The 138,815-nt window shown below is 51.0% G+C and overlaps 7 protein-coding genes and 2 long non-coding RNA genes across 13 annotated transcripts; 4 read left to right on the top strand and 5 right to left on the bottom strand.

Moving 5' to 3' along the window:
• The first annotated feature begins 13,018 nt into the window (after positions 1-13,018).
• KCNA2 (potassium voltage-gated channel subfamily A member 2) lies at positions 13,019-22,916 on the top strand. 2 transcript variants are annotated; one of them, XM_074925488.1, is made up of 3 exons: positions 13,019-13,197; positions 14,073-14,460; positions 15,285-22,916. In XM_074925488.1, the coding sequence occupies exon 3, from the start codon at positions 15,366-15,368 to the stop codon at positions 16,863-16,865; it is 1,500 nt and encodes a 499-aa protein (XP_074781589.1). In that variant the 5' UTR covers positions 13,019-13,197; positions 14,073-14,460; positions 15,285-15,365; the 3' UTR covers positions 16,866-22,916. The 2 variants fall into 2 exon arrangements, with proteins under 2 accessions (XP_074781589.1, XP_074781588.1); XM_074925487.1 differs by lacking the exon at positions 13,019-13,197 and adding an exon at positions 13,593-13,703.
• A 36,411-nt stretch (positions 22,917-59,327) lies between these two features.
• Positions 59,328-61,035, top strand: KCNA10 (potassium voltage-gated channel subfamily A member 10). The gene has a single exon (XM_074925403.1). It carries the CDS (start codon positions 59,380-59,382, stop codon positions 60,928-60,930), a length of 1,551 nt encoding a protein of 516 aa, XP_074781504.1. The 5' UTR covers positions 59,328-59,379; the 3' UTR covers positions 60,931-61,035.
• Positions 61,036-66,106: 5,071 nt separating this feature from the next.
• Positions 66,107-69,821, bottom strand: LOC141969589 (embryonic pepsinogen-like). The gene is made up of 9 exons (XM_074925523.1): positions 69,766-69,821; positions 69,267-69,429; positions 68,839-68,956; positions 68,246-68,364; positions 67,939-68,138; positions 67,409-67,522; positions 66,787-66,931; positions 66,441-66,539; positions 66,107-66,244 (listed from the first exon to the last, which is right to left on the bottom strand). The coding sequence occupies exons 1-9, from the start codon at positions 69,819-69,821 to the stop codon at positions 66,107-66,109; spliced, it is 1,152 nt and encodes a 383-aa protein (XP_074781624.1).
• A 3,771-nt stretch (positions 69,822-73,592) lies between these two features.
• Positions 73,593-76,808, bottom strand: PROK1 (prokineticin 1). Its single transcript, XM_074925330.1, has 3 exons — positions 76,737-76,808; positions 74,600-74,725; positions 73,593-73,716 (listed from the first exon to the last, which is right to left on the bottom strand). The coding sequence occupies exons 1-3, from the start codon at positions 76,806-76,808 to the stop codon at positions 73,597-73,599; spliced, it is 318 nt and encodes a 105-aa protein (XP_074781431.1). The 3' UTR covers positions 73,593-73,596.
• Positions 76,809-80,290: 3,482 nt separating this feature from the next.
• Positions 80,291-82,065, top strand: LAMTOR5 (late endosomal/lysosomal adaptor, MAPK and MTOR activator 5). Its single transcript, XM_074925560.1, has 4 exons — positions 80,291-80,388; positions 80,535-80,596; positions 81,102-81,219; positions 81,711-82,065. The coding sequence occupies exons 1-4, from the start codon at positions 80,354-80,356 to the stop codon at positions 81,769-81,771; spliced, it is 276 nt and encodes a 91-aa protein (XP_074781661.1). The 5' UTR covers positions 80,291-80,353; the 3' UTR covers positions 81,772-82,065.
• A 1,942-nt stretch (positions 82,066-84,007) lies between these two features.
• Positions 84,008-96,117, top strand: SLC16A4 (solute carrier family 16 member 4). 3 transcript variants are annotated; one of them, XM_074925326.1, is made up of 8 exons: positions 84,008-84,165; positions 84,677-84,783; positions 86,345-86,477; positions 87,667-87,828; positions 88,354-88,902; positions 90,145-90,356; positions 91,135-91,228; positions 95,326-96,117. In XM_074925326.1, the coding sequence occupies exons 1-8, from the start codon at positions 84,150-84,152 to the stop codon at positions 95,478-95,480; spliced, it is 1,428 nt and encodes a 475-aa protein (XP_074781427.1). In that variant the 5' UTR covers positions 84,008-84,149; the 3' UTR covers positions 95,481-96,117. The 3 variants fall into 3 exon arrangements, with proteins under 3 accessions (XP_074781427.1, XP_074781428.1, XP_074781429.1); XM_074925327.1 differs by lacking the exon at positions 95,326-96,117 and adding an exon at positions 87,041-87,184 and having other exon boundaries at positions 90,145-91,227; XM_074925328.1 differs by lacking the exons at positions 84,008-84,165; positions 84,677-84,783; positions 86,345-86,477; positions 87,667-87,828 and having other exon boundaries at positions 88,265-88,902; positions 95,326-96,111.
• LOC141969482 (uncharacterized) lies at positions 90,255-95,328 on the bottom strand. The gene is made up of 3 exons (XR_012635065.1): positions 94,004-95,328; positions 93,081-93,209; positions 90,255-90,353 (listed from the first exon to the last, which is right to left on the bottom strand). It is a non-coding gene; the product is annotated as an uncharacterized LOC141969482 (long non-coding RNA).
• On the bottom strand, positions 96,032-104,716 carry LOC141969483 (uncharacterized). Its single transcript, XR_012635066.1, has 3 exons — positions 104,100-104,716; positions 97,920-98,023; positions 96,032-96,135 (listed from the first exon to the last, which is right to left on the bottom strand). It is a non-coding gene; the product is annotated as an uncharacterized LOC141969483 (long non-coding RNA).
• A 5,256-nt stretch (positions 104,717-109,972) lies between these two features.
• RBM15 (RNA binding motif protein 15) lies at positions 109,973-113,141 on the bottom strand. Of its 2 annotated transcripts, XM_074925435.1 has the most exons (2): positions 112,116-113,141; positions 109,973-112,082 (listed from the first exon to the last, which is right to left on the bottom strand). In XM_074925435.1, exons 1-2 carry the CDS (start codon positions 113,119-113,121, stop codon positions 110,242-110,244), a joined length of 2,847 nt encoding a protein of 948 aa, XP_074781536.1. In that variant the 5' UTR covers positions 113,122-113,141; the 3' UTR covers positions 109,973-110,241. The 2 variants fall into 2 exon arrangements, with proteins under 2 accessions (XP_074781536.1, XP_074781534.1); XM_074925433.1 differs by having other exon boundaries at positions 109,973-113,141.
• Positions 113,142-138,815: the final 25,674 nt, after the last annotated feature.

Here is a 138,815-nt window from a genome sequence, read left to right as displayed (position 1 = left end):
TCACCTCCAAAACCACTAAGGAGATGCAAAACACACAGCGTGATGGGCTAGTAGTGGGCTTTTCTACCATGCTGATGGTTTTGAGCAAAGCACCCACTGAAGATAAGATCCAGCATCCCCGGGGTAACGGCACATTAACAGGAGGATAATTGTTTTTCTGGATGGCAACACAGACCTGGATCTTGGGAAGCCCTGGTCCCAAAGGTGTTAAATTTAGTTTCTTTTGGAACATGATCTAGTAGCCCTTAAAATGGGGGATAGAATGTATCAGTACTAAAGTTATTTTTATTTTTCACAGGTGTTTCGGAGAGCTTTTTTATGGCATGTGTATATGTAACATAATTATACCTTGTCTGTTTTCAGTAGCCACTTTGTTAAAACGTCTCTCTGTTACGGTTCGAAGCGCGTATTTTGAATGAGCAAAGTGATGAGAAAACCCAGATCCCCTCACCCGGTTGGGTTGGTGGGTCCCAGCAGCAGAAACGCCCCATTCCCAGAGCAGAGCTCAGCCCGTGGCCACCGACCGCTCCGCTCCTCCCGGCCAGCACCAAACCCACCCCACGGACATCTCACACCGATGACAATCTTGCCAAATTTCAACCTCTTCTTGATATTGTACATACTGGCCTTGACGACGTTGCTCCTTGCTGTTGGGTTTCTTTTGCTTGGTCACCGAGCCAGCTAATTGTTAATGTGCTTTTTCAAAATAATCGAGAGTTTGATAGTCTTTAACTGTCAGCCTGGTATATTAATCTGTGTTGCCACGACTCTGACTCTTGTGCGTTTTAAAGATAACCATCGTATCAGGACAGCCACGTTGAAATGTCATTTGGAGCAGAGGGCTGCTTTTGGCAAGGGAAGACAAATTAAAAATGTATCCAGTCAATTAAAAAAAAAAAAACAAAAAAAAACAAAAAAGGGAACGATTTAATGATGGCTGACATCAAGAGAAGATCCAAAAAAATCGCGTGCATTGATTCCCATAATCATCCAAAAGCAGGCTGCTCATCTTTATTCATAGCCCTTCAAAGCCGTGTGCCGAGATGCGGAGAGCATCTCTGAGATGCCGCGCGTTAGACGTGCTCTTTAGACGCTGAACACGTAGACGTTTCTCCTCTGCACCCAACACAGCTGCTGCCTCCAGCAAACGCTGCACGCCATCCCTTCCCCCTTCTTAATTTTAGGGTGCAATTGCAGTGATGAGAGCTCTGCCGTTGGGTCCATCCTGGTGGATAGCGCAGGAAAATCAGATCGAGGGAGCTGGCATAGGGTTAAGGAAAACCACTTGTTTTAAGAAGAAGTTTTGACATTTTTGAAGAAGAGAGCAAAATTAGAAAGCAAAATGTCTCAAAAAGTGTCGAAGGGCACTAACAAAGGCTCAGTGGACACAGCACACAGGATGGGGCTCAGCAGCATGGCTGGAGAAGGCTTTCAGAGACAAAAAGTATGAGACGCTGCAAGGCTGCTTTGCTTTGCCCCGCTAAATTTGGGGGAGAAGTCAGGATTCCTGCGGTCCCATCCTGGCCTCCAGCCTCTTTCCACAGGTGCTGCCAAATCCCTGCAATATTAACAACTCAGAAAGCAGCCTCTGAGCACCCTGGAGGCTTTAATTAATGCACACACTTGGATGTTTTCTGAGACAGATGTTTAAATGCTACTGGATCCTTTTAAAATTAATTTGTGGGATAACATTTTTCTCTGCTAAAATCTTTGGGAGCCAGCATGCTCCCTACTCTCTTGCTTTTCTTTCCGTTGCACAGTCAGCCAGAAAGTTGTTCCTCTAAGCTGAGATTAAAACCAAATAGCAGCCCTGGGAGAATTAAATTACACATCTCTATAATCCACATATTTTCATCCACCAGCCTCTGATACAGGTAAATTGCATTTCTTTTTCTCATTTTTTCTGCTTCCTCCAAGATGACATCATCAGTGCATCTTTAAAGGGTCTGAGGTACCGCTGTCCCCCACTGGTGGTTTCCATAACGCACCATCTCTGACCAGTGCAAGGCCAGGCTGATGCTGTGTTTTAAACGCATCACTCCTATTCCTGAGGATGATTTCGGAGCAGGACAAGTTATCTGGCAATGCACAAGTCATTGATAGAGCTGGACTTGCAAGACAAATGGTATTAAGGGGAAATGTAGCCAGGAAAATGTAAAGCAGTGCCTGAAACAGGGCAGTTTTAATGAAAAATGATGTGTTTGCTGCCATGTCCCTTTTGCTGCCATTAGTGTATTGGAAATGCGACTTGGTGATTCAAATTGCTCAGGTCTTGCAGGAAAATCACCTTCACTGCTGAAGGTCAGATATTCCCACAGCTGAATTTAGCATCTTTCAAGGAGAACGGACTCATAATTCATCACCTGAGCTCTCAAAACATTGCGAATGGGGGACGTTGCACCAACCATCGACCTCCAACACAGGAGCAGCTCATGTTTCTTAATTTTCCATTTACTATGCAATTTATTTTCACGGTATCTTCCTGGGGCTGAGATGGCTGGATATAATTTTGACTTTGCTTTCCCTCATTCGCATTCCCAGCTGGCTAATGCTGAAATGTTTCCATGATTGTCTCAACTGGAACACACATTGGGTATATTTGAAAAGTGAAATATTGCCTTGTCAAATTCAGTGCATCAGGCTGAAAAACTAAATCCTGACTAATTAGGTGCCACAGGAATGATGCGATTTTGGACTAGAGATGTAAAGTGCAGTCTTGTTACTCTGAGTTCTTTTTAAACTCCGGTTTTGCCAGTGAGCTGTGTTGCAATTGTTTAAACTTGTTCTTTTGATACCAGTCTGATGCTAAAACAAGCCACTGCATCCCGTCGTCCTGGTGACCTCCACTGCGGTGTGGGCCTTGTGTTCAGTTACCGGTAAAAAAAAGTGATTTTTTTTTTTTTTGGTTGCGTGATTTTTTTACCTGATGTTGAATTTATTTTTTTAATGTTTTTTTTTTCATTAGAACTTGAAACTGTTATTTCATACACAAAGTTCAATAAAATGGCTGAAACACGCAGCGCGTGGTGGTTTGAAAGTGAAACAGGGGCAGCTGGGGGTGCAAGGATGAGGTTTGAGACGCATCCCCTGGATGAACTCATTTTTTAGGATGATATAATCTGAAATTCAATGCCATTCTCAGGAGTAAAATTTACTTTATTAGAGAAATAAAAACTTGGGGTAAAAGTTGCACATTTCCAGCATCCCAACCAGCTGTCTGGAGAGCTGCCCTCTCTTTATGGACTGAAGAAGCTCCAGGCAAACTCTTCAAGTTTTGATGATGTGTCACAAAATAAGATGCTTTGGCAAAGCAAATGCAAGTGCAGGTGCCTGCTCTGGTGCTGACCCGCTTGTCCTGACTGCGGGTGGGGATCTTGAGAAATGAGATCCGAAGCTCATTTGAAAACCTTGCCCTTGGCTTTGTACCACGTCTTTGAGCTTCACTCAAAAGCGAGCGTGGCCAAAGAGTGTCAGAGCTCTTTTTTTTTTTTTTTTTTTTTTTTTAGGCTACTGGTTGTCTTAAAAAATATTGAATAACAAGAATGGAAAAAGAAGTTTACAAGCCATGTTTAATCATCAGCAGCTGTGACTTGTCTCACTCCCACAGCCCTTGAGGAGAGGAATTTCAAGAGCAGCTGAAAACTGGAAACTTTACTGGTTCCTTTCGCTTTTAAATCACCTGGTTCTGGTGTTTGCAGATTTAATTTAAAAAACAAGATGCACATTCCTGGTTTGAGAAAAAGAGCTGGAGAAAGCGAGCGGAGCCATGGCTGAGATTTGGGATGAGCTGCCTGAGCCTGGCGAAGTGCAGGGAAGGCTGGATCCGGTTCAGGACCGGAATCACTCCAAGGGGACCCCTAAGTGATAAATTATTAGAGAAGGTGCTAAAATGGCTTGAATAGCAAATATAAGTGCTGCTGTGCTGTGTCCTGTGGCCGGAGGGCCCAGGCTCCTGCAGTGGGGATTTTATTTTAGCAGTCGCTGAGCCAGGAGCATGGACTGTTATACCAAGTGACTTGGGTATTTTTGCAAATCCATTCCTAGGACTGAAATCCAGGCAGAAATCCTGTAAGAGATTCCAAGTGTTGAGCTGGGGGGCTCAGGGCTGGGAGCAGAGAGGCAGCCAAACGTGCCTGCAGCCACCCCAGACGGGATCAAACTGGGGAATTCAGGGCTGATGCAGAACCTCAAATTCTTGAATTTTACAAAACATCTTCTTTGACCCTGTTGGCCTCAAGAAGACTGGTAGGGTCAAACAAGTTCCTAGAAAAGCAGCGTTGAGTGCGGGGACTGGTCTGTGTGGTTTTATCTCTCTTTGCTCTCTAGGTTTGCTGGGAGCATCATGAGCTGGGTGGTGGGCAGAGCTGTGATGAGCAAAATCCCTTTGCACCAGCTACAGCACAATTATTTCCAACTAGTCTGAGAGTGGTTGTACTGGATGGGACCGAACTAGATGGCAGACAGTGTTGGTGTCAGGGGCAGGTTTAAGGCTGGGAGGAGGGAGCCTGTCTGGTTCAGGGATGCTCAGAGCCAGAGCAGTGAGTTTTAGCAGCTCTTGGTGCTTCTCTCTTTGCCATGACCTTGATTTCTCTCTCGGCTCCCCCCAGGGTTGTGGTGCCTCCAGCTGCAGGTTTTGGTTGACGTGTGGTTAACTAGGGAGGCACTTAATCATCCATGAAAAACAGGATGTTGCAAGGTTTGAGATGCAGAGTGAATGGCATCAGCCCAAACCAGCCCAAGGGGAAGGATGGGCGCAGGGGCGGTGTCTGGCACATCCCACCTGGGTTTGCTTGAAGAGCAGCAGAAGACACCTTCCACAGCACCACCGAGGAGTGGAGGGCAATGTTCCCATACCCAACCCATCGCCAGGAACCAGGAGGAGCCTTGATTTAAGGTGCATACCCAGAGCTCATGGGTTTTGCAGGGTTTCCAGCCCACCCCTGGGGTGATAGATGCATGGAGAAGACGTGGCACCAGAGAGCTGCGGAGGGGCTGGACGTGGTCAGTGCCAACAGCTCATCTCCCCCAAGGTGGATTTCATTTACCAACTTGTTGGCTTTTGGAGGGGGGAGCTGGGAGGGGCGCAGCGGCTGCAGGAGGTAGGTCAGCCTGGGGATGGCACGGTGTGACAACAGGACAGATGTCTCATACTTCATCTCCAGAGGTTGTAAAGGGCAGTGGGGAAATGCCACCGTGGCAGTAACACAGTGCTGGGTGTTTGGAGCTGCACATGGAGCAAGCACTGGTGGCTGCCTGCGTTTGTGACATATAAATTAATCTTAAAATAAGGGCCTGGAGGAGCCCGGCTGCTGAAGGGCTGGTTTTTGCTGTCCTTTTGGCTCACCTCCTTACCTGAGCACGGGCATCCCCACGTGGCTACGGCAGCCTCTAGCAGCACAGCTCTGCACTCCGATGCGTGTGTGCAATCAATCTTTCGCTTGCAGCCTTGAAATTTGCTGCTTGGAAATTTCCCTGGGTGCCATTTTCTTCTTGCCTTATGAAGAAATATTGATTAATCATTTCCTACTCACCATCTCACCACCATGCAGGATTTTAATGACCTGTGTCATATCCCTCTCTCCAAGACAGAGCATCCAGCTCTTCCAACTGTGACTTTTCCAGGATGCTGTAGAGGGGCTCTTCCAGCTCAGAGCCAGGCTCCTGCTGGGTATTTCCTCTCTCCCCAAGCTATGCCTTGCTAAGGAGGCCTCATATTAGATACTTCACTTTCTTTCAAACAGATGTTGATACCTGAAAGGATTTTCCTTTCTATTCCAACCAGTGACGCATGACATCCTTTTGCAAGAGTTGTTGGCCATCCCTCTGCCATCATATTTACCCATAGGATGTCTAAGCTTCTCGTTTCCCCCATGGAAACCTCCTTTACATAACACCACCTGGTCCTGGCCACTGGCTACTACTCATTTTATTGAAATACTCTTGAATTTCTTCCAGCAGAGCTTCAGTTTTAGGACCTCACCATGCTCATCTGCAGCACCAGTACTGAGGATTTTGGCAGCATTTCTGCCCTCTATTTGTGAAGGGTGGAAGCAGACTTCACCTCCTGCTCTTCCAGGTAGATGTTAGTGTGAGTTGCCTCTTGATTTATCCATCGGCATGAATGAGACGTGCGCTGCCGAGCACAGATTGGATGAAGATACCAACAAATGAACGTCATTTTGGGGGGTGGCAGATGCTTGGCTTGGCAAAGAGGGGAATGACAGAGGGGACCATGATCTCCTTGTCTGTCCCAGGTGGTGACCGCCACCACGTGTGACTTTCTTGGCTCTGTTTGTTCATCCCAGTATGGGGCCCAACAGGAGCCGATGGGCACGCAGCTCCTGAGCTTCAGGTCAGGGCTACCTGGGGCTACCTGGGGCTCTGTCCCCTCTGCGACTGCAGGAAAGGAAATGTTCCCCCAACGGGGTCATGGAATCACAGGGGGTGCTGCAAGGACAATCATTCCCAAGGACCCAGCCTGCGGAGCGCTGGGGGTTTTGGATGCTCCGAGGACCTTCCTGCAGAACAGAAGCATTTATATCCCAGCATTTCCATACCCCCAGGGGAATTAAGCTCAAATTAAGGGATCTGATCTGAACAGGGACTGAGGCTGCTCTTGCCCCTCCCGAGTCATCAGCCATGTGGGTAGTGCCGCAGCTCCCATGGGTGCTTGGCGACAGCGGCAGCCCCGGTGGGTGCTGCTTGTCTGGGAAAGCGTGAGTTGAGAGTGAAAGGTGGGGAGGGGGAGAAGGGGAAGCCGAGACTAAAAATAGCTATTTTTGAACGAAACGGATGAAAACCTCTTTGAAGAAGTGAGGGGAGAAGGGGAGGGTTTCCATGGAAACGGGGAAGTCTGTCTCTTCCCAAAAGAGGGGGTGGGAGATGAAGAAATAGTAAATATGGCAAAGAAATGACGGGGAAGAGGATGCTGTGAGTCAGTGGCATTCCCCATGGATCAAGGGGAGGGGGCTGTGGGGTCCACACCTGCTCGGATCCTGCAGGAGTAGATGGGGCTCTGACACTGCCTGCCCACGTAGCCTTGGGCATGTCACCTTGTGTCCTCCTGAGTCACCCGCAGCCCGGTGGCTGTCATCCACCCGAGTCACCAGTGGGAACAGTGAGCCCAGAGCTGCTGTGGAGATGCTTGAGGGGCCAGGTCATTGTCACCACAACGGGGCATCTCCAGCTGCTCCCGGCATCTGGACAGCAGTGATAAAATAACGTATTTCCTCCAAACCATTTGAGAAAGTGGAAAAAAATTTGTTTTTTTTTTCTACTAGAAATTTTCCCCCATGGCATGGCCATTTCAAAGAGAGGCCATGCAGGGTCTGGAGCTGCGCAGCAGAGACAGGGGGGCCCTGGCTGGAGGGTGAGGTTAGTGGCAAAGCCGGGGCGGGCTGGCGTGACATGCAATCTGCCACGGCTTCCAGTCCGGCACAGTCCACGATTTGGCACAGCTCCTGACCTGGTGTGGCCCACGGTTTGGCACAGCTCATGATTTGGCACTGCTCACAGTCTGGCATGGCCATGGGGCTGGCATGCCCCATAACTTGGCCCAGGCCAGGCTTTGGCCCAGCGGGCCGGGCTCAACGGCACTTTGTGCTGTGCCATGCGGTGCTCTCTCCTGGCTGACACTGCCACGGTGCCACCGTGCTCACAGTGTCTCCGTGCCCAGGCTGCCAGCCCGGCCCTGGGAATGTGCTCCCAGCCCGAGCGCACCCACTGGCTGCATCTCCCTGCAGCATCTCAGCGTGGGAGGAAGAGAAGAGGCAAATCATCCTCTCAAACCACTTTTCCTCCCAGCTTGTTTACCAGGGAGCGATGAACATCTGGGGTGATGGGAACATCTCACCCCTTTCCATGGCTCAGATCTGACCTTCAGCAGCTCTTGGCTCCCCCCCAGCACCAGCAGACACTTGGGCTGAGACCCATGGAGTCTAAAAATTGCCTCTGCGGGGCTGCTTGTCCCATTTGTGCTGTGCTGGGAGGTGCTGTCACCCTGCTCATCACCTGCACAGGGAACTAGTCCCAGGACTAGTGACTAAAAGGATTTGTGCCCCATCATGGCAGTGCAGAGGGGACCCTGAGATCACTTAACTGCTCCCCCAAGGCAAAGGCAATCTGCCTACAGGTGCTGGCCATCTCCACTGGAGGTTTCACCCATCTCCCCTTAGTCTTCTCCTCCCTAAGTTCAACAACCAGAAGATTTCCACTTTTGTCCCTATTTCCCTGCTTTTGGTGAGCATCATCCTCCACCAAAGCCAGAGGAGGCGGGATACTTTGCTGGGCAGATGGGCACGGTCTGGCTCAGACCTGAAAAAAATGAATCATTGGAGAGAAAATGAGACATTCATCACCTCTTCTCTGTCTTGGGGCCACACGAGCAGTCCTGGCTCGGCAAAGCAGGCGTTTGGCTGGTGTCTCAGATAAAGGCACTTCTGGAGCCCTGAAGCAAGTCCCTTTGGAGCAGGAGGACTGTAAGCAAGAGGGACATGGCTGGGTCGCCTCGGTGAGGAGGTGATGGCCCACAGCCAGCCTGCATGGACGCAGGAGCTCAGCTGACACCTTGAGTAAAACCCCAGCCCCAGAGAGGGTGGGGGGACTTCACCCACAGATGATGCTTACGAGCTGGCGGCCTTTCTTCCCAGAGCTGAAAGCCCTCGCGCCTGGCTGGAAGGAGGCTATTGATTGCTTTTCCATTCGTTAATTTGGCTTGTCCTGTCCTTTTTGTTTGTGCAAGTGAAATAAAGCGGCTTTGAGAGCCTTTTAACTGGAGCAGCTGGAGCAGCCCAAGCAGGAGGCACCCTCCCAGGGCCGATGCTCGCCCTGCACCAGCCCGGCAGCGGGTCCATTAGCTCTCCTGGAGTGAGCAGCAGCCTGGCATAAAATATTCACAATCATTTCGACGAGCTCCAAAGCCCTCAAGAACTGAAGTTCTTTACTGTGTTTTGTTTGCACTAAATGACTTTTATTTTCAATAAATGGTGCCCAGCTCCTCTCCAGACCAGCCATCCAGGCTGGTGGAGCATCTTTGGAGGCAAAGATGTTGCAACTCAGCAGTCTCAAGCAAACGAGAATTCAGACTGGTACCCAAAGGAGCTATTTTTAAAACAGTCAGATATTTTATTATGAAAACCACCTTGGAGGAATACAGAGGGAGAATTTATTTGATGCAGACAGGCGGTATTTGCAGTTTTCCCTTTGGCCACGAAGTGCCTTCCTGGGGACCAGGAGATTGTCCCATGGACCAGGAGCTCTGCCTGGCTCCTGCAGAGCCCAGCATCACTTTTTCCTCTGCTCTTCCTTTCTCATCCTGGGCAAAAGCCCAAACCTCCCCCCATCTCCCCAGGTGGGGGGAGACGCTCTGACGGTATTTTGGGATTCACCAGCAGCATCTGCTGTGGAAGGGCAAAGTCTGCTCCGCAGGTCAGTGTCATTCTGTTCCCTGGCTGCTGTCATTTTTAGATGCCGTGCCACCGCATCGGGGTCACCGACATCTCTCGGCATTCCCTCCTCTTGCTCACACACTGAGGTGCTGGTGCTGGGGGGCCGGGAGTTCGGTCCTCTGACGTAGGCAGCAGTGGGAGGTCGGATGCTTTCCCTGGAGGGTGACTCACAGCCCCGGGAACTCGCTTTCACAGCTCCTCAAATGACACAGGGCCCAGTTATGTCAACCCCTTTCAGCTGACAAGCCGTGGCACGGGTGGAGATGGAGGCTCAGCACCCTGTCCCGTGCAAGCCCACTCTTCTTGGCACCACGATCAAGCCTTGGTCCAGCTTGGCTCTTCCTCTTGTCATGGCTGCTGGTGTTCGCTCCAACTCTCAAAGTCCCTCTGGCTTTGCAGGAGGTGACATGGAGTCACCAGCAGGGACACCACGGGGGAGATGCCACCATCCAAGGCTGTGCAGGATGAGTGAGGATGGTAACGCTGGTGCCCGTCCCAGGTGATGTGGTGTGGGGCCAGGCAGGTGGTGCTTTGCACTGTGCTCCAGGGCTTGAGTTCTGCTGTTCTGGATGAGGCCACTCCTGGGGACACCCTGCCCTGTGGGCTTCATCCATGCCTCTCCCAGCACCACATCACGGAGTGTCTCCCAAACCCCCTGCCAGCAGGATACAGGGGGGAAAAAATGGGGAAAAAAGTGCACATTTTTGCATTTTGTTCGCATGAATGGCTCCAAGCCCACAAACAGAGGGTCTGAAAAGCCTTTTGGGGACCTCCCTGGGAAGAAAGGTGGCAAAGCAAGGGGAGCTCATCTGCTTCCTGATGGGACCTGGACACCGGGTTGCTGGGTCCCTGGGACATCCTTATGCCAAGTGACTTTCCCAGGGCCACGCACATAGATGGGGTAAGGTTTCTGGTTTGCGTGACTATAAAGTCCATTTGAATAAAATAATCCAGAAGGGACTCATTTTTTAATGATAATATCGATGCAAAGACATCGGCTGGTTAAATCCTTGTAAAACAGACAAGTGGGTGCAGTGCCTCAGCTCGTCTCGTTCTCTGAAAGGCTGGGTTACGTCTGGAGCTGTCAGCGTGGCTGAGGGAGGCAAGTGCAGACACACAGACTATAAGAATAGCTCCACAATTAGGATAGTAAATCAGGAGAGTGTCACTCAATTCACAGAAATTCCCCTGATTTGCTAGAGATGGGATTTTGGCTCTTTGTAAAGAGAAAACCCCCCCTGGTTTTGCAAAACCTTCGCAAGGCGGCAGCAGGAATAACAAGTTAGAAATTCAGCTTCACTTGAATTGTTGTTCTCTGCCCGGCCTCGGTTTCTGCATATTGCATAAGGGTTAGCCTGGGGCATAGCATTTTCTGAATTCAACCTACCCTGCTATGGCAGATCTGCCTTCAGAAAAGGCTAAAATGATGCAGATGACATTAAAAAAAAACCCTATCCAGAGCAGCCTCATGTCCAGCTGGATGCATGCCTTAAGCAAACCTGTGGCACAAAGGCCATTTGTGGCAGGGAGTGAAGGATTCCCAATTTTGCCATAGGGTGAGAAATTCATTTTCAATCTTGGGATCTGGCTGGGGCTTTTTGTTTCAAGATTGAGAGGCGTGTTGGGAGGAGCAGTGGGTGACAGCATCCCCCTGCACTCCCTGGTGCTGCACCCAGTCTCTGGCTCTGTGCCACCCGCTGCTCCTGGCACCTCGGGGAGAGAAAATAATGTGATTTAGCCCTACATGTCCCCACATCCCCCTGCCCGGCTGGGTATTCAGGGTGGTCCATACCCTCCCATCCCACCTCGGGTCGTTGTTCCTGGGGCAATTGCTGGCAGCACCGGCAGCTCCTTGCCAATTTGACTGCTGTGTATGGGACCAGAAACATTTTCCATCGCCTCCTCCAGAGCAGAGTTTGTTGGGTGTCTTGCAGGACTTGCCGCTGCCCGAGTGTTCTCCTTGTGGCCATGGGATAATGGCAGAGCAGTCCCTCACGTCCCAGGGCAGGGGTTGATCCGTAGGTCTTCCATGTCAAGTTTGTAAGAGCTTGGTCTTGTCTCTCCTTTGGGGGTGGGAGATGCCTCCATGCAAAGGAACGTCTGTAAATGCAAAGTGACATAAAATTGTTGCGTTTTCCATCCTCAACTCAGCCAAGAGCAGAGCGGTGTTGTCCCTGTGAGTCCAATCCTGCCCCATCTCCTTCCCCAAAGCTGCTTGGAGCTGGTGGCTCTCCTCCCCCCAGATCTCCCTGACCGGATCCAGGCTATTACCAAGAATATGGGATGGATCCGAGCCGCACGGTAAAGCAGCATCACGTATCCAGGGATATGATTATTTCCCAGTGGTTGAAATCTAGGTCTCTGGCTTGGGAGGAGGGAGGCGGGGTGGGGGGGTGAGGGGGGGGGGAAGGGGGGAGAAGACGTTCATATTAATCTTATGAATATTCATGGAGAAGCTCTGTTGCCTTCAGAGGTTGACTCCCAGGGTAGGAGTTTGGGGGCCGTAGGTGAGAGGTGCCGGCAGCGGCGCAGAGCGGAGCAGCTGCTTGTGCATTCGCCGCATGCCTGACTGCAGAGCCAATTGTAAGTTGGTGCCTTTTTCTCTTCCACCCCCCTTCCCCTTGCATCCTTTCCCCCCCACTCCCCCCTCCCTCTGCTGCCCTGCTTAAATACAGCCTGGCCATAAACTGTGCAAATGGAGGGATTCGTGTTTCAGTCGCAAACACGACCTTGGCCTCGAGGCGTGCAACCCCAAATCTCACCCCTCCGAAATACGGGCACGGCTCCTGCCTGCACGGGTCTGTGCAGGCAGGGAGAAAATTGAGGGTCTCTGGGCAAATCTTCTTCACCAAATCCATGCTCCCCCCTCCTCCCCCCGGAAATTTGCATGAATTAACCCCAAAGATGCTTGGAAAGGGGGGGTGATGTGTGTTTGTCAGGAAGCATGTGATGGGGAGAAAGTAGGAGAAACTGAGCGCTGGGCTGTGTGATGTCAACTTAGATGATGCTGTAACCATGTCCGGTAAGCACCAAGCATCACCCCCTGGGTTTGGACTTGGGGGAAGGAGCTTAGATCTCATGCCAAATAAAAATAAAAATTTAAAAAAAAAAGTAAGACTCTGTACTGTTGAACAAACCTGGGGTGTTTTGGGAAGGGAGAAAGGGAAGGAAGGAGTTTAACAGCCGGGAGAAAAACTGTATTTCAGAAAAATTGAAGACTGGTTGATTTTTGGTGAAATGAGGGTTTGTACCTGCCAGATATTTGTTGCAGCAGCAGAAAGATGGTGGTGGTGGTGTTTTAGGATGATGCTCAGAAGAGCCAGGGAAGGTCAAACCCAGCCAAACTCCTGAGCCAGTTGCTGGGAAGTGAGTGGTGGGAAGAAAATGCAGGAAAAGGAGAAAAACTGGGACAAATGCAACCTCCTCTCCTCTGGGCCTGTCAGAAAAGGGTTAAGCAAAGCGGTTGAGTGCTGCAAGCCTTGTCAGGGTTGTACTATTTTTTCTAGTGCATAAGGAGAAGGGAGAGGAGGGTTGCACAGGAAAGGGAAATTTCCAAGAAAAGAGGGATCTGCGGCAATATCTGCACCTCTGGTGATGAGGAGAGGAACCAACAGGCATAAATGGCCTGGAGACGGCTGAAATCTTTGCTGAGGAGATCGGGACCACGGGGTTATTTTCCACCTGCCTCCCCTACCCGGTTCTGTAATCCTGGCTCAAAGTAGACAAGTCGAGTTGGAGCTGAAGAAGGGAGGTTAGAGGTTTTTTGGTTTTGTTTGTTTGTTTTTGTGTTGTTGTTTTTTTTTTTTTTTTTTTTTTCTTATTTGGGAGGGAAAAAAATAATAATAAAAAAATGAGAGGTTGGTTGGACCTCTCTGGGTTGAGCACCTCCACGGTGTGAGGCAATGCAGGGTGAGCTAAATGAGTGCTCGTTAGGAGCAGGGCTGCTGGTGACCCGGCACTGACCGGGGAGCAGAGCCTCAACATCCCCATGAGAAATTTTGCCCCCCCGGAGTCGAATTCCCACGGGGGTGGGTCGGCCGGGGGGTTGGCTTCTGGGAGGATGGGGAGGGCGGATGCAGGTCGCGTGGGTCCCATGGTCGGGCCCACGATGCTCGGGGCTCCTTGGAGCCATCTGGGGGGGCAAGTGGCCTTTGTGGGGGGCAGACAGGGACTAGTGGGGGGTTCAGTCTCACGGATGAAGCCGGAGCCTCCTGAATCACCCGGGAACGCGGCGCGATGGCGTGGGCGCTGCGCCCCGTGGGTACCACCAGCTCCGGGGTGCTGGGCGGTGGGAACGCACCGCGGCTTTGCAGAGCCTCGGCGGCCGGGGCGGGGGGGCTGCGTCGTGCCCTCCCTCCCCTTCGCCTGGCACCGGCTCCCACGGGCAGCCCGGCCCCGCTGCACGCCGTGGCGCTGAGCGAGAGCGGAGGGAGATGGGGCTCTGGTTTTTTCCGCCTTGCCGCTAGCGCGCTCTCGCCCTCCTCTCGTGTTGCAGTGCAGGTTGGCCAGGCAGCGGGCGAACAGCTCGCAGGGAGGAAAAAAAGGGGGTGCCTGGAGGAGCTGGGGCTTTGCAGATGCTCCTTTTAAGCCCCCAGCTTCTTGCTACCTTCTTGGTGTTTTTTCCAGGCGATGCCACACCTCCCGAGGACACTGGGGACATCGGGTTTTGCTGAGCTTAGCATCTTTTCACCGTCGTACCGAAGGCATCAGACAGACGCTCATCTGCCCTGAAGTGCAGATCCGCAACAGCTACCGAGAAGACTCTGTCTCTCTGTCTCTCTGTCTCTCTTTCTCTCTCTCTCCAGTCCAAACCATTACAAGACCTGACTTCCACCATCTGGGAATCTAACCCCTTTTATGTCCCTTCTCCTTTTTCTACGATGACTCACCATTATTTTTAACTTTGAAGAGAGAGGAAATTATGGGGATCTTGGAAGCCTGTATTTCTCTCTAGGATTTCCCCAGGGTCAGATAATCGGTGTTACTAAGAGACACTAAGATTTGGCTTCTCCAGGTAATGTGATTTGTTTTCTGTGTGCCATGGTGGTTTGCAGAGAATGACAGGAGCCGGGACACCAGCGGTCGAGGAGGGGGACTGCAGCGGTCCGTGGGGCAGCTTGCATCGGCGGCTCCAAATTCAGGCAGCCGCCAAGCTTGCCCGGTTGGCTGCAGGCAGGGAGGGCAGCATGTCGCCTCGCAGCTTTATGGCCAGGGCAAGAGGCTTGGGAAGGTCTCTCACTTAAAACCTGAGCCCCTTAGGAGGGTAGATTGCCTGAGATTGCACGGTTAAATGTTAACCCTTAGCTGCATGCCTGGAAATGAGCTGAGCCTGGTCTGCCTCTCCCCGGCACCCCGCAGGGTCCCCTCGCCACTTTAGGGCTGGATGGGGTTATTTTTCTTCCTTCCTTTCTCTTCCCTTCCCTTTCTTCTTCTTTCTTTCTTTTTTTTTTTTTCTTTTTTTTTTTTTTTTTAAATTAAAATTTTTATTTTTAGCCAAACAAAAGTTTTGGTTTGCCAATGCCAGTTTTTCCACGCTGGTTTGGAATAGGTGCCGCTTCCTCAGGTGTTTTCACGCTTCCACCTAATGGGTTTAGATGGGAGTTTTTGAACTCTGTCCCAAAGAAGGCAAATTAACCCCCTCAAGGAAGGGGATAGACATGCTAGTGAAGGGAGCTGCTCTCCTCCCCCCCAACTTTATTTCATCTCTCTCTTTCTCAGCAGGAACGATTTTCTTTCCTTTTTTTTTTTTTTTTTTTTTTTATTTTCTCTTCTTTTTTTATATCATCCCTTCGCCTTTTCATGAGACACTTCCAAACCTACGTACCTGTCCTTCTGCAGGATAGTAGCCCTGCCCTGAATCCGATCCCACCACCGGGCACTGGGAAGAGTTTAGCATAAGGATTTCTTTTAAAACCCAATATGACAGTTGCTACCGGAGATCCTGCAGATGAAGCTGCAGCTCTTCCCGGTCACCCGCAGGACACGTATAACCCTGAGACCGACCATGAATGCTGCGAGAGGGTGGTCATTAATATTTCGGGTCTGCGCTTTGAGACACAGCTCAAGACACTAGCCCAGTTTCCAGAGACCTTACTAGGGGATCCTAAAAAGAGAATGAGGTATTTTGACCCGCTCCGGAATGAGTATTTCTTTGATCGGAACAGACCCAGCTTCGATGCGATTTTGTACTATTACCAGTCTGGTGGGAGGTTGCGGAGGCCGGTTAATGTGCCCTTAGATATCTTCTCGGAAGAGATTCGTTTCTATGAACTGGGGGAAGAAGCGATGGAGATGTTTCGAGAGGATGAAGGCTACATCAAAGAAGAGGAAAGACCGTTGCCTGAGAATGAGTTTCAGAGACAAGTGTGGTTGCTCTTTGAGTACCCTGAGAGCTCAGGCCCTGCCAGGATTATAGCTATTGTCTCTGTCATGGTGATTTTGATCTCCATTGTCAGCTTTTGCCTGGAAACTTTGCCCATTTTTCGGGATGAGAACGAAGACATGCACGGCAGTGGGCTGAGCCATCCCCCCTACTCCAACAGCAGCATGGGGTACCAGCAGTCCACCTCTTTCACAGACCCCTTCTTCATTGTGGAGACACTTTGCATCATCTGGTTCTCCTTCGAGTTCTTGGTGAGGTTTTTCGCCTGCCCCAGCAAGGCTGGATTTTTTACCAACATCATGAACATTATAGACATCGTAGCCATCATTCCCTATTTCATCACTTTGGGGACAGAGCTGGCTGAGAAGCCGGAGGACGGTCAGCAAGGCCAGCAAGCCATGTCCTTGGCCATCCTTCGAGTCATCCGCTTGGTGCGGGTCTTCAGGATCTTCAAACTCTCCCGACACTCCAAGGGGCTGCAGATCCTGGGGCAGACTCTCAAGGCCAGCATGCGGGAGCTGGGCCTCTTGATATTTTTCCTCTTCATCGGCGTCATCCTCTTCTCCAGCGCCGTCTACTTTGCCGAGGCCGACGAGAGCGAGTCCCAGTTCCCGAGCATCCCCGATGCCTTCTGGTGGGCCGTGGTTTCCATGACGACTGTTGGCTACGGAGACATGGTCCCCACAACCATCGGGGGGAAAATAGTGGGTTCCTTGTGTGCCATCGCTGGCGTATTAACGATTGCCTTACCAGTGCCCGTCATAGTGTCTAACTTCAATTACTTCTACCACCGGGAGACGGAGGGAGAGGAGCAGGCTCAATATTTGCAAGTAACCAGCTGCCCAAAGATCCCCTCTTCCCCTGACCTAAAGAAAAGCAGAAGTGCCTCTACTATTAGTAAGTCTGATTATATGGAGATTCAGGAAGGCGTAAACAATAGCAATGAGGATTTCAGGGAGGAGAACTTGAAGACAGCCAATTGCACCCTAGCTAACACAAACTATGTGAATATCACCAAAATGCTAACCGATGTCTAGTCGCTAAAATCTAGTAACGTATTTAAAGCTGAAGTGGAACAATTGCAGATATTGAGTGCTGCTCTGCATTGTAGTTAATACAGTATTTTCTACGGTGTATATTTGGTTCTGCATGGGAAGCAATAGCTGTGTAAGTGACTTTTAACCTTTGATTTCCACACTGAATAAGCGTTCGTGCAAAAAAAAAAAAACCAAACCAACCAACAAACCATTTTGATTCCCTTCTCCCATCCCAGGCTTGTGGGTTTCCAAAGATACGGAGTGGTTGGGCATTTCGAGCAATGGGATGGGGATGCAGGGGGCAGCTCTGGGCCATCCTGGGGTACCACGAATGCTGGTCCCTGTCTCATGGAGCCGGGTGATCGCCAGCTTCCAGGCATGGGGAATGGATGGGAAAGGTCAGGCAGAGCTTAATGAAGGGAAGATGCAGTCGTGTGTCCGAACTGCTTGAAGGCTCAGGTTTCCGCCCAGGGAATGCCAAGTGCGAACGCATCGCCCAGGCTCATGTTTCATAACTGAAAATGCTGCATGCTGCAATAGTTTCAGCCACTGCAGTATGCCAGTGTGAGGCCCAGGGGAGGGATAATTAGTATGACGGCACATTATTTATTAAGTCTTAAATTTTCTATGCTAGGCATCGGGAGGGACGAGTAAATAAATCAAGCGCTTGGATTTTATTTATTTATTTAGATGACACTTCCATTACCAATATTTCCAGGATCACCAAAGACACCTCCACTGACACATTGAAAATGAGTTGGAAAAAGCATCTTTTTTAATATCTATATATAAAACTGGAGCAACTGCTGTGGCCTATAATATATTTATACTGCAGTGAAATTTAACCAGTAATACAGTACAGCTGCATGGATATTTGTTGCATGAATCTGAATATTTAATACACACACAAATATATATTTTCTTAGTAGACTATACAATATTCATGTTTCTAGTGTTTATAGATTCTCCAGTGGCTCGAAGGAGATTCATGGGAGTTAAAAAATCTCCATTATATTTAAAATCTGGATGGGGAAGGCATGTGCTGACAGCAGTTTGATAGATAACAAGGCAAAGCCTGAGTGTCCGAGCATCCAGACACAAGAGCCCACTAATGCAAGCGAGGGAAGGTGAGCTGAAAGTTAAACACCTGCGCTCATTATGGGGCAAGTAATTAGTCATTAATCTTGGTGTCATGAGCAGAAACCATGGTGGATCAGAGGGGGCACGAGGAGCAGGTGGAATAGCAGGTACTGGCTCTCCTGACTTGTTTGTTCAGCAATTTTCAGCCGTTTCCCATATAATTATCGTGTGTGTGTATATAGATATTTAGAGAGCGACTATAGGGCCGGATCCTCAGCAAACATGAGCACCTGGGGCAGTGGGGGCTTCCTGGCTCGGGGTGCCGGGATGGTGGGACGTGGCCTGGAGCAGGATGACCTGCCCCTCAATGCCCATGGGATCACCAGGGCAGGGTGCATTTTGGGCTGGAAAACTTCTTTTCAACCATGTAGAGCCTCAGGGCTGGTGGTTTATTCCTTTATGATGGAGAGGGCACATGCTGAGGGCGGGCTGGATCCGAGCTGGTGCCTCTGAGCCTTTGCTTTGCCTTCGTCCAGGGTTTTTAGGAGGAGTGAGACGCTGAGGCTGTCTCTTCTTCTTCTTCATCCTCGGTGTTATTTGGGGATAGGTGGGAGCTGTCAGTCCAAGGGGATCTCATCTGCTTTCCCCGCCTCCATCTGGATTCCCTTGTGTTTTCCCCCCATTGATGACAATCCCTGGGGATGGGCGCCCTGTTCCTCTGACACATCAGGGGAGGGGGATGCAAACCTCTTCCAAGGTCGTGGTCAAGCAAAGCCTCCCTGGGGTATGGGATGGGGTTTAGCAGCCTGTTGAGTTGGGGTGAATTTGGGCTGGACTGGGACACAGTCAGTGCTGTACTGCTGTGGTGAAGTGGGGGCACAAGCAGGGAACCCCATTGCAGAGCATGCGAGGGAGGGCAGTCAGACCCTTCCTGAGCTCAGAGAGGAAAACCATACTAATAACAATAAAATAAACGGTGCTAGCGTATTCTACAGCAATGGTTCAAAATGCTGCTTTAGGGACAGATCCACCTCTCGTGCTGATGTGACTCCCCTTGGCCAGGTGGAATCACTCCTCATTTGTATTTTATTGATTGATTAATTCAGGCCTGGCTATAATTAACACCAAGTGTCCATGGTTAATGCACGAGAGTCCTGGCTTCTGCTTGGTGCAGAGGACCAGCAGCATCAATGCGTTGGGTCTCCAAGGTGCTCAGCACCATGGGACCCCAGCCTGTCTTTAATTACACCTTGCTATATTAGGAGCCCTCTCCTCCCTCTCTGCTGCTGCAGCTCTGAAACGGGAGCCCCAGAAGCCCATTAACATCTTAAAACACACGCAAAAAGAAGCAACGCAACTGAAAGCAATAAATCTCTGCTTCTGAAGCTCATCCCATTGAACGGGATGGGGCTGGCGTGAGCCACCAACTCGGGCGTGATTCCCAGGGCGGCCGGCCAGCTTCCATTGATCCGGCTCGTGGTGGGTTCGTGGGGATATGAGCTTGCATGGGGAGGCTGCCTGATGCACTGGGATTCTGCCTGCCCACCCATGGGTGCCCCTAGCACTGGGTGACCCCATCCCTGGCGTGTGTGGGAAATCACCGAGGCTGAGGGGAGGCTGCTGCAGGGGTTTTTGGGAGGATGCTGGCACTCAACAAGACTTTGCAAAGTGCCTGGTTGTTTAATGCCTGTGGGCTTCAGATGATTTGGGGGGAGCATTTTGCCAAAGTACTGGGTACATCTTGGGAGCGTGAACGCCACTGTGGTTCAATGAGGAGGAAGATCATGGGGGTTTTGGGAGAGGTGTTGTTTTTGACACAGTGTCCCTGCGGGCTTTCTGAGGCCAGGCAAGGGGGGAGAACGGGTCCATGAGCAGGATCAGGCACATCCAAACCCACTCACCAAGCTGGGGGGTCCTGGCTGCCTTGGGAAGCCTCAGAGCTGCATCACGGGGATGAACAGGGCCAGAGAGTAAGAGCTCACATTCCTCCTGTTGCCTCCAATGTGAGCTGGCATCTGTCCCCATGGCAGGGGCCAGCACGGCCAGTCCCTTCCTTAGGACAGATCCTGCACCTCTTGCATTGACCCAGGCAGATGTTCCTGGGGAAAATGAGCTGTGGAGGGAGAGCATGGGCTGCCCTTGGCACCATGTTTGGTAAACAGGGAAAACACCCAGATAAGTGCTTGGATGCTTGTTTCAGGGCAAAAAATGTCCGTGGGGGCTGTGGCTGGAAGCACTCCATCAGGCTGCATACCGCAGAAGGGTCCAGGTTTCTCCCCCGCACAGAGAAATGGTTCCCCTATAGCTTTTAATGGGATTTGTGCCTGCAGGTCGGAGCTCTAGTGCTATTTCTAGCTTTGCTTCTGACTCACTGATGTGATCTTGAACCAGTTTTTCAGGAGGAGACTGTGATTCTTTTTTTTTTTTTTTTTTCTTGAGGAATGTAGTTTGAGAGACTCTGGGTCTGTTTCTGCAGAGATGCTGAACATCCATAACTCCCCTTGACACTGAAAGGGTGCAAAAATGAGCTGCAAAGTGGCTCAGACTGAGGATGCTAAATTAGGGACTGAGGAAGGGGAGGATCCCACCGTCTATGTTAGATTCCATCGGGCCACCTAACGTAGGTGGTCTGGTTCCTCTCCTCCTCCTGCGGAGATGTTTGCCTCTCTCCAGGGGTGGGATGGGGGACTGAAGGACTGAAACTCTCCGGTCTGTGGAGGTGCTCCTGGGTTGGCATCCAGAGGAGACAGCAGCTGTATTTTAGTTTTAACCTTTGCGCCATGGTTTTGGAGAGATGGAAAGTGGTGATTACAGTGCAGGTTGTCTTCTAACACCCAACCACATGTCCAAGCCTGCAAGCAACCCATCGGTCCTTCCAAAATCACTGCTAAGGGCAGTGGGGTGAGGCTCATGTACTGGCTGGATACCACCAAGTGATTAGGGCTGCTAGGAAAAAATGATCTGTATGGGGCCATGTGTTTTATTGGGAAAACTAATCTCTGCAGCAATGTTTTGTGTCAAAGTCCTACAGATTTGAATACTGAGCTATATGAACAAAAGGATCTCTAGATTGGCGTTATGAGAGTGTAGCACGTGGGTGTATAAATATGGGCATATTTGTGCATAAATACACAGAAGGAGAGAAAAAGACAGAGGAGGAGGAGGTATTTCAGGAAGGGCCTTGCTTTGTTATCAGATAATTCCTGGGTCAGCCCTTGAAATTGCTGCCAAAGTCTTGTAGCTTTTCCAGAGCTTGCAGTACAGCTAGGGCTGGGCCCAAGCGAAGAAGGAGATCTGGATCTGGCCTTGGCAGTGGGAGCATCCCGAGGGGCTGGTGGCATTTGGCTCCACGCATCCCTCTGCAAACTGGCAGCTTTGCAGCATCTCTGCTCTCGATCCCAAATCCTTGGTTTAGGCCCGTCATGACCGTTTCTGCGACTGTGCAGGGAAAACCAAGCAGAAGTTGAAGGGATTTGTTTGCGATGCAAGCCCTGTGCTCCACTGGGTGGGGGGGAGATTTTCATGGTGGTTATTTTTTTTTGTAATGGCTGGATTTTAAGACCCTTGAACTATGTTGGCTTCTAGGGTGGCAGTGAGAAGCATCTCCCACTTTTGGAGCTGGGGTGGGTTTATCTTGAAGTCTACATCCATGGGGGGCATCCCAGGATGAAACCTTCAGTCAGTGGGAGCTGGTCAGCGTAGTGTTAAAGGGGCTGAAGGGTGAGGAAAGGAGTCAACCCCAAAGCATTTCATTCTGCGCACAAAAAATGACTGTGGCTCCCTCCTCATATCCCTGGCAGCATTTGACCTCCTCTGCATCCAGCGCATCCCCCGGTCCCTCCTGTTGGGGACCGGCTGCTCTCCCCCACCAGGAGCCCCAAGGAAGGACATGGTCCCTCCCTGCACCAGCCACTGTCCTGCCTCTGGCCGAAGCAATGCCCTCCCCCAGCCCCCGTGTGTGAACCTCAGTCTCCCCGTGGCCTTGGTCTTCCCATGATGTTACTGCATTTGGCTGCCCGGATTTCATCCCCCCTTCTCAGAAATGGCTGCTCCCATCCTGCCACATCGCATCGCGAGGGAGAGGGACCAGCCTCCAATGGTGCAAATCAGCCCCGAGAGCACAGCACTGATTTACACCTGGGGAAAAGATCCCCCAGCCCAATTGTATGTGATGAGAGAGAAATTCTTTATCCATGTGTTTCCTCGGGGGTGGGGGGTGGGGGTGGGGGTAATGATTTGGCTTGTAGGAGCTGCTGGACATCATGTAACCACACCAGAACCAGCCCTGCCTGGCTGTCCTGAGCTTGGGGTTGGTCTTCTGGTGGTTGGTTTATTATTTTTTTTTAAATATTTTTATTTTTTAAATTATTCTGCTGCCTATAAGACTGTAATTATCCATTTGCACTTGCTCCCTCATTGCTTGAGACTGCGCTCTTGTCCTCCAATGTCATACGCCGAAGCACAAGGGGAAAAAATGGGTATTGGATCAACCCTGCGTGCGGTGCCTAATTTGAGTGAATCAATAGGAAGAGGAAATCCAAGAAGGACTCATCCTAAGGATGCTGGAGCTGAACCTTTTGTTTCCATGGTTACGGGAGAAATGGGACCAGAAATGGAGAGAGGCCTATAGACTGTTAAAGGAGGACTCGTGGGAATTTCAAGTCATTTAACCATGCGTTTGCTAGACAAAAATTTAGACACCAGCTGTATCTGAATTGCACAGTGTGTATAGACGTTACTGCTCTTATTGACGACGCGGGGGTGTCCTGGGGGTCGGGTGGATCTACGGGCTGAGGGGCACCTGAGTCAATAAGGCTGACCGTTGTATATAGGTATACAGATCTGTGTACATACGTATTCCAAATGAGCATTTGCTGTCTGGTTTATCATGAGTGTATATAATTTATTCTTCAGAGTATCACAATTTTTGTAAATATCGGCACTAATTAAGAGAAAATAAATATGTATATTATTGAGGACTTATTTTGATAGCAGTTCTGTGGAGGGTGGGAAAGGAAAAGACAAGCAACTATATTTTTGGTAGTCTGGGTATTTTTTTTCTGTACTTCTAAACCTTCTGTGAGAAAAGAAAGTAACAGCTTGAACCGTGGAAAAAATCAGTTTGTGCTCCACCATCAGCTGGTCTGCAGGGTCTGCTGGAGGGGGAAGCCCCCTGGGAGGAGCTGATGGGTCTCGGTGTTGGGCATCAGCAAGGATGGACACGCTGCGTGGTGTGTACGGGATCCCCCGTGGGATTTACTCCAGAAAAATTCCAGCAGCAATGCAGGTGGAGGGGAAGGGGCTGGAGACGGGGTCAAACCCACGTTCCCCATCGTTCTCCACTCCACCAACTTGGATATCAGCCGCGCCTGTGAAGGTAACGGGTGGTGCTGGGGGATAAACCTGCTCTCAGGAAACCTCATGTACACCCAGTGGGTATTTTTTTTAAGCTGGTGATCTCTCTTGGAAGTGGGAGAAGCAAAGAGGCAGGAACGGTGCTAGTAGCACATCCTCCGTGGGGTTCCAAACCTCACGTCCCAGAGATGTTTCCTAGTAGGACCTCCGGCAGGGAACAGGGAAGAACTCTCCGGGATGGCTTCGAACCTTCTTGCAGAGGAACGGTTTGTTTGCTCCACCCCCAGGGATCAACTGTAGCACTATTTTCTCCTGCTGTTTTGCCTTCTCCTCTCCTATGAGTGCCTTGGAGCAGCAAAGGGCACTGGGGGCACTTGGTACTTGTGTTTTGAGGTCTGATCTCTTGCTTGGTGATTCTCACAGGCAACACCGCTGCTCTGAGCTTCCCTTCTTGCAGGGTAGAGCCGAGGTAGCACACCTACTCTGTGCTCTCAGCATGGAGAGTAAAACCTAAGAAGAGATCCTTCTCCCATGGCATGGGTTGGTCCTGCTCGGCTCTGGGAAGTAGCACCACCTTCTAAGCCAAGGGTTAGCACAGCCACCCCCCAAATCCCCTCGTATTGGTCATGGAGGAGCCCCTGGTGTGGGCTTAAAGTCAGAGTCCTCAGGTTCAGGTGTCACCTGTGCCAGCAAGGCCACTGCATGACCCAGGGGATGTCATGTCCCATTCTGTGCCTCAGTTTCCCTATCTGTAACACAGCTTGCTGAGCTGTCTCCAAGGACCCAGGAAATTGCAAAGCTTGGCTCAATATTGGGACAGTGAAAATGCAACCCGTGGATGGATGTTGTTAGGAGGAGAGGAAGTATTTAAGAGCAGCCAGTTCTGAATATCTAAGTGTGGAAAACCATGTGAGTGCACAGAAATTACCATAAGTATTTATGAGCAATGCATGCTGAGCTAAATGTCACAGTATTTGCTATAATGCTGAGTGGAAGCCATCCCAAAACTGGGCCAATTTGTGTTCCTCAGCCCCGTTTCCAAGCTCGGAAGAAGCTCCAGCCGGCTTCAGCAGATGCCAATCCCTTCCCTTATCTGTGTCCCGTTAGCTTGTGGGTTCCTAAATATCTAAACACAAAGTGGTACAAGGAGTTTGCAGAATAGTCTGCTCTGCACAGGCTCTTCAAAGAGATGGCAGGAGGAGGCTGCAAGGCAGATACAGTAATTATTTTAAATTGCCAGTCTATCAGCGTGCTGCACCATCCTGGCCGTGCTTGGAGGATGCAGGAGATGCCATCAGGGGTGTTGAATCCTCCTGCCAGCTGGGCTGCTTGTGCTTTTACACTGTTCAAAGAGATGAGGAGACGGATAGAAGAATTACACCCTCCAACACGGAGCCCTCCTCGCGCTTGGGCAGCCCTTTTGGCCCCGCGATCGGCAGCTCCCAGCCTGTGATCCCGACTGCGGTGAGTGGCTGATCCCTGCTGAGCTCAGCCTGGCTGGTTATGCCTGTGCTAAATGACCTACTTTCCTCCACTTTCTTTGCTGAGTGTTGCCTCTCTGCCAGGCGAAACCCCATGAAGCCCCTCGCGGATCCGCTCCGGAGCTCATAAATTAAAGAGACCTCTGGAAGCAGGATGTACCTTCAGCTTCTGGCTTGCGTGTCTTGCTGAGAATATGGAGCATTGGTCCACCGTGACAGGATAGTGCCAGCTGTAAGAAACGGACAGATCACAAGGCTGAGTGGGCTGTTAAAAAGTGAAGTGTCCTCTTTAATATTTGTTCTTTATACTCCTGTCTTGCTCTCACCCACGTGCGTGTGGGTATTCGTTTTTCAGGTAAGCTCCATGCTTCATCCCAGGCTTTCTTCTATCCCCAGGTACAAAGTACGTATCACCCTCATGATATAAACCCTTAACTCTGCTGGAATTATTCCTCAGTCCTCTATATAAAACCCCATTTTCCATACGTGGTTTATCTCTGCAGTCAAATGCTATGGGCTCCTGGCTTAGAATTACCAGTGATGCTTTTTGTCATGGGGATGACCATGCTGAATGCCTTTGCAAAAGCTCCTCGCCCTCCTGAGGGGCTCCGGCCCTCAAAATCCTGCTCATTTACACTGAGGAAGCAAAAGATTCAAGTGCCAAGAAAGCACTACCTCTGTTACTTGTCCTGGAAAGCTCAGGATGCTCAAACCCCATTATAGCCCATCGTGTGTGCCCCAGGGACAAGCAGGAATTTTTAGCCCTCCTGGTTGCCTGTTAGTGAGTCCACTTCCATTTGGCAAAGTGGGCACTTGGATCCTGAAAGCACCTCCCCGACCAGAGCTGCGAAGAGGCCATTAAGTAAAATGCTGAGAGGGAGGAAGGGAAAATGATCCCCCACTCAGGATGCTGCTGCTCTCCGGGTGATGCTCTGTGGATGCCCGGGGTGGTGGGGCTGAACCTGGAGCTGATGCAGGGCCAAACCATCACTGCTGCGGTGCTGTTGATTCAGAGTAGCCTCAACCAAGCATCTAGGTGCAAAGAATTTGCAAGGGTGGGTGTGTGAAGTGGGGCCCCCACAGCCTATCTTTAGGTAACCTCTAGGCAAAGGTTCGGCACTTGCAGAGCTCGCGCTGAGATGCACATTTATCCTGCAGCTCTGGAAATCAGGCCAGGTCCCTCTTTTTCCTTCCCACTTTCTCTTACTCCTTCTTCCTCCCTCCTTTGCATTTGTGCTGGGTGTTGAAAAACCTATTCCTGGGAGCAGTGCTCTCATCCACACCTCGGCACAGTGCACAGGGCAGGAGAAGGGGAGCTTTAGGCAGATGAGAGCAGTATCTGGGTGTGTTAAAGAAACAAATCTATGCTTTTACAGATGCAGAATTGAGTCTGGTGAGGCCCTGGATTTACAGATCATTAGGGCAGACAAAATAACAAGGTGTGATCCAAGGACTAAAGCCAGGTCTACCCAAATATTTAGAGCTACCACAATATTTAGGCCCCTTGCTCCAACGTTACCGTGAATTCATGAAGAAAGTAAGCGCTCAGCTGCCTCTCTCAGCCTGGCATGCTGAGGTCCTGCTTGGACATCACATTGCCCTGTGCCTCTCTATGCTGGGGAGATGCAGAAAGAGCCATGGTGAGACTGCCTCAGCTTTTTATCCTTAAAAATGGTGGGAAGATCTGGGTCCAGGGTGTCTGTGAGATTTCCCAGAGGCTCAGCAGAAGGTTTAACCCCCTCCTGCTCTCTGTGGCTTGCTGTCGTTGGGGCAAAGCTTGCTCACTGCCCTGGGTGGGCACAGATGGGAGCGTTGATCCAAGCCAGAATTGCATGATGCTCCACAGACAAATCTTGGGGAGGTTACTGGTTTGAAGGGTGACTTGCTGAGTTTAGAGGGACCCAAAGGGATCAGGCACCGCAGCCTCAGGGTTAGCAGAGAAATAGCAGGGTTGACAAGAACCTGTGGAGTTTGTTTTGCTGCTGCTTTAATGCAGCCAAAATCAGCTCCTGGCAAGAGCAGCGCTGGGGTTTGGGGAGCCAGAGATGCCAAGGTCATCCTGCTCTTCGCATCTGCACAGAGATCAGCTGGGCACAATCCACCCACTGCCCCTGCACCCACCGCAACCTCCCTCCCACCGTCACCTCTCCGCTCGGCAGGCACCAGGCCCCAAGGACATGTTTTTTTACTCAGAGAGGTAAAGGTGGGGGGCCAGCAAGAGAAGCAGAACAAATCTATTCTGCCAGGCACCTGCTCCCTGCCTCACAAAAATAAATGCCACCGGCGCATTGTTTGAGAGCGTAGCCTTTTCCGCTTAAGCACGGGGTTGTCTTCCACAGTCCTTTTATCCTTGGCTAATCAAAGGCAAATCTCTGCCGAAGGAACACAGTTCTTCGTAGTTGAGCCTTAATAACTAGAAAGTGGCTGCAAATGCTGGGATGCAGCTGCAGAAATCCTGGGCAGAAATAGCATTTTTATCTTGCAGCTTACCAGCTTTGGCTCTGGGGATAATACATTTCTGAGTTGTAGAAGGAGGCAACAGCAGATACAGCCCCATATTGTCCAAGTTTACAGAAGGATCAGTTGGATGGACCAACTAAACTCCCAGGTCATCCCTGGGGAGGACCTTGGAGATGACTTGGCTATGGTGAGGTCCACTAATCCCTGGGGATGCTGTGGGGAACAGCTCGGGTGACTTGTGTCTGAGCAAACGAAGGTGTCTGCTGGTCTCTGGGTAGGTGGTTCTAGGTGCAAGTCCTCTCATCCCCCAAGAGATGTCTACAGGCAGATGGATCCCATCTGGAAAGGACATGACCCTAGTCCAGCTGCTGTAGAAGTTGAGGGAGGCTGGTCCCATGTCCCCGATGTTGGGTGAGATCGTTGAGATGGGTCCTGGGTAGCCTAAAACCAGGTGGAAAGGGCAGAGGGAAGATAGACCACGGCACTTGCCTTCCCATTTTGCTGCGGCTGCTCTCCCTGCCAGTACTGCACAGTGGAAGGGCTTTGCTCCAAACCTCATGTTTTATCCCCGTGGGAGGGCTGGGCAGGCCTAGGGGAAAGGAGCAGGGATGGAAGCTGTTTCTCCAGCTTCAGCTGTCTAAACCCAAGCAGCCTGGTCTGCTGGGGTGTCCTGGGGCTCAACACACCCAACAGAGAGTCTGGCACCTCCAAGGGATGCAGGGATGAGGTTCCTCTTGGCTGTTGGCCTCCCTCCAGCAACTGCACAGGGGGTCCAGATGGTTGCAACTTCTTCCCCTCCCAGACTAGTCCAATCCACACTCTTGAGCATTCATATGCTGGTTCTTTCCACTTTTTAAAAGGCAGAAGGAGAATTTAACCCTGAAGGACCTCCATCAAAAAAGAAGAATGCTCTGCACTTGTATAACATCTCCTAGCCAGGCAGCCCAAAGCACTTTACTCACAAATGTTTTTAAAGGTTTTGGGTTACTGTAATGCCCTGAAACCCTTAAGGATGAAAAAAACAGCAGAGCATTTGGTATAGCAGGGCATAATTTCATGAAGACAGACACGCACACAAAAAAAGGTTGTGGCATCCAGTAAGGCTGGCAAGAAGGCGGCATTGGTACTAACTATTATTATTCTGATGATGACGTTACGTGGCTCTTACACAGTGCTTTTCATTAGTAGCTCTAAAGTGCTTTAGGAAAGAAAAGATTCAGATGTCTCAACTGTCTGCACCGATTTCAGCAGAGGAGCACAGGCAGTGGGCTTATGCACAAGCTCTTACTGCAGTTTTACTGGTTGCAGGGCAAGGGCCTCCACTGCTCAGCTCCCAGCCCCCTTAAAAGCATTTTATTTATTATTCAGCTTCTAGAAGTCTCCCTGTATTGCACAGCCCGGGGATGTGGTCCTGACAAACCAGTGCAGAGCCAGGGGAACACACCTCTCCATGAGTAACCCCATCCCTTACAACCCCCCCAACATTCCCATTCTACCTGCAGCAGATTGACGCTAAAATCCCAGTATTTTTGGCCATTTGAACATTTATGTGAGCAGCAGTGTTCCCGCTGTGGGAAGGGATGTGAGGTCTATGGAGGGGAACACCCCAAGGCTTTCGTGTGCCACGCTGGAGGGGTTTGCTCTGCACAGGCTGTGCAAGGACGGCGAGGAAGGGCATTGCAAGAGCTCCCTGGCACTGCTCTGCGGTACAAATTCTCCTCTGGTCTTCCTCCCCGCTCTGGCTGGAGGCCAGGCAGGTAACATTAGCTGCCCTCCATCACAGCCCTGCGGATATGGGTGCGAGCTCAGGCTCCAGGCAACCTGGGACCGTCCCTGAAGCAGCAGTAGCTCCATCCTTGCAGCGTCGGGCAGAGCAGCCTCCTCGGGGAAGGTCCGTCCTTGCCTTCACGCTGCCTGCAGCATCTGTGGGCAGGGAGCAGCGGCTGAAGGTGAGCTGGCCTCAAGCACCTGCTCAGTGAAAATACTGCTTTGAAAACAGCAAAAGCCCAGCTCAAAGGCTGAGCCTGTGCCTCATTTTGGGGGGGCCTCTGGGTGCACTTCAAACCCACACGAACGCTCCTGGGTGCTGCTGACCTTCAGCCCCCATTGGAAGGAGCCCGGTTTTGATGTCAGGTGGCACGTGGGTGCTGCTGGCTGCCTGTGCGGCTTTGCAGCGAGCTCAGCCTCAACCCGGGGGTTCTCCACTGCACGTAGCCCCCCCCCCCCCCCCCCCGCCACAAGTGGGACTCGGGATTTTGGTTCCCTTTGCTCTTTGGTTCCTTTAGCATTGGAAAATCTGCTCTGCATTGGTTGACATGTGTGTACCCCAGCGTGTGCACACCCAGACCAGTCCATGGCCATGGGACGTGGGTGTGGACACATTCCTTTATGCAAGGACATGCAAATACATCTGTTAAATCCCAGCGAGCTCTGGTTTCAGATCCCTTCCCCTCCGTGCCCTCCTTCAGCCTTAGTGATGATGCTGTAGGGGAAAATAACTCAGGGGTTTAGCTCAAGCAGTTCCCACATGGAATGGTGGCACCTTGACCATGGTGGGAGTCATCACTGGAAGAAAACAGCCCCAGACAGCTCCAGAAAGAGAAGAAAGGCACCTTTGACCCCAACGCAGGCATTGCTTTGGTGCCATGCAGGATCGGTGGGATGGCACTGGGATGCTCTGCTGGAGGGAGAGGGTTTGCTCCAGTGGCTTCTCCCTGGTATGGCTCGGGGGCAGCTCGATTCAGGTCTGCTGCGCTCTGCGGCTCCCGTGAGTTTGTCCTCTCCCTCCCCACCAGCATCAGCAGAACCGCCGGGTCAGCACAAAGCTGCAACATCACAGCTCAAGGACTAGACATTCATTTGCCATAAATAGAAAATTGGGGTAATGGTTTTAGTGTATTAAATATATTCTGAGAGGCTGCTGATGTGCAGGAAGATGACTGTCCTATCGATCCCTGTCCTCGTCCTGCTCCCTACCTCCCTCTCACCCTGACCCCGTGGCCAGGAACTGAAGATTTATCACGGTGGCAGTACTCTTTGGGAGCGAAGAGCCCTAGAGCCAGGCTCCCCATTGGGCTGGTCCCCTGGGGATGTCTCATGCCTATGAAGGTATCCCCAGGAGGACCTCTTCACTTGGTCTTAATGGTGGGAGCCCCACTATGGTCATGCGGAGAGAAGCTCCTCTGCATGATTCATCCAGCTTAATTTAACCATTTGCCTCGGGTCCAGAAGAGGCATGCCTTAAAGGAACCCATTTTTCTGCATTCATGGGGAAAAGAGCCAGGGAAACAATCTCAGATGGAATGTAGTTGCCCACTGTTGGTGCAAGGGATGTAATTCAGATTTCCAGGGCACTGATGCCAGAAAGACCCTTACTAAGACCTAACGGTTCGGAGCTGTGTGGGATGGGATGACTTTGATAAGTGCCCAAGCAGAGCAGTGCTGAGATGTGGGGTTTGCATGACTCTAACTGCTTCCCATCACCAGCTCCATGCCTGGATCCATATTTTCACAGTGAAGCCATAAGGACCTGTCCCCCATACTCTCAGCTGGTACCTTTCATGCCTACAGAGAAGGGAGAAGACCCCTCTGGTTGCTCTTTTCTGGGCCGCGTGCCTTTGGCGTGCTGGGGATGTGCTTTCCCGGCTGTCTGTGCTCCCGCCGTCTGCTGCGGTGGCATGATGCCCACTCATGCCTTGGCCGGATGGTTTCCCAAGGCAAGCTCTTGCCAAGTGAAGATGTGTTGGATGGACAGCCAGCACAACGCCGCGGGTGCCACGAGCCTCGGCAATGGCATGGTGAAAGGGTTTTGTGGGCAGCGGAGGACTATAGTCTCCTCTTGTGGCTTTGCTGAGTGGCATCCCTTGCACCAACAGTGAGCATCTATGGTCCATCTGAGCTCTTCTGGCCTGAAGACAGATATCTAAATCAAGCCAGATGATTGACTTGGAGGGGGTCCTCTTTCACTCTGCTGGCAATAATGGTGCGATGCCTCCCTGTGTGTGAGGTGAGGAGCTGAGTCAATGGGGCTCCAGGTTCCCGTAGGTGCTGTCTTTCCCCACACCAAGTACGAGTCATCCTCTCATGTCCTCAAGTCATCACTGCTCATAGCAGTGGTTTCTGGTGCTGCAAGAGGAAGCCAAAGGAGCCCCAAGGTCCCATGGCAATGCAAGGGTCAACAGGGCTTTGTGGCAGCTCAGTGCTGTATTTTCTATGCTACTGAACTGGCTCAGCCCCAGCTGCACAGCTCAGAGTGCCTTTGATTTCCAGTGCTGCCAGAGGCCCAGCATTCCTCTGCCACCACTCTGGTGTCCTGACCCTGCACATGTCCCTGGATTTACTCCAATTTTGTGCCTGATGAGGCTCAGGCCTTACATTGCCAGTTAATGGACCTTAAAATACCTAGAGATCTTGGTCCTGCTTCCCTGGCTTCATTAAGGGTGAAATTGTGCTGAAGGGAGGGTGATTGTGAAGGTGTAAGTGCACAAGTCCCATGGGAACGGGGAGACTCATCCCTTTGGGTCCCATGGGAGACCCCAGACTCTGCCTGGAGGCGAATATTTTGCATGTGTTTCCATGCAGACTCCTAAGTAGGAGCTACAAAATATTATTTCTAAGGGTATCCTCTATTCCTTGCTCTACTCATACTGGCTACGCCCATGGCAACTGCCTCATGGCTACACATTCCCAAGCCAAGCAGATGTGTCCTCTCCACCAGATCTGTCTACAAGGATTTCCATGCCCAACAGAGGAGCAAAATACACTGCAAGGCACCTGACAAGGCATTTGCAGGGAGATCGAGCTGAAACCAAGTGTCTCGGGAGTGAAGAACGTCCTTCTCAGCATGTCCTGATGATGTTTCCACCCTGGAGCAAAGCCACTCCATTTTAGTGACTTTACTGCTTATTTCATAAAAGCATTGGGGAGGATGGAATGATTTTCAGTGGCCTTGGGAGAGACAAGAAGTCTCGTACGGTTCTTCTCCCTATTGATCGGACACTCCAGATAAGACTTTCCTCTGAAAGCTACTGCCTTGGTTGTCCATTTTTCCTCCAAAATCCTCCTGCAATGATTGTAGCTGGCTGCTGTCTTCAGCGGTTCAGCTCACGCTTGCATCTGCCTTTTTTATAAATAAATGATGAGTGGATTGATTAGTCACTTCCCTCCAACTCCAGGCCTCTCACCCCTGACCATTTGCTGGCTTAGCTGGAAACTTCTCCAAACTTTTCTAGATGGTACCAGAGTGCAGTTCCCCTTGGGATGAGGTGGGAGCATTTAAGCATCAGAAAAATGTCTCCTTCACCTCTTTTCCCACCTTGCTTAGACATAGGGCTGGTTTTATCCTTGCTCACCCACTTACCCATGGGGTCCCTGTGTGATGTATGCAGATCCCTGGGGTGGGATGAAGAAGAGCTGTTAACGGGGTTGTTGCACCCGCTCTGGGATCCTCACAGCTGGGACTTGGCCAAGATCAGGGGTACATCAAGTCAGGATCATGCGCACAAATCAGCCCGTCTCTGTGCATCACAGGGAAGGATGCTATGCCTCTTTTCTCCCTCCTGCAAGGCCTTGGGCAAGTCCCTTTAGCACAAACTATCTCTCAAAAAAAAAAAGGGCTTGGTGTTCTGTGGGTCCCTGTCCCCCTGCAATGAGTCACAGCCCGTGGTTATGCGCAATGTGATTTTATCCTGAGTGAGAAGGAACATTTACTGGGTTATTTCCTCCTGTTAACCCCTTTCCTGCTGCTTAATGTGGTTGCTGGGGGAGAAAGGAGGAAGGGGCCAAGTCAGCAGCCCCCACCTCTGTCCCCTGTCCCCTGATGCCAAGTCTGTGTCCTCCTCGATGTGGCACACTGGCAGCTGCATCCTCTATTTAGAGGAAATCTATAAACCACTTGGTACAGAGCGAACCCAGCAGCCTTCCAGCAGCCTTCTGCGGAAAATTGATCAGCCAAGGTTTTAATCTTGGCATTTTCTTTTCTTGCCCCCTTTCTTTCTCTTTCTCTGTTGTTCTGAAGCTGCCTGGGCCACCCTCAGCCATGGCACCCAGCACTCAACAGGCTCCATCCTGCTCCCATCTCTTGTGCAACAATACAAAGCCCGATGCCTGATGTCCCCATGCCCAGCAGGTTCCCCCCATCAACCCTGGGGTTTTGGGGACAATTTGAGCCTGGTCAGTGGCCAAGGTCCCATGGAGCGGATCTCTGAGCTGCCTGTGGGCTCTACTGCTCTTGGTGAGGTCTCTGGGCTGAAAGGGAGTGACATCCCACTGTGGGGTGCTTCAGTCCGAACAGACTGGTAAAAACTCTGGTGCATGGACATTTCCCTCTCTCTTCATTTCCAGAGGTGGGGAGAGCAACCAAGAGCTGAGAAACCATCTCCAGCTAATCTGCACATTGGAGTTTAGTTCTTCTGTGCACTCTCCTTCCCCTTTTCAGGCTCCAAAATCTCTGGGGGTGGGTGGAATAAATCAGCCGGGCAAAGTCTGCAATGCCAAAGAGGTTGTAGATCTTGCCATCAACCTCAGAGGAAGGAGTAAACCTTGCCCAGATAACCTGAGCCTGCACCTATGCCCAGAAAACCCCCACATCTGGCCATGACCCACCACAACTGCTTTGGCCCCAGGGGCTGGTGCAGAGATTAGAGCCGTTCCTGAGCAGGGAGCTGGGGAAATGTTTGGTTTTTTCACAGAAAAATGATGACTCATTGACTGGATGCTTTTTGTTGTTGTTGTTGTTGTTGTGGGAAGCATATTGTTTTGATTAATATCTTGGCTTGGGAGTGTAGATGAGGAAAAAGATTTGAAATTTTCAAAGCATCCTATTGGGAAAATAAAACCTCCTTTGTTTCAGATGTTAAATTGATTGGGAAAAGGTTTTTAAAAGGTTAAAACTGAGTAAAATGCTTGGCTTAAAAGCAACACTCATTCAAATATTCAAATTGCAAAAATTTTTTGGTGTCCCAAACTCTTCATTTACTCTAATTATAGGGAGGAAACCCAACCAACCCCTGCAAAGAGCCTCCAGAGGTAGGAAAGCTTTTTCCAGCACAGAAATTGCCTGTAAAAGAAGGTCAGGCTCTGGGGTGTACCTTGGACCTGGTTTTTGTCCAAGGATGGCCCCCCAGCTGCTGTGGTGATGGAGCTGTAGACCTAAGCTGTGGCACGGGCAGGAGCTGCCGGTGCTGGCTGGTCCCTCCTTCCCGGCTGACAGCTCGGTGGCTGGGGCATCAACCCGGGACGTGGATCAAGGGCTGGAACCAGCAGTAAAACCCCTCCTGGATTTTTTTTTTTTTTTTTTGCCTTTTCACTGGAGGATGATGAAGGGATTTGCATCCAGAGCCTTGGTGGGAGGAGGACTAACAGCACCCCAGCACAGGCTGGTGCAGGGAGAAACGCAAGAACAAAGGGCACATAGCTCATTTAAAACCACTTTCGCAAAGCTAGAAGACCCCCAGTCCTGCTGAAGACTACTTAAATCTCCAGGAAGAAAATGCCCAGAGTTTCAGCAGCTGAGTGCATCCCCAGAGGGTACTCGAAGCAGAGCTTTCGGTGAGACACAAGCTCACTGTGCATGGCGGGGACAAGGTGGCCAGCAAGGGACACGTCACGGAGGACCCGGGAGCACCACATCTCTGCAGACACGGTGGCAATAATTGCTCTGAACCATTATCTGCGGGAAGGGCTGCAAAACACCGAAGTGATGCTGAAGGAGGAGACGCTCAGGCACACAACAGCTTCCCAGGGACATGCTGTTCTCCCATGCGCCACAAATATAAATAAAATAAATCCAGGTTTGGGATGGGGTTTGTCACTGGAGGGGATCCCTAATCCCTGCTCCCAGATGTTCCAAATCAGTTGGGATTAGGAAAATACCCCCAGTAGCTGCCCCTTGTGTCTGGGCTAGATCCTGCACCGGGAGGTGGGAGTCAGCATGTGGCCACACGTTATTTTAATGTCAGACGTTGTTTTCTTGTTTGCCAGGTGGAGAGAAGAGCACAGGGAGCTGCAGACTGGAGCAGAGGGGATTTGCTGATCGTGTTTTTGGCAATCATAAATTCGGGTGAAATTCAACCGAGGTTTTGAGCCAGGGGAAGGCAGCGGAGGAGGGAGGAGGAGAGTGCTGAAAGTTAAACCATGTCATTTGGATACTTCTTTCAATAAAATGTTCACTTCTTTCCTATGGTGGAAATACATTGCTTTCTGAACTGCCCTTTTTTTTCAGAAGGGCAGAAAGGCTTGGACATTCGCTCCTTAATGAGATACAAATCAGTTTTTTGCCCTGGGGCTCCCTTGTCCCTGCCCCAGCATACACACAGCCAAAGAAATGTCCCATCCTGTCTCCATAGCATCTGCCACCCTCCCCATGCACCGTCCCCACCTTGCCCCCCTCCACGGGGCTGCTGCCCAAGCCAAAGGCTCTGCTCAGGTTCCCCCTCCCCAAGTTCAGCTCTAGACATCTTGGTGCTATTTAAATATTTACAGCAGACGGTGGTAAAAAAGATTGAAACATGAATTATTCACAACTTCACTTTTATCTTGGCAAGGGATGTTGTATTTAGCAGAGAGGATTCCTCCGGAGGAGGGGTGGGCTGCTTCGGGCTGGGCAAAGTGGTCAAGAAGGTGGGGAGGGAGGGAGGGAGGGTCTTGGGGTGCCTGGGGTGAAACTGAGCAGGCATGTGTGGGGCATGAAGAGATGAACCTGGCACTGATGCAAGATGCATTTTTACCTCCTTGCATGTTTTCTTGCTGGTGCACGGGGGGGACACGTTGGTACCTGCTGACGTGTCGGGGCACATCGGAGATCTTGGGGTGCGGGAGATGCTGCGGCACTTGCACGACCCTGTGCATGGGTGTGAGCCCTGGCTCCAGGCTTGTCCCAGGCCTGTGTATCCCTGAGCCTGGGCCAAGGGAGTGATTTCAAAAGGGGTTTGCATCCCACTGTCACTTCGGGCACCCCTGGCACCCGGTGGTCTTTTAGCCCAGCCTGTGCAGCTCAAAAGGGAACGATTTCCCACAGGTAACACTGTTCACACAAGTGGCTTCCAGTGATTGGGGAATTTGTCGCAAATCCCTCCATACTCCTGCTCACCCCCGAGCAATTTACCCCGAGGAGACTCTCAGAAAGTATAACACATCCCCCTGCAAGACACTTTTTCTGGGGAGTCAAGGACTTCAATCACACCCTCGAGGCAAAAATAAGTGTTTAAAACCTCAATTGCAAAAGGGGGATGGAAAATCCTCTTTGCCTTTCTGTCCCTGGCAGCTTCTCCCCATAAGGATTGACTCCCACCAGCCTGCAGATGGATTTTGACACCATTTCGGATCTAAAGGGGAGCAGGTGACGTAAATCGGAGTCAGTTTTTGGAGGGGAGGAGTGGGGGAGAAACACATCGGGGAAAAAAAAACCCACAACCCTCTGTTTCCTCTCCCTGGGATTAGGGCTTGTTCTCAAGCAGGTGGTATCTAGTTTTCATCCAGATAAACCTGAGCCTGTTGCTGGACCAGTCTCACCAGTACAGCCCTACAGGAGAACCCAGGAGCAGGATGGCAAAGTCTGGCCCTGCGAAATGCCCTGTGCAGAGGGAGGGATGGCAGCCCTGGCCTCGCCGTGCCCACTGCGGCGTGGTGGGGGTTTGCAACGAGCAGGACATCCCTGCCCCTTGACTCCCCTGATTCCCACTGCGGCAGGATTCGGCCCTCTCTGCCTTTCCAGGCTGTTGCATATTCTTTGCCTGCAGCGGGAGGCGTGGAGCGAGGCTGTTTGATTTGCAGCTCTGTTGCCTTCGCCATCCCCGGCGAGAGCAAAATTAAAATGGGGATTTATAGCTCCTGCCTCCCCGCGGAGGCTGCAAATCCTTTGCGGAGCAGCAAGAGGGGAGCAGGCAGCCAAAAGGCAGCTCGTGACACAGCTTGGACCAGGATCAGGCCCTGTGGGGCTGCCAGGGTGGCAGAGCAGTCTCTGCTGCCAGCTTGGCCCATGCCAAGCACCAGAGGCTTTTCCTAAAGGCACTTACACATTATTCAGCCCCAAAACTCCCCTTCTAAGTCATCTCTGACACGGGGGCCAGCCTGACTTGCTGGGCATAGCCCATGCTACCCCAGCTGGGGATTTGGCCCCTTAAATCCACAGCTGCAGTCAGTGGGAGATTTGCACCCTTTTGGCCCTGGGCTCAGCTTCCAGACCCTCACTGAACTCTGCACCCACAGAACAATCCCTCTGTGCCTCAGTTTCCCCATGCCCAAAAGAGCCACCATACAAAGCTCTGAGGGATTCAGTTTGTAACTGATGGCAATATGGGATTTGGGGGCTTTTCCTTAGAGGGAGTTTCTTTGCGTACCCCCACAGGGGAAAATTAAAGGCTGGAGAAGGGAGCATTTGGGTACCTGCACTCCAAAACCTGGGTGTTCTTAGGAAGCAGCACCAGTTGCACACACGGGTAGAGACTCGGCATCATCAGCCTGCAAAGGGACAATGATCTGGACTTTTGCAGATGGCAAAAGCTCCGTTTCCTTGTTGGGCCCATCACTGGGGCTTCCCTAAGAGGTTATTCAGCCATGACAAAAAAAAGTATTAAATGATTCTGTGTAATTAATCCCATGGAGATACCCCAGCGAGGGCTGTGTCATGCCAGCACGATGGGCGAGAGGGATCGTTCGGATGGAGAAATGAGGTATGAGGAGCTCATCTGAGGAGGAAAGAAATTCAGAAGGTTACACCAAGGGTTTGGCCAGCCTCATAATTAAGGGCTATCCCTTCCCTGGGAAAGACCCATAATTATTTCCTTGCTCCCAGAGGAGAATTAGTCATTGGTGGCCCCCCCCCCCCCCCCCCAAGATATTTCGCATTTTGTCCTTCTCATCACCAGCGAGGATTTGGGGTGCCCAGGCAGCTGACTGAGCTGTCGCTGTCCCTGTGTCCAAATCAGGGGCAGCTCCAGTTTGATGTGGGATTTTAAGGGGCTTCCTCAACGCACACCCCCCCCTCGAAAGCCAACCTCTGGCTACTCAAATTTCATCCTGTCCTTTGGCTTTCAGTGCTCTGCAGCAAAGCTCTGTCCCAGCCAGGGTTTGCTGCGGGATAATGTTAATATTTTGTATAAAAGTTTTCCAAGAAGCCCCCCAGAGCTGGGAGGGGGGACAATGGGAGGTCACAGGGCTGAGCAGCATCACAGGTTGCCCACGGGACAGGTAATGTTAGGATGAAAAGGAGCATTTCTCCCTAATCCCAGCAAAGAAAGCCAGTGCTGGAGAGGGCACAATCCAGAGAACTATTTCTCACTTGGGAACTGCTTCTGGAGCCTCCCCAAGGTTCAGCTCTCTGAGGGGTGCAGCACATCTTGCAGTTTTATGGGTGCAAACAGAGGTTTGTCTACCCCAGGATCCTCCAGTAGTGATCAACACCCGCTGCCCATGGAGGACAGGGATGGGGACAGTATCTCCAGGACTTTCCCATGTCACATCTCCAGGGACGTGTGCCCTGGGGACTGTGCTGCAGAGCCCGGCCTGGTTCCGTGTGACTTTGTCCCTGCACGTGATCTGTGGCGCTGGGAAGATGGGCCAACTCTCAGGCATGGTCCAGTGTCTCCCAGCGATGGATGAGTTAGCGCCTTCACCCTCCCAGCAAAGCAGTGGGCAATGGGGAGGGAGGATGCTGAGACCAGTGCTGGAGCTGGGCTCAGACTGGGTGCTGATCACCACCAAGATCCTTTTCCTTCCTATTCCCTGCCCAATTCCTAGATTTTCACCCACATTTTGAGCTCAACTGGCACCTCTGGTCCTGATCAGCAGGAAAACCTGCTCATTAGCATCATCAGGGCAGGTTCAGCCTTCCAAAGCTGGGGGCCAGTTGGGCACCCGAGGAATGAGGCTGATAATGTGGTGAGCAGCTCCACCTGCCTGAGGTTAGGAAAGGACCTTTGGCAAAACCAAACCAGTCTGGGATCATCCCCGAGGGTGCTGGTCTTACTGGGACAGCCAGATAGATACTGCTTTTGGGTTAAAGCAGGTGAGCGAGGCTAGGCAGAGCTTAGAGAGGTTGTGTTTAGATCGTTAGACAGAAATCAAACCCAAGATGTGACTGTCTGAGGGTGCGGATCTGCATTTCACATGCAGCAGCGCTGGGGATGTTGTGACAGCTTTCTGGCAGCTCCTGTCTGCATTGTCCTCCCCTGCGGGATCCGGGGAGGGGGAGGAGGGTTTGTTAATGGAGAGGATGAGGAGAGGTGAGTTTCTGTGGGGTTTGTTTTACGCCGGTCAATTTTGTTGACTCGTTTCAGGGTACGTGCTGTCAAAGTGGAGGGGTGGTGCTGAGCTGGCAAGGAGCAAAAGAAGGGTCAGGGGGATGGAAGGGACCTTTTTGGGGCAGCAATGAGAAACCAGCTCCCCCAGGAGCCACCTGGAGTTAGGAGCAAGCACCTCTTTTTTTTCAAATGCTTATTTTTAGCATTTTACCCCAGGAAGGCAAAGGCCATTAGGCTGATGAATATATCAGTGTCTAAGAGCTCCTGATGAATGTATCCATGTTTAGGAGTGTCTACGTGTGACTTGTTTCTGCCCAAGGGACTGTAGGAAGGTGCTGAGTGGTTTTTTTTTTTTCCCTTTTACCCCTAAAAGGCTAAATTTTGCAGAGGGCACTTGTACCCCCTTAACTTCCAGGAGCATCACTGCATCAAGGCAGGTTTTTAAACATCACATTGGGGATGAAGAAGGGAGAGGATGAAGGAAGGAGGGTAAAGGGGCTCCTGTCTGTCAGGTCTTTTCCCATCCCTTCTTCTGGGTTGTGCATGGAAGGAGCGGGATGTGACAGGTCATCGTGTTGATTTGCCAAGCTTTGGGGGTTCTCTGGAAACTGGGTTGTGGATTGCAAGAACTGAGCTTGGGGGAAGAAAACAATATTTAGGGAGAATGCAGGAAAGCCCCATCTCCACCAAGACTGTTCCTGGGCCATATCTTTGCCCTTTGAATCCAGCACCTATGCCTCCGCCACAGGAGTAAAGTTTCATGATCTAACACTTTGTTCCCACCAAGAAAAGTACCTGCCTATTCCCCAACTCTAGCCTGAGCCCATTTGAGCTCTAAACCAGCAGAAAAGTCAGGTTTTTTGCAGCAGGTGAGCAAGCTGAAGGGGCTGGGAGAGGGGAAATGGGACCTTTACAGTGCCTGCAGCATCCTGGCTGATAAAAACATTAGTACCCATCACCAAGAGCCCCTCTTCCCCCTGCCCCAGGGGAGTGGGGCTGAGAAAATCCTTGTTATGGCGCAAACCTGGCTTGTCATCCCAGAGGTGAAAGATTTTTAGAGGACTATATAGAGACTTGAGGTCCAGAATATGAAACAGCTGTGAATCACCCTCTTATTGCAACTCCTAAGGGCTGGTGCCTCAGTCCCGGTGACATTTTGATCCTAGATCCCTAAATCCAGTGGATTTTGTTAGCAGAAGGGTCCCTCCCTGTATTTCCACCCTTGCCTTCCTCCCTGGAGCATGGAACATCAGCAGCAGCCTGGTGTATGAGTGAACCCTGGCAGTTTTCCAGCTTTGCTTTCACCCCAAATACCCAACTTTTAATTACAAACAAGAATTTACCTGGGCAGCCTGTGCCAGCCCCTCTGTGGTCGCCTTCGGGGTCAAATAACAGCATCTTGGGGTTAGGAGGAGATGTTGAGATACAGGGAACAGCTTGAATACTTGTTCCTGTGTTGTTATATCTATGTGCATGTTGATATTTAAGTCTTGGCATTCTCTTCTGTGTCTCCATATGTATGCAGGTAGAGACATATATATATATATATGTACATGCACACACTTTATCTCCTTCCTTAGACACTCTACACCTTTCTAATCAGCCCAGTAAGTTCTGTTTTCATTTGAGCTGGAAGTTTTCTTCAAAAATACCAATTCTTTTTGACCCAGGCTCAGCCTTCATTGCAATGCATCCCTGCTCCCCCCAGCAGAGGCTGGCAGAGCTGAGACCTGCTGCAGCCGATGTCCCATTGAGCATCTTAGTGCAGCGGCTTCATTTGTACCCGCGGTTGGGTGGGTTTTCATCACTGGGAGTAGCCTTGACCCCTGTCATATCCTTCTGGGTGTGTTTTTAACAGTGAAGAGGGGAACTAGAGCCCTTAAAATCCCTCTTGGTGTGTGTGTGCCCATAGGTAGCTCATCCCTAAATAAAGCATATGCACCACTGTCCTCTTCTGGCTGGAGCTGTTATATCGCAGCCTTTTGCACTGCTATATTGCAGCTGCTTGCCAAGACCAGCAGGATCTTTTTATTTTTTTTTTTTGAGTAAATTTGCCATGTGCCATCCCTCTCCCTACAGAGGATGGGGACTTGGGGGCCCAACTTCAGCAGCAGCACAACCCTGGGTCTGGGGAGCAAGGGAGGAGGATCTGGATGCAGCCATCAGGTCCTGGAGACCATTGGGTGCTACAGTGGGTTCCTCCCCCATCCTGATAAGATCTAATTAAATGTGGCATGCTGTAAAAATACAGTGTCTTGCACTAAACTGCTATATTTTCATCCCCCAGACAGGGGCACTGTTGGATTTAATTCCTGCTACAAGATATTTTGATCATTTTTGGTTTACAGTCCATTAAAGCTTATTTGGGAGGGGCATAAATTCTCCTGCGAGGTGAATCTAAGATTACTGACAGTAACTTTAATTTTCTTGGTCATTTTTTCAGAGCCACCCTTGGCCAGCAAGGCCCAGTAACCACAAAGCAGACAGAAACGGCTGCTTTGGAGACACCACCAAGCACTGTCTGATGTTACCAGGCTTTAGCTGCTGCAGGGACTTGGTTTGGAGACTCAGATGGAGTAACCTGGGCAGAGCTTCTGCCCGTGTGTTGAAGGAGTGAAGAGAGCAGACCTGCACCCTCCTCACCTGTTGCAAAAGGTTGTTTTGGTAGCTCAGCCCTCCTGTGTGCTCTGTGCCTCGGTTTCCCCATATATAACCTCCCCTTGGGCAGAGTTTTGAGACAATGATGTAAAGCCATGCTTGGCCTTGTGACTCTGTAAAGCAGAAAACCTGCTTGGGATGGATGTTGCCTTATGCTTGTCTCCTGCATGTCACAGGAGGGAGCCTTCCCCTCTGCCATGGCCCCGGTGAAGCTGGTTACAGAATCACAGAACCATCTGTGTTGGAAAAGACCTTGAAGATCACCTAGTCCAACCATTAACCTAACATTGACAGCTCTCAACCAGGGCACCAGAGCTATCTCCTCACCTTCCTCCTGGCTATCCCCATCATGTGCAGGGAGAAGAAAGGACCTAGCAGAGGTCCTGATTTCAGACTTTCCCTCTTGCTCTTCTATCTTTCCTTCCCTGGTTTGCAGGGGCACCAAAGGAGGGGTATTACCACTCTCTCTTCCCTGCTGTAGCCTTTAATTTTCCATCTGTGTGTCTTTTCTTCCCCGATTGTCTGAAAAGAAATCATGTCCCTCTCCTTTGCCTCACTGCTCACGCCAAAATGTGACACAGGCACATCTACATCCCCGAACCAGTCCAGCGGCAGAGACAAGGTGGATAAACACATCTCCTCCCCCCTTTGCTGCTGATCTGAGGAGGCGATTCTTCCCCTCTGCTCTGTGAGACCCCACCTGGAGTCCCACATCCAGCTCTGGTGTCCCCAGCACAGGAAAGACATGGACCTGCTGGAGCGGGTCTGGAGGACGCCATGGAAACGATCAGAGAGATGGGACACCTCTCCCGTGAGGACAGGCTGAGAGAGTTGGGGTTGTTCAGCCTGGAGAAAAGGCTCCGGGGAGACCTTATAGGGGCCTTTCGATACTTAAAGGGCGCTTATAAGAAAGATGGCAACAGACTTTTTAGTAGGGCATGTTGTGATAGGGCATGGGGTAACAGTTTTCAAGTAAAAGAGGGGAGATTCAGACTAGATATAAGAAATAATATTTTTGTGATGAGGGTGGTGAGACACTGGCACAGATTGCCCAGAGAGGTGGTGGATGCCTCATCCCTGGAGACATTCAGGTCCAGGTTGGACGGGGCTTTGAGCAACCTGATTAGTCCCTGCTCATGGCGGGGGGGTTGGACTAGATGAGCTTTAAAGGTCCCTTCCAACCCAAGGATATGATTCCTTATCCTTTTGCCGATAGACAATGGAAAAAAAATGGCCCCTTCGTGGAGGAGGCTGTTGTGGGGTTTAAATAAGGATGGATGCTTTGACACCATCCTTCATGGATGCTGGGGTGAGATGCTGTTCTCCCCAGGGAGGAAGCGACAGTGTGAGCAGATACGTGTGCTGGTCAGAGGTGGTGAGAGTTTCTTATTACTGATACAGAATAGCCTGATTTCAGTGACCAGGAGCTGCCGTGACGTGGGTTAGGGTTATACAAACCTGCCGAGAAGGTGACAGGCATGGAACAGGAGCCTGCCCGTTGATGGGGCAGCATTGAGTTGGGCAATGAAGACCCACAGGGTGGAACGTCATCAGGGTCAGCATGGGGTCTGGGGTGATTAGTGACAGTGTTTATAGGCAGCCTGACGAGGGGGTGAGGATCAGATTGCCCAACACCGCCCAGGCACGAGGGATAGCATAGCACGGCCCAATGAAATCAGAGTGGGCAGAGAAAGTGATAATGAAAGATTAGAGAAGGGGGGAGTGCTGAGAAAAGGGGGCCTCGGGGCACAGGGACAGCAATGGTGGGGCCATTGTCCTCCAGTTAAAGAGCTGGTCCAGGGTCTGGGATGCTGCTCCTGGCTCTGCCCTAAATGCTCTTCACCTCCTCTGTGTCCTGGGGATGGGGTTGTGCCGCAGACCTGCCTGAGATCCCCAACTCAAAGCAATAGTGGAGGGTGAATCTGTATGAGCATCCCTTATTTTCTGTGCTCCTCCTGCTGAGAGGAGCCACCCCTGAAGCTCAGGGGCGGCGTAGTGGCCTCCAATTTAACAGAACACACTGTCCAGCAGACTTTGGCTTCCTCTGAAAGTGCTGCAAGGGCTCATGAACAGCAGTCAGAGCTCAGGGAGGGAGCATCTGATGGGAAACGCCACACTGGCTGCAGCGCCAGGCAGATACCAGATGGGAAATGGGGCTCGGGAAGGTGAGAGGGGAAATTGCTGCCCCTGTTGAAGTAGGAGCAGGTGGCAGTCCCGGCCTGCCTGCAACGCAGGCAGCTGCTCAAACCCTCTGCTGCATTATCCTGGCTGGGGATGCACTGACAAGGCAGATCCGTGCCCTCCCTGGGCTTCGCAGAGCTGGGGGCAGCGGCTAAGTTATGCAGGGAACAGGGAGATCCCTCTTTTACTAAGTTAGTCTCAGCTTTCCTTTCTCCTGCTCTGGGTTTTTGTGGTTCTGGGGACCCCAGATCCCAAGTTCATGGAGGAACCCCCCTTTCTCTCCCCTTCCATGCCATGGCTCAGCCTTCCCCTGCCCTCTCTGCCTGTCAGGGGACCCACTGGAGAGTGGCCGGTGCGGAGCTGCTGGCGCTTGGCTGCCTGCTCCTGCCGGGCCCGGGCAGATGGCAGGTAGGGCAGGTCACAACCTGCAAAGTGGCCTGGAGAAAGCCACGCCGAGTTTTGTTTTGCTGCCTGGAGCATTTCTGTCAGGTTTGGCATTTCCAGGACATCGAGGGAGTCTCTGGGAGCAGCCCTGGTGTGATGGGGATGTGTCTGACCCTTCTCAGAGAGGGCTCGGGGTGGCCAGTGGTCCCCTGTCCTGCTCTGGATGGATGTGGGCAGCCAAGACCCTGGGGAGAGACTGGATTCAGTGCTACAGCTTTGAAGCCTTCGGTGATAAGCAAACACACGTTAAGTCCTGCAAAGCAGGAAAATAAAGGAGAAGAAAGAACCAAGTGGGACAGAGAAAGGAGGTGATGGAGACGGCTGAGTGCCATAAGGAGGGAGAAACACAATCCACCCAAGTGGGTACATAATTTATTTGCCCATTAGCTATTAATAAGCCGGCCTTTTGTATCAAGTCTCCTGACGTCCTTGTAACAACTTCAGGCCTTTCTGTGGAGCATCACCCTTTCTGGGTGTTCCTGTGCCACTTGCCATGCTAACATGATTCTTGATATGTCCTGTGCATTCGTTACCACGATTCAGCTGAAAGAGTAATTAATGAGATTCCCCGTTACTGCGGTGTAACAGTAACCTCTGGGAAATACCCATGATGCAGTACCAGCTCCTAGGGATACCGGGCACACATGGCTTTGGGTGGTGCTTACAGGATGAGGTAAATCTTGGCGGCTTTCTTGTGAGTTGGGTTAAAGCAGAATGGCCAAGCTGATGACTTGGGCAAGCCATGGACCTTTCCTTCCACCACCTGCTGTCCAGGATTGCTGCAGGATTGGACGTGATACCTGATACCAAGATGCAGATCAGCTCAATGTAGCAAGGAGAGGTGGAGACAATCCATCCATCCTGGTCAACAAGCTCATGGCTACCCTGCAATGTACATTCCTCTAATCCTTCTCACCAAGCAGAAGATAGATGGACTTAACCCATCCCATGTATTCTTGGGAAAAAGATGACCACGACATCATACCATAGGCTTGGAAGGACCTGTCAGAGCAGCCAAAGTCTCCTACAGTGGGTTCTTGGTGGCTCAGCGAATGAGAAGGCTCTTTGCTAACGGGAAGACCCTTCTGTGACCTTGGGGTATGTCACCTTTTCCCTGACATTGCCTGATGCTGCTGCTCAGAGCTGAATGCAAGGCCACTTTCTGAGTTTGTTCACAGTGTGGGATGCTCAGCATCTCTTGAAAAACCCTTGAAAGGCTTCCAGGGTCTCCCTGGGACATGGAGGGGCCACAAGTCAAATGGTCCCCAAAGTATTGGCCCTGTGTCCCTTAGGCATTGGACAGGGAAGAGTGGTGAGTCCAGGACCCAAAGTCGTGCAGGTCCCATTGAGACAGCAACGTGCCTTGGTGAGACCAAGAGACTGGACTACAGCCCACATCTGGGCAGGTAAGATGTTCTCTTTGGTGCCTTTTAGTCTTAAAATGTGAATGTTCCTTCTTAACACAGGTGTTGCTGCCAGGTGGGCAGCTCTTAATGTCAAGGGGAATTCCTGCCCCCACGTGTACGTTGCTCACGGAGCAACGATGGGGACAGATCTGCTCCCAAGTAATGAAGCTGTGACTTGGGGCGGGGGGAGGGTGTCAGCTCAGGAGCTGAGCTCTTGGGGGTACATCCCTTCCCTTGGGGCTCGTTGATGAAGAGTTTGAGTTTGTTCGGGGCAGTTGTTGCCGTGTGTGATGTGCCACAGCCCAGTTTTCAGCACCGTGTTTCCTCCCCATGTTTCCTTTAAAGCCAAGGACAGCAAGACAAGGTAGGGTTTCACGAGGGTATAGGATTTCCGAATCTGAGTCTTTCCTGAGACAAATTCTTTCTAATCCTTACCTGCGTGTCAGAGATGCGCAGGCAACGGCCACGTCCTTAACCACCCAAGGTACACTTATTGCTTGAGGAGGGGCTGTAATTTAGTCTGGCTGAAGGAAGCTGCAGGTGAGTGACTGGTTTTAATTTTATTTACTAGGCTTGTAAAAGTCTGTACAGCATCGATGAAATAATGGAAATGTAACTGAGCCCAACACCCATGGAAAGTTCCCACCTATATTAAGCCACTCCTTTTATTTTAATTTATTATCACTAGGATGTGGAAGAATCACCTGGTTGAAAAGATTTCCATTTATCTCCAGCTAAAATGGTGCTTGGCTTGTGGTTTTATACCAAGTTGTGCTGATACAGGATTTTTGGATGCTCTTGGGTGCGTGCCTGAACCCAGACAGATACGCTCTGTGCTTTGAGCATTTACAGCCTTTGTTTCTCTTCCAAGACTTAAATAAAGTAGTTACTGTTGGCTGTGATCTTTTTAATGGGTTTGAATGCTTTGCAAGTCTTCCATTAGAAAATCATCAGCCGTTGCAATCTGTTTTATTGGAGCATATGCAAGAAACGTTGACAACATTGAAACACACGCGAGGAAAATATTAGTTGCCTTCAGCCTGCTCAAATTAAACCATAAGGACATGGGGTGAAATAATTCATCAGTATTTCTGACAGGCTGAAATCTATGGCTGCCAAGTAGTCACTTAAAACCTGAAACAGTGGCGGGAGCTTCCTTTCCGTCGGGATGAATTAAATGGGGAGGGGATGAGGTGCAGAGGAGGACGACATCAGATTCAGGCTGCAGTAATTATAGTTAATGGGATCTTGCTTTTTTAGGTTGGCTTGGTCTTGGCTGGAAATTAAAGGGATATTTTAGGTGATCCCGGGGGACTGAGCATGGGAATCCCCACTGCACAAAGCTGCGCAGTGCTTATTCTGGTGACGCAGAGCAGGGTGTGGGGAGGGTTAATGGGAATATTGGGTCAAAACTGCTTTTAGTTCCAGTGGATTCAGTACAGTTTGCATTTAGTGATGAAGAATAACATACGATTTTCAGAGAGTCCAGTTTAGGTTGTCTTCCCTGGTCTTGTGGGTCAGTACAGGAGCACAGACCAAGCTGGTCCTGGCACTGCCTCACAATGCTCACTGTGGCTCTCGCACTAACCAATGTTTCCATCCTCCAAGCACTAATGACAAAACCCATAAAAAAACAGGCACTGGGGCTGAAGATTGGGCGAAGGGATCAGAAGGGGCCAAAGTGACTTTCCTTGGTTAATATTGAGTTCAGGATCAAGCAAACATCACCCCAGAGTGACTCCATGAGAGTTGTGTCATGTTTGAAGTGTGATGGGTTTCATGGTCTCAGGGGGAGACCAATCTGTGTAGAGATCACAGAAATTTCAAAATTACAATCAAGAAAACAATCAAAAATACAACAAAAATACAAGTAAAGCCTCAACCAAATAAAGCCTAATTTTTAATGGGGAAAAAATGGCTGTATTGCTGATTCCCAGAGCAATACAATTTGGCTCCCCCAGCTAAGCTGTTCCCTTTGCATCTCCCCTAACCCCGAAGTGGCTTAAAAGTGCAGCTTTTCCAGCTGAGATCTGTGCCCCCGTGAATGATTTTCCATTGCACCCCAAGGTGAAATTCAGCTCATGGCATGTGGGGCTGGGAAAACCACAACTTCACCATGGTCACTGAAGTGCTGCCCTGGGCACAGAGGGGGGACCAGGGCACCCCATCCTTTACCCATAGCCTGGGACAGCTGTACACCCCTCTGGGCGCGGGTCCTGTGGGGCTCAGCCATATCCATTTTCAAAGGTCACAGGAAGGAGATTTGGAACTTGCTCTAAGACAAAACCAGCTCCAACTTTGCACAGAGGAGCCTGTCAGGGGAAGATGACCCCAAGGGTCAGACGTTTTCTCTCCCTGAGTTTTGAGATCTCCTTTTCCCCACAGCTAGGGGAAGATTTTCCAGGATGTGAAAAGATGGGGTTTATTTCTTTTTATTTCCTTGGGTTGTTTGTGAGGCTTTTTTGAGTAGCACTTCTGGGAGACCCCAACTTTGTGCACCCTGCTGCTGGGATGCTGCTGAAAGGACTCAGCACAGGCTGATCACAATATTTTCCTTTCTCAATTCAACAGCACAGCGTGGAAACCTGCCCCAATTACACAAGCTGGAATAAAGCTTGAGGGAAAGGCTCAGCATCCTGAGCTGCTGGCAGGAGGATTCAGGATGCAGGCAAGGGCTGGAGGTGGCTTTTGGAGGTCAGCTGGGAAGTGCCCTGAGTGGTACTCACCCCATTCCCGTCTGCTGCGTCCCTTTCCAGTGTGATGCTCTCATTTTTGCATTTGCTTGTGAAGTTTTGGGGCAGGGAAGGAAGGCAATGCCCTCTGCAGGGACCAGGGAATGAAATGGAAAGGGAAATAGCTGCAGTTTCATCAAATCCTGCCAGCAAAGCAGGCAGGGGCTTGAAGCGGCAGCTCAGATGCTTTCACTGAAGGCAGTAGGTGATGCTCACAGCCTTCATGGCTCTTTGGATTAACTGAGGGGTCATGGTCAAATCCAGCAACCTCTGCTCTGTGCCTGGCTGGGGCTGCTCTTGGCTGTGTCCAGGCTACAACCAGGACCTGTTGTATGGTAAGGTGTGACCCCCCTGCAGAGGTTCACAGAGGAACAGACACCCCTGGCCCTATAAAAACAGGATGGTAAAAGCACCCAGGGAGACAGTTCCTGCTCCTGAAGCTTTGGCAGTTTGGGAACTTTTGTAATGGCAATCACAGGCTCCCAGGAATGACGGATTTTCCCACAACTTTGCTCAGTGAAGCCCAGATGTTGGCAGGAGCCAAGGAACAGCCTGGCCAAAGGAACCCAAGGCCAGAGGAGCCCTGGATGCCTCCACCCAGCTGGTACCTCAATGTGCAGCGGTGCTGGCAGCAGGAGCAATGGAGGGTCCTGTTTTTCCAGCTTCTCTCTCCTTTTAAGTGGGTGCAGATGAACAGGGTCCCTGTGAAACCAGCAGTGTCCTGGCTGCATATGGCAGAGTGTCCCAGTGAGCAGCTCTGCATGGAGGGGACAGAAAGGGCCATGTCTGAGCCTCACCTCCTCTTCTGATCCGGGCTGCTTCTTCCTCACCCTCACTTGGAAAGCAAAGATTGTTCAAGCATTTGCAGCCAGAAAAGTGGTGGGTTGGGGTCCTGGATGCCGCTGCTGCTGCTGGGCAGGACCCAGAAAAGGAACGAAAACCCATTTCAGGCACAAGGAGAATGAGGGCAAGGAGTCCCACCGGGCTCACGTGGCTACTGGCATCACCTTTCCGCCCAGCACAGGAGAGGTACGAGCATCCCCGCGCTGCCGTGGCCATGCGCCCGCGAGAGGCGAAGGGGCAGCACCACCGGGCAGCCCCCAGCCAGCGGAGCTGAAGGAGGAGGAGGAGGATGGAGACAGGGGGACCGGGCGCCCTGTGCGCTGGAGGAGGATGAGGATGATGCAAAAGCCGGGTTTGTCGTTCCCTTCTTCTTTGCCGCAGCCTTTGCAGTGGGCTGAAGGTTGGGGGTGGAGGAGAGAAGGGTTTGGCGGGTGGGTTTGGGGCAATTGGGTGCTGTGCTCCTTTTCTGTTGGGTATTTTTGGGGTTGGTGGTGACCAGGGGAGAAGTTCAGTTTGTTCTTGGAGGAAAAGGGAGGGCGAAGCGCTCCCGATCGCTGGGGGCATGCTGCAAATAACCACAGCTTTGCCGGGAGCCGGAGGGTCCCACTGGCATCATCTCAATCACTTTAAGTCTTACTTACTTTTTGCTGCCGGGTCCAAATGATAATGTCCTCACCTGGACAGGACCATGGGGTCATGGGCTGCCCTGATCTCTGCAGCAGCTCTGGCTCAGCACACGATGCTGCGAGCCCTGAGTGACACCGGGACCCCAAACCCTGCCACTGGCTTTTTTTAGCTGCCGTTATTGCAAAAATCAGGATCAATGCAGGTATCTGTCTGACCCAATTAGTGGCTTCCTATTGCTTTCCATTTATACCATATATCCATTTTCGGCTCTGGGCAACAACTTCCTCGCAGGGTTTGCTGCCAGTGCGGATTCTGGTGGGGGGACAAGGTCATTTATTTATCCGTAGGAGCAGACTGAAGTTACAGTGCTGAGCTCTGGTTGTTGGGTCAGGGGGGGCTCTGCCTCCGTCCCAGCACTTTTGGACAGTCTGGGAAAGTTTCCCATTGATTCAAGATCGAATTGTCTTTATCACGTTACAGCCACAGTAAGCAGGAGGGTGTGAGCAGGGAGGATGGCTGCCTCCCCCCCGTCCCCTTCCAGGCGCCCTGATGGAGCCGGGATGCTCGAGGGGAAAGGGGTCACTCCATGCACCCGCACTTACTTGCCCTTTACAAGTGCTTTGTGTCTGTCTGTCCATCCCCCAGCTGCTTCCTAAAGCGTGTTAAACACTTTGCAGTTGCAAATGCTTCATGAATCCCAGCAGAGATCAGACCACCAGCCTCCAAAAAGCCCATTCAGCATCCCCATAGTCAAAAATCCATTTAAATCTTCCTGAATCAAGATAAAACCCTGACTCAGAGTGCCAGGAAGACAAGGAGGGCTCAGCTGCAGCAAAGCCTGGCCCGGACCCAGGCTACCGCCAGCTCCCTTCGGCAAGCAGCCTGCATCACTGCAGAGCTCATTTCGCCCCATCTGGCTTTTCCTGCTACCTGTGTTGGGCTGTGGCAGCTTTTATGGGACACCAGGTGTGGGACCATGTTGGCTCCCTCCTAGTAGAAACTCACCCTCGCTTGTTATTAAATTACTTTCTGACCTGGTTAATCCGTAGCTGATTAATTTTGGACTCTATGGCTGGGTATCAGAGGTTTCATCTGTCTCATGGTGTGTACTGTGTGTACTGGGCTCTCTGTTAATCTGATTTATATATATATATATATATAAAAATATGGGTGGAAGTGAGGTATGGAAACTGGGGAGGATTAAAGGGGTCTGGCTGGGCGTGATTCTCTGCCTGCCACAGGGGTCGGCAGCGAGGGACCCCTCCCCAGGAATCCAGTTTGGGATCTTCCTCCTGTGCATCTTTTCCTGCAGGGCTCCTGCTTGGCCGTGGAGCACATCAGCAGCTCTGGGGAAACTGAGGCACAGAGATAGAAGTAGCCCGTAGGAGTCGGTAGCCTCTGGTTTAGGATTATAATTTCTTTGCTGGTGTGATTTGTGGATTTAAATGTTGGGGTTTACCCTGCCCCCCTAGCCTAAGACACGTTCCAATCTCTCCTTTTAAAAGCAAAGGTCTTGTGTGGGGGTCTCAGACCAGGCTGCTCCTGACACAGGGCTCCTTTGGTGCTGTGGGGCTGGAGGAACCCTGGGCTCGCCCTGAGCCACTGTGTTATTTCAGAATATTTTGGCCCCTTTTCCATTTCTCTGCTGTTCCCACACTGAGGACTTGAAAACAGAGGCAGCTTTTGCCAGACCCCTACCATCCCCCCGAAGGTTTGAAATAATTCTTTCCTACTTTTTTATCATTCGTAAATGCTTATTCCCTCACAGCTGCACACCTTGAATTTAAAGAGGTCATTCTGGAAATGTCTCTCACAAGGAGGGGGATGAGCCACAAACTTTTGCAGGATCTTTCCTGGCAGCAAACCCAACAGCTCCTGTTTTATTTCCAGGGGGAATAGTTCCTGCCCCACTCCCAGCAGCGGTGGATGCCCTGTCCACCTCACCAAGCCTCCAAGGATTCTCCATGCCTGAATCAGAGCTCAAATACCCCTTTAATTATCACCAGCCCTCGTTTCATTAGCCCCAGTGCCAGGGCAGCCTGTCCAGCCGGAGTTGGTCCATAAACCCAGCCCTAAATTGAGGGCTTGGGGGTGCATATTGCACAGCCGCCCCCCCAGTCCAGCTGTCCCTGATGCTGGGGGGGGTGGGGGGGTGGGGTGTGTTGTTGCTAATTGAGGGGCACTTCATGCAGGGCTGAGAAATAAGAAAAATTCACCCCAATATCTTAAGCGGCCACAGAGGTGCTGTGGAGCCAATCCTGCTCCATCCAAGAGCTGCGCAGCTGAAATAGGAGTGCTGAACCCCAGCTAATTAGTTCTGCTAAGAAAGAGGGAAATTAGCAGGGGCTCATTACTGCAGTAAATTGCTCTGTGGACAGAAGCACATGCCTGGTGCACAGCAGAGCCCAGCAGATGCTCTGCTTTGTGGAGGTCTCTGTGGGCATCGTTTTGCTTGAGAGTTAGGGAAAAAAAAATCAAATTAAGTGCCACTGCTTTGTTACTCAGGAGTGCAGGACCCCTCCTGTCTTCTCCTCCTTGTTCCCACCCTGGTCCAGTTCATCCCATGTCAGATCAGAGGGGAAACAGGTGTGACGAGCTTGTCAGTCCTCTTTCCCACAAGGAAAATGTAGGAACCTGCTGCAAAACCCCCTCCTTTGCCAACTAATCTCTCTTTGCAGCGGGACGGGCTGTGGGATGTGTTTTATCTCCCTTCCAGTGGCAGAGCTGTGCGTGCGGAGCTGCTGGGCAACGATCCCGGACCAGTGCTTACTGGGTGCCTGTCCATCCCGGATGCTGGACACCCTCGGGGGCCAAATTTGTCCGTGAGATAAATCCCAGCAGAGCCAGCGATGCTGGGAGCGTGGAGCAGAGGATTAGAGGGAAAATAGTGCAGGAGAAGTGCCTGGGGCAGCCTGGCTTGGGAGGTGTTTAAATCCTTAGGGACAGAAGGGTGTTTGAAGTCACCTTGGTTGAATGCAAAGGCAGAACTTTCCTGAGGGTGTCCAGGGTGTATCTCTAGAGGTGAGTGAGTTGTGTAACCGTCCTGTTTCTTGGAGGCAATGATGTTATTCCGGGCATCTCCCCCTGTGCCCATCTCCCCTGCACTATAGCCCTGCTTCGACTTCAGGGATATTCCTATTAACCACAGGTTTTTGCTCAAGCTGACTTCTCAGCCCCAGCACAAGCCAAATCATCGGCTCCTCTACATGGTTTTCACACTCCATGTTTCCCTTGGTCACAGATGTTCTTTGTCCAGGTGTAGGATGTGACCCTGGTTATTGCCAGGGAGATTTTTGAGGAAAAAAGGCCCCAAAAGAGGTCAGGTTTTGCCCACAAACACCATCATCTGGTGGTCCAAGCCATCCTAAAGCTGGATTGGGAGGGGAGATGAGCACAGGCTAAGGCTGAATTTAGGTGCCAGGGATATTGATTTAACACCTTTTTGTTAGTAAATCTACAGCTACCTCACCAGGGGTGGGCAAATATAAGCACTGTAGTCCATAGGGGTGCAGAAGGGGGCATATAAAATGATAACCCAACCCTGGAGGGCCTGGTCAAAGCTCTGGATAATGTTGTGTCCTGTTTCCATCGCAGATGGCTGGAGATAAGATGCTCCAAGCTGGCGGGTCCTGGACTCTCCTCTGGGACAGGGTGGTTTAATGTGCTCATTAACGTCATGGGGGGAGAAATAGCTCAGAGGACAGAAAAGGATGCTGGAGGGAGGGAAATCGAGGTGACTGGGTCCCTCAAGAGCAAAGGAGGAAATTCAGGCTGAAGCACGCGGGCAGAAATGTGCCACCCCCTCCTCTGCTTTCCCCAAACGTGGAGGCCTGAGTGGAGATGGAAGAAGAGGAGAAGGAGGGCGGGAAGGTCACCTGGGTGAAGGTAGAGGTGGGACCCAGCCCCATGTGAGGCCACCCAGGAGGGATGAAACCACGCTGGAGCACCCAAGGTGAGGATGCCTGTGAGTGCAGCAAGCTCCAGAAAGGAAAGAAATTAAAGCGGGGAAAGAAAAAAAAAAAATCCCAGTTATTTCAGTGAATCGTGCCAACCTGCCCAGTCCCACCCAGGGCTTTTATTTATTTATTACCGGAGGTTATAAGCCCAGCAGTGCTGGGAGCCGAGCCAGAGGCCAGGCGGCAGCCAGGCGTGAGGAAGGGGCACACCCCCTCTCTCCCTCGCCCCCCACCAATGCCCTCCGCGGGGCTATGCCGGCTGTACCCGCTGGTGCCTCCAGTCCCAGCCCTCCCGGGGGGGGACAGAGATGCCCCATGTGGCGGTGGCACCATGGCCATCCCCTCCTGGAAAGGAGCCCGCTGTACCCCCAGGCACAGGCAAGAGGTAGGTGGGCAATGGGGGATGCTCCAACCCTTGGGCTTCCCCCTCCCCTCCCCTCCTCTCTTTACTATCTTTATTACGTATTAATAATAAAAAGAGCCCTATCGCCTGCTGTAAATCTCTCTCCCGGTGCCAGTGGCGTGCGGGTCCCTGTCCTCCCTCTCCGCCTCCCTCCTGGGGACCAGGTCAGACCTCGCCACGTCACGGACAAGACTTGTCCCCGCTGCACCATCCGGAGCATTATTGGGGATTAAAGGTGGCATCCGCCAGAAGGACACGTCCCCCGTCTCACTCGCCGACCAGCGGGAAGGGGGTGCCAGGTCCCCTTTTCCCACGCGAGCAGGGAATGGGGACAGGGTGTCCTCTGCACCCCACCAGCCCCCTTTCCCAATGGACCCCCGGCTCTTTTTAGGGGCCCCAGGGCAATGGCAGTGCCGAGGCTCCGAACCGCACTGGATCCCGCCGCTGTGCCTGCCAAAGCCCATCCCCGGCGTGCTGGGCTGTCAATTATACACTGAATCAAATAGAGAAGAGCCTTTTAAATGACATTGCCTGCGTTATCCCAAAGGGACCTTTCAAGGGTATGGCTGGACATTTTTATTTTTTTTTAGCTCCCTACACATCCCTATGTGTGTTTAATAACTCTCTTCCCAGATGCAGAGAGCGTTGGCACTTCCACGCCCTGTGCGGGTAAGTCCCCGTAGGTGATGGCATGGGGGGGGCTACGGGAGGAATCGCCTCCTTTCTCATCCCAGTACATGGGTGATGGGGAGGGGATGGGGCGGGGGGGGGGGGTGGGTAAGAGAGAGGCTCAGCATCTCTGATTTTCTGGAAAAAAACCTTGGACATGGCCGTTGTTTGACCCAGGAGTGCGAGGGGTCGCTGGGGATGGAAGAATGACAGGTGGGAAGCAGAAGGGAATTGCAGACAGGGAAGTTTCGATGGTTGCAGGGGGCTGGTGGAAACCACAGCCCTGACTTACTGGGATGTGATGGGCAAAACACAAACTCCCTCAAAATGACCTTTCTCTTTCGCTGTCTCTCTCCCTCGGTTGTTTTTTTTTTTTTATTATTATTATTTTCCCCAGCCAGGGATTTCAGCTGAAGGTTATTGGTTAATCAGATTCTGAGAAGCAGATGTTAGGTGATTTAGGAGGAGAAAACAAAGCAACTTTCTAGTTCAAGCCTCGGCTGGAGCTGGGAGTGTGAGTTGCAAAGCTGTGGGAGGATGTTTTGTGGCTTCAGGCAGCGCCATTCATTTTAGTTTAACTTTAAAATGAGACAGATGGGGTGGTCTGGGGGCATGGGGACAGCTGGGGCACCTACCTCCGGTGACAGGGACATCAGCACATTTTGGGGCTTTGAAAGCAAGAAAAGGAAAGTCAGAGTCCTGCATCCCTTGGGCATCTGCCCCGAGGGCTTGAAGCGGGGCTAAAATGCACCTTTCCATGTCCCAGTGGGGAGGTGGAGCACAACTTTCCACTCTCAACCGTGACCATGACATGGATATTGTCCCTTCACAGCTCTGTGCCTCAGTTTCCCCATGAGGGATGATGCTGGGGGGGGGCTCAGTTCAATGCGCTTGGAGACCGTGGAGCAAAGCCAGATTTCAAGATATCGTGATTTCTTCTGTGACAGAAGGTCTCTGGTCGAAGCCGTCCTACCAAGCAAGGGCTGGGGAATTTTCTTGGCCGTGATGCCAGTGTGCAGCATTAAGAGTTAAGCACACTTAATACTTAAAATACTGAGATCATCTCACGGCGCTGACTTAGGATGTAGTTTCACAGTCAGCTTTAGCTGCTTTAACTCTGCTCCATGGTCCAGAGAAGCTCCCGGGCACGTGGTTCCCTCTGGGCTCTCCCACCAGGACGGAGGTGTGGTGGGGTGGTTCAGCTCACCCATCCAGCTGAACACAACACTCCCACTCTCCTGATTCAAACTGATTTTCTTCTTCTTTTTCTTTTTCTTTTTCTTTTTCTTTTTCTTTTTCTTTTTCTTTTTCTTTTTCTTTTTCTTTTTCTTTTTCTTTTTCTTTTTCTTTTTCTTTTTCTTTTTCTTTTTCTTTTTCTTTTTCTTTTTCTTTTTCTTTTTCTTTTTCTTTTTCTCTTTTTCTTTTTCTTTTTCTTTTTTCTTTTTTCTTTTTTCTTTTTTCTTTTTTCTTTTTTCTTTTTTCTTTTTCTTTTTTTCTTTTTCTTTTTCTTTTTCTTTTCTTTTTTTTCCTGATTTAAAAATCATCTTTGGCAGTTATATTAAGAAAAAAAATAAGAATACACAAGAGGGGAAAGATATGTGCTGCTTTTCCTTTTTTTTTTTTAGTGCTTGTTTTTCCTCCAAAAGATTGAAAACAGCTTTGTTTCGGCTCAGCTTATCGCAGCAGCCCTTTGCCTCCCTCCTGATGCTACATTGGCACTGACACGTGGATTATCTGCAGCTCTCAGTTGCTGTCTCCCCACAGAGGTTGTGTTGCACTTTCTGCACCCCACCCCCCCATTTCTCCGGTGCTACATCCCACCCTGCCCGCAACAGCTTTTCAACAAAGCCACCGAAACGTCCATCCTGAGCTGAGTCCGGCCCCACGGAGAGCCGCTGTGCCTCGGACATGCCTGACAGGACACGTGTCCATCGCTGGGGCTGAGGACTTGCCTTTAGAGTCACTGAGGCTTCTCAGCTTTGCAGCAGGTTGTTTTGGGTGCAAAATCGTGCTGCTGTTGCTTCCTCCAGGCATCACTTCTGCCCCATTGCCCTGAATTTTCCTCTCTAAATGTCCCCAAGTGGGAAAATTGGCATGAAACCAGCCAGAAGCTGCTTTATAGAGATGGATGCCTAAGAACAACCATGCTCCATGGCTTTTTTTTTTTTTTTTTTTAGGAAAGGAACATGATCTTTAAGTAGCTTATGATAAATTCTGAGATTTGTCCCCAAATCCCGAATCTCATGACTCTACTGAGGAAAGAGTAAGGTTGAGCCCTTGTCTGGGATATGGCTGCTGGCTCCTCTAGAAGTTTCACTTTCGGGGTTGTTATGCTGAGAGCAAAGACGGAGAATTCGTAGCAAGTTGTGATGTTACGTCTACCTCTGCAAAAAATTTGGCTTTCTATAATAGCTTGTCCTACCCAACTTCACCAGCAGTGCATCAGCACGGATGGATGAGTCCGCTTCTGGGGAAAGGGGACAGAAAAACTTCAGAGCCGCAAATGACTTCAGTTAAATAGAGACTCTGAGGTGCAGCTTGGTCCCCATGGACACGATGGTCCCTTCCCAGCACCTGGTTGCAGGAAGCAAAGCCTGTGGTGGAGAGTGTCCTTATCGCAGGACCAGCCCCAGTGCCGCTGCTGCTCTGTGCAGATGTGGCCTAAATTGCGTTGCTATTCTTGGCAGTCGAGGGCATTTGGGTTTTTTTCGCTCCCTCTCTCTGAACTTTGCTGGGTAAGAAAGCCAGCGTGCCCTTGGTGATTAGCGGTCACGTGGAGCAGCTCTGTGTGTCCCTCTGTGGTTTCTTATGTCTGGAAAACATATTTGTGGGGGAACGAGCTGAAGGGAAAATAAATCAGGGGATTGAATTTACTTGGAAAGTGCATTTTTGGGCAAATCTACCTAGAAACATTTCCCATTAACCTCTAATTTCTGTTTGTGCTTCACCCTGAGGCAGGGCAGGTTATTTCCCCGCTCCATAACTTGGCCTGGTCCCTGGACTCCTCTTTGACTTTGCCTCCAAGTTCAGTGCAACAGCAGCAGTGTGTGGGGGAGATGTGCACCCAGGAGTATTTTGGGGACATTGTATCCGTTGCCAAGTGTCTGCCAAAGCCGGTCTAGGAAAAAAAATCTATCCAAAAGATACTCTCCAAGTGACCTGAGTGCTTAGTCCTCATCTTCTTCCTGTGGCTGGGAATATCAGGTCTACCATGAAGGAGGCCTAGGAGAGCTCTGGAGGACATCACCTCGCCCGCTGCCCACCCCAATGTCTAGATCAAGACAAGGGGTACCCCTCTTCGTGCAGAGCAAAGGGGCCTCCAAATCTGGTGGACATGTCCTTCTCCTCCTGACCTGCTCTCCTCATGGACTGCACTCCCCAAATCCCAGTGTGGCCCCTAATTTGGGAATTGTTTTCTGGTTGACCCAGCTGCAATGTGCCCAGGACCTCCTGGGGTTTGATCCAATGCCTCTCCCAGCTGGAGGAAGTGCTGCTGCTAAACAGGACACCCATGTTTAATACCTCCAAACCTTGCTCCAAACTCTGAACCTGCACTTGAAAATGTCTGAAATGACCCCTTGTTCTGCAGGGATGGGATTGATGGGGAAAGGCTGGGTGGGACACCTGGGTTCACCCCCATTCTCTGCTACTGCCTGACCTTTTATCCTTGGGTGCTATAAACGTGTTGGGAAGTTTAATGATGATAATGAAGCCATGCCAAAGGGCTTGCAGGATCTGGAGATGAACAACTTGCTGGAAGTATGAGGCTTTTGCCAGTCAATTAAATGAATCTTTCCATTTAAAAAATACAAGGTTTTCTGATCTCAGGTTTGTTCTACTCTTTTCAATCGAGCCAAACAATACATATGCACAATTCAGCTCTGTCTCCCTGTCCGTTCACTTGCAGATCCTCATAGCGTGGGAAAGATACAAGCTGCCGGCATCCGACCGGGGATTTATGCTGCTAATCTGATTAGTGTATGATGGACGTGTCCAGTTGGAAGGAGATGGAGGTGGCACTAGTCAGTTTTGACAACGCTGATCAGATCGTGGAGGATCCCTGTTATTCAAATGACCTCAGCCCGGCTGGCCAGTCACGGAAAGGCCACCCTAGCTGCGCCAACCTCCTCTCCAACTTGAGAATCCTCATCAACAGTGAAAATGCCAACAATGAGACCATTTTCTCCAGGTTCTCCGCCGAGTTCAGTGAGCACCTGGTGGGGGAGAGGGTGGGCATGGATGAGGGGGACCAGCGAGTCATCATCAACATCGCTGGACTGAGGTTTGAGACTCGGCTCAAGACCCTCAACCAATTCCCTGAGACCTTGCTTGGAGACCCAGAAAAGAGGATGCGGTACTTTGACTCCATGAGGAATGAATATTTCTTTGATAGGAACAGGCCCAGTTTTGATGGGATCCTGTACTATTACCAGTCTGGTGGGAAAATACGGCGCCCAGCCAACGTCCCCATCGATGTCTTTGCTGATGAAATCACTTTCTACGAGCTGGGTGATGAAGCCATGGACCAGTTCAGGGAGGATGAAGGGTTCATCAAGGACCCTGAGACCCTCTTACCAACCAATGACTTTCACAGGCAATTCTGGCTGCTTTTTGAGTACCCCGAAAGCTCCAGTGCAGCCAGGGGTGTAGCTTTGGTCTCTGTCCTAGTCATTGTCATCTCCATCATCATCTTCTGCATGGAGACCTTGCCAGAGTTCAGGGAGGAAAGGGAGTTTAAGTCCACCCAGGAGCTTTCTAAGAATCTGACAGACACCTTGTTGGCCCACAGTACCTTCACAGACCCTTTCTTCGTCATAGAGACTGCCTGCATCATCTGGTTCTCCTTCGAGCTATTTGTCCGGTTCATCGTGTGCCCCAGCAAGACTGAGTTCTTCAGGAACATCATGAACATTATCGACATTGTGTCCATCATCCCCTACTTTGTGACACTCACCACTGAGCTAATCCAGCAGAGCGAACTCAACGGGCAGCAGAACATGTCCTTGGCCATCCTGCGGATCATCCGGCTGGTCAGGGTCTTCCGCATCTTCAAGCTCTCCCGTCACTCCAAGGGGCTGCAGATCCTGGGGCAGACCCTCAAGGCCAGCATGCGGGAGCTGGGCTTGCTCATCTTCTTCCTCTTCATCGGCGTCATCCTCTTCTCCAGTGCTGTCTACTTTGCAGAAGTGGATGAGCCACAGTCCCATTTCTCCAGCATCCCCGATGGCTTCTGGTGGGCTGTGGTCACGATGACGACCGTTGGCTACGGAGACATGTGTCCCACCACTTTGGGTGGGAAGATCGTGGGGACTCTGTGCGCCATTGCAGGGGTATTGACCATTGCTCTGCCCGTCCCCGTCATCGTCTCAAACTTCAACTATTTCTACCACAGGGAGACCGAGAATGAAGAGAAGCAAAGTCTGCCTGGGGAGGTGGAACGACTCCTCACCAACGTGGTGACAGGAAATGGCAGCATGGAGTCGCTCAATAAGACCAATGGGGGTTACCCTCGAGAGAAGACCAAAAAATGATGGTCAAGGCCATGATGGGACTGGGCACTGTCAGGTGGGATTGGCTGGATAAGGTATAAAACATCTGCACGCTGTGATTTATTTTTTTTTTAAACCAAATGTGCTGCTGCTTTTTTTTTTTTTTTTTTTTCCCAAGACATTTTTCAATCTCTGATTTCCTGTGGCTATTCAAATAAATACCATCTTTCTTATCTCTCTTCCTGGCCCATCAGTCTGTTTTTTATTATTTAATGCTCATCTGCTTCTTTCTCCATGGCGTCAGAGTGGAATTCCCCACATACAAAGATTTTCCCCATTTACTGGAAGGGAAAAAAGGGCAAAATGATGTGAAATGCCTTGCTCAGTGGTACCCAGCTGTCCAGGGATGAAGATGAGTCTAGCTCCCTGCTTTTCTTAATCCATTTATACAGTTCCACCCACCACTCAGGATCTGGAGCCTGACCAATTCCTGGATCTGGGACTGCTCTGGCTGAAAAAGAAGCTGGCAAAAATTTAAAGTTATATTTCTACCAGGATGAGCTCCCTGGTCGACCTGCCTAAATAACTTGGTTGGCACAGCAGGGTGGGCAGTGATGGTTGGGACCAAGCTACCCAGTGAGGGAATTAGGAGAGGGTTGGTGACCAGTTACGGTGGTACGGCCTCCAAAAAAGATCCAGGGCACCACAGCTCAACACCTGCTGGGGTTTGTGATGAAAAACTGTGCTCTGAGAGAGGGAAGGGGATTTCTCCAGCAATAAATGCTCGACTTAGGGGTTATCCTGGTGTATGAATGTCCTTGGGGATGAGCCACCATGACCTTGTAGCTTTTATTGTCCCTCATGTTGCTGCAAATGGGGCACAGACTAACAAGGGCTGATGTTTCCCAACAGCTTGGCTTTGCATTGTAAAAAAGCACTTCTGGTTTTCTAAACCATGCAAATTTCCATTGGCACTTTTGATGGGAGAAGCCAGTAACTGATCATTTTGCCGTTGTCTCTAATGCTAGCAGGTTTTCTTCCCACAAAAACATTTTGTTCCAACTTCAGTGTTTCACTTGGCTTTTTTTGATGTTTCTGCCTACATTAAAATCACAGTTTCTTATGCAGTGTCTACACATCCGCTTTATATCCCACATCTGTTATACTTGATGTCTCATCTCCTAAAGGTTCGACACGATCATTACGCAACGTGTCAGCATCTCTGGTTTGCAATTTCATTCAGAAGGAGCCATGAAAGATGGATTTTTTTTTTTTTTTTTCTAAATTCCTGATCTGATGGAAAATGTGAGTTTGGGCTTGCCTGGATTTTCCCTGTGGCAGAAATCCTGCAACTCTGGTCTGGGGGAATTTTTATTTTGCTTTAGGGGTCTTTTTATGGACTGTCTTTTTGCAGTGAGATCCTTCACACCCTATGCAGATGGATCTGGGACGTGACCAGCACAGTTCCCTCAGGACAGGTTTTTTCCTCTGAGACAAATCCCCCTTTTTGCCTGCTCTCCCTGGTTTTGTCCCATCCCTCCACCATCCTCTTCCTCATCCCATCCTTTGAAACCCCCCAGACTGTCATCCCAGACAGGAGGAGGAGCTGTGAGAGGTATTTCATCTTCCAACCATGTTCAAGTTCTCATCATCCGTGGGAATGAATGAAACAGCTGGAGAGCAGCACCCTGAGACATCCCCATGTCCCCATCCTCCTCTCCATTCATCCCTCAATTCTCTCTAGGAGCTATTTTTATTTCATAGCAGGTTCTTTCTCTTTTTCCTTCTGAAAACTTAAACTTTTTACATTCTTTTATTTTTTAGCATGCTCCTCCTCAAACTTCACTCTCAACCTGTCAAAGTTGAAGCACTTTTGGTGCTTATTCCTTGAGAAGTCACCATGAGAAAACCTGGTGAAAAGGTTTGGGTTGGGAAATGTTCAACCTTCTTGCTATGATCACATTGTCACTGCTCCTGCTCCCTTAGCAAACACGGACCAAAGTGGTGCTGGGATGGATGGAAAGAAGGATGAACAACCTGATTCTTATTAACTTGTAAACTTTATTCTCAATTAAAAGAATAGATGCTTCAAAGTCTGGCATGCAAAAAATATTGTTTATTTGGACTCAACCTTTTGTTCTTGGTTTTGTGCTGCTCCACGGGATCAGTTGGGAATCATGTGGGGGGCGTTGAGACATGCCACATTATTGGTCTCCGGATCTGTGAGATGAGGACAAACTCTGCAGGGATTTCCCCAGCACTTTGGCTTACACCATCTGTTGCAGGAGGCCAGGTCCGAGGGAAATCCCTGATTTATGCTATGAGGAAGGGGTCAGAGGCATTAAACTTCTCCAGACACTTTAGCCCACTTTATTCTAAAGTGAAGAGGAGGAAAACCAGGCTATGAGTACCCAGTGTCAACACTCAGCTGGTGCTTGATGAACACCTGCCCAAAAACCCATTTTCCCCCACAATTTGCAGCTTAGTACCTTCCCAAATACAGGCCCAAAGCTCACAGCTCAATGAAACCCATAAAAAGGCTCTTATTAACTCTGCTGTTATTGAGTCAAGCCCTAATGAGCCAATCTGTCATGCCCTCTAGCACACAGGCTGCATTCCCACTTGAAATTTTGTACTGCCACAAAAAAAGCTAAAAAGGGGACAAGGAACCTCTTTGCTTTATCAGAAGGATGTTCTGGCTGCTTTGTATCCCTAGAGGAAGTTGGAACTTGTGGCTACATGTGAAATATTTAGCAGCTAGAATCATCTCCTTCCTCCTTTGAGCTGAGATTTCCAAGCAAGCCCTGGAGCGCGGCGGGCGGAGGAAGCAAGCAGCCGATTCAATGTGAATGATAGAGCAAGCTTCAACTTTATTGACAGAAATCACACCTTATATAAGCACTCTACAATAATCATGCATACTACTCACAAATCTATTGGATACATGTAAAAAGCTACATTATAATATCCCAGCCCCCTGTGGCATCTCAGACATGTCACAACATCTTCCCTCTTCTGGCCTGCCTCCTTTCCCAAGGTTGTTTTTACCATCAAGGCCATTGTGTACCTCAGTTTCTCTCTTTGTTAACATAACAGTCTGTTGTTTGGCATAACTGTACCCTGGGTTTATTCCTTTGTTTACCTCAGATGGCTGCAATCAGCTTCTGCAGAGACCCATGGCCTTGCTCTCTGCAAGCCGTTCTCCAACACTGGAGCATCCTTTTGCCACCACGCAGATATTTCTGCACTTCCCCGATGCACAGGGGTACAGTTTTGGCACCGCAGCCACGAGATGGCACTCCAGGATAGATATTTCCCTCGATGTAGAGAGTCCTGATGTGTTTTCCCCCTCTCTAATTCATGTTTGGAAGCTTTTAGCTCGTTTATTTCTTTATTGCATGTGTGAACGCAGATGTGGGAAGGGATGCTTTGGCCACGGGGGATGCTCTCATGGAGGAAGCCCATTGCAGGGTGGTGTTTGCCAGGGACTCTCGGCACTGGTGCAGAGTAGCTGTGCCAGAAGGGTTTAGGAGCTGCCTCCTGGCACAGGATTTGGGCTGTTGGTCCTGCCTGGGACAAGAACACAACTTCCCTCTGCCATCCCACTCATGGAGAGCTCAGCTACAGCCCCTGGGTGCTCCTGCTGGGTCTTGTCCATCCTGGCAGGGGCTGGTCCATGGGTTGCTGCTCCACTCAGCTGTGGTTCCCACTGCATTGGCCTCATTTCTTGTTGCTCATAACAATGAGAAAATTTCTGTGATGGAGCCAAGTTAAAGTCCCATCTGCCCAAAATCCGGGCTTGAGTCATGCTTGGGCTGGGGCTGACTGACCCAGGGCTGTGTGAACTCAGTGGGCTGGAGGGACACAAATCACATTTCCACCATCCCACATCATATAGGCCTTTCTAGCTGGCTCAAAGAGAGAGCAACTTTTTCACAGTGAGAGGAGAGAAAAATTAATTCCCAACCCCAGTCACCTGGATCTCCCCCTTCGCATCCCTGTTCCCATCGGGTAAGCAATCTCGGGGCCCCATCAGTGATGGAGCCTCATTTCTCAATGAATAATGCAAATAACCCCTTATCCCTCAGTACAGCAGACATGAAGAAGCAGCAGGGACTCTTGGATCTCTCTCCCAGCCGCCTGCTGAGCACTTTCACTGCAGCTGCTCAGGAGAAAAGAGGCAGCCTCCATATTTAATAGGACTTTATACGGATGAAGGTAATTTCCTTTTCAAAAATGGGAACTTCTACTTTAAAGGAATGCAACACGATTAAAGAAGGAACTGTCCTGACCATTGTGAGGAAAAATGATCACAAAATAGATTAGATTTTTTTAGGGGGGGTGAGTGGGGAGGTGTGGGGGTGTTGCACAGTAGTAAAGACCATAACTGAGCACTACCTGGTGTTTCCAGGCTCTTGGTGACCACCTCATAGCACAGACTGATCATTATTGGGAAAGGGATGTTTAATTGAGATTCTTTATGGGGAAACAACTAAGTGTAACCGTATTGTTCTAAACTGTGGAAGCTGAAATAAGACATCATCACCTCTACACATGTGCGGCTGTGGAGGCACTTCTGTAAAAGCCTCACGATGGGAGAGCACGCACTGGGTGAGAGACATCTCCTGCCCTGTTCTCTTGGGTGCTCCAAGGGAAATCTCCACCAAGCCACAACCTCCTGGGGCAGCCACGGCCCTGAGATGTCTTTGGGCTATCAGACTCTATGTAGGAGACACAGGGACAAACCTTGAGCCTGGGGATGGGGAACTACTTTGTCAGCCACTGGTGGGACATGGCTGTGGGTCTGCGGGATCTGCTCTGAGACAGGCTGTGTCTGGGAGGGTGAGATCATCCTCCCTGGATGGAAATTTGGGGTTTCCAAATTCATTCACTTGATGCAGCCCCAATAAAAGAGCCAGTCTTCACTTCCTAGACGCCCACCCCTCAGTCCCTGCAGGCTATGACCACACCTCCCAAAGGCCACGGTCAAGACTATGGGGACCAAATGCTCCTTAGACACCACAAAGCAGCAAGTGTATGACAGCTCCTTCCTAATTCCTGTCATGTTATCACACATAAATATGCAGCCACTGACTCTGAACCATCAACGCTTTATTTGTGTGTGAGAGATTCCTTGGGGATCTCTTGATACACCAAAAAACATGGTTGTGGTCTGGTTGTGTGATGAAACCACAGCACTGCTGCCATCGTGATGGATCTAAATAGCCTTGGCCAGTCCAACGCGGTTGTTGGCCCGGTCGAAGATGCTATAGTACACTCTGATGAAGACATCTCCCAAGATCCAGAGGTTCCCAGAGGTGTTCTGGAAGCTGCTGATGCAAGGTCCTTTGCTGTTCTGCATTTGACCAAGAAAAGGCAAATGAGGGAAATGTGGGTTAGTATCTTCACTCGCATTGCTCTGGGGGCCCATGGTCATCCATCCCCCATCTCCCATGGGAATGGAAGAAGCCAAAGTGACCAGAGCCACTGAAGAAAGTAGAAGGACCTTGAGCGAGGCTCCTGAAACCAGGACCACCTGGCAGCCCCCTTACCTGCTCAGTGTAAGCCGAGGCAGACACAGGATACTGAATCCCATCGATGACAAAGATGACATCAGGCATGGCAGAAATGGAGCTGCAGTTCACATTATACTGCAGAGAGCAGCGGAAAGAGGCTTTTAGGTGGGAAACAACATGTTTACAGGGCGAGGAATGAAGGGATTTGATTTCACCAGTATAATCTAGAGACTAGGAGTGTCTCGCGGTGATCTGTGTGGAGGTATCAGAGGAGCAGGGCTGGTTTGCCATGAGCAGAGATGTGGTTTCCCTGTGTGGCAGCAGGCTTGGCGCTGGGCTCAGCAGTACCAGGGCAAGCAGAGCAAGCCATGGGTGCTCTTACCTCTCCGTACGCGTCCTGCCTGGCCCCAACTGTGCTCTGGATGTTACTAATGTCAGAGGGTGGCCCAGCCACGAGGGAAGTGCCGGTGTCAACTACCGCTTGGCAGCCCCCACGGCATGCGATCTCCTGGTTGTTCACAATGATGCTGGGGGGACAGACAAAGAAGGGGGGCATTAAATAACCAGCTGGATTTTAGTGATGTTTTTGAACTTCTTTTATAAGAGTTAAAGCTGTGTTGCCCTTGAACCTTTTGCTTTGCAATGCCAGCTGGTATCACCAGCTCCTATTGCACACATGGGCACTGAAGTACTGAACACAGCCCAGCTGTCGGGACCAACCAAGTCAACAAAGTTGTTTTTAGACCATAATTTTGCTCTACTCGTCACCAGAGACGTCCCCAGGAGCACAGGCTTTGTGCAGAGAAGAACTGGGCTGTGTCCCAGGCACAAAGCATCCCCATTTTAGGTGACAGTTACCAAAGTACTGTGGATATTGGTCCCTTAACCTTCTGCATCCCACAGCCATGGGGTGTTACATGCCAGTGGAAAACCTCCAATGTTGATGGGTCCAATGTCTCTTTAGAAACAATGGTTAGAAATGAACAGCAGAGCTGTTCTGTTACCTGTCCATGGAGATCTGCCAGTAACCTTGGTAAGAGACAGAGACCCAGCTGATGGAGCCGGTGAAATAAGACTCATCGATGCCCCCAAAGATGACCACACTCCCTGTTGTCTCACTGGATGATGCAAAAAAGAAAAATAGTGGAGGGTTTGCCATGTGGCTTCAGTGCAGTGGGGCTGCATGTCCCATGGGGTGAGATGCCGCTTGTGATGCCACGGTCACATCTGTCTCCTCCTTGTTAGAGAGCAGCAGTGAGGCAGTGGTACAGCAGCAGTGTGTGCCAGCGCCTTGGCACCCAGAAAAGGGGGAAAAGGGAGCATGTGGCTGGAAACTAGAGAGGTTTCCCTGCAAGTCATAAGCTCCCCAGTGAGTCTGGTGGCCACCTGCTATGAGCCCCCCGGTCTTTGCATCTCGGGACAACAGCTGGATGGCAGCAGTGACAGCAGAGGAGCTGGAGCCACCAGCAAATGCAACGATCTGCATGAGCTTCGTCTGCTGCCTTCCCCAGCCCTTGAGACCCACATGGCTTACCGGGACAGATAGACTGAGAAGAGGTTCTCCTCCAGCAAGCTCTCATTCACCAAATTATCAAACACTGGTGTGATCCCATCAGCAGCCAGATTTGGGTAGCCCAAGCCCAGGATCCCATCAAATTTGACATGGACAAAAAACTGGCCGGGCTCGGTGGTGCTCAAGCCAAATTGCTGGTTGATGTCCACCAGAGATGCAAGCTAGGAACAAGGAGGGTGATGTAAGATATGGATCACTGCAATATCGATGTCAATCAGGTGGAGAAGGCACAAGGGACCCCCACTGGAAATGCCACCGTGACACTCACAGTGACGGTGTCGGAGCCCACGGTGCCCTCCATGGCGCCGGTGCCATACTGGATAGACAAGTTCTGCCCCGTTCTTTTGTAGGTGGAGGATTGCGATGGGTTAAACATCTGATGGTTTTCTAGAAGGTAAGTGGGAAAATCAGAAACGAAGACTTTCAGCAAGGCTAAGCTGTAAGGGAAGCGTGGGAGGAGGAACCCTGCTGAATTGCTGTTTAGACCTGCCATTTATTATCCTGCGTTATTTAGCTGTGAGCATTTGCTGTCCCTGCCCCTCCTCCAGCGACCAGGGATCTGCAGGAAATCCCATCATTCCCTTTGGACAGATGGGGAAACTGAGGCACTGAGCACTAAGCACATGACCCTGTGGAGTACAGCATGGAGTAGTTCCTACACTCCAAATACTCATCTCGCCAGTGCATTTCCCAGGTGCTACGGACCCGGCACCATGGGGTCTGCTCATTGCACTGCCTAGTGCCCCCTGGTCCCCTGGCAATGTCACCCCAACCTTTGGACTCAATTGTGCAGTTATAAGCCCAAGATATGCTGCTGGACCCAGCTGTGCCAAACGGGGAGCCCTGCCTGCCCCTACTTACGGCAAGCCGGGCTGGTGCAGGAGACGGAGGGAACCCAGAGGTTGGAGGAGCCGGTGTCGAAGACCACGGTGAAGTCCTGTGGTGGGGTGCCAATGGAGATGGCCCCATAGTACTCCATCTGTGGCGAAGCAGGACCAAGAGTTGCTTTTAAGGCATGAAAACAAACCTGGAACTTCCCCAGGCTTGCAACCTTCATGGTCCCCTTCTTCATGGAGACACCTTGCTCCTAGCAGAGCTGCTGGGGGCACATTTCAGTGTCCTGGCTCTGTCCAGAGCCACCAGCAGGGGCAAGAAGGGGCAAAGGATGTGAGCTGAAGGCTTTGGGGTAAAAGGATTTGGGTTTGGCCCATGCACAGCACAGACATGGGGATGGGCATCCCACAAACTCCCCCAGGGCTGTGCCGCTGGGGATCAAAGCCAATACTCACGTCAAGGGTGTTCAGCAGGGGCTCGGTGGCCACTTTGGTCCCGTTGGGAAAAGCATGTGGGAATTTGGTGCCAATGTCATAGTGGTGATGCTGGAAGAAGTGGTGCAGCAAAGCCTTCTCCCTGAGGACCTGTCTCAGCTTCTTCCCCCTTTCCAAGCGCAGCCTGGCACAAGCACCAAAGAAAAAATAAGTTAGATGGGATTCTGCTGCCTGCAGCTTCTGCAAGCAGCATTTGACACCTTCAATATTTGTGCTGATACAACAGCAGAAGCCCAGTGGACTCCCCCAAAACACTGAGTCAGGGATTTCTGCAAAACCTCAAAGCACCTCCAGAAACCAGATCCCTGCCAGGCACCCCCCCACGCCTCCTCTGCACCCCTGCAGCAGCTTTCCCAGACCTCAGCTCCCCTTCTCAAACCCATTAAAAGGCTCTGAGCTCTCATTTTCCCCCTTCAGTCTGACTCGGGTGGCCTGTGAGAGCAATGCTACAGCGACTTACTTGGTGATGCCCTGGGAGAGGGCAGAGGCAGCGCAGAGGAGCACGAGGAACCGCATTGTGCCGGGGCTACCAGGGCAAACACCCGGGGGTTTATATAGCCCCTGCGCACCCCACCTGCGGTACCAAGCGCCACCGGGACTGCTGCTGCCCCATCCCCTCCAGTGGGCACCCAGCCAAGGCAGGTGACACCCAGGCACTGAAGGACACGGCAAACATCAGCTAAATTCAAGGTGTCACCCGACAAGGTGGGGGGACACTCACACCGTGCTGACCATGGTACCCTAACACAGGCCCTGTGCTCCCCCTGTATCCCCCCTCCAAACCCTCCATCCTTCAGCACCCCAAATCCTTCACCACAACCAGGCACTGCCTGCGTGGGGGCATCATTTTGACTTTTCATTTTGGCATCCAAAGCCATTGTGCGCAGCAGGGGGACACCCCCTCCCCCCCTCCATGTATGGGTGTCTCTCCCAGCTGGGATGGGGAAGGGGGCCCCACGGGGTGCTGATATGTGCGTACACCCCGGGGAGGTGTGTGCCTGGGGTGTACGCACGTTTTGACACTCTGGTGCCCGCTGTTATCAGCAAAAACCAATTAGTACAGTGGGGTGCAAACAGGCTGCGGAAAGGTGACCCTGCAGCACGCTGACCCCTCTCAGTGTGGTTTGCCCAGCGATACGGGGACCATTAAAACCAGATTAAAACTCCTAATGAGTGCCCGCAGCGATAGTGGCTCCAGGCATCAGGTCGACTTTTGCAGGATGCAAAGAGGAGAGAGGGAAGGAGGCGGCTGTCGGAGGTGATGCTGAGCGATGCGGGATGAGGATCCTGGTTTTATTGGAGCATCATGGCCCAAGCCCCTACACCCCCTCCAGAGGCCTGAAACTTGGTGGCAGCTGCTGGTGTCTCTGCAGGACAATGGGTTTCTCTGATGACAGTGTGGAAAAGCCAACAAACCCTTTTTTTTTATTATTATTTTTTTCTTTATGGTTTGAATTTCCTAGCAGGGTTTCCACTATGTAGAAAGGATGCTGTGGGCAGAGCGACCCCATCCCTGTGCTGCTGGGACGGTCCCCTCCGCTGTGGGGGGGAAGGTGGGTTTCTGTGATGGGGCTGGGTCTTGTCATGGAGTAAAACACGAATTAATAATGATTTTTTTCAGTAGAGGGAAGGGAACCAGCTGAAATTGTCTGGTTAATTTGTACAGGAGTGGGAAGGGGCGGGGACGGGGCTATGGAGGCCAAAAAGGCAACAAGGCACAATCCCAATTTGGCCCCAGACATGAGTTTAAAGCTATTGGGATGAAGTGCAGAAACCTGGTGGGACCAAAAACCTCTGTCCAAACAAAAAAAATAATATAAATAAATAAAAATAATAAACCAAATACATTAATATATATATTAATATAAATATAAAGATAGCTAATATATACAACAAAGAATAGTAATGATGTTATTGTTATAATCTTAGTATAGTATATATGATATATAAGATGTGTGTTTAATAAAAATAATAAAAATAAATGACATTTATCTATTTAAATATTTTATATATATTTATATATAATAAAAATATCTAAAGCTCACAAAGTCCAGTAACCCTGCTAGTAGATAAGCAGCTTCTCCAAGGCTGCTGTCCCTGCTCAAGATGGGCGTCGCTGCAAGTTTCTGTAGAGAGAAATGTAGGGTGGGAGCAATAATTTGTACTTGGTGTAGAAGTGGGGATGGGCTTGATGTGTATTTTAGCGGGGGAATTGCACGATGCTGTTTGGTAACCACACAGGCAGTTGTTTCAGGTGTTGACTGGTCAGACCCGGGAGCATCACCGGGATGTGGTGCCGGGTCTGGGACCCCCCGGCCGTGGCCTGGCCGGGTCCCAGCCTGTGCTGGCTGGTGCAGCCGGACATGGTTCACCTTGGAGCCAGAACATCAAACAGCGAGCGGGGAAACGCAGGTGCAGGAGGACGAGAGGGGCACTTGGCACCGCGCCGTGGGGAGCAGCAGCTCCCGGGAAGCAAACAGCCCCCCGTGCCCCTGGTGATGAGGGTGTATTGACTTTTCCCCCTGTCCCTGTGGGAGGACGTGAGCTTTTGCTTTGTTGATTGTGCTTTTCCCCTGCATGGAGGTTTCTACCTCTAGGGAAGAAAAAAAAAAAAAAAATTTGCTGGGTTTTGCTCCCCTAAATACACTTTGAAAGCAGCTTCAAGTTGTTTTTTGCTAAACTGCTGGTAAAACCATGCAGGGACACATCCCCAGTGAGAGCTTTCACCCAGCATCAAACACCAAACCTCAATTTCTTTACTCTCCAACATAAAACAGCATCTGCCACAGCCATATATTTAGCATCCTTTGGGGTCTTTAGAAACAGGAACAGTGGCTGCTATAGCACCAAAACCCCAAAAGCCCCACCAAACCCCATGAAAACCCACCAAAACCCACCAAAGAGGGAGGGCCCAGAGCACAGGAGAGTGTCACAGCTCCCAGCACTCAACCCCAAGGGCTTTCCAGGAGCAGGTCAAAAAAAAGCTTTGTGTTTAAGAACTGCTTCTGCTTGAAAGGAAACCAATTGTTGTGGGGGTTTTGTTGGTTTGTTTTGGGGTGGTTTTGTTTGTTTGTTTGTTTGTTTGTTTGTTTGTTTTTCTTCTATAAATGCTGATTATTCTTTTTTATTTCTTTATTTCTTTTTATTTATTATTGCTGGGGGTTGCTGTAGGAAGAAGAAGGGAAGCTTGAGTGACACACGATTTTTCCACAATATGTTTTTAAGAGGGGAACTGAAAGCACGTGTCTGAAAGAACTTTTGGCACATTTAATTAACTTTAATATCCCATTCTCCTCTCAGATTCAACTGACATAAATAGAGGCTCCCAAACCTCATACGGTGCCTGAACCTCAGGCAGATGCTGAGGCTGGAAAACATTTTTCTGCATCCCAAAGACCCACATCTGACACGACACGGCTCCAGCCAGCCCTGCTTCAGCCTCTGCTGAACACATTGCATTGCTTGAACTTTGGGGAAGATACTTGATACCAATTTCTTTTAATTGCTGACTAGATTAGACCATTCATCACCAGCTTGAAGAGCTGCTTCCAGGAAAAAATAGGCTGATAAGACACAACTGGGCAATATCACGATGGGAATTAATCATTACAGAAATGGTTTATCCAATAGGAATTGCAGGGAAACTGCTAAAACTCCCCACAAAGGAAGTTTCTGCCCCTCTGATTCTTGTCTTTCCTAGTGAGGAGTGTAAAAAGAATTAAAGTCAGGTCTCCACCACCACCTTCGTCACTGGGATCAGCCCTGCAGACACTTCAGCAGATGAAATGATGCTGCTCAGCTTCACATCCCAAATTTTATGAAGTGCCAGGATAAACAAAAACCAGGAGGAAGCTCTTGTCTGCTGGGTGCTTGGCATCTACTTTCACTCATTCCCACATTGCATCACCCTTGATTCTTACTGTATAAAATAGAGGAGGGAGGCGAAAGCTAGCTGACAGCATCCATTACATGCAGACGACATCTTGTGAAAGGGATTTTTGAGGCCACAGGCATTTGCCACACACTGTCCTTCGATCCACTCCTCTGCAGAGGATGCTGGAGTTGGGTCCTGCTCCAGGTTGTGGCAGAGCTTTGCTAAGCCACGTGTCGGAGCAGCTTGGCCTGACCATGCCTCAGTTTCCCTATATAACATACAGAGCTTATAACAACACTGTCTACCTTGGAAAAGCACTTTTAAGGTTGCCTGGTGCTATGCGGGCACCCAGCAGCCGTGGGAGAGGGTAAGAAACGGGTGCTGGGGGCTCACGGATGGTGAGCCAGAAGCACAAGCCTAAAAATCAATATTCTTGAAGTTGATGGAGCAGCGGTAGCGGCCGTCGAGGAACCTGGAGCATATGAGGTTGGGCAAACATGGGCAGGTGTGGTGCTGGCGCTTCCCGAAGAAGGGGACCTGAGGAGAGACACGGGAGAGATGCAGGAGAGATGAGGCCATCAGGGCTCTGCTGCAACCAAAAAATTATCAGATGGGATCAAGGCCCTGAGAAAATCTCTGGCTCTTCTCAGAGGTTTATGCCTGAAATTAATTTTTGATCCCTCTGAAGCCCTTCACTCCTTCCTTGTGAGAGCAGAAGGCACAACATCATTAAATCTTGCTCCCAACGTGCAAAATCAATATGGGAGCATGGAGTGGGATGCTCCCCCCGAGGCTGGGGTGCTGCTGTTAAATCCTCGCGGAGGAGGAATTGCAGCAGCGTTGCACTTTGGGCTAATCCCAGTGCGCTGGAGGTTCTTATCGGCCAGAAATCACGGCGCTGGGTGGCTCTGCGGCATTAACTCGGCTTCTCCTCGCTTGGCAGAGCACTTATGGCTCAATTTAGAGCAGCATGGTGTGTGCTTTTCTTTTAAATGAGAGGGCCAGGCACCTCGGTCCCAGCCCCGAGTTGACATCTGCAGCAGCCATGGGGCATCCCAAGGATTTAGGGTGGCGCAGACAGGCAGGGGGTTGCTCAAAATACTTTAGAGGCTGAAACCAGCTGCAGCACAACTGCTCAGGGATCGCCACGATGCTGCCCGGAGCCTCATCCCAAATCACAGAATTATGGTTGGAAGGGACCTCAAGGATCATCTAGTCCAACCTTTTTTGGGACAAGCATGGTCTAGACAAGATGGGCCAGCACCCTGTCTGATACTGGTGACACCCCAGCCCCCCAACACCAACCCCCTTCTCCACCCCAAGGCTTTAATGGAGCTTTTCTCCCATGTGAGAAGCTCGATGCCCTTTGCCTGGTCCTTGTCCCCCCCTCCCAGCCCCACCGGGATCCCCACACCAGTACCTTGTGACTGAAGGGGTGGCACTCGTCCCCCTCCTGCCCCAGGGGGGTGCACATCCGCAGCCCCCGCAGCCAGAGGCTGATGGCACAGCAGGTCCCGCTGCCACACTGCGGGTCCCGCTCGCAGGCCTGGGGAGAGGGACAATGGTGGGTTAGTGTGACCGGCCAGGAAAACGTCAGAACCCCTCTCCTGGGGTGGGGGGGCAGGGGAGAAATCAGCCCGCACCAAGCTGCTGGGTGTAATCCCTTAACGGGGATTGAAGGGAGAGGGTTTGGTTTTTTTCCTAGCTCTCCCGGTTTGGGTTAAAATGGGGAGGTTTTGGGGCAGGGTATGGGTTGGATTAGAGGTGCTGAGGTTTGCAGAGGGAAATCCCTTGTGCATGCAGTGATGGGAGGGACAGAGAAAAAGTTTTCAGCTGCCCAACTTAAAAGCAGCATCAGTGCTAAGTCAGAGCAGCAGCACTGGGGGATAAACTCACTGTCTGGCTCCTCTGGCCTGCACACACGTCGCCCGTCTGAGCCTGTAAAACTTGCAAATAATGCAAATGCCCAGTGCTTTTTTTGTTGTTGTCAGTAGGGAGCAGAGTAATGCCAGCAACTCAGCCTCTCCCACCCAAGGCAGATGTAAAATGGAAAACGGTCACCTCTCCCCCCCCAGGATGGAGAAACTGCTGCGCCAGCTCAGCACCACCCCTGGGAGCCCACGAGGATGTTGAGAAGAGGTGGAGGGGGGCATCTCGAGGAGCAAGCAGGTCCCATTTTGCCCCCAGGCTGTGTTGCCATCACTAAGGCAGCTCACTGCACCCCCAACCCCTTCCCTGACCCGTTTTCCTGAGGTCGGGTTGGGTCTCACCCAACTCCCCCAGGGTCACCCCCTCCTTGGGGAACGTCTCTCCCAAGAGTTCTCATCCACGAGCCTGTTGCTCATACAGATGAAGAGATGTGGAAATTGCAACTGGGGAAAAAAATACAAGGGCAATGGATAGAGCATAATTCTGGGGTGCAGCTCTCTCACAGGGGGGCAATAAGGGGATTTTGCAGAGTCTTCCCTTTCCTGAAGGAAACCTGATCCTCTTTGAGCACCCAAAGCACCTGTAATACCCAAATACTGTTAAAAATCAGATCTCAGCAATGATGGACCCTCACCTGCAAACTCTGGGGGGCCCGATGTGGGGTGCAGGCAATCAGGGAGCTGCACATCCAACCTCTTTTCTCTGCTTATTCAAAATGAGTCATTTAAGCCCTGGGAACAATTTCAAAAGCTGCTGGGTCTATTTGGCCCTGGATGGAGGTGACTCCCCCTGACCTGGCTTTGCAGCTCTGGATGTATGTAGGGGCTGGGGAGATTCAGCCAAAAAAATCACAGGCTTGAAAGAAATAGGTCTGACTCTAAGGGGTGTCTGGGAAAAGAGGAGCCAAGAGCCAGTTGAAGACATCCACAAAATTCCTATCGGTTGGGAAAAGCAAGGAAGCAAAGAATCAGACGGGATGCAAACCTGTCTTCTTGGTTTTAATCAGAAGAAATTTTGCTGCCAGGGGACTAAGGAGAAGGTTCAGCCAACCCTGGCTTTGCTGAAACCAGCATCTGGACTCCTGAAGCACCACAAAATCCTGGATTCTGTCCCCAAACTCAATGTCCTCTTGCTTTTAGCATCACCCTTGGTGCAGCTCCTGCTCAGCAGCACCGTGCTCTCGGACATGCCGAGCCCCAAAAGCATCATGCCTCTCCCTTGCATCCTGACATTTCCCCCCTCTTTTAATAATTTCTCTCAGTTTGAGAGGGAGAAAGACAATCTGGGGTGTTCAAGCCCTTGTGCCAGTTGGAAACATGCTCTGGAGGATGCTCATAAAGATATATTATCTTTTCTCTGCTGGAAAACTTCCTAAAATCTCGGTGTGCCAGGTCTGACACGGTGCTGAGAAGAGCAGCAGAAAGAGCAGCTCACTGGCATGACTTTACACTCACGTGGGCTGGGGTTGGCTGCGGGAACAGCATCGGAAAAACAAATAGTAATTTTGGGGAAAAAAAACCTAAAACCAAAGCAAACAGCAAAAGGCACCTCTTCCTGCCCTATTTCCCAAAATAATAAATAATAAAAAAAAAAAAATCTCCCAGGTTGGGGATGGGACTGGCACTTACCCCGGTGATGACGGCGCAGGGGCAGGAGGTGATGAGCAGGAGCAAGCAGAGGGTTTGCAGGAGCTGGCCCATGGTGCCGGGGCAGGAGCCGTCTCCCCAAGGTCTGCAGCAGCCCCGCGCCTCCCACCCTATATAACCCCTTCCAGCTCCGCCACCATGGGCTTTTTTTTTTCCCCCTGATGATCTCAGAATAAGAAGATGAGACCTGAATCTCTAATGGTATAAAAGAAATATTAATAAACTACCGAGGAAGGGAGAAAAAGCCTCACCTCTCCCACCCGCACACACGACCCAGGGTTATTTTTCAGCTAAGTCAACACAGCTAGATTTTCTAAGTACACCTCTATATCCATATTTATACCTGACGGATGTACTTAAGAACTGAATTAAGAATTTTGGATTATTTAGCTAAAAGAAAACACAAGAATAAAGTTAGCCTGCTTCTTCTTGTCTCATAAGAGCACAATGCTTAATAATGTGGCTCTGTGATAAATATCTTGGAGAAATAGACTTGGCTGCATTTATTTGTGAGAATAAAAGAAGGTGGAGAGGGAATAATATCTTTTTCAGTAATGAGGGTGTGTTTGAATCTGAATATAATGTGTAATTATGTTGATTTATGGTTTGAAGTATATCCCCATACCTTAAATTGCATTTGGCGCATCTCCTGGGAGCACAAGGGAATAAGACCAGGGATTGCTAAAGTGGCTAAAAAGGCAGCAAAAGCTGGAATTATCAGCTGCTTTTTTAATTTGTATATCCTGGGAGGATGGAAGGGACAACATCCCAATGTGCTCAGGGATGCACCAGCCCCCAGAGTCACATCCATCAGGTGACAGAGGAGCAAGAAATCTCTGTAGCCTCTGCAGTGAGATGTCCCCACGGAACTGGGGCCATTCATCTGCCACCGCCTCATCCCAGGCAGCCCCTTTGGGAATCCAGCAATAACAAAAATAAAAATAATTCAAAATTTAAACACCCTTCCATGGTCAACATGTGGTCCTGGGCTCCCATGGTCCAACCTGGATTCAGCCAGGACTCCCTGGACCGAGGTCCAGTACCCACAGCTGTGCTGGCTGGGGCTTTGCAAAACAAGGGCAGGAAATAAAACTCTGTTTTCCCAAAAAGATAAAGCTGGGTTTGCAATTCTGACCTAGCAAGCAGAATTTTTTTCAGCCCTGGATTGCTAAATACCATTCCCGTGAAATCAGGGCCCCCCCACCATTATGAATTTTGCCCCTTCTGGCTTTTCACACTGAGGAATAAACATCCCTGAGCCTGATTTTGGGGCTGCTCTCTCTCAGATCCGGTCCATGAGGGCAAATTAGGGACCAAGAGCGGGGAGGGTATTCATCCCCGGGGGAGAAACATGGCTTGAGGTGATGGGCTGGGATTTGAAATATGGGTTTGATTGGAGCCACGTGGTTTAATTGGGCTTTTCTGTTGAATTTCTTTTGAAGACTATCAGTCTGGAGCTAAATCGTCTATTTAATTAGTTAAAAATAGCCCCGGCATTTCCCTGCCCAAAGACCAGCACTTCTTTTGATGTGGCAGCTGTTCTACTGCTTCACTAAAGTCTCCTCCACCTGGGCTTCAATTAATTAATCCCAACTCTTCCAAAAATTCCTCCTTCCAGAAGTCTTGCAGCCGGGAATGGCTCAGGAACAGTCGTTTCAGGGAGGTTTCCTTGTGAAGGTGCTGACAGGACAGGGAGGATGCAGCCCCCGGCCTTCATAGGGTATATCTGTATTTTTGTCCTGTGTTGCTTCCTAGCAGGTGGGGGGAAAAAAAAAAAAGACAAAAAAAGGCAATATAAATCCAAGCCATCCCATCGGGGTGGGATGCAGGGGGGAGCCCCTGGGCAGTCAGGATCAGGGCTCTCAGTGCTGTCTGAGAGAGCTCCCAGCTCGACCAAGGAGAAAGAAAAATAAAATGAAAAATAAAAAATGCTGTTGCACTTCACTTTCCCCATCAATAACATTTTAATTTTCCAACCTGACAAGCCAAGATCTATAGCCAGGCGCAGTCAGGAATGGCTTCAGCCAGCACCTTATTAGCATCACTGCGCTTTGCGATGCACCCACCATAAATTACCTCCTACTCTCTGCTGTCAGCGGGGCTGCTTTTGGGGGGGGCTCCTTGCAGGAAAGCTGGGCTGAGCATCACTTTTAACACCTCTCTGCCCCATGGGAACTGGATGGGGGTCCTGACCCCTCTGGCACTGTATGCACCCGTCCAGCATGGCCCTTCTTGCTGTAAATATTGGGCTCCAGTCCCTGTCCCTGTGTCCCCACATCTCTGTGTCCCCCAACTCGCATCCCCTGCTGTGGCCCAGCTGTGAGAAGATGCTCTGGCTGGAGCGGGTGTGCATGGGCACCGCCATTCAAACACCACTTGAATTTTATTTTGCTGTGCTAAACTTCAGTGGGGAGTGGGGAGGGAGGGAAACACAAATAAACCATGCTCAGGAGTATGAAGGTGGAGAAAAGGGATGGAAAAAACCCCAAAGCCAAGAACCTCAACTGTACCACCCGCTCTGTGTACAGAGAGGGCTGTTTTGGGGGGTAAGGGGGTGCAGGGCCTGGATTTGCAGGTAACCCCCCCCAAAAGTCCAGAGAAGGCAACGGAGCTGGGGCAGGGTCTGGAGCACAGGTCTGCTGGGGAGCAGCTGGGGGAACTGGGGGGGTTCAGTCTGGAGCAGAGGAGGCTGAGGGGAGACCTCCTGGCCCTCTGCAACTCCCTGCCAGGAGGGGGCAGAGAGGGGGGATGAGTCTCTGGAGCCAAGGAGCCAGCGCCAGGCCCCGAGGGAATGGCCTCAAGCTGCCCAGGGCAGGGTCAGGCTGGCTCTGAGGAAGGATTTCTGTGCAGAAGGGGCTGTTGGGCGTTGGAATGGGCTGCCCAGGGCAGGGGGGAGTCCCCGGGATCCCTGGAGGGGTTGAAGAGTCGGGCTGAGCCAGCGCTGAGGGATCTGGGGGAGTTGGGAAGGGTCAGGGTGAGGTTCAGGGTTGGGCTGGAGGAGCTTCAAGGGCTTTTCCACCCTTGAGGATTCCAGAATTCTGCGACATTACAGAGAGGCTGGGGCTGGGCTCTTCTCACAGGGAATTAGTGACAGAACAAGAGGGAACGGCTTTAAACTGCAACAGGGGAGGTTTAGGCTGGACATGAGGAAAAATATGTTTCCCAGCAAGAGTGGTCAGAGAGTGGCACAGGCTGCCCAGGGAGGGGGGAGTCCCCATCCCTGGGGGGGTTTAAGGGCCGTTGGGATGAGCTGTGGGGGGATGTGGGGTAGGGGAGAACTTTGTAGAGTCGGGCTGAGGGTTGGACTCGGTGATCCCGAGGGGCTTTTCCAACCTGAACGGTTCTGGGACTCTGTGTGAGCCTGCAGCGGCCGCTTCACCGCACGGAGCTCGGGGCGGCCCCCAGGGCCGGGGGGGCAGAGCGGTGGGAGCTCTTGGGGCTCTACCCGGGACACCCGCAATGGGGCCGGGCCGGCGCCTCCGCGCAGCGAGCGAGGCCTTTTGGCCCCGCGGGGCCGCCGTCTCCGCGGGTCACGTGGGTGACGCCGCTGCCAGGAGCGGCCGGGGAGGGCGGAAGTGGGGGGTGAGGGGCCCGGCGGCATGGAGGGGACGCTGGAGCAGCACCTGGAGGACACGTACGGGCTGGGGGGGACACACGGGGGACGGGGCCGGGCTGGCCGTGCCCCAGCGGGGCCGCGGGGTGGGGGTGAGGGGGGAGCTGGGCCTAGGCCGGCCCGAGGCCGACCCGGCGCTGACCGCCGCCGTTTCCTCCCCCCCGCAGCATGAAGAGCCCGGCCGTGGTGGGCGTCCTCTGCACCGACTCCCAGGGCCTCAACCTGGGCTGTAAGTAACGGAGCACCGCCGGGGACGGGGCGCGGGGGGCACCCGGCCCTGCCCAGTCCCGCTGGGGACTCCTGGCGGTTGGGGGGCACCGGGCCCTGCCCTGCTGGAGCCCTCCGCCGTTTGGGGGTCACGGGGCCTTGTCCTGCACGGGACCCCACACTTAGGGGACACCGGGCCCTGCCCTATTCTAGCCTTCCCCCGCACCTTGGGGTGGCCCCAAGGGCCCTCCACCAGCACCCACCTGCAGCACGGTATTTAGTTCCCCCCCACACCCCTCCCTTCCTCCCTCCACTTCCCCACGCACTGGAGGAAGCCCAGCTCTTTCTGCCACTTACATTCGTCCTCTTCAGTGGTTTGAGAGCAACAATTTGGGGAGACGCTGTGTCAGCCCGGAGGGGAGGCAGAGGGGACCAGCCCGGAGCAGCCCCCCTCTTGGCCCCCGGGCGGGGGGTGGGCTGCCTCACACCAACGTGTGGCTTTGGCCAACGTCTCCCCCCTCTCGCAGGCCGAGGAACCCTCTCGGATGAACATGCCGGCGTCATCTCCGTCCTTGCCCAGCAGGCAGCCAAGCTCACCTCCGACCCGACCGATACGCCTGTGGTGTGCCTGGAGTCAGACAGCGGGTGAGTTTCCAGCCTGGGTGGTGCCACTTTTTACCCCATTTGCTTTCCCCTCCCAGCAGTAGGACTCTCCCAAGAGTCAGATCCCTAGAGCCACTCTCCTCAGCTTGAGCTAAACTGGCAGACAGGGAGAAGCCCCACCTCTGAAGCCATGGGGGGAAGGTAGTTGCTACCATAAGCATGTGAATTCATTAGATTAATGGGAGCTCAAGAAGCAGGAACTGTAAAAGCAGTAGGAAACCTTTCAGGGGGTGGTGGTTACTGCAGCTCTATACTTCTTCCACCCTGGGGATCCCCACAGATAATGAAACCTGTGCTGTAGCCAGTCAGACTGCTCCAGCACTCCATAGGAGGAGGCAGAAGAGATCCAGCACCCAACAGCTCTAGCTCAGCACTGGGGGTTGCTGCAGCCACTGAATGATCCATTTTCCTACCCCTGTCAGCTCCTCCTCACCACAGCTGGCTTCTCAACTGCCTCAGCACTTTTCTTCTAGGAATATCATGATCCAGAAGCACGACAGCATCACTGTAGCAGTGCACAAGCTGGCGTCCTGACCCTCAGGAACCTGCGCAGCACTCCACTCCTGCCTCACTGGACAACCACTCTCCTCTGCTGCTCCAGCGCGGGACGTGCTTGTAGTACCAAACCTGGGCTGAAGGCTCTCCCTCTCCACTTAACAGCTTCTGTGCAGCTCTCGGGGTCTCCAACTCACATTTTAGCACTTGTACTGCTGAGGATGAAACGTGGGTCACTCACCAAGCTTGTGTAATGATCAGATACTACAAGGTGTATGTGTGTGCGTGGCCTTATTTGTTGGAGAAAACAATAAATTACCTGCAAAAACGTGACTTTGCTTCTCTCTGCTCCAGCTGTGAAAACTGTCCCCATTGCTTTGCCTTGTTTGCAAAGCCAAGCCATGCAACTTTGGGATGAGTCTCTTTAATGAAGTAACAAGCGCCAGGCCCCGAGGGAATGGCCTCAAGCTGCCCAGGGCAGGGTCAGGCTGGCTCTGAGGAAGGATTTCTGTGCAGAAGGGGCTGTTGGGCGTTGGAATGGGCTGCCCAGGGCAGGGGGGAGTCCCCGGGATCCCTGGAGGGGTTGAAGAGTCGGGCTGAGCCAGCACTGAGGGATCCGGGGCAGTTGGGAACGGTCAGGGGGAGGGTCATGGTGGCACTGGGGGAGCTTCAAGGGCTTTTCCACTGAGATGATTCTGGGGCTCTGTAACTTCTACTCCCTTCATGAGTGTTTCTCTCAAGAAGAATAGTACACAAAGACTTGAATTAATGAAGGTTCCTCCAGTAGTAAAGGTTAAAACGCTTGCCGAGGAATTTCTCTTCGGAAATGTTTAGCCTCCTCTAGTTAAACGTTCTGTGAGAGTTACTTGCTTACTCTGCCTTGGAGTGAAGTTCAAACCTATCCGTGCTGGCCCTGCCTGCGCTGCCTGATTCCTGCGTGAGCTGGAAATGGATGTTGACAACATCCTCACAAATCCAGACCTCTCTCCCTCTTACAGATCCGAGCAGTTGAAATCCTGTGACAAGGCTCTCCCCTTGAAAAACTGCTACATCCAAATGCTTCTTATGTGTAAGGGAGGAAAAAGGAGCTGGCCTGCAGCTGTCCTCATGCGTGAAGTGGAAGAGAAGCTTCAAAGCCAAGCATGAGCTAAAAAATGGGGCTGGGTCAGAGATAAGACGACATTCACGCTGCTTTGACTTTCCTACTAGGAGCAGCCCTATTGATCAGCAACGTTCGCAGTCGTTGCTGAAACAGGCAGTCAGGAGGAGCCTGCCCTGCGTGGCCAGGCTCCTGCCGAGGTCAGTGTTAATTCTGGCCACAGCAGCAGGAGTTAGTGTGTCCAAGCTCTGCGGTGGTCTTGAAGGGTCCCTCTTCTCCCCTCTCCCTGACAGCCCATGGAGCTGGGAGCAGCTTGAGCCAGAGCGTTTCCTCCCAGACATCCGACAGCTCCAAGTGCAGATGCTGCACCAGATGCTGCTGCTGCCGCCAGCACCCCCAGCTCCCCTCCTGACGAGCCCCCTTTCCTTCAAGCCCTTAAACCATGCTCACCACAAAAACTATTCCACTTAAATAAAAGCTTAACGCACTCATTAAAAGTCCTGCTCTAGGGAACGCTCCTCCATAGGCTCTGGCATAGCCTGGGCCCCTCCAGTAAGACGCAGCATTGCCTTCTCTGCCAAGGGACGGGAGCAGAGATTGGTATCACAATCCTACAATTTTATCTGACCTCAGGAATGCTGATTGGGGTGACAGGTCAGCCAAAGCAGGGGGAGGAAGCGTGAGGGCTGTATTTACCCGGGAGTTTGTGCATATTTACAATAGAGGCACGGAGCCAACACAAATCCTGCTCCGCTCAAGGGCTGCGGCAGCACAGCTGCTCTGCTCCAGCTGCCGACCATCTTAGCTGGAAAATCTCAAGCTTCTCAGACTATCCCCTCCTAAATGACGCAGTTTCCTGGGCCAAGGGCCGTGCAGCAGAGGCAGGGCAGGCAGGGCTCTGCTCCCCTGCAGCCGCCAGCAGCCTTAGGCTTGGCTTCAGTCCCCCAATGCCACCTACCGCTCTGCTCAATGTCTGGCAAGACCCAGGGCTTTTCCTGGAGCTGTAACCCTTGCAGGCTTCCCCCCTTCTTTATTCCCAACAGGATTTCTGCTCTGAAAGCCCCAGGTTTTCCTGCTCCCGGCTGGGGAAGGGGAGGGACTCCTGGCCTTGGGGCCCCGCAAGCTGGGCTCTGCCTCCAGGGAGGAGGAGGAGGAAGACGAGCTCCATGTCCCGCTTCGGGGTTCATCGTTCTCACCGGAGGCGAATGAAGGACCAGACTTCAGGGTGCCAAGTCAGGAAGGGGGGGATTTAGTCTCTGGAACTAATGAAGAGACGATTCCTCTTTACAGTCGACTGTTTCAGGGAGGATTTTCCAGCATGCAGCAGCAAGGCGGTAAGGAAAAGTTTCGGGTTCATCAGCTGGTCTAGGGTCCAGCTGCTCCCCTGGGCAGGATCCTGCCACTGCCAGAGGTGCAGGACAGGCAAGAGGATGGGAGGGAGATAATCAGAGAAGGATGGTGCAGGAGAGCACAGTGATGGATACAGATAGACAGTGACCCCCCAACTTCTGGCACAAACCAACCAAACTATCCGCTCTAAAGCAGCAGTATGATGCTTATCACTTAACATCCCTTAAAGCTGAAGTGGTTACAATAATTTGGTGGGAGAGAGAAAGGGTATTAAACTGTTTTACAGGGACAGGCAGTTAACTGAACATCTGTTGGCAAAAAGGTTGGTAAAAGCTTCACCCACTCTCAAAAGCTTTTGCCAGCTGAATGCAAAATACTGGTGCCTACCTCATTAACAGCCAAGGAGTTACGGGTTCAAAGGCAGCTGATGCCTTCACAGGAACAGTTTAATTGAAACAGAAAGGTGTTAATATATCCTGAAATTCTCATTTCCAGGGGAAAGGAAAGAGGAAGAGATGGAGGCTCTGGCAGCTGGGAAGAGCCCAGGCACCGAAGCTGCGGACAGAGGGTGGGCATGGGGAGTGGTGTTTCACTTCTTCCTGGTAAGCAGAGAACAAATTCAACTGAACCCTCCTGGTGCTGGGGCGAAGAGAAAGTCTTGAGTCTCACTCAGAGCAGAGGTCAGGGCAGGCTGAGCCCACCAAGCTATGGGCAATAATCAGTCGTGCCAAGTGCCATCACCCGTTTCACTGGGGGCTGAGCAGAGAGACAAACCTTCCCCTAGGAAACGCCACCCAAAAACATCGCAGTGATGTAAATGAGGTGCCCAAACTGCAGCCCAGGGCCAACAGGCAGCTTGTAACGATGACTTTTCCCTACTCATACACACCACCACTGGGACATCAAACGCCAAAGGGGTGTCTTGTACCTTCGGGAAAGGTGAGATCCCATCTTGGGGCAGCGCAAGACTGGAGCTGAGATGGGTCACCAGGGACCGACTGCAGGAGCAGCACAGGTGCAGGCAACACACACACACTCAGTTACTGTCCCTCAGGAGGACCATGCACCTCCACACCACTTAAAGGCACCGATTCTCCATGCTACAGGCTTTAATACCACACACCATCTTCTCATCAGTGATGAAGACAACGCCATCTCCCAGCTAGGAAAGCTGGGAGGTGCAGGAAAGCTTTCCCCTCTTCCCCTCCAGTTGGAACTCGCTGCCAATCATTAACCACCCGCTACAAGGGAGGAGAGAGGGAGTTAAAATTAAGGACATAAACTGTCCTTTGCCCCCAGGGCAAGCCTGTGAAACTGGCTTTCCCCAGGGCAAGCCTGGGAAACTGCACCAGCTAATGTCCATCCCTGCTCCACTCAACACCTCATCAACTCCTAGTGATCTTCAGTAGTGCTGAGACCCATGTAGATTATTTTTTAGTATTAAAAAATAACTTACAGAGCAAAAAAAACCCTACAATAGTCAGCTTCTAGTATTACTTTGTTCCTTTCCTTTGGAAAAGCTGGTTTGCACAGAAAGTTTTATTTTTGAATCCCAGAATCATCTCAATTAGAAAAGCCCTTGAAGCTCCCCCAGTGCCACCATGACCCTCCCCCTGACCGTTCCCAACTGCCCCAGATCCCTCAGCGCTGGCTCAGCCCGACTCTTCAACCCCTCCAGGGATCCCGGGGACTCCCCCCTGCCCTGGGCAGCCCATTCCAACGCCCAACAGCCCCTTCTGCACAGAAATCCTTCCTCAGAGCCAGCCTGACCCTGCCCTGGGCAGCTTGAGGCCATTCCCTCGGGGCCTGGCGCTGGGGCCTTGGCTCCAGAGACTCATCCCCCCTCTCTGCCCCCTCCTGGCAGGGAGTTGCAGAGGGCCAGGAGGTCTCCCCTCAGCCTCCTCTTCTCCAGACTGAACTCCCCCAGTTCCCCCAGCCGCTCCCCAGCAGACCTGTGTTCCAGGAGGGTCTGTTAAGATGAAACTGCAGTGTGGCCACCACCAGTCCACCCTGCTGATACTCCTCCAACACACACACCACCAGTTAATGTGTCCCAGTTTGTTTCTCCCACAACACAACAAATTATTCATGCAAAGCACAAGGCAAAGCTTTTCCTCCTGCCTGACCCCTGTGGCATCTCACCTCCATCTGCTTCCAATTCAGGTCAACGTACTCGTGATAGGGATGCTCAAGACCTTTGGGATCTTCTTCGTGGCTTTTCAAGAGGAGGTGGGGGGCTCCTCCGAGCAAGTCAGCTGGATTGGCTCCATCATGTCCTCCCTGCGCTTCTTAGGAGGTGAGCTGGCATCCGCAGGGATTGGGGCAGCACTTCAACTTCAAACCCATTTGGTTTGCCTCGAGGGGCACCGAGGATGCTCTGCGGATCCCATTTCCATCCCAGGCTGCTGCAAGCTGGACACGGCTGCTACCCACACGTGTCTTTGCAGGAACGTAGTCCAAGGGGATCGTGTGTGTCACAACACGTCACTGTAGTAGGTTTCTTACATACATTCAGAGCAAAGTCTCACTCCTAACACCAATATTATTTTATCCAAGTAAGCCAGCTGCTGAATAATTCACAGCCACATTAGGAAGCAGGCTCAGGACACCTGAAAGTTTGGGTTTTGACTCCTTCCCCTGCCCCGTTCCCTGAGCTCACAGGGTATCAGGGAAGGTCTCTTGGCCACTCTCCTCAATATTCACCCATCCCAAATTTCTTGTCCCCCCCCTCCCTCCCAAGGTGGCACATGGACCACTCCCCAGGGCACCAGATGCAACAACACCAGTACAAGTGCCCGAGCCCTGCAAAGCAGCATTTGTCATATTCAGCCCAGGATTTCTCCTTCCTTTCCCTTCCAGCCCCACTCGTGGCCATGGTCTGCAGGAGGCTGGGTGAGCGGCCGACCTCCATCATCGGGGCTGGCCTGGTCGGAGGGGGCTGCCTGCTCAGCACCCAGGCCACCAGCGTCCCCTTCCTCTGCGTCTCCATGGGACTTCTTCTGGGTGAGCAGCCTTGCGACTCTCAGTCAGGCAGAGATTTTCCTGTGCACGATGAGTAAAAGCAGCTCCTTTAACATTAAACCAGGCAGATCCTTTAATACTAAAGCATCCCCAGCTCCTTTCTATGAGATGATGTGTGAAACCCCAAAGCTTCATGCTCAGGAGTGTAACATACCAATTGCAGCATGCTAGTTCCAACTAACTTTGCTTTTTTTCTGGATCCAACACGAATCGTGTCCTTTTAACATCCCTTACTAGAAGTGCACAGCCTCAAACCCCCCAGATACTAAATATCATGCATGAAATCTTGCTCTCCACTGACTGCAACAGCAGAAGTCCCCCCACTTTCAGCCCACGAACCTGCAGAGCAGCTCCACTATGGGGACAGCAAGCTTGAGGTGGCATGACTTTGAATCCCTAAAGCTCACGATATGAAACAATCACTTCTTGGGCACAGATATCTTAATTTCTCTCTCTTCTTGCAGGTATGGGGTTTGCTTGCCTTTACCAAGCAGCCGCGGTGATGACAGCCAAGCGCTGCAGGACTCGGCTGGCTTTCTCCAACGCCATCGCCCGCTCCGGGATGGGGCTGACATTTCTAATAGCGCCCTTCACTCAACTTCTGATCGACTTGTATGGCTGGCAAGGTGAGCACATCTCCCGTTTATTCAAATTCAGCAGCATTAAGAGGGCATTTGAGGATATCTGGGCAGGATAAGAGGCTCTTTTTAAAATTTAAAACTGGATGCACCGAGGAACAACTCTGCCTCTTCTAGGATAGTTTGGGGACTTTGTTAATGATTAAGCACTTAATCAGTCATTAAAGTTAAGTCAGAGACAAAACAGAGATCTCAGAAACCAAAACTGAAAATCCTGACTTTTACTGCACTGTTTCAGGCCATCCTGAAGGTTCATCAATGACTTCTAATGAGGGAAAACAAAACAACCTCCCAAATCCCAGAGGTAGCCCTGGATTTGTTGCCTGCATCACAGCAAAAGGGCCTCCCACCTAGAAAAATGGGAATAAAAATTCCTATAAGATATCTTCTCCTTATGGCAAAGCTTTCTCCATTTTCAGTGCAAACTACACCCTGTTCTAGAAAGATCATTTCCTACTGCTCTTCCCTTCCCACACCCAGAAAAAAAAAAAAGCATCTTCTGTCTTCCCTCAGGTACTCTGCTGATTTTTGGAGGCATCATGCTAAACCTCGTGCCTTCCAGCATGCTGCTGCGACCCGTCAGCACCCAGCTGCCTCAGTGCTCCTCTGCTAAAAATCAAAACTGTGGGGCTTTAACAGCAAAGAAGGATTCAGAAGCCCTCGATGGATGCTTAGATGAAACCACTCACAGGGAAATACAGCACCGCAGTGCACAGGTCCTTCCCCCCACGGAGGGACTCAGAATGTCCCATGGCAGAGATGTCTCCGGGGCAGTAAATACACCTGCTTGGGAAAGGCTCCAGAAACCCCCCACGGACAGCTGCTCGCCAGAAACAGCCACCGAGGCCAAGAGAAGCTACAAATCCCTTCCACCGACCGAAAAAGAAAATTCACAGCCTCTCCTCGACTTCTCCCCACTAAAGGATCCCATCTTCTGCATTTTCACGTGGTCTTTTTTGTTCAGCCACTTGGCCTACTTCGTGCCCATCTTCCACCTGGTAGCACGAGCCAGGACGCTGGGCATAAGCAGCATGGATGCCTCTTACCTCATTTCAGTGGCTGGTAGGCAAAAGAATCTTTTAAATCCATTTATAATTACAATGATACCAAAATAGGAAAGAAAAGCAACACAAATCTTGCCAAGAAATAGTCCCAAATATGTCCTAGAATAAATCTTCATGGAAGAGGTTTAGCTCACAGCCCTTAACCCCCTTCTGTATATATAGCGTTGCCTTCTGTACATGTACAAAGTCGCTCTCACATGGTGGGTGGTTCTCTCAACCTAAGCTAGATGATCCCCCATCCACGCTGCACCAAACAAACACAAGTTTCCAATTACATAGGTGCTATCTGTCCTCCTAAAGCCTTCCCACCACGATCCCTGCTTTACTTAAACCCAGAAGCCACAGAAATCCAGAGTCACTCAGCATTCAAAGACCTCCAGTTTGACCCAGGAATGTGTGCAGAGAGAGAAAAATTTAAAAAACCCCACATTAACTTGGATCTAGCCATGTGGATTTGGCACATTCACATCCAAGGGGGCAAAAAACAACCCACCCCCCCAAAAAAAAAACAAGAACATGCCTGATTATAAACAGGGATTAACACTAAAGTCGCATTGGGTTAAGAAAGCAGCTCCAACCTCAGTCATCATAAAATATTTTATTGTTCAAAAATAAATTTTACTTCTACACTGCTGTATAGTATTTAGAAATTATGTATGCTGTCAAGGCATCCAGAAGTAGGAGGGACACAGTGGTCAGCAAGATACTAGCTGACACTGAGCACTCCTCTGATCTTTAGTTCATAAGAACATATTGAGAAATTTAAAAACTGAGTATTGAAAGTTTGCTGAGCCTTTAAAAAATACCGGGATTCTGTCCTTTTTTGCTTCTTTATAAAAATTAAAATCTCATAAGCATATTTCTTAATATTCTGCTGCTTCTCTATCTTGAAAAAGAGATCAAACAACAAGCTTATCTCTCCTATTTTTACTGAAGGGCATTTCAGAGTCTTCCGCTGAGTGCACAGCCCTTAATTGAATTTTTAAAGACCACTTTGGTGCACCCACAGGCACTTGGCAATAGCAGGCACCAAGGTAAAAGAGGGGGGGGGGGGGAAGCATGAATTTTACAACAGCTTAAAAATGCCTTCCTGTAACTTCCCAGCATTTCAGCCCTTTGTGGTCACGTTTTTACAGCAAGCAGCAGGTGGATTTGAGATGAGTTTCAGAACAACGCAGTGCAAAATAGCAAAAAAAAAAAAGTCTTCTTTGAGGCTTCAGTGACCTCTTCTTCTCCCCAGGCATCACAGAGACTGTCAGTCAGCTGCTCTCGGGCTGGGTCGCCGACCAGAACTGGACCAAGAAATATCACTACCACGTGGCTTACCTTGTCCTCGGCGGCATCACTAACCTGCTCTGTCCTCTGGCCACCACCTTCCCGTTACTCATGACCTATGCAGTGGCCTTCGCCATTTTCTGTGGTGGGTTCATGGCTCTGGTCCTCCCTGTGCTGGTGAGTAGGATTTTTCATTAAAAAAATAAAAGTAGTATTTGACATTTCCAACAGCATTCCAAAATTATCCCAAAATCCTTTCATAAAGCTGAATTACCCTGGGTTGTTGCAGACCTGCATGAGCAGGCTTCTCCCCTCCAGCCTTCCCAGTCCAAGCCACTGGAGAGCCCCAAATCTCCTCTCCAATTCACTTACTGGTATCCACAGCCCAGATGCAACAGAAGCACTGAGAATTTGTTGCATATTTTTAATGACCTTGCCCTGCTAATTGCCTTCCACATCCTTCTTTCTGAAGGAGATTGCTCCAGCTCAAAGGAAGTGAATGGATTCATCCTGGTCCCCACCTCACTAAGGCTACAATGGAGGGTTGTGCATATCTGCTCCCAGTCCTGGAATGATCCGTAACACGCACAGACCAGTTACAGCAGGATCCAGACAGGGAGGCATCGTTAGAATCTGGCATTTCTTTCTGGGAAGGAATTCAGAGTTTAAAAGACTTTCCTCAAAGTCTTAGCATTTAGTTTTGGGAGATGCCCAAGCAGCTGGAAGGCAGAGAAGCATCTCACATCCCAGTAATTTCCGTGCTGGCCTTAAGGAGGCGACCGGATTCCAGGCTGGATCAGACCTAGAGGTGCAAAGTCTTTTCAGAACTGCAGCTGAAGAGGAAACTCCCCAGGAAAAAAAAAAAAAAAAAAAAAAAAAGCAAAACACAAAACGCCTTGTGCTTGCGCATTCACATGAACTTAGTCAATAATTACCCATTTTGTTTTACAAACAGGTAGATCTAGTGGGTGTGGAAAAACTCCACAGCTACTTGGGGTTTGCTGCCTTCTTTGCTGGGATAGCAGCTATCGGTGGACCTCCTCTAGCAGGTAATCTTATCTTATGTATAATATATACCCACTGCAGACATCCCGTGATAAAACATGCTGTTGGTTCACTCTCCTAACCCATATGCATCCAAGGATAGTTTTTCTGTCCAAGTGGAGAAAAAAACCCCCTATATTTCAGAAATTTATCTTTATACACAGGCAATATTTTGCTCACGAATTTGCAAAACCCAACTAGCAGTTTGGAAAATAGCTGCATGGATAAAAGGAGTCTAAACTCCATGTGCACATTGTAACCCTGACGACAGCAGAAGAGCAACGACCACATTACTGTGGATTTTCCCCCCAACAGAGCATTATAACCCTGAACTTGGGACAGGGGGACCAGAGGGGAGACAAGGAGAGGAAGGTAAAGCAAGGACAGGCTCAGCAGCAGTCCCACCAAGCAGAGACATGGAAACATAAAGAGAAGTGTCAGTAATCTCTTGTTTTGAAGAAGATTACACAGCTCAGCCACAAGAGTTCTTGGGCCCAAAGATAAGGAGGATGCAAAGTCTTTCCTCTACTCCCTCTGCCAGAAAACCAAGCCACTTTTGAGTATCTGGCAGATTTCAAGTGCTTAGAAGTGAATCTCCAGTCTCTGCTTACAAGCAAGGGACTTGTTCACCTCCAAACATCTGGGCCAGGACAAAGCTCTTCCTTTCCCTGATGACCCTGGAGCCATATCTCATAGCTGGAAACAGGATCTGAGCTCTTCCTAGGTCCTCATGATGCAAACAAACTCGAAAAAGCTGCAAGGTCAAATATCAGCGTGAACAATGTCCTGTCACTCACCGAGCAAACATTTCCTGAATAAAACCTGGCAACTTGTTCTTCATTTATTGCTTCCTGCCCTCCGTTATCAGCTGCCCCATGCCTGCAGAGGCCCTTTGCTCAGAGCTGCTGAGGATTCTGTAGGTATCAGCTCCATGCAAAGTTTCAGCAATGCTGCTGTGCTGCGTGTACGTGAAAAAAATTGATTTCCCTAATCAATATTTCTAGGTTGGTAAAACTCTGTATATGGATGCAATTTCAAGCAACTAAAGGATTTCACTGACAGCGTGCTTTACACTGTCACGATGATACATAGCCCGTATCGATAAGATCTCTTCTGCTGATAGAAGATGTATGTCCACCAGAAAGCAATTCCTGTACAAGCATCACAGTAAATTCCCCGACACAGTAACATACAGGATGGAAAGAGCTAAATAACTTGGCTACCTCTTATCCATGCACCATATGTGCTAAGATAGCAGTTACACTTCCATCCACTTCCAATATATTTTCGCTAATTGGAAGCCTTTTGCTTTCTGAAAGTGCCAACCACTCACCATGTGAACAGTTCTGGATTTTGTAAAGCAAGCAGGTTTCCTGCAAAAAGCCTTCCACAGAAATCAGTCTTCTTAATACTGCTGGGATAAGTAAAGGCCAAATAAAGCCAAGAAGCAAAACTCTCACTGATGTATCTCACTGTAGGCAGAGCAAGGGGGAAACAATTCAGAGTTCAGGATCTAGATTTGTGATCCAAGATAAATTCTGCCATATTCTCTTCCAATATAGCTGTATTAAGTGTGAAAATCAGCAGCTCCTGGTCATACTCAGTTAACTCTAAGTGTTCCAAAGCATTTGCTTTTAGCATTTAAATCCTGTTCTGTATTCTGCAATGTGAGACTCTGGGGTTTAGTGTTCCTGACCTGCTTAAAGCCTTGACTTTAGAATCACAATTTTATAAAACTCAAGTATTTTTATTTTACATAGTGAAACCCAAAGCACAATGAGAACTGCAAAGGTTAAAAATGCCTGTTTTGCGTACTAGAACAGAGCCTAATCACAATGCAGTGAAAAGGTGACTTACCTGCAAAGCTGTTTAACTGAAAGCCCTTAAATCCAGAGGCAGACAGCCCGACTGAAAGCCCAGGGTGAAAAGTTTGAAGGCTCCTTCACAGCTCCTCAACTGCCAGCACTGCTGGGTGCTTCTGCCACGCTGACAAAAACCAAAACAGAACAAGACAGAACAAACATTATTTTGGCAAGCTGCAAACAAGCTAAGGGGAGAAAGAGTAGATTTTATTTCCCTAAGCAGTACAAGTCAGTAACTCAAACTGCAAAAGAAATAAATCAAACCATGTAATCCAAAATTAGGAAAGAGATTCCAGCAACCAGCACACAAACACCAGCCTCAGCAAATTTAGGTGGTGAAAGGGGAGAGGATGGAGTCATCTGAAAGCTGTGCTGGCGTGTGCTCTCATCATTTTATCTGCATCTTCACACTAGGCATTGCTACTTCAAGCATCAGGAATAAACAAAACTTCTGATTATAGACCAGCAGCACAATTTAAACAGCCTGACCACAGCCTGCAGCATGAGCATGTGCCATGGATGTTTAGTTTGTGCCACTTAAGTGCCAGGGATTTACCTGCACTGCTTACAAAACCGCTGCTTTGCTGAAGTTTGCCCACTGAGCTTCTAACTTAGGTTTCTGCAGCAGGAATAATTTTTTTCTGGATGGGGAGCAGGGGCACAGACACTGTTGTGTTTTAAAAGGCTGGGGTGATCACTGTGTTGCTGGAAAGGAGGCAATGCTGGTCTTGCAGTGCCACACCCACCCCCCCCCCCCCCCAAAAAAAAAAATTATCCTGAAGGATATTTAAAAATTAATTACAATAAATCCGAGCTCAACTGGAGCACTCTGTCCTGTACATCTTACAAACGACTACATTAGCATCCCTTCTCCTCTCCAAATCCCAGAGTCTTTCAGACAGCAAAACCAGATCCCACCTTCGAGAACAAACCACTGCACAAAAACATCAGGGTCACGGGAGAGCCACACACACCACCGAGTCCATCACCACGGGATCCTCATTTCCGACAGCAAGCTCCGTCTTCGCCCGCGCCGTGGCTCACACGATATCCCTGAGAAAAACCCCAGAGCTGAAACTCCTCCTGAGAAAGGCACAAGCCAACAGAAACTGAAACTGGGGTAGTGCAAAGCAGCCTGCAGTCTTTCCTCTGTTTTACAAAACCTTCCTGCAGCCATGTAAATCTACAGTAGGGAAAAATGTCAGCACCTCTGGTTTGTCACAGATCCCCAAATTTTACCAGCACTGTTTCCTTCCCTACTCAGAGCCACGGCACTCACAGGTAACAGTGACAGCAATGCTTCCGAGCAGCTGAAACTGAGGTGTCTGAGGACTATATTATTTGCCTTCCTAACCAGAACTGGTGTTAAGAACACCAGATTTGGGCCATTTGTGTAAATCATGCAAGTCCACAGATGTCACCGGAGGAATTGTATTTTACACCAGCAGTAGATCTGGCTCAGCTGCTCACCCACCTCGGACACTCAACCATCCCATGCCAGATTTGGGAGTACATTATGGTTTTAATGACATGCAGCAGCAACTCCCATCACTTTGTATATTTTAGATTCAAACAGAGGAATTACCCAGCTTTAAAATGAGTGCCTAGACACGAGATCATATGCCATAATTAAACAAAACACTTCAGGGTCATTTTAAAAGGTGACCTGTCTCCTCGCAGATTCCTGAGCCTTTATGGAATTTATGTTTTCCTTTTAAGTGCTCACAAAGCTACTTTTAAGCAAGTTCACTTCAAGCTCCTGGCCTGGGGTCTCTTATATTGGACAGGTTGTATTAAATTGGGTCTGCTCACAAGAAGGCAAGGCTGGAGGATCTGGAGTTTGCAGCCCAGATGTTGCAAACACCAGCACATGCGAGTCCCGTGGGATCTTTCATCTGCCGCAGCAGCTATGATACTTTTGGCCCACTTACTTAAGCAGGAAAAAAAAGCCAGGGATTAAATTCAATGAAATTAAACCCCACGTCCACTAAAAGGATCAGGAGAAGTTAGCTTTGGGAAGAACGACCTGCAGGTTTGCCTGTTATACCAACAGCAATAGTCCTAACTGTCTATGTATCGCTGCACAGCAGCCGGCATATGAAGAGTTAAGATAATTTAAAGAAAATATCTGAGGAATTCTTAAATGAGAACACACATCCTTTGCTTCCCGCCCACCTCCCAAAATGATTTTTTCAGTGAGAAAAATCCAACAGCTTTAATAACAATCTTTTCTCCTGCAGGGTGGCTGTATGACTACACCCAGACATATGTCTGCTCCTTCCTCTTTGCTGGAGCCTGTGCTCTCATCTCACCTATTTCTTTCTTCTTCGAGCCCTCGGCCCAGAAATGGAAGCTAAAAAAAGCCAACCTGAACACCGGCCCCAGGCTTGGCTGAAGCCATTCTACAGTGGAAATTTTAAAGGATGGTCTTTGATTGCATCCACGGATGGAAAAGCGGTCACCAGCACAGACCCTCTGTACCAAGAAATATGAACAGCAGCAAAAATGAAACGAGGGATTTTTAGATGACACATTCACAGTTTGTATATCTAGATATTTCCCCTGCATGTGTGATTAAAGCCATCTGAGAAATACGTAGTGCAAAGCATTATTTGATGGGAAAAAATAAGTCCCACGGCCCAAACAGACACGGGCTTCACTTTGACATGGCTCCTGAGCCGTGTCTTTCTGCACCTCAGATTTAACCCCGCTGTGTTCAGCCCGACAGCTCAGTCTCTGAGCCGCAGAGCCGCCCCTCCAGCTTTCCTAGCCACTGCCAGAGCACAAAGCTGACTCACCTCTTGGGATGAGGCAGCCAAGGACCTCAAAAGTGCCAAAGCACAGCAGGAGATTTTAGCTTATTCTATTCAGATACGAATAATTAGCCCCGGGGAGCAAGGACAGAGATGGTACAGAGAGAGAAGGATTAAACTTCCATGAGGATACACAAAACAGCCGTTGCACAAAAACCTATTTTTCTGCGAGAAGGATGCTGCGCCGTGGCCACTGCATCTCCCAGGCACGGTGTTATTTGTCACAGCACAGAGGACCTGGAAGCAAAACCAATTCTAATTAAAACCAGTACCACAATACAGCAAACTTAAAGATCATACCCATCTCTCTGACTCCTCTCCCCACCCTCCCAAACATCCAGTGACTCCCTGGGCTTCAGCAAACCCATAAAGGCAGCTCCCAGAGCCACACAGCACTGTTGAGTCTATATTCAACCAGCATCCTATAGATTTAATTTGGATGGGCAAGATATAACACAGCTGCTTTGACTTTCTTTCTGGTAGTGAGGTTGCAATTTTTTGCATTATCATCAGATACTTGAAATTATTACATGTATCTGGGATATCATAAGAGTTTTTTACATACAACCATCCCAACCACTGGCACTATCCTTCTCCCCCCCCCCCCCTTTTTTTTTAAATATTAAACCAACAAGATACTTGTTTCCTCTATAGAAACACTCCTTTAAACTGTCAAACGGGTTATTTCAAGAACAAAGTTAAGTGGTCTATATTTAATAAAAAGCTACAGGACATTACAGTGGTATTAAGGAGCTAAAACGTTGCCACAGGCAAGAAAGCTCCCTCGCAGATAATGGGGCAAATTCAGCAGTTACACAACTACACGACAACAAAGAAACTCAGCGTGCTTAAATGCAGCAAATATTTAGCCTTGAATTTGCAGTAGATGGGAAATATCAGTGCTACTAAGCAGTTAATTTTTCATATGTTGATTCACAGCTTCTCCTAACTCCTGCAGGAATCCGCAGGCAACAAGCGCTTCAGAAATTGTCCTTTTACACCTTAAACACTGCATCAAACACAGTACATGATTCAGGTGTACCAGTTAACACCCTCGAGAGGATCTCTAGTGGGTCGTTTTCTGAGCAACCAGGGTGACTATTTAGATTAAGGCACTGGGAGTTTAAGAGGGGCAAGCAGGACTCTGTAATTTGGCTCAAACCAGTCCTACACTAAGCCTACAGCTGAGACCTTCCGTAGCAGGGATGAAGTTTTTCATTTGTAAATTTGAGTTTTCACCTCTTGAAACATTACCCTTCTGCTCTCCTACCGAACAAATTAAACACTACCAGCAGCATTGGGTTGCTGCTGTAATAGAAACTATGGATTCAGGTTTTCCAATCCAAAAAGCTTAAAAAAAGCCCTCTTATTCTGCACCTCCCTAACACATTCTTGAGCTCTGTAGTGCTTTTCGCTAAGAGACCCAGCAACCAAAGCCACACAGGGACAAAGAAGAGACAACACACCACATCCTCACCACGCTGCTTTTGCTCTACACAATTTATAGCACCTATCCCCATGCTCTAATCTCTTCCTCTCTCCGTAAATAAAGCCACTCTGCTCAACACCGTCCTCCTTTCAACATAAGCCCCGCTACATTTTCACCTCTTTTGCCACCAAGAAACAACTTGCAGTGGGATGCGGTGTCCACACCTCCTATCCCATCTGCTCCAACAAATGGGCTTCCTTTAAAAGCTCCACGTTTTTAAGGAGAGTCCTCCCCTGTCCTCTCCATCTGACAAATATATGCCACCAATTCCTTATCCTTGTTTAGAAAAATGGGTCTCCCAAGTGCTTGCACCCTCTGTTTCCTTCTGCAAAGGAGCAAATAGCTCAGGAGCTTCCATTTCCTGCAGCAACTTACCCCACAGATGGGCACCAACAGTCATTATTTGCCCAGAAAATAATTCTGCACAGGCAAAGTACCTTTCTCTAGCCCTAATTACCTCTTATCTATGAAAAGAGGTTAAGGAAACCAGTCCACATGAGAAACTCTTCCCAGCTGCCCTGCACAGTCCTACCATCAGGCTGGGAGCTGGGAGAAGAGTCTTCAAGCCTTTGCAACCAGGCAGGCTCAGGATAACATCTGGTGGTCAGACACGCTGCTCTCCTCTCACACCTTTTGCTGAGAAGGCAAGCACAGAACAGATGTTTCAGTTTTCCTCACAGCTCTAAAGACTAAAGCCATTTATTTACTTGCAAAATACACACAACACATGCATTACGAGAAACAAACAGCCAGGACGATGGGAACATCTGCCCAGAGGAAGATTTTTTTCATCCCATTGAAGTCATCTTGCAAATAACTTCATAAAGCCAGTTTTGCATAGTAAAGAGCATCACATGCTGTTTGGATAAATGCAAGAGCAGGGTTTGCTGGGACACAAATGAGTTTAAAAGCTGTAATCTCTTAGGCCGACTAGCAAATCCCCGTCGTGCCTGCTCCCTTACTCAACCACAGAATACAGGGTAGAGAAAACGAGCAGCAATGGCTTAATAATGATCTTCAGCGTGAAAAATGCTTTGCTTAAATGCAGTGCCCTCCCAGTCCTGGGAAAGCAGCAGCCCGACAGCAGAGGACTGGATTCCCTTGTGCTTTCCAGCTCACATATACTCCTCAAGCATCAAGTCTGCACTTTGTATTGGAAAGAAATTGCTAACAACCTCCTAGAGAACTTTCCAAGAAAATAATTTAACTTGCAGTAAATAAAAAAACCCTTGTAAAACTAATGACAGCCTCAGCACTCTGTCTTGAGTCACTTGGTGTAACATTTCCTGTCCCAAATTCATCTCTTGCACGTGCGATGCCTGGGGTAACGTGCTATGGGAAGCTGCACAGCACTTGTATCCCGATGAGAAACCTCATTTGGAAGCATTTTAACAAAGATTCATGGGTTTAAAAACCTTCTAAAGCTCATGCCAGGAAGATGGTGCAGAGAAAGCGAACGCTAAAGTTCTCTCCAAATGATCCAGAGTTCGCTGGCAAAGCATCCAGGTGACAAAAGGCTTTTTACAAGAAGCCCAAGCAAACAGCCTCCAATTTTCACTGTATCCCAACAGAAACCTGTCACAACACCCCATGAGACTTTGGGGAAAAAAAACCAAAAACAAAAACCAACCAACAACAACAAAAAAACCCCAAAACATAACTTCATTTTAGATAAAAAGTTTTCTGAGTACTGATGGACAGGGGACTGTTACTCTGAATCCTGATTAATTTTAGCACCTCAAGATTAAGAAAACAAGAAGAAAACATGGAATTGGTTTCTCCAACAAGACACTGCAGCACACGCTGCTGCAGGTAAGGATTAGTTACTCCTGGGTTTGTTTAACCCAAACAACTTGGCTGCCAGGCTACCATCCTTCCTGGGAGTTAGAGGGAAGAAAAATGCTTTTCTGTCATTATTCAGTGATTTATTCCCAGGTATAATCCTGCAAGGCAGCTCTGGGAGCTCTCACCAAAAGCAGAGCCAGCAGTAACACAAGAGCACTGGGACTTTGCTGCCATCTCAGCCCTCCCAGAAGAGCCCAGCCATTCTGTCACCCGTTGGGACCCGCTCCCAGCATCTGTGCCAGGGACTGATTTACAGGGTGGGCACCTGCTGGACCTTAATGCCCACTTCCACTGATTTTACATAAGCCGGGATAAAAAGCTGCTAAAACTCAGCTTGGGTCTATCAAACCTATGGAACTCAGTGCAATTGGAGTTCACACCAAGAAGCATGCTGCGTAAGTCCTTAACTCACACTGGAATTATATTATTATTTTATACAGTCATTGTACGCCTCTGAGGGCTCTTGCTATCAGCTGCAGGTTCCCCTTCCTTGACTTGTATTTGTGAAAACCTGCTCTGGGTCACTGAAAGTCAGGGTAGAGATTTTAAAACATGGATTTAGTCATTCCAAAATAAACCTCTCTCCCTGCCTCAAGCTTTCCGCAGTCAGCCTCTCCTTTCAAAAAAAAAAATTAATCTAGTAAAAACCAAAGCTGGGACTTTGCTACCACTCCTCTCTGATGCCGACAACAGATAAACCTAGGCATTAAATACAGAGAAAGTTGGACCTGACATTTATCACATAACAAGCTACAATCTTTATTTTGCAATAAAATCCCCTCCAAGGGCTGGGCTGGAATCATTTCAGTTGTTTCTCCGACGTGCACGAGCTCTGGGTGAGCCCAGAGAGCTGACCAGGAATCATGCAGCCACTCGGAGACCCGAGACCAGGTGAGGGCCAAGAAGTTTTGGGTTTAACCCATCACCTGGGATCTCACATTGACCCCTTCTTGGCACCTCGCGTGCTTTACGCACAAAACCAGCAAGACTTCTCGCCTACGGCGATACTGCGAGAAACACCAGTTTTGCAGGACACTCATTAACCACAGGGGTGTGTGTGTGTGGGGGGGGAAATCTACATTAATTCAAATTTTAAAGGAGAACAAGAAGCTTTTTCAGGGCTGCGGCAGGCACAGGTTTGGGGTTTGGGCGGAGGTACACAACACACCCCAAATGAGGTGCTCCAGCTACCAACCCTCCTGAGGTTTCTGCTTTTACCTTAAGCCACAGGAAGAAAACACAAAACGATTTAAAATAGCTGGGTAAGGATATGACAACACGGTCTTCCAGCAACAGGAAACAAGGCTGTTCTTCCTTCACCCGCTTGTTTGGCAGATACTGTGTGCGGTTTCGACTGTTTACTTGCCCTTACACACGCTGATAACAGCAGCGCTTGGCTCTTTTTTTGGTGCTTGTTTCCCCTCTCTGCCTGGAACACATCCCGCAGCTGGGTCTCTCGGCTCAGCTGTGTTTGCAATGCAGAACATTATTAGGCTGAAATTCAGCAAAGCCTGAATTAAAAAGTTTCACTTCCAAGGAGATGAAAGCCTCCACAGGAGGTGGGGAGTTGTTGTGCTTGGGTTTGGGGGTTGGTTTTGTTTTTTTTTTAAATTAAAAAAACACCTTTAAAGGTAGCATAACAATTTTCATTGAGGTTGATGGGAATTTGTCAGCTACCCGAACGACAAAAAATTAAAACAGATGTTTGAGAATGCAGGAGTTTTAGATTTAGTCAAGAGATCCTCATGGAAAAGCTTTCAAGCCTGCAGTACGAGCAAAGGAGATGGGAGCTCTTGCTCACGGCCACAGACAATTTCAGAACTAATTCATGGGTCAAAGTCTCTGCTTCCAAAGCGATACATACTTTGCCTCTAAGTCACCACTGAGCTTTGCAAAACTTTCCCCTACAGATATTTCTCACGTGGGCAAGATAGTGCAAGGATTGCACCCTGGCTCGGGAGAGGTGACTAACATAACACCAATAAATTGATCTCCAACCCCTTAAACCTTCAGTCAAGCAGGGAAAAGAGCTACAACCACACTGGCCAAGGTAAGGGTGGTCACCAGGATGGACTATCCAGGACTGGGCTCTCCCAGCCTCAACCTGCTGCTGGGATGCAAGTCTGCATGCAATGAGGAAAAGCAAAGGCATTTGTTAACAGATACCTGACAGCCAGGAACATGTCGATGCCAGCATGCCTTAGTGCAAGAGCAGAAAGCTGGCCTGGCAGATGTGAAACATGAAGTTCATCTACCCAAGAGGAGCAGCATGAGGAACAACAACATGCCCTCCCTCGCCATGCCCTCCTTGCAAGCCTCAACAACAGCAGCTCGGGTGGTTCAAGAGTTCATCCTGCACCAAACCTCTGCCCAGGCTGGCAATGGTCCTGGCTTCAGAGCTGAAGCACCCAAGGCTGGGCTGCCAATGCTGCAGGCAATGACCAAGAGCAATCCCTCGGCCAAGTGGGCTGCAAACACCACCATGGTCCCCAGGACAACTCCCCTGGAGTGACAACAGGAGCTTAACAACCACCCTCATGAGACCTCGCTGGCTTCCCTCAACTTGAAATCCTTCTACACCCTACGTGTGTCCTCAAGGCATACCTAGAATGTCTAATTTTACAGGCTTGAAACGCAGCACTTGCATACGAAAGGAGATACAGACTGAAGGATCTAAGTGTTCACTTGCTACAAATGGCAGAAATCACAGGGAAATCTGCCAGTTTGGGGCAGGACACTGGATTAAGTTGTGCATGTTGTTAAAAGTCATCTGACCTATCACTGGATCTGGGGACAGGAAATACTGAAGATAGCTAAAAATCTACAGAGCAATCTTCAGCTCCGATTGCAGAACTCAGTGTGAAGGTCAAGGCAGGGGGATAAGTAGATGAAATATCCGTTACCCACAATTAACCTACGGCTCATCCGCTCATCTGTGGAAGCCGACCACGTGCACACACAGCCCATCCTGATCCTGGGACAACAAACACGAGCTCAAACCCAAAAGCATGGGCACAGGAGCTGGGCTGGGAGGTGGCAACTTCTTAACAGCAACACCAGCATGTCTGACAGCACCCATACCTTGATTTTTCAACCACATTTAATTACTACATCCCTGGAGCGGGATACAAAGCACTGACAAAACAGACCTTTGTGCCACCACATACACATTCTCTGCTCCTGCTAGAAGCATCTCTACTCCATCAGCACATGAACAAACACTAGCAGGCTCTTGTTGATCAGCCCCGAGTAACCCATCACACCGAGTGCAGCTGACCGAGTCCTTCAGCAGCTTACTCTGCCTTAAAGAGTTTACTTCACCCAGTCCTCAAGCCAGCTATAATTAAACTCAGTGCCCAGCTACTAGACAATAACTGAAGGAAACACAAGAATCACAAAACCATCAGCCCAAAAGACTTTCCACTCCTCTCCCTGGCCTTTCTGCAGACACCTTGCCCATTCAGCTTGCACCAAAAACACACAGCGAGAGCGTATCCTCAAAGAGCATTTGCCATTTCATAGTAAACTAGCAGCACAAGGCAAACATAAGCTTGTTATTAGCAAAGAGCAGAATCTGGGCCATCTGATGGTTTAAACTTACTTATTAATTCAGCTGCGGCTGGTAAAAGCAGAATTCTAAAAAAACGTGTGAATTCAAATAAGTGGTTCCCTGTCTAATCCACTTGCATCACTTTCTACTGCAGCGCAGTTAATTAAATGGTTCTCTTTATAAATCCACTTTCCCCAGAAGTCTCATTAGCCAAATTAATATGATGCATATAGAGCACTTAACCCTTCCAAGAGAATAGTTTTAACAAAAGCCTGGCTTTACCTGGCAGCTGAAGCATCCCTTTAACCAATTCAGAAGGCAGAGGGACAGACCCAGCACATGAAAAACAATTCGCTATTACAAAGCAACCATAGGAGAATCATCCCACACCACATCCCACGATACCTCCCAGTCTCCGGAATAAATACGTAATGTAAAGGAGAGAAGGAACAACCTCTTTGTTAAATACACAGCGAAATCTGAGGCAGAGAGGCAGACCTCTTCTGGAGCAGCCACAACACAAGTCAAAGCATCCCCAAAAAGTGGTTACCCGAGAGGCTAGCCAGCTTGTCCAAAACACCTCCTTTATTTGGGTTACACTAAGGGATCACTCAGCTCTTGCTGGCATCAACTACCCAGAGTTAAAGAGGTTAAAACACCCTTCCCCAAACCTTATGTACAACACTTCAATTATACCAGATTCAGAGGTCCTATCTCAAAAGAACATGAAATACATTGCAAAAAGTATTGATTTTTAACTACAAACACCAACTTCTAGAAGAAAAGGCAACCCACGTCTCTCCCCTCCCCACTTCCCTACCCTCGTTACCAGCAATATCTCCAATTGCTCCCATTTACAATAAACAGCTTAATTTAAATGCTTACACCAGCATCCCGTAAACACATTGGTATCTTTGCCTAATCATTGGCTTGGCTTTCCATATCAACATATACAAATTATAAACACTGTTCTGGGTAAAAGCAATGTTAATTCAAGCAGTTCATGAAGTCAAAAGAACAGCTTTAGCTTGCCAAGTGGAAAACTCGTCGTTTTACCCACGCGGCATCTTCCCCCAGGTAGGCAGAGAAACCTCACGTTCCTTAACAGGAGCCCCCAAAGCAAACACAGAAGTTACATCGAAGAGTTTCCTCCTTTGTTCCCATCCCCAAAGCGGATGAGAGCAGCACGTCGACCGAAGCAAACACGTTAGTAAAAGTTAGTAGACTGGAGAATCAAGAAAAAAACAATAAAAAGGCGAACAACAAAGCCATCTTCTTTTACATTACAATTCAGTTCAACCTCTTAAACCCCCTTACCTGTTTTAGGGATTTACACAGCTCTTTGCCCCAGGAACAGACACCTTGCCGAGCACAACCATGGCATCCTTTGGTTGAAAGGCACCTGCAGCCTAGCAATGATCCTGCATGGCTGCAGGAGAGCACTAGGTTCGTTATCCACAGGAGGTTAAAAGTATGTCAAGGCAATCAGGGCAAGCTGGCATTTCAAGGTGTCTTCATCTGCATGTCACATTAATTCTAACAGACCAGCAAGCATAACACGAGAGGTTTCTGAAGCCAACGATGCAGCAGTGTTAGCTTCCTCTTGATGTCTGCGGTTGTCAAATGTGCCCCGAAGTCTCCTGCAGCAAACATGGAGTTGTACTCCTGCACTGGAACAGCCTTCCACAGCTCAGGAGCCCCCAATACAGGAGAACGCAGCAACTACAGCACACAACATTTTCAGGCCGCCTCCATTTTTTTCCTCTCACCATCTGTACTACACAGTGAGGCGACTGCAAGCAAACATGCAGTCGTACCTGGGACGCGATCAGGGTGCATGCACATCCGAGGCGTGTGGAACCATTTGCTTCAAAACCGGTCAAAATAAGGCACTGAGACACCAACGCAAAGGTTTTAAATTACCGACTCGCCCTCTCAGGAACTCTTCATCCATTCAGCACTAAACCCATCACTGCATAACTGCTGAAAAGCCCCTGGAGATGGAGGAGCGCCTCACGTATGTCAGGAAAGGCTTTATTAACAGCATTTAAACACCTTTAAGGGCTCATTTCTCTTTTTCTTTTGGCAATTTGGTGCAAAGGTTTACGTGCAAGATTCAAAGCAATTTCAAACTTTTTCTTCAAAATTAAAAAAAAAATAATCAAAACTAAAGCCAAACGAGTTGGGTGAACAAAATAAATCAGAAACTTAAAATTCAGGAACTCCAGCTCTTCAAACCAGCGAAGCCCCAGACTTGTACACCGTTCTGAGACGCAGGGTGGTGCTTCCCTGCTTCTTGCATGCCAGCATCAGCACCGCTTCCTCGTCAAGGTGAGGAGTAAAGCAGCAAGTGACCCCCTTTTTCACTGCAAACCAAGGGGGTGCCACAGCAAGACAATCAACTAGATTTCTTCAGATTTGGTACAACAGGCTGGTCAACGCGAAAGTGTCGGTTCTCCCTGCTTCTTGCTCAAGACCCACAACTATCAGATCAAACATTGAGCAGCAGCAGCAAGTAAACCCCTCTGCTGCAAACAAAGGGGTCAAACGTTTGTCGTCAATTCACTTCCAGGCAGAAAAACCATTTTCCTCAAAAGAAACAATTTATTTAGAATGAAACAAAATCAGCTCAACTGTGAGCGCATGTTTGAGTGACAGCTACTTTTAAGCTGTGTGAGCCATAAAAAGGGTATTCCTTTACTTTTCCAGCAATCTTGTGTACACAGCACAAAGCAAAGAGGTCATTTTTTTTTTTTCCACTTAAAACACGGGCATTGGCATCACAATAGCAGATACACAACTTTTTTTTTTTTTTAAAGCTGCCATTTTAGTAAAATGCACAAATACTAAACAGATAAGCTTTCTTCCACCAAGAGGCCCATGTAAATTCCACATAAGCCACAGCTTCTCTTCCCAAAGGTCCATTAGAGCTTGGTATCCCATGCGGTTGTCTTCTGCAGTCCACCAGCTTTGCTTGCAGGAGGAAAGAAAATGTTATTTCAATACAAATGTATACAACAGATTTTTTTTTTTTTTCCCCCTCCCTGTATTATACAGATGAACATTTAGAGCTACAAGGCCTTTCTGAATATTCTACCTGGACTTCAAAAAGCACCAATACCACCAACGGGCACGAAACCTTGAAATGAAGTCACCTTCTGTGTATAGATGCATAACAAGTAGTGCAGGGCTTCTTTTTGGACCAAGGTTAAACTAGGCTTACAGTACTGTATTCAACTTTCAGTAACAGTTAATAGGACACGTCAAAATAATTAACCATGAGAAAAACCAATCGAATTATTGATAATTCGGTTGACTTTCCTCAATATTTCCTGAAGGCAACAACAAAAATATGAAATGTAGTGTTACATGTTTCTCTTTTGTTCTCACTTTGCTGCGTAGTTCTAACAGCAGATAACTCCAATATTAAAGAAAAGGTCAAATCAAAGACACAGCTAACATAATTTTAAATTGTTTCTATTCAAGTAATATTTCTCATTCATCATTTTCACACAATCAAAACTGAATGAAGTTGAATATTCAATTAACCATTCTCTGAACCATACGGTCTGCTTCAAGCCTAACACAAAAATCATCTCATCATTCAGTTTACGAATCATTGGAATATCTGTCCTTCAGTGCTATCTGCAGAAAGCAATAAAGGGGGAGACAAAGGGGAAAGAAACCCAAAAGCTCTATAGTCACATGGCAATAATTTCTTCCACTCTTGTTTCTGCTCAACAGGCATTCAGCAGACTCCCCAGGAGTACTGCCCGCAACACTGTTTTTCATAAAGCCAGGAACTACAATTTTCCAAGCCATTTTTCCCTGAGTCCTCAGAGTTTTTGAACCTGTCTTCACAATTTTGATTCACTCCTCCTTGCCATTAACACTTAAGGCCTTTCACCTCAGTTCCCATCAACCAGATGGTTCCCCAACCAATGCAAGCAGTCTAAAACTTCCTTCTCTGCCCCCCGCAGGGGCTGAGCAAGTTGTCACCAAAACATTTCAATCCTTTAACATCCTTGCGGGAAAAAAAGAAAAAAACGTAACGCCCGTCTCTTTCTACGATGCTTACAAGGATGTGTTGGTATTTGTAACCAGGATTCTGAAACCTCTGGAGTTGAGGGTAACCTCAGTGTTCACACCACGGCCCCAGTGAACAGCAGACCGTACACTAGACGGGAGCAAACAAAGCCACTGGCCGGCAGCCAAGGAAGTTGCATAAAGTTTCCAATTAAAAAAAAAAAAAAAAGAACTCAAATCTTACAACAAAAGTATGAGTCATTTGAGGTTCTTTCCCCAACGCATAAAGCACAACCATGAAATGATTCAGGAAAAGGACATCCTTTCACCGTGCTAATTCAACAAACTAATGAAATATAGGAGTATGAGATGCACACATTAGAAGAAATACTGAGCTCTCACTAGAGCAACGGAATGCCAAACGCGAGAGCCCTCAAGTCTGCTACATCTGTTTTGCTCTATACAGAAGTGGTATTACACACGGACTTCGACTCCTGTTCAGCCCTGGCCAAGACAACTTTTAGTGGACAGTTACTCCAATGGTGCACACCTCAGAGCCTAAGAGAACAGCACAGCCAACCAAGCTTACCAGCCTTGATGGCAGCACGTGAACTTAAGTGGTGGCAAAAAAAAAGTTGCCAGTCAACTATGTTTTGACATTAAGAACCCGCAAAGGGTGTTAAAATCCTTGCTTACACAACAGAGCAGCAACCACAAATAAACCAGATTTAAAGAAGCAGGTACTCCATTAAATAAGGAACCAGAAAACCTGGAGTCAAATGCAGCCTCACCTGTTCCTTGTTACCCTCCAGCACAGCACAATTTTGACGCATACAAGCCTGTGGCAGGTATCACCACTGCTAGGTTTTTTACAAGGAAAAAGGGAACTGCACCTTGAATACTCTTTCCAAAAGGGTTTCCACACTGAATTTGCTTTGACAAGCCATGTTGACCCCAAGTTTCATGGGTTTTAAAAACAGGTGCCTACTGCATATCAGCATAACAAACACCGTTCTTAGGAAGTTTAAGTGTTGGAACACAATGTTAGTGCTTCTCTTTTGTTTTGGTTTTGGGCAGATTTGAATTCCCAGCGGTTCAAGTTTCTTTCCTTTAAAACTCTGCACTTGCAAGTGACTCATGTCAAGCGCAATGAGAAAATCCACATGCAAGCAGCACTTCAAGTCAGTTAGCAGCAGTGTTGGTTACCTGCTGACACACAACAGACACCTGCTAGAATTAAAACAGACATTCTTTGCAATAAGTGGTAAATACGCCATATCTTCTAAAACATAGTTATTTGCGTTATCGGTGTCATTCCAAAAAAATTCTCATTGTTAATAGTAAGATGAACAGCTGAATTCTGCAATCTATTACATTCACGTTGAAGGACAACAACCCAGAAGTCCTGGATTGTACCCTCAAACATTTAAGAGCATTAAATGAGGCTTGTACGTTTCCATTTAGAAAGAAAAGTAGCTACAAAACCAAAATTAATTTTCAAGATATGCTGCCACATTCAAGCTCTCAGTTCACCGCAATGCCTGGGATACTACATCTGTTCATAGCAGTCAGATAAAGGAAATCAAAGCCCACTTTGATTTTGATTAAAACAAAGCACTCTCTGACGAGTGGTTCCATAAAGTGGTATTACAGAAACTCAGATTTTTGTGACAGTGAATCTTAAGCAAATACAGTCACACTTCAGAACTGCTGTGCCCATAAAATACATTCAAGACATTTCCTCCTTCATCTACTATTCTGCATTTTGAACTTGATTTGTGTGTCAAGCAAGTTGAAACAGAAATCAACTTGTCCCTCTATCAGTTGCCCAAGGATTACCTTGAAGGACTGACCGAGTGAAGCAGCATCGCTTTTACATTGCTCAAGTCTCTGAAAACACAGCTAAGTGCAAGACTACATTCTGGGTTTAAGTGCAAGATTACAATTTTGGGGCCTGTAAATAGAGACAGTCAGATTTACACTTGAGTTTAGAAGCTAGCTGCGACATCCTTTCGGTTGTTAAACAAAACAACAGGGATTTAGATCCCTTCTTTCCTTCTAAATGCCTGTATTAGCCAGGTGGCCAAGACAGCTGGAGAAAAGTGCCCAATGAGTGGGGAAAAAACACAAGAGAAAATGAACTAAGTTCTTTGCAAAAAAGCAAACTGTGTCCTCCTAGAATCACAGGAACAAGAGCTCATATCTCAGCATCTCAGAGTACTTTTAATACTTCTCCAAGATGCTAAAAACACTTTACTCCAGATGCCTGTAAAATGATAAACCTCATGTAATGCCCACTGTACTGTACCTGAAAAGTCCCTAGCAGACAGCAGTTCCTTGCTATTAACAAAGAGGTAAAATGTTAATGAGAACTTTTATGTAATTAAATTATCACAGAATTAAAACCATCTCTGGAGAGAAGCACACTTGCTCAGAGTTTGCACTGTGGAACCAGACCCCACTGTACCTGCAACTCTTTGAAAAAAGGCAGTAAAAACAAAAAACCACAATATAACTGAAGTTATTCTTAAAGCACCTCCTTGTTTCTTGCATACCAGAGTAAGCACAAGACATTCATGGTTTGTAACAAAGTCCTCAGCTATTTACCAAACATTGTCACTGCTACAAACCCAAAGTGCATATATGGGATACAACAGAACTCAGAGAAATAGGAGAAATACACCTGTTAAAAAAGCATACTTTCAGTGCATGCATTTTGAGGGGCTGGATGAAATTATCAGACACCCAATAAAAGGAATTAAATGTTCTGCAGTGTACCCGAGAGCAGGTGCTGGTCACCTGAAAGACATCAACCTTGAGCCATGCAACTCAAAGGGAAACCGTTCAGGCTCCTGAGGAAAGGGACCAGGCGTGCCAAAGGGCCGCTGGCCTGAGGCCATCACAGAATTTCAAGGACTCAAAAAAATGAGCTGACACCAGTCTGCTAGTAGGTATGTGGTTTTCCATTTAAACTACTGAGTGCTTTAAATCTGGTCTTTTCGGTTTGTAACTCTATCGAGGATGAGCTATTAAACTTGCTTTAAAATACATGAAATGAAAAAAGGACACGAATCGAAATTAAGAAGACGGGAGTTTGCTCTTTCCCCCCCACCCCCCCCTCCCCCAGTTTTTTTCTCTTTTTTTTTTTTTCTTTTTTTCGTAAATCAAAGCAGGCCTAGCCTCCCTGCTATTCCCAATGATAGGGAAATCTCAAAATATCCTATTCACACTAACGGCTAACCAACCTTTCTGGCTTCTAACTTTATAGAAAAATGTAGTAACAGAAAAACGGGCAGGGAAAGTCACCTACAAACAAAGATCTAATTTAAAATAACGACAGGGCTGGCTAAGGCTGTATCCCATAGCACCTGGCACACGCTGGAGGGGCTGTGTGGAGGAGTAGGCAGGGGTGGGTACAGAGGACACGAGGGCCTTAGGATGCCCCACGGACAATGATCATGACCAGATAGTCGTCCTCTGATTTGGCCAGTGCCTTGGCCGTGGAGTCCAGGAACTGCTGAGAGAAATCACAGGGTGGAAAGGCGTGCAGGACCCCGCTGTTCTCCTTGTCTTTGTTACCCCCCACAGGGAGGCTGATCACCCCAGCAGCCTGCTTTTGCTTTAGATAGGACACCAGATTCCTGAGTGGCCTCTGGGTGGAGGTGGTGGCGGCCTCGCCAGCTCCAGCTGCGGAGCGGTTGTCTGATGCGCCAGGCACAGCCAAAAGGATGGCGTAGCCGTTGGGACCCGCCACTTTGATGCGACGATTAACCTCATCCAGCTTGGGCTGGTCCAGACGAAGACGTTGGGTGATCTTGAGCTGAGCTACTTTCCCACCAGTTGCTCCCTCCACGAGGAGACTGCTGGCAACACCGAGGTCCCCCTGAAGCAGATGCATATTGGACGGGAAGTTGCTGTTCTTCAGCAGAAGCATCCCCTGCCAAGCCAAACACAGCTTGGGGGCTCCCCCGGCCTGTGACGCTCCATCCTGCTGCTGTTTCTGAGGAGGAGGTTTGAGGCGGGAGCCTCCGCCGCCTCCTTCCACAGCGCGCTCATCCTTTTTGGCTGGACTTTTGCACTCCTGCGCGGCGGCTGCCGCGGAAGCGCGATGTTTCCGCTCCCGTTCGGCGGAGTTCTTGCGGTCGCGTTTTTCGTTCTGACCCCGCTCCAGGCTGCCCCGGCGCGATTCCCGGACAGGCGAGGGCCGCTCCAACAGGAGCAAGCGGGAGGATGAGCGCTCAGGGTCACTACTGTAACGCTCCCTCCCTCCAAGGAGCTCGGGGCTGCGGTCCGGTGGAGAGGTTGTGGCTAAACAGTGACGCTTACGGGAGGAAGAAGAGCGCTCGCTGTCTGGAGAGCGGTCCAAGTGCCGTCCTCCGTCCTCCGCCAGTCTCCGTTTCCTAGGCTGATCCCTACTACTACTGCCCAATTCCCTCTCCCCTCGGTCCCGCTCCAAGGACCAGCCATCCCGGCGGCGCTCGAGGCTTTCCAGTGGGTCATAGGCAGCTGCCCGATTACTCCTGTCCCGAACAGGGGGTGGGGGGGGCACCCACTCTGTCTCAGGATAAAGGTCTCTGTCACGGTCTCTATAAAGTAACGGTGGTGTCCTGTCCCGGGCCCCCCGAAGAGGATCAGGTGGGGCTCCCCGGTGAGCCCCAAAAGCAGCTGCCTCCGCCACGAGCTCGTAATGAGCAGGTGGTGGCAAGGGCAGAGGCTGCAGGTAGGGCTGCTGGTACCGATGCTCAGTGTCAGCAAAGTCTACGCGGAGCCGGCGATCGGGCCCACCCAAGGGAAAACCACGCATGTGGGTGCACGCCGCCTGCGCCGCGTCCAAGCTCTCATACTGGATATAGGCCCACGAATCCCCTTTGCGGTAATCGATAGTGCGAATGGTGCCAAACCGATCAAACTCCCTGGCCAGGGCAGCGAGGGGCACCCAGGGCCCAAGGCCACCCACCCAGAGCCTGGTAGTCGGAGTGGCTTTACCATACCCAATCTTGATGGGGTTGCGCAGAAGCACCTTTCCTGACATGGCCAACTTGGCCCGGTGCGCCATGTCCAGATTTTCAAATTTAAGAAAACCATACGTGCTGGTCTGCCCGCGCCCCGGCCTTTTGATGTCCACCTCAGTAATGACCCCAAAACGGTCAAAAGCTCGGCGTAAATCTGACTCGCTCACGGTGATGTCCAGGTTGCCCAGGAACAACGTGCGGTTGGCCCTCTGGTCATCCTCGGGGCTGATCTCCTCCTCAGCGGCAGCTCCAGCACCCCCTCCTCCTCCACGAAAGCCCCCGGCAGCCGCCACACCAGCTACCCGCTCCAGCCCATAGGCCGGCCGCACTCGCGCTTCATAGAAACCCCCATAGTCCCTCTCCCTCTCCAACTCCCTGGGCAGAGGGGGCGGAGGCGGCAAGCGGCCCAGGGCGAGCTGCTGCAGCCGGTAGTCTCGATAACCCAGGGCCCCGCCGCTCCCGGCAGGTGACAAGGCCCGTTGCGTCGCCCCAGCCGGAGGGTGCCGCACGGCCGCTGCCGCCGCGGCCGCCACCCCAACAGCTGCCGTGCCGTAGGGAGACTCCTTGTCCAGCAGTGCCGGGGAACGGCTGCTGCGTCGCCGGCTGCTCCCTCCGCCGCCTCCGACGTAGACGGCCTCGATTTTCAGCGGGCGGTCATAGAGCACAAGGCGGCCGCGGGCGTGCTTGGCGGCGCGGGCGTCCTCGGGCCGGCGGAAGTTGACAAAGGCCACACGCTCGTCGGCGGCGCCGGTACCGGGCGGGAGGCGGCTGATTTTGACGCTCACGTCGCCGAAGCGCTTGAACTCGTGGAAGAGCCCATCCTCCACCGCCTCGTCGCTCAGCGCCGAGCCCAGCTCGCTGATCTTCAGCGTCTTGTACTCCCCGCCGCCGCCCGACTCGGAGGAGGAGGAAGACGGGGCCGCCGCCGGCGCCCGGGACTCACCCCCGCCGCCGCGGCTGCTGCTGCTCCGCGACGCCTCCGCGGTTTTGCCGCTGCCCCCGCCGTAGCCGTGCCGGCTGCCCCCGCCGCCCGCCGCCGCCGCCCCGGCCTCGTACTCGCGGCTGCCGGCGCGGCCGGCCTTGTCCGGGTGGGGGCCGCGCCGACTGCTCCCGCTGTTGCTCTCGGTGGAGGCCGCCGCTGCCGCCGCTTTCCCGCCGCTGCCGTTGGAGCCGCCGGAGCCGCTCGGCTTCTTGCTGCTCCGCTCGCCCCGCGCCGACGAGGAGGAGGACGCCGAGTCCTCGCCGCCCCCGCCGCCCCGCGAACGCTTGGCTTTGGCCGGCGAGCGCTCCTTGCCCTTCATGGCGGTGAGCGGCGGGGCCCCCACCCGCCCCCGGCCCTGCTCCCGCCGGCGGCCTCACCGACTGACTGACCGCCGCGCTCACGCACCCGCCGCCATCTTGGAAGCCGCGGCGGCAGCGAGCCCCGCCCCCCCGGCGCCCATTGGCCGCTCGGCGCCGGCCCGACGCCCTCGTTGGCCGCCGCGCGCGGCGCTCCCACCCCCTCGCCCCCGCCGGGCGGAAGGCCAGCCCACTCCCCGTCTCTTCCGTTTTCGATTGGCTTAGCGGACTGTCCTTCCGCCGGCCGGCCTCGCGCGCCCGCGAGGAGGGGGCGGGAAGAGCCTCCTTCCCCCACACTCCCCCCGCCTCCCTCGCTCATTGGACAGTTAGAAAGGGCTCGGCCTTCTGATTGGGGGCACACCTATCAATCGTAGCAGTTCAACTCTGGGAGGCCTTCCCCTGCTCATTGGCCATTGGGCCGAACTTACTTCCTTCTTCTGACTGGCTGTCTTGCCTGCCAGTTATAATGGTCCTGCTGAGGCCCCGCCCCGCCCTTTTCCATTGGCCCGCTCGCTTAGACGCGGGTTCCCATCGTCCCTCTCAAATTCTCGCGAGCTGCTCTTTCCCCGCCCCCTCTCCTCATTGGTCACGCGTAACTTTTTTGCGTTTCTCTGATTGGCTGAAGTCTACGCCGCTCCCGAAGAAGCGCGGGCTGCTGCCCGAACTCCACTCTTCGTTTCTCATTGGACGAGAAAAATCTCCCCAGGCATCTGATTGAGTGCAGTCAGGGAGCTTGTAGATAGGCTACAGTGGAGATCAGTCACGCTTTCTCGGGCTCTGATTGGTCCTAAAGGGGAAGAGGGCGGTTTCCTGGCGGAGTTCGCCGTGCGGCCGCGGCTGAGGGATCAGAACGCGCCGGGCTGCGGCGCGGAGGAGCGGGGGGTGCGCTGTTTGCGCCGGTCTCCTCCGCCCGCAGGGACGCGCGGCCGGCCGGGGGATGGACGCCAGCGGGGCGGGCTGGGGCTCAACTGCACCGGGGGGGAAAGGAGGAAGCGTTCAGGCGGGTCGCGACAGCTCGGCCTGCAGCCAGTGCCCGTTCTGCTCGGTTCCTGCTGCCCTGTCCGTGTCCGCGCCAGGAAGGACCCACCAGAGCCCCGCAGGCCCCTGGGCCGCCAGCCCCGGGCTCAGCCCCGGGGCCCGGCCCTCCCCTCCTGGGTGCTGGAGCCTGAGGAGGAGCGGTGGGAGCAGGGCACTGACCGCAGGTCACTGACCGCAGGTCACGGTCATGCCTCGCCCTGTTACTGCCTCGCTCGAGGCAATCGAACCACGTGTAGTATTTCCCCGTTTAAAGCTTCACAGAAAACGTTAGTTACGCTGATATATTTTCACTTTTGCCAGTGTTACCTTTTGGGAGCTGGAGGTTGAGGTGGTTAGGGATGGGAAAGGGCTTTGTTTTGGGGCTGCCTCTGAGGTTTGGAGCTGTTGCGACCTCCAGACCAGAAAACCCAGTCCCCATCGAACAGAAGCAGCTCTAATCTGTGTATCTTGTGAAGATCCTGCTCTCCCATGCTGCCACATGGGCCCCTGCCCTATTTTAATTCCTCTTTCCCCCCTACTCTGCCTGTGCATAGTGTAGAAGGAAAAAAAAAAAAGGTTCAAAGGGTGAGAAAGCTGCTGTCCCTGATGGAAGTGCTGCCCCTGCATCCTACTATCCCATAAATCACCTTCCCCAAACCGTAATTTCACACCCTCAGGGTTATGCTGGAGAATTATCCCTTCGTTCTTCTTGGCTGCCATGAAAACATTGAAATCCAGCAGTACCTGAGTAGGGAAAAAAAAAAAAAAAACCAAAAAAAACCCCACAAACCAAAAACCTGCAACCACACTGCAGTAGGAAGAACTTCCTCTAACCCAGCGATGCTACGGCCCCCCTGAGCCATGTTTTATAATCACAGCCTAAGTGGTTTGAAAATAAGGAGAGCAGAAAGCACAATGTTCCCTCGCTGGGCCTCTGAGTGAAATGTCCTTGCATCTCTGTGTCACCCCATGGAAATAGGATCATTCCCCAGAAACATCTTAATCCAACCGTGGGAGAATTGAATCAGATTCTTTTTAATAGCGGTCCATTAGACCGCGTTTCTCCCTGTCATATCATCTTCTGACAGAGATGGTACACAGAGGCTCCTGAAATTGTGGGTGAGTTTTCAGTGGTGGGTAAATAGCTGATGTCTAAATATAGACCTAAGAGTGATAGAAATTGTGGTTGAAATATATGTTGAGCTTCTGAAAATGAGATCCTCCTATGCAACAACACTGAGTTAACCCAACAGGCGTATCGGAGACAGACCTGCAATGATATGGGAGCTCGGCTTACATGGATATAATTATCATAAAGTACATGGAAGACAGATACAATTAGATGGATGTGGATCATCCAGATGAAGTGATTCAAAGGTATATGCAGGAGGGGCGGCATCACCGGCGCAGAGGAGCCTCAGCTGAGCGAGACATGGAGTCTGTCAGACAGGCTTATCGCCGCTGCCACTCTTGTCCGGGTTGAGCCGCTTTCCTGGGGAGACACAACGGAAGGATAAAGCTCAGGTGTTATTGTTTCCCCCTAGAAAAAAATGCTGTTTTGTCAAGGTGTTACCATTTTACAGCAACTCCTTGCTTCCAAGGCCAGGGTTGCTAGAAAGGTTTCTGGAGGCTGGGAGGGGATTGACCGAGGAAGGAGGCCCAGACCACAGCATGCTTTGGGGACCAGAATATCCCAGTTCACAATTTAAAAGCATCATTTCAGTCTGGATCAGATGTACCCACATCCCCTGCAGATACCTCTCCCTTCCAGCTTCCCTCCTGCCTCTCCCATGGTGTCTGTCAGAGCATCACAGAGGAGCTGAGGAATCACTCCTCAGCTAGGTAAGATGAAACTGTGGGGAAAAACCTATTTTACCGTATTTCAGCTTCATCTTTGAGGTTACATCTGGTAAAACCTGGCACAGCTCCATTGGCTTGAGAGGAAATGCATCACTTTAAACAGCTAGTGATAGAGACTTCTATCTGCCAAGGTCCTAACCGCTTCCTCGTGGTGCCTCGGGTTGGGAGAGAAAAACAGAAATTGAAATTCCTCAGCTGATGAGTCACAGCGTAAAAGACACCTTGGGGGAGCGCTGGGCCACATCACCACAGGGACAGGCCCTCCTGACAGATATTTAATCTGATTTCAGTCCTCCTGACCCGCTGCTTCTAAGGGGGAACTCTTCTCCTCCTGGATTTTTCCATCTCTGCTTCAGCCACCATCGACGTGGATCTCTGCAGTGCCCAGTTCAGCGGCACTGGTGCGTTTTGGAGATGGTTTTGGCACCAGGAAAAGGTAACGCAGCACCTGAAACCAGCCCCGGAGCAGAGCACGCTGTGTCAGGCCATGAGAAACGACCTGGTGTAAGCAGGAATCTCCCCCCAGGCCCAGGCTAGATAAAGAGCGCTCTGTCTGTGCTTATATATGTGTATGAATAATTAAGGTGCCAGATGGCCCTTGAGCCCCTGGCCTAGATAGAAATGTCTAATTACATTTGGTGTCCATGGGAGTTGGGCATCCAGGTCCTTCTGCAGAGCTGGGCTCATCCCAGACCATATTTGGGTGTTGCAGAACCATAGAAACTTGCCGTTTTCCTGCAAAACCCATTCCTTAGGGCTTTAACTGCGCCTCTTCCTTTCAAAACCTGGCTGGAGATGATTGCAGAGGAACGGGTCAGCCTGATGGAGGAGGAGAAGTGAAGAAGGCTCCCTGGCAGGATCCCAAAGCCCCCGCTCTGAGCCCCGCTGATCGACACAGGCAGAAGACTTGCGAGCATCTCGACTGGGGAGGCGTTTGCTTGTTTGCAGTTTTGCATTCAGACGAGCTGCCTTTCTTCCTGGAGATGCGCTTAGATCCCAGCTGGCCATTAGAGACATCGAAATACATTAGCTTCACTTAGGCGAGGCCACAAGAGCCCTCCCGGGAGCAGAGCTGCCAGCCCAGAAGTGAGCTGTCGTGGACTCTGACCCCGAGAGGAGGTGAAAGCTTCCCTCAAACCGTCGCTGCAATCCTCGCGACGATCTCTCCGCAGCGACCCAGACCTCACCTTCGCCAGCAGAAAAAAAAAAAAAAAACAAAACAAAACCAAAACAAACCAAAAAAAGCCAAACTGGGGAACATCCACACTGTGGGATGCCGGTGAGGTTTGGCAGCAAACCGCAAGGCAGCTCCCAGCACCTCGAGGAAAGCTGGGAGAGAGCGGATTTCTCCCTGCGGCCGGGAAAACGGTGTCCGGCGCTCGCCAGTGGCCTGGGGATGGGCTGCAGTTCGAGACTCCTCAGCCTGCCCTGTGCCTCTCCTCAGGTTAAGCGCAGCCTAAAGCCAGGCTCCGTTCGCCCTGGTTCAGCTCCGCTCAGCACCGTCCCCGCGGGTTTGGGGATAGCTTTTGCAAGCAGGGGTGTCCCTGCGCCCCATCCTGCCCGTCAAGCTCCTCGGAGCATCCTCACAATGAGCAGCCCCAGACACCCCGGTGCTCCCCAGCCTCCTGCCCCCCGGGGACCCCCCAACCTCGGGGTTTTGTCCTCTCCTGCCCAGCGGGCAGAGCAGAGCAGGCAGCCCCTGCCTGTCCCGCTGCCGGCAGAGGGCAACGGCAGCCCAGGAATTACCGGGGCCTGATCCGGCCGCCGGCCGCAGCCCTGCCCTGGCGCAGCCCCTCCTAACCCACCCCCCCCACCCCCCTCCCCGCCCCCTTTTCTTCTCCATTTCATCTCTTTTCCTCTGCTGCGTGGGGAGTGCTCGAGTTTAATAAGTAATGAAGGAATTTATGGAGCCATTAGCACAGTAATTGTTCGCTTTCCACCTAATATTCAGAGATTAATGGAGAGGGAAGAATAAACCCCCAAAGTACAGAGAAAAGTAAGGCAGGATCGGGGATCCAGGATCAAGTTGCGGGGTCACATCCTTCACCAAAGTCCTGAGGATAGCTGGTGCACGGACAGGAATCTGTAATTACAAAGATTTGTGCACCCAGGGACCCTCCTTGCCCTTGGTCTCCTGCCCTTTCCAGTCCCCAGCTGCCCTCCCTGGGACTTGCCAAGGATGGTCCCGCTCAGGACAGCCATGTCCGTACGGGATGGAGACACCTGATTTTGGGTGCCCACCCAGTCCCTCCTGGCAGGGCCCGTGGCTCCTCCTGTGGGGATGCAGCCCGAGGAAGCCAGGCAGCGCCCTGGGAAGGTGCGTACATCCCTGGGCTTCAGGTGGTTTGGCTCACGTCTGTCTCCGGTCCATCTGCCCCCTGCAAGCTGGTGCCTTTGCCTTCCAATCGCTGCGTGCGCTCAGAGGAGCCCCGTTTTACATCCTACTCTGCTCAGAGACCCTTTCACGGAGAGGCCGCGGTCTGGTCCATCATCACGCTGTGTCTCAGTTCCTCTCCCTCCTTGGGAGGAAAACAAAGCTGTCCTCTCAGCGAGGAGCAGCACGGCCCAGGACTCGGCCCGTCTGTGCTCAGGCCGAGCAGAGCTGAGACCTGCCACGATCCCGGCAGGCCGGCGCCTTTAAACGCTGGAGCCTCCGCTCGAGCCACTGCCATGTCACCACATGGTGACACGCTGCCACGGCCGGGACATGACGAACGAGCGCCGCAGCAGCCTCGCACGAGCTGGGTCTTGCTGGGTAGACGGCAAACAGGTGGCAGCTCTGGAGGAGGGGAACCTCACATAACCACGGGGCCCCAAAATGACCCAAACACCCGCGATGAGGCTTGGTCTCAGCCAGGGCTCTTGAGTGCCTTTGGTGGAGGAGGATTCTCCTTGGATATGGAGAGAGAGGGAATATAGGGGGAGACCCCCCCCATCCCTGCGCTAGCTATAACGTCACCACCGAGTGTGACGTGTTTGCAGGATGAGTGACACTGGCTCTGGGGGGGGAGAGGCAGTGCTAAGGGATGCTGTGAGAAGCCAGCCGGCGGCACTGGTGCCCTGCTCCCCGCAGCTGAGACCTGGTGCCCTTTCCCTGTGTCCCAGCAGGGAGGAAAGCAAGGACACAGCCTGCAGCAAAAGACATTTCTCAACCATTTGCACAAGCAGCCAGGAAAGGAGAAGCTGGGCAGAAGCCTGCGGGGAGCCCAGCACTCACACAGGGGGACCAAGGAGATGGCGCCATGTGCCAGCCAGCTCCCAGGAACCTCACGCCTCTCTTCCACCCCCCTAAGGATCGGTACCTTGTTCCTGCTGTGACAGACACTGTCACAAAAATGCAGAAGTCCCCCATCTCCCTTTAGTCTTCAGGGTGGTGTGTGTCATGTCTCACAGCTCTTCCCTGTGACATGCTCCAGCTGCGGTGGGAGCAGGGAGCATCATGCCAAACAGCACGTTCTCTCCTGTCCGGTCAGGGCATCTTTGCCTGCAGCCCTAGAGGAGAAAAAAACAAGTTTTCATGACAGCTTCCTTCTGACACCTCCCCAAGCTAAAAAGGCGTCATGATGAAACGCATCATGCGGTGCAGCAGGCGAGGAGCCCAGAAGGTACCTGGAACCCATTTACCCTGAGGATACACGTGCTGACCACAAAACTCTGCATTTTTAATCTAGTTATCCCCCTTCCCATCCTCCAACCCCCTGCCATGCACAGGCAGCCTGACACTTTTCCCCATCACCCATGCGCAAATCCCCACCTCCTCCTCACCGGCTCCATTGCCTCAGTTTCCCTACACTGGGGGTTTTCAGAGAGGGTTTTTTCTGTGCCAGGAAGGTGGAGATGGACAATGCTCCCACCAAGCACCAAACACCCTCTAGCATCTTCCAGCTTGGGTACTCCAGCACACGTTCATCATGTCTTTATGCTAGCAGGAGGGAAAGATGGCAATTAAAATAAATCAGAGGCTGGCAGCTCCATTTGTCATCTTGAGGGGAACAGTTACAATCTGGACGGGGTGGGAATTCAGGCAGGAGACAATCAATAAAGCCCGCAGGTCTGTAAGGAGACACCCACCAACCTTCAGTCAGGGCCCCAAAGTCAAAAACCCGCCTGACTTTGCCGTTGGAGCAACGCTGGACCCGAGGAAGGAACGTGCAAGCTGAATTCCCTCTAGCTCTTGGGATTCCAAGCTGACAGCCCTGGGCAAGACTTTGTTGCTCAAGGAGATCCTTCTCCACGGTGTAACAGAATCCTGGGCACCACGAAGGAGCAATGAATAATTCATGGACTCTGGCTGATCACACAGCTCCTGGGGCAGATCTGGGAGCTGGGCAGTGAGGGCTGCTCTGGGATGGGGTCTTTAGCCCAGGCTGCTCCTAGAAACAAGGGGATCTTCTTACTTTTAAAGCACTTGGAGCTGGAAAACACTTTGGGATCTCAATGCCAATGGGCCAGCTGGTGCGAGGGGTGTAGTGCTGCTCCCAGCCACCCTGGTGCTTTAAACCTGCTGAGCGTCAGCCCCACGGTGGCTTCGTACTCTTCCTCCCACAGGACTGTACCTGCCACTCATGTCTCCTCGCGGGTGTTTCATTACTGATTCAATCCCACGCCTTTCCAACCCTCTGGCTGGTCCGTCAGCAGCTCCCTTCTCCAGAAGGGCTGGGCTCAGTCCAACACCTCCTCATCTGCTCCCAGCCTTCATGGGGACAAGGACCCAAGCCAGGCTGTCACTTAGGCAGGGGAACCAGCACAGGTTAATCCCAAAGGAGGAAAACTATGATGGACGGGGTGATGGCACCACAAACCTGCCACATGCAGGCTGGTGAGAGCCCATGGGGTCTCCAAGGGTTGTGTTGCCAGCCCTACCCCATCAGCGGTAGCCCTGGATTAGGCCTGCTGGGAGACCCTGATGGAAAAGGACCTTGTTTTAGAGACCCAAAAGGCTCAGCGTAGGCTTTATGCAGTGTGGGGGCAGTTCCTGGGCACAGGAGGGTGGCTCAGAGCCACCCTGCAGCCTCCTACTCCTGCCCTGGGATCTCCCTATCTCCATCCCACAGACCTCCTTCCCCTCTAAGCTGTGCTAGATCCCGTGGGTCTTTATCAAAAACCACTCTGTACATTTGGTGCCTGGAGCTCTGTCAGCCATGGACTATGAATTCTTGCTAAATATATATTTAAGGGAGTCGTGGGGATATTTTTAAATGACCCCTGAAGCTATTTCTGCTTAATTTCCCTCACTTTTCCTCCGTGTCTCTCCCTCATCTTCTCCTCCACAGAGGACGAGAGCTCATTTCCATCTCTCCTGTCTGGGAGATGGGGTGCCTGGCTGGCTGAAGACAAAAAACAGTCCAAAAAAAAAAAAAAAGCAGACACGGCTGAGTGAGAACAGCAGCCAGGGCTGGCCCTGAGCAGAGCACAGCGGGGTCCATACCCCCTCCTGCTTCAGGGTGCTGCTAATCCCTAGCCAAGAGCAACCAGGGTGAAATATTCCCCTCTGCAGCCCTACCCAGGCACCCAACAGGGCTTTTAGCCCCTCTCTAGCCTTAGATTAAACCTACGCAGTCAGGACAAGATCTGCTCATGGTCCTGATGCTTTGGGCCAACCTTTAGTCCCTGCTCAAAAGCAGAGTCACATCCCCACTGCACTCAGCTTGCTGCAGGAAAACAGCAGGTCCATCCACAGCCCCAAAACCAATTTACTTTCCACCTTGGGTCCAGCCATTTCAGCATAGAATCATAGAATGCTTTCACTGCTTTACATCTTAATTCTCCCATCTGACACCTGTGGATAATCACCCATCCCTGGAGCTAATAAGGCCCCGGTGCCTCCTGGCCATGAGCCACGCACAGACCCTGCAGCTGGAAGAGGTTATTTTCCAAGGCAGCCCTCAGGGGAAGGGCAATGTGTGTGTGTGTGTACACACATGTGGGTTTATTGCACCTAAACACTGCCAGGAGAGAAATACAAATGAGTGGAAAACCCAAGTCTTTGCTGCTGATGAGAAACCGCTTTGTTAGGTTAACCCTTTCATCTCCATCAGTCTCCTGCCTCATCCTTTTCCCACTGATGCCCTTGAGAAGCCACCATCATTCATCTTGGGCCATCGGTTCATTCATCTTCCCCGCAGGTGTGATTTGCCCTTCAGGCTCTGCCCCTCACTCTTACCATCCCTCCTTTTCACAGGCGATTAACTCCCAGCACTAAGCTCCATCCCGCCTGCCAATGTCCATCTCCCCCCGAAGCAGAGTCCCCCTCACCTGCTTTGGTTTGAACATTTCCTTGGTGGTCGTGGGGATTTTTTCTGGCTCCTTTAGGTTGGTTGAGTGGGAAGCAGCAGAATTGCCTGTTGGCTTCCAGCAGAAAAGGGGGAAATGCTCCTGGCTGCTTCTCTGTGGCTTTCCATCTCTGACTTCCCTCCCAAATTTCCTCACCTGCAACCCACCTTTAGCTTTTTTTGGCACTTTCCCGGCTGCTCAGACACCTCCAGCCCCTGTGAAGTGCTGACTCTCCGGAATCCCTCAGGAAATACGGACAAGAGCATGTAGTAAACCAGAAAATGGGGATCCCAGGGAGGGAATGGATCCCTGCCCAGGTCCTGCCTCCCATGGAGCTCCTCCAGCCCCTCTGCCCCGCGGCAGGATTTTAACCTGTGCCTTCACCATCCTGGATGAGCAGTCCCAGCATTTCACAAATGAATTTTAACCATCAGGGTCCAGCCTGGATTTCCAACTCGGGCTCCTCCAAACTGTCCCACAAGGCAGGTGGAGGAGCACAGATACAGGAGCAAACATCTCCTGAGGACACTCAGAGCTTCAATTTTACTCCAGATCTCTCGAGAAAGCTTTAAGACACCCTAGTTGCTCTTTCTTGATGCTTAATGACCCCAAGGTAGAGGCTGCTGGTAATCAGGTTACCATCGCTCCGCTGAGACGCAATAACCACCACCAACACTCTTGGTGCTTTCACAGCAAACTAAATTGCATGAGCTGGTGCAGCCCGCTCCTCCCTGAGCGCCTGCTTCACGCTCGGGGTTTGGCACTGAGGTTGTTTCTCACACCTCAGGCAAATGCAGGCTGGAGCTGCTGTGAATATTTGCTTGTTGGAAAAAAATCTCCCCAAATTCTGGCTGAGAGATAGGACAGAGGAAACTGTGTGGCTCACTGTAAAACTCAGCCAAGGTCCTTTGAAAGTCCTTTTGCACAATCAGTCCTGGAGATGCTCCATCAACTCCTCCATCTGTATTTCAGCATAGGACAGATCTGGGATCCTTCTCTGTTAGGAGCTCAGCAGCACCCATGTGCTACAGCCTGACACACCGAGACCAAGTACAGGGGGGTGAGATGCCCTGAAATGCCTCTAACAGGGGGAACCTGACCCCAGGAGACCACCAAGACTTGGAGAGGAGACCCTAGAGCTTCAGAAAACATTATACCAAGTGAGAAAGGTTAAATGCTGCAACCCACACACCAATCTAACCACCTTCCTCACCATCACACGGATGGCCGAAGCCCTTGGCACTCCTGCTGGGGCTGGGACAGCCCCGGACCGTGCCCCTGGGACAGCCAGGCTGGCTGCCAGCAGCTTCTGCAAAGGCGAATTGCTCACAGATGCTCTTGGTGCAGGTCCAGGACACCCCAAGCTGCTGCAAGGCAGACCCGGGCACACAGTGCAGAGCAGACCCAGGCTGCCTGCTCCTGGCTCCTGCTGCACTTAAAGCGGTGCAGATGCGAGAGGGATGCAAGAGGCCAAGCGATGGAAAGGCAGAGAGGGGCAATAGCCAGAGAAATGGTCTCATTCACTGTTTAGTCAGTTTTAATTGAGGGAGCGCAGTCATCCTCTGCACTTCAGCAGATCCAGAGTGCTCAGAGCTGGTGGCGGCTGTTGCACAGCAGGCCAGAGACACTCTCCAAGAGCAGACTCAGAGACGGAGATACAGACTCAGCTGGGACACTGTGGAGTGGGGAGATTCTTCCCTTGAGTACCTGCACCCATCCCAACCCTTCCCTGGGTTGGCATGGGAGCCTGAGCACATGGGCTGGGGTTTTGCCAGTGACCAGATAATGGGGTGCTTTGGAGTCCCTAATGTCCACTCTACCCCCTGATGTCTTTTCTTCTCACCCAATTCTTTCATTCCAATCCTGGGAACCAATCCAAAGGCAAATAGAGACCACACAACTCATTGCAGCAATGACAAGAGCCAGGTCAGCGAGGAGCTGGCAATGAGCACCCAGAGCCTGTGTCCTCCCCGGAGCCATATAGTAAGAGTGGCTATTTTTGGGGTGCTGGCACAGCATTGGGTGCTGTATGGAGGGTGAGGTGGCAGTTGTGTGTGCTGCTAAGTGGTGACACTGCCACAGGAGAACATCCATCATGGCAGCAGTGGAAAGGCCCAAGTGAAGCTGAATCCGTTGCCGGCGGCTGGCAGCCCATGGTGAGGGTCCTGACTGACACCCAGAGCAGGGTTTGGGATTGGCTCCATGCTGCCCAAAGGCAAGAGGGGCCCCCCATCTTGACTGCAGGTGCTCACCCCGAGCAGGCTTCACCTCTGAACAGATGCCTGAAGGACCAGCAAGCAGATAAGGTCCTCCCTCAGCCACCAGACCAGCGTGCATCTCCCCTCTTTGCAGGTGTTGCTTGCAAAGGCAGAAGTCAAGCAAGAAGCCCACCCTGAGTTAATCTGGGTCCTGCCTCGGCCGTGGGTTACCCTTCCCCGTGGCGGCTCCAGACTCCCTGTCCTGGTATACTGCATCCCTTCCTTCCTCCGAGCCACGGCACCATGGCGAGAGCTCTTATCGCTCGAGCAGGCGCTGCTGCCCAGAAAAGGACTCCCAAGGACACGAGCCAAGGAAGGTCACACCACGCTCAGCTTGATTAGATGGATTAGAGACCAGTTCCTAACCCTCCTCCACGGGCAGTGGAGCAGGGCTGTGATCTTCCCAGGTGACCAGCTCCAGTTTGCCTGGGGCTGATCTCCAGGACGCAGAAGGGGAGATGACATCCACCTCCACAGGAGCCACGTTTTACCCAGGTCCAAGGCCAGGGGTGCAGCCCTGCAGCCGCTCACCCTCTCCCCCCGCTCCTCTGGTCACTGTCCCCACAGGGAGACAAGCAGCAGCTAAGATAATTTACCATTTAATGTGGGCAGATGGCTTAATTTAAACAAAATCAGAGGGGAGGGAAGCCAGTCTGTGAACGTCATGATGAGTTCAGCCTGTTCTCCTGTCTTTCTCCATCCCTGCACTGCCCTTCCCCAGCAGCAGGTAAGGTCCCCACACCACCCAGGGCAGGGCAGCACCCCAACACAGGACTGGACCCAGCCCCAAAGGCTCCTCAGGTCCTTTCATCCTTTCTCCTTCCCATGGTTCACTGTGCAGGAAGGAGGCAAAAAAATATCCAGGTGCAGCAAAAATGCGAAACTCCCCCAAGCTCCTTTGCCCCTCCGTTTGGTCTACAGAAGCTCTTGAGATCTTCACCCTGGGAGTTGGGGTGACTGATGACAGGTATTTGCACAGTTAGAGATGGTGGCACAGTCATCCAGCAGTGCTGTGTCCCAGGGGCTGTAAGTGCAGAGACCGGTGACGAGAGAGGGGCTGAGGTGGGCAAGTTAAGGGGAGACCTTCAGGAGTGGAATGTGGGTGCAGGGAAGCTGCTGAGCAGAAGGACAGGATAAAGACCAAAGGGACTGCGGCTCCTAGTCTGTACTCAGCTAAATTCCTTCCTCTTCATATTCTCTGCCTTGGGGACATCCCAGCGATCATGGTTAATCCCTTCTTGAACTCCCATCCAAGTTGTGCTCCCCAGACTCTGTGCCTCCCCACAAGACCTCATCACACTTCCAGCTCTTCCCCATCTCAATGTGTTTCCCCATCTCAGGGCACCTCCTGGCTCTTGTCTTCCACCCAAAACCAAAGCCTCCTCAGGCTTTAGCCACACAGGTCCCATTTTATGCCCATCAAGCCTCTTGCATAGCGAGGTCCTACCCAGGCTGGAGCTTCCAGGGCTAAAAACCACCAGTGCTCTCTTGGCCACGCTGGTCAGCAGGGGCAGAGGAGGCAGATCTGAGCTGAAACCATCACCAGAGCCCAGTGGCGAACACAGAGGATGATCAGGCAAAGGTACGATCAAGCGTTCGGCACTACAGTTTCCTACCCGGGAATTAACCCAGCACGGCTCCCTGCGCTCACGAGGAGAGCCAGGCAGCCAGCCCTGGTCCAGGCAGGCATCGCAGAAGAAACCCAGCACCTCACATTGCCAACCACCACCATCCCCGCCTGCACAAGCAAAACAACCCTGAGGTGGGGGGGAAAACACCTTCAACAACTGTGCCGACCCCCCTCATTTCCAGAACAAACACAGCAGGCTGTTTATCTGTCAAGAGACGGTGATTTTCCTATAATTACCCACATCCCCTATGCACATAACAAATCCATCCTGGTTATGCAGAGAGTTTTCATAACAGGTTGCATGGCCGTAGGTGATTGCTTTAAAAAGCTCCCCACCCATGGAGCTGCGCTTGCCATGCCTGTTCCCTCCGCAGTAATAAACGCTAATAATAAGGCTTAGTACCACGCAGCATTTTATGGCCTGTCTAATGCAGGAAGTCAAAGTTAGTGAACACAATGGTCTCTTCTAGCCACAAAAATAAGCACAATCCAAGAAAAACGACAAAGCAACCTTTTGGAAGAAGCAGAGCATGCTGGCAGCCTTGATTTGGAATATCAAAGCCGAGTCTGGGAGTTGAGCGATGTGCCCGAGGCTAAAAAGTGCATCGGTGGCAGAACCCATGGCTGGCGATTTGCTCCTCTCTCACCCATGTCCACGAGCCTGCCTCGGGTGCAATGGGCTTATGCCAAATGTGACTGGATCATTCTCATCTCCCCCCAGCAATTTTCTCCCCCATTAGACTAATTAGACACACACGCCCAGCCGCAGCCCATTGCCCTTGTTGCCAGCCTGATTGCGTGGCTCCACTGATGCCGGGGGGTCTTGGGGAGCTGCTCGGTGCCGTATCAGCATGAAGCAGCTGCTTTGCAGCGGCTCAGGGCAGTGATTAACAGGGCTGATAGCCAACCAGGACACCCTGATCCGAATTTCAATCAGGCCAAGCAAAATCCATCCACCTGCATCCTCCACAGGAGAAATCTGGGGGGGGGAGAAGCCCAGAAGATGCTTCTTCCTACGTCTTGGGAAGATCCTGATCCTATGGAAACGCAGTCAGAAATGGGATGTCAAGGTGGGACGGGGTGTGGGTGCCTGCTGGGGTGGCAGGGTGGAAGGCAGCTGTGGAGGGGATGGTTTTGTCCTGGAGGCTGAAAACCCAGAGGGTAAAAGCAGCAAGGAAATATGGGGAGAGGAGCCAGGAGCAAAGGTGGTGGGCTCACTAAAAAACTTCTATTTTTTTCCTTCCTCCCGGTGAGGTTTTGAGAAGGTTGGGCACAGACCCTGACCATGAGAGGCAGGAGACCTTCCCTCAACAGCACGGGCAGCTCCTTGCCCACTGTGGCAGTTCGGGATCCCCCGTTGCACCTCTCCGAGGATCACCCAGCAGCAATGAGGGACGCAAGTGCCTCAGAGACACGTGAGCCATCCTGATTTACGCCAGCACTTCAGCTCTCCTCTGCACCCCCTTCGCTTCTGCCCAGCCCATCGCCCTCAGCCTGCCGGGGCGGTGCCGTCTCTGCAGCAGAGACAACGGGATTAGCATCGATTTGCTGGGAGCAGCATCCTCAGCAGGGGCTCCGTGTGCTTCTCTGAGCAGCCGAGAGCACCCACCACCCCCATGACTCCCTCCCAGCCTCCATATCCACCATACCCACACTTCTTCCCCCCTCCCAGCCACCAGTAGATCTTTCTGCAGAGTGTCTTGGCCCCACATTGCCCCAAACACTGCCCATCACAGACTAAAACAGTGGGTCTTAACCCAAATATACCACTCAGCTTTGAGAGCTGAGTTCTGATGTGTGCATCACCTCCCTCCTGCTAGCTTGGTTTTTGGGTATGGCTATTGTAGGACAAAGCTGTTTTCTTATATAAGAGAGAAAAGCATCTCTAGGACCAAAGGGGGCTGTTTTATCCCCAAATGGCTCGCTGGCTCTGGTTAACATCTGTGCAACTCCAGAGGGAAATGGGGAGAGGGGGTGAACATGCAAACAAGACAATTCCTTGCGCATGTGCTACATTTCAGGATGGGGAGATGTCTGCAGCCCAGAGAGCTCCTGCATTTAAATTGCTTTTCATAGAAGCCGGGTCCCTGTTGCTGTACCTGGGGGCTGGCATGGAGGGAAAGGCACAACATGGCTCCGTGGGGTGGCCGGCGGCTCCCCCTGCCACGCCGAGGCCGTGCAGTCGCCAGCGATTTCAAAGAGGTGCTGGGGAACAGAAGCACTTGAACATTTTTAATGATGCATGTTCTCTGTCAGCTCCGCACCGAATGGGAAGCCTTTAAAGTCAGGCTCCCTTTGATTAGACAATGGACATAGAGACAGAAACGCTTCCCTTACTCCGTTTCCCCCTTCCAGCTTCCTCCATACCCCTCCTGCCCCAAAAGGACTAAATTTAGAAGCAAAAAACCCATGAATTGCAAGTAAGGGGCAGTGGATGCAGCCTGAGAGCAGAGCAGCAGCCCCATGACCAGGCACATTTAGCCCATGGTGTCTCCTGATGAGTTTTAGCAGACTATGGGAGACACTGAGGGGGGTCCTTACCATTCACCCCCAATTTATATCCATCACTGACTGGGATCCAGGAGCCCTTGTTGTGCTGCAGAGCCGATACATTTTCCCCACCATCACAGCCACCACCAAGACCAGAGAGGAGAACATGCACCTGTCCCAGCTTCTCCCACATCGCTTCCCACGCGCTGCCCTGGAGGGGTTGTTTCAGATCAGCCCCAGCCTCTTCAAAGGCCATTTCTCCCCACAAAACCCAGCCCTGCCAGGCTCCTCACCTCACACTGGCTTCCGATGTGCCAGTCAGCACCGAGGACACGGTTTAAGCCAGTGACAGGAATGTGACGCCCTTCACCAAGAGGGACAAGCGCTCGGGAAACGCGAAAAGCCCCCAGCTCCAGCTGACTCCCAATTATTTTACTCAGATATTGCTCTGTGGTTTTTTGGTTGGGTTTTTTTCTTCTGAGTCGTTAACGTCCCATTAAAAGCATCCCGTTAAACAGAGCTGGCTGGCAGGGAGCTGGGCAGATGCAGGGCTGGAAGGAACCACAGCTCTCTTGTTATGGTAAGTTTTCCAAAACCCACTAGTTATGTCCCTAAATAGTTTCCTTCTACAAACAGCGAGATGGTGTCAGCTGCTTTTTTTAAATGAACAGCAGAAAATAACAAAAGAGCTGCAAATGGCAGCTATAAATGCAAAGCAGAGGCTGGAGTGTGGAGGTCCCGCAGGGAGGAACCACGGGCTTTGCAGCGAGAAGGGGAACACGTTCAAAGTGGAGGATGCCGGCGCTGACCCTGCGAGGTGCCACCGCAGCCTGGCAAAGCTGCTCCCACACGGTTGACCTTCCCTTTTTTCTCGCAGTCTGGAAGGAGATGGTATTTACTCCAGCTGGAAGCAACCAGAGCATCCTTACTGCAAGCTGCTCTTAGGGCTTCTCCCTTCTTCCCCCAGCCAAGCCTCCTGCGACCTCCATGCACTAGGGAGGACACAATGCTCTACTACAAACAGGTGATGTTTCCCACCAGGGATTAAATGCAAGAGGTTTATAATATATCTGCCCCCATCTCCATGCACTTCCCACCCCTGCCCAACCATCCCTGATTCCCATCAGTGCTGGGAAAGAAGCTGCACAAGTCATCCTCTCCCGAAGGAGGGCCACAGGGTCCCACAGAGAATTTACCCAGGTTCCCAAAATAAAGTCAATGGATATCTGGAGTCCTGCAATTTCGTCTGGGTTTTATTTTTGTTTATTGTTGTTGTTTGTTTTTTTCTTTGCTGCAGGCTGTTCCACAAATATAATTTTCTGTGAGCAGAAAGCAAAGATGAAGACTAGCTCACCTCAGGAGAAAACAAAAGGCTGATGATGAAGCAGCCCAGGCAGCCTGCAGCAATAAGAGGCAATTCATTTGCATGTGCTTCATGCAGCCTCCAAGACACAAGTGTAAAAAGCCCCTTGTTACGACTGAGCATCTGGCAGGGTTAAGAGTATAGCCTCAGCACACGGTCCCCAAGCCCAGGGACACTGGGGACTCCCTGGGACACTCCTGCTGTGGCGTGACACCATACCCAGATACCGGCCAGGTCACATCTTGCATCCCAGCTGAGTGCCTGGCCCCAAACCCAGCAGCATCACGAGTGCTGGGGTGTTAGTCCTCTACTAACCCATGCCAAGCGTTGGCCAAAGCCAAGATCCAAGAGCTGAACCATGAACCTCAGACACCAAAGTCCCTCTAGTAGCACCCCCTTGACTCCATGGGGAGACACAGTTTCCAAGACAACACAAGAACAAGGAGCCGGGCTGAAATATGACTTTTTTCCCCTTTTATTACCCAGAACAAGGAAAACAGACCATTTTCTGAATGCAGCTTGAATAGGAACAAGTCTGCCTAAATTTGCTCTGAACATAGATAAAAGCCCATCGTGTCGGCTGTTTCCAATCCTGGAAAATAACCCGTTGGATAGGAGCTGTTTCAGGCATGCTGAGTGCAGGCTAGGGATGGGAGAACAGCTATTAATGAAAGTGGAAGTGGTTTTCAATTAAAAAAAGCCAATGACAACAGTTTTTAGATCAAAAGAAGCCTTTTCACAGACAGTATTCTGCTTGGGCAAAAATATTAATCAGACTGAAGAATGCTGCAGTAAAAATAATGTTGTTTGGTACAAGTTCTCAACTTGGATTTTGCTTGGAGGACTTGGGGTTTTAAACATCCATTTCTCTTTTAATGAAAATGCCTTTGAGAAACTGAAGAAGTTTTTCTGCAGATGGGATTTCATTTTTTTCCCTAGGTGAAGGACAGGAAAGCACAAACTCTGCTTTGAAAACTGAATAGATTTGTTCAACCATGGCTGCTCTTGACTGGTTTGAAAAAAATCACAATACCAAACCACGTTGCAGAGAACATGACCTAAAGGTACTTGATTGCATTGAGGGTTTGGTGGCTCTTGTATGTCAGTGGCCTTCTTGCAAAATCTCCACTCCATCGCCCCATGAAGCCCACCTACCCTCAGATCCTGCTGAAGGACGGAATCTCACCAGGATCTCTGGATCTGGGGAGCCCTTCTGCTCCCAGAAGCAGCTCAACCCTCCAGGGTTGTTTAGTCTGGAGAAGAGGAGGCTGAGGGGAGACCTCCTGGCCCTCTGCAACTCCCTGCCAGGAGGGGGCAGAGAGGGGGGATGAGTCTCTGGAGCCAAGGAGCCAGCGCCAGGCCCCGAGGGAATGGCCTCAAGCTGCCCAGGGCAGGGTCAGGCTGGCTCTGAGGAAGGATTTCTGTGCAGAAGGGGCTGTTGGGCGTTGGAATGGGCTGCCCAGGGCAGGGGGGAGTCCCCGGGATCCCTGGAGGGGTTGAAGAGTCGGGCTGAGCCAGCGCTGAGGGATCTGGAGGAGTTGGGAACGGTCAGGGTGAGGGTCATGGTGGCACTGGAGGAGCTTCAAGGGCTTTTCCACTGTGATGATTCTGGGATTCTGAGATGATCTGTCCCAGCCCTGCCCAGAAGCTGTGCCATGTTACCCATCACCCATGGATCTGTCCCTGCAGATCCAGCAGCACCATGCAAGGAGGCAGCGAAGGGGCTGACCACTCCAAGAACTGGCCTTTGCTTTGTGCTTCATGTCATCATGGCCTACTGCTTGGCTTCAGCCTCTGCTGGGGCAGACACAAGCAGTCCCAGGCTGGGTTTTCTAGGTTTCTACATGCTGGATCACCACATGGAAAAATCCCATCATAGTAAAGAGAAAGAAACTGGGAGGAAATGCCTTGGCTCCAGTTTGGATCTCAGTGAGTTCAAGGATGGAGCTTGCTTGGAAAACTCATGGCCAAGGCAGGACCCCACTGCTGGGAGCCCTACGAGCAGGGACCATCTCCTGGGGTTCAACATACAACCCATGTCCACATCCCCATCAAAATAATATCTCCAAGGGTGCCACCGACTGAGTTCACAGACCAACCTTCTCGCAGTTATTAGGACAAGCCAATGATCATCTCATTGCTGCAGACCAGACAGCCCTGGGTCTCTCTTTTCAAATCTTCTCCAGTGCCAAACTGGGAGCAGAGTTTTCTGCGCACTGACCCACTTTGCCACCCAACGCTGGCACTGCACCAGCTGAGATGAGTCCTAACCACAGTGCTGGGCACAGGCAGGAGAAATTATATAAATATCTAGCAAGAACTAATTTTTTTTTTCCTCCAATTTCCAAGATAGATAGAGCAGGAAGGGGAGACCTGCAGAGCTAGAAAATAAAGGAGAACAGCAGTGTTTCAATTTCTTCTCCATGGAGGACTCTTGTGGCTGACATCTCTACGTCAGCCAACTGACAAACCAAGACAGGACGGTTCTGCAGTGAGATCCTAAGAAACTGTCTTCATCCTCATGTCCTCTTCGAGTGTTTCCATGCCCACTGTGGACTGGAGACAACCTGCCCCTGGCGAAGCTCCTTCAGAAGTGCCTGAAGGCAGAAGAGAAGACACAGATGAGAGGATCTGCTGATTTAACTCATTTAATTCCTGGAGATGGGGGACAAATTCCTGGTTCCACCATTCCAGGAGAGCAAACCCAAACCTATCTTCTCCTCACCACCACGTTGACTTCTTTTTGCTGCAGTGAGACACCAAGACCTCCTGCCAGCCTCCACCACCAGTTGCACAAACCCACCACCCAGAAAGACCATCCAACCCCCCAAAAAAAACCACCAAAGCGGTTTGGGATGGGATGAACAACTGAGCTCGCACCCAAGCGACCTTTTAACAGCATTTCATAGCCTAACGCCCACATCTCTGCTTCCACGCCTGCATTCCTGAGAAAGCACCGGGATTTATAGTCACCATTCTCCTTCTGGAGCCAGAGCTTGGCCATCTCTTGCGCCCGCTCCCTACCTGCTGCTTTTTTTTTTTTTTTTTCAAGGAAAACGGGTTGCCCTGGAGCTGGGTCTCCATGGAAACTTGGGTTTTTCAGACACTCAATGGAAAACGCTGGCACGGAGAGGCTTGTGCAGGAATACTGATTCAGCCCCAGCGTCTGTAACACTGACTGCATTTTAATCCCGCTCCGCTACCCGGCGAGCTAAAAATACCCCACGCGCTGTCGCCTCCTGAACTCGCGTAAACAGCTTAAAGCAACACAGCGCTGCCAGAGCAGAAATTTCATGAATCAGCTAAAAAAAAAAAAAAAAAAGGGATGGGGGAGGTAATGGTGGGGTCTCAGCCCTTGTCATGGCATAGGGAACACCAGCTCAGTGGGGAAAGAGCATGTCCCCACTCCAGGGATGGAGGAGAAGGAGCAAGTGGACATGTGTGCCACACGGGTTCCTGGGGGCTTGTTTCACCTCTCCAAGATGCCCTTCTCCAGGTGTAAAAGCAAGAAAATGAGGTTTTTCTGTGTCCCCAGCCAGCCGGGAGGAGCAGTGTGTTCACTGGCATGCCAAGCTCGACACGTAGCACTAACACAGGCTGGGGGAAGGAGCCAACTGTCCCCAGCAAGGAGTCTGGGGACAATCTAGGGAGGGGTGAACTTGGCTGCCCACTGGCAAGCCGTGACCTGGCACGGTGCTTTCTCTTCTCAGTCGTATCATCTCTTTGAGAAAAAGATGCCGAGGTCCAGCAAATGGTTACCTCCAGGACGCGAGACATCGGGGCCATCTGCACTGCCAGCACCCTCGCTGTGCTCCCAGCCATGTGTCAGCCCAGCGTTACTGGGACCGTAATAGGCAAATAAGATCGTGCTCTCCTCTCTCCAATTAGCCAGGACTGTCCTCAGCTGACTCCCAGAGCTTCTTTTTGCAGAATACACAAATGCTTTTTTTTTTTTTTTTTTTTTTTTTTTTAAGGCTTTCTCTCAGCAGCACACGCTTCCCTGGGAAGGGACACCATGGGGAAACTGAGGCACAAACCTGCTTGCTCAAGACCTGTCTGCAAGCTGGGAGCAAATCCAAGTTTCCCAGCTCTCCCAACCATTGCCCTTCACCTCCAAAGCATTGCAGCCTGCAGCACCTCTGCACCCACCACAGCAGCTCTCCTACCCCTAATTAGCACTGCCTTCTAATTAGAAGGCTTTCAAAACCATGGGGCAGGGGGATGAAGCCACATCCAAACTGCTGCATGGATGCTCATCTAACCCAGCAGCTGGCTGGAGAGTTGGGGTTGATTTTTTTGGGAGGAAACTTCACATTTGCTTTTGTCCTGTCTGTGGGGGAACAGCCAATATTCCCGGGATGCTGCTTTAAAAACCTTTAATTCCACTGGGAACCAGAGAAGCAGGAGAAATGGCATCCCCAGCTCACAGTCAGAGGATTCAGGGTGGGTGATAAATGAGGTTTTGCAGTGGAAAATCCACCCCCTCCCTGCCCAAAGGAGGAAAAGTCAGTTTTCCAGTAAAAACCATTTCAGGTGAACCTTTCCAGGCAGCTGCTTTTGGGGAGAGGAGCCCTTGCTCCAGGGTTTCTTGCTGCTGGCTCAGCCAACCCTGGCATCCCCTCCTAAGCCTCTCCCCTGCTTATCTGGTTTTCTCAGCACATGTTACAATAGTGCAAAGTAGGGATGGGGAAAAAAGAACATTTTATGTCACTTTTTGTGGATTCTAGAGGCTTCCTCCAGCACTTAGTAGGATTAAAGCCACTGGTTCTGAATAACCAGAAAGGTAAAATAAATTCACACAAAGCTTGCACGGCCCAGCCAGAAATAAGCTGCAAGTCTCATTCATTCCTTGGTGGTAAAGAAACACCATTCTGGGCTTGAGTTATTTATTAGATTTCATCACATTAAATGAGTGGGAACTGGACACATTCAACACCACTGTCCTTAGTCCTCCATGCCAAAATCCTCAGCACCAGCCCTATTAAACTAAGAGCCTGAAGCATCACTAACGAGGAGGGGACATGCCGAGATGTGGCAGCCGTGGACCACTGCCGAGTTCAGCAGCTGTAAATCTCTGTGTGGGTGGGAAGAGGGGGGGGTTCATCCACCCCAGCCCCGTCTTTGGCTCAGCACCCTGTGCATACGGCAGCAGTTTGCCAGGCAGAGCCATGCCAGGGGTGCTGGGACAGGCCTCGGTGAGCTCACTGGGCATTGAAATGCCACTTGGGAGAAATCCTGAGCCCTTCTTCCCAGCAGCAAACTGGTTCCAGTTGCTTTGGAGTTGGGGAGATGCTCTGGTAGAAGTAGGGATGGTGGGAATAAAGCTGCTGGGAAGCTGGAGAGAGATTGGGCTGCAAAGAGTTTCTCAAGCAATTGCACTCAGTTTGGGGAGGTTTTTCCACCCCATGTCAATGTTCACCCAACCCATGAGGTTGGGGCTCCACTGTGCTGCAGCTGGGCTCAGCAGGAGGAAGGAGCTCTGTAGGGTCTCCCCAGCCCCAAATGGAACAAAGTGCTCCCTTGCCTCACTTTTCTTACTACCATCACTCCTGCTCCAAGGGCATGACCAGCAATGCCAACTGCCCGAGACTTGGACAGACCCCAGGCTGCTCTGCGGTGGGTTTATAATCCCTCCAGTGCTCCCAGCTCCACCTCCTGCAGCCCACAGGCTCCTCCAGGCAGTGGCAAGCACAGGTATCCTCTACTAAGAGCTGGAATTAGGGCAGGGAAACAACCACCTCACCTTTCCACAGGTATTCAGTAGGGAAGAGGAGTTACCTGCCTGCCAGGGAGCCTCCCCCTTCCAACATACCCCCAGGTGATGCCACAACCTCCTACCACAGCCCCAGAGATGAGTGTGGTGTGGGGCCAAGTCAACCAGGGCAATGCAAGGGAAGGTCCCTGCTGCTTCTGGGGGTCTAAGAGAGGCAACAGAGCGAGCACCGCTGCCGGGCTCATATGCCCCTGATGGGGATGTGGGCTGGCCCCAGCGTTTGGGGGTTTCCCGTATCTCGGTGCCTGCGTGGCCGTCAGAGCTGTCCCCCAGCTCAGGTCCCTGCAAGAGAAGCACAGGGGCAGTGGGGAGAGCTCTTCCCTCCGTGGGTTCAGGGTAAGGCTGAGTTTAGCAGGCGACTTCCAGCCGGCTGAGAGGCACAGGCAGGTCTGCTCACCTTGAGCTGTCTCCCCGCTCGGAATCCTTTACAGATTACAGCAATTGCCTGGTTCAGACGGGCCTGATGGGCAGACCGATGCTCAGCGCAGCAGCCACGGGATGGGAATGCAGCACAAGGCTCGGGAAACCCGTCCTCACCCGGAGCTGGCTCAGCCCTGGGTATCTGCTCACGGCAGGGGTACTCGGCTCCCGCTACCCTTCCCTGGGCTTTGCTCCAGGCTTGTCCCACAGCCCCTTGCTGCCTTCACGCAGCACCCTGCAAGCAGCCCCTCTTTCTATAACCCACCCAGCAAATCTGCCTGTCTTAAAGGGGTGATTAAGCATCTTCACTTTGGAAAGGGGAAACTGAGGCATGGGAGACCCGTCCCCGAGCAAACCAGCCGCAGAGGAACCCAACATCCCCATGCAGCCACCAGACCCCCCCATCCCTTTCCCCACCACCTCCCACTGCAACAGCACCCCAAAGGGTGGCCTGGCTCTGGGGGGCAGGGGGAAGCCCCTCTCCCAGCCCGGACCCAGCCCCCCGGTTATCCCTGGCATGGATGCAGTTCCCTGGGAGATGCTGCCCGGCCCTGTGCCGTTCCCCTCCCGACAGCTACTTTCCTAGATTAAAAATCATGCGCTCATCTCCTTGGCCCAATGCCACGGAGCCTTTCGCTTGTTTTTATTGACGGCACCATCTTTGCTGATTAAAATTCCTTTAAGTGCACCTGATGGCTAATCCCAGCCCCGAGGCCAGAGATGCTGTCACCACCCCCCCTTATATCGGGTCTTTCTTCCCATGTTCCTTTTCCACAGCCTGTCCCTGGGTGCTGTGTCTGCCTCTCTCCTCACTTGGCCTTTCCTTGGCTTCAAAAATAATGGTGAAGAGTCAAAAACGCTCCTGGAGATGGAAGAAAGGGTAACTTTCATTTGGGAAAAGAAAGGGGCTGGTGTCAGGGTGTACCAGACTCTGTCCCCATCCCTTGTCCCTCTTGTCTCTCTTGGCTGGTGCTGGATTTATACCCAGAAGGATGCGAGCCAAGAAACACAGGCCAGGAGGGGAGTCGTGCCAAAAGCACCCAAATCCAAGCCTTGCGGCTCCAAATGAGCAGCGGCACTAATGAAATCCCCACCGGCCCCAGGCTGGGGCTGCCCGAGTTGGGCTCAGCTGGGATCGCCCACCAAGGGGATATGGGGAACACTGGGATCATCCCACTGCCTGCTGGGGAGCTGGATGCCTGGGTCCAAAAACGGTTTGACTTCTTCGTGGGGACAACCAAAGTGTCAATAAACCGACCTTCCTGCTCCCCTTTGGGCTTTCTGCTCCCTCCGGGAGCTGTTGCTCCTCCATGCCTGGTCCTGGGTGCTCCCCCAAGAGGGTTTTTCCCCCTCAGGGGTTCAGCCTCTCCCATCTCCATCTCCACCCCACCCCTCCCAACCCTCCTGCATCTCTGTGGTCCATCAGGAAGTTGGAGTGCCCATGGCCATGCCCAGCAGCCTCATGCACAGCCCCAGCCCCGTGGGAGGGAGCATCCAGAGCAAGAGCTAAGGAAGCCCTGCAACATCTGGGGGTTTGGGATGGGGGCTTCACCTCGCTCCTGAACTCGAACACCCCCCCGGTGTCCTGGGGTGAAGGATCTTACCTGGCTGATGGCTCATGTCCACTTTCATGCAGCTTCAGAAAGGCTTGAAAATGCTTCACACCCACCTCCTGCCCCGAATCTAGGCTGGGGCCATAATACTTTCCTCCTAGAGCCCCAGGGTCGGGTGTAGAGGGACTCACCTCTGTCCCTGAGCCCCAAAGTGGGAGGAGGAAGGAGAGGGGCACCCTGGAGAGCCAGGGGATCCCTGGGGACACACTTGCTCTCTGAGCCACCACATTGTTCCTCCTGATTGATTTTTTGCACAGGGGTCCGTGGGGAACATGTTACAAACGGCCAGTGTGGTGCAGAATGTGGTACAGGGACCTTGTCCTGCTGCTGGGGGACACTGCAGGGGACATCTCCAGCAGCATTATACCTACCACCCACAACGTGACCACCCTGCCCCTAAACCCACCTCCCAAAGAGCCAGGCTGTCCCCCAGGCCCCTTGAGGTCACCCTTAAGCAGCCCGGCAGGTCCTGAGCACGGCCGAGATGCTCCGAGCGCTCGCGGGTCCCCAAGAGCTGCCTGAGCAGGACCCCGAGGGGGACACGGGTGCCCAACATCACTGGAGCATCTTGATGAGCCAACGCAAGCACTTGGCATCGATCCGATGAGCAATCCGTGACCACGGCCATGTCAGAGAAGGGCCACGGCATGTTCGGCGGTGTGGCAGGGCTCTCGCAAGGGCTCTCTGCAGCCGCAGCGGGGAGCGGAGCAGCTCGCTCCCGGCCTCGGAGGATGGCTCTTGCTTTAATTGCTCTTTGGCCCCCAGCCAGTGATTGCTCACATTTGTGACTGCTTGCTTTTCAGTTTTGTGGCAGACTTTTTGGTTTGCCCCTCCACCCCACCCCTCCCACCCCCCCCCCCCCCGTTTGAACCATCCCATCCTCTCCCTGTGCTGCCCATCTCAAATAAAAGACCTCGTGGCTCCAGGGCAGGTTGACAACAGGTAGAGCCCCAAAATCTC

Source organism: Athene noctua, chromosome 23 (genome assembly GCF_965140245.1).
Source record: "Athene noctua chromosome 23, bAthNoc1.hap1.1, whole genome shotgun sequence".
Lineage (NCBI taxonomy): Eukaryota > Metazoa > Chordata > Aves > Strigiformes > Strigidae > Athene > Athene noctua.
This window is presented reverse-complemented; position numbering and strand designations above follow the sequence as displayed.

Coding starts and splice junctions, on each gene's coding strand:
- KCNA2 (XM_074925488.1), top strand. CDS start 15,366: ATGACAGTTGCTACCGGAGATCCTGCAGATGAAGCTGCAGCTCTTCCC.
- KCNA10 (XM_074925403.1), top strand. CDS start 59,380: ATGATGGACGTGTCCAGTTGGAAGGAGATGGAGGTGGCACTAGTCAGT.
- LOC141969589 (XM_074925523.1), bottom strand. CDS start 69,821: ATGCGGTTCCTCGTGCTCCTCTGCGCTGCCTCTGCCCTCTCCCAGGGC. Junction 68,139..68,245: donor TGGGCTCCGACACCGTCACT/GTGAGTGTCACG, acceptor CCTTGTTCCTAG/CTTGCATCTCTGGTGGACAT. Junction 67,523..67,938: donor TTCTCAGTCTATCTGTCCCG/GTAAGCCATGTG, acceptor TGCATCATCCAG/TGAGACAACAGGGAGTGTGG.
- PROK1 (XM_074925330.1), bottom strand. CDS start 76,808: ATGGGCCAGCTCCTGCAAACCCTCTGCTTGCTCCTGCTCATCACCTCC. Junction 74,726..76,736: donor CCTGCGCCGTCATCACCGGG/GTAAGTGCCAGT, acceptor CCCTCTCCCCAG/GCCTGCGAGCGGGACCCGCA. Junction 73,717..74,599: donor GCCACCCCTTCAGTCACAAG/GTACTGGTGTGG, acceptor GTCTCTCCTCAG/GTCCCCTTCTTCGGGAAGCG.
- LAMTOR5 (XM_074925560.1), top strand. CDS start 80,354: ATGGAGGGGACGCTGGAGCAGCACCTGGAGGACAC. Junction 80,597..81,101: donor CCAGGGCCTCAACCTGGGCT/GTAAGTAACGGA, acceptor CCCCTCTCGCAG/GCCGAGGAACCCTCTCGGAT. Junction 81,220..81,710: donor TGCCTGGAGTCAGACAGCGG/GTGAGTTTCCAG, acceptor CTTTTCTTCTAG/GAATATCATGATCCAGAAGC.
- SLC16A4 (XM_074925326.1), top strand. Junction 86,478..87,666: donor CTCCCTGCGCTTCTTAGGAG/GTGAGCTGGCAT, acceptor CTCTTCTTGCAG/GTATGGGGTTTGCTTGCCTT. Junction 87,829..88,353: donor CGACTTGTATGGCTGGCAAG/GTGAGCACATCT, acceptor GTCTTCCCTCAG/GTACTCTGCTGATTTTTGGA.
- RBM15 (XM_074925433.1), bottom strand. CDS start 113,121: ATGAAGGGCAAGGAGCGCTCGCCGGCCAAAGCCAAGCGTTCGCGGGGC.